General features: G+C 34.5%; 1 protein-coding gene across 1 annotated transcript; it reads left to right on the top strand.

Annotated features, from left to right (window-relative positions):
- Positions 1 to 32,182: 32,182 nt before the first annotated feature.
- Positions 32,183 to 89,164, top strand: UBE2QL1 (ubiquitin conjugating enzyme E2 Q family like 1). Its single transcript, XM_031946111.1, has 2 exons — positions 32,183 to 34,512; positions 84,042 to 89,164. Exons 1-2 carry the CDS (start codon positions 33,643 to 33,645, stop codon positions 84,171 to 84,173), a joined length of 1,002 nt encoding a protein of 333 aa, XP_031801971.1. The 5' UTR covers positions 32,183 to 33,642; the 3' UTR covers positions 84,174 to 89,164.
- Positions 89,165 to 144,179: the final 55,015 nt, after the last annotated feature.

Here is a 144,179-nt window from a genome sequence, read left to right on the forward strand (position 1 = left end):
TTCATGTGCAGGCCCCTTTTTTGTATTCCTAATTGTATAGCCCTCATCATCACTACAAAACAGAACAAAAAGAAAAAATCTTAGACATCTTTATTTGAATGTAAGTGTGACAAAGGAAGGATATAAGGAAAGTGGTGTGACCAGGACATAGATCTGATATCAGATCATTGGGAAATGAGGTAGAGGAAAACGCCATGGTCTGCTAGATCTTGAGGTGCTCTTGGATATACCTAGAAACCCCAAAGGTGTTATTGCACTGGATACACTGTACTAGGGCCCACCTTCTCTCAGCACCATGCTTTCATTTCTGTGCTCCAATCAAATGCAGCTGAATAAGATGGGTTTTGAGAAGAGAAGGAACAGAAGCTAGTTTGCCTCAATAAGATAAGTCTGAGGGCTTCCCATTAGGTAGAGATTACATAGGTAACCAGCAGTGGAAGCACATAGAATTCCTTTGTTCCAATGTTTAATTGGGGAATGGAATGATATAATATTCAAATTTATATGACACCCTTTTGAAGAGAATCAAGTTGATGTTTAATTTGTAAATTCCAATCCCATCCCCAAATGAATTTGTTCTTCATGCAAGAATTCCTGGTAATAGTTCTGATTGAAGGCAGATATCAATTTGTTAATTCACATGTAGGCAAAATCTCAGTGGCTGCCTGTATTTGGGGGGTTTTTTGTATGATTTAAGGACTTAAAGGAAAGTTATTAACTTTTTAAAAATCTCTGACATTTACATACTGTGTCTCAAGTTTCATCATTAAAAATGTCATTCTGAGGAGGCAGAGCCAAATTTTGGACAAGCTACTCACTTGAACTCCCCCAAATTCCTCCAAAAATCTTTTTTTTTCATAATTACAACTTTTTATTGACAGAACCCATGCCTGGGTAATTTTTTACAACATTATCCCTTGTACTCACTTCTGTTCCGACTTTTCCCCTTCCTCATTCCACCTCCTCCCCCAGATGGCACTAAGTTACTATGGTAATAAGAAAAATCACAATATATACTCAGAAGATAATGAAGTTAGGGCAGCTAGGTGATGCAGTAGACAGAGCACCATTCCTGAAGTCAGGAAGATCTGAGTTCAAATCTGGCCTCAGATACTTCTACTTCCTAGCTGTGTGACCCTGGGCAAGTCACTTAACCCCAATTGCCTCAGGGGGAAAAAAAGATAATGAAGTCAAAGATCCTAATCCAAAATCTCACAGAAAAATATGGATTGATCTCAAGCTACAGAAAAGCTCAAAAAAGTTTTTGAAAATCAAGTAAGGGAGGTGAAGGAAAATTTAGGAAGAGAAATGAGAGTGATGGAAAAAAAGCATGAAAAGTAAGTCAATAGCTTGATAAAGGAGACATGTGCACATACACACACATGCACACACAAGTGCTGAAGAAAACAATACCTTAAAAACAGACTAGGTCAAATGTTAAAGGAAGTACAAAGAAAAAAAAAACTAACAATGAGGAGAAGAATGCTTTAAAAAGAATTGGTCAAATGGAAAAAAAAATACAATACCAAAGAAAATAACTTTTTTAAAAAAGCTTTTTATTTTCAAAACATATGCATGTATAATTTTTTAACATTAATCCTTGCATAACCTTGTTTCAGATTTTCCCCTTCTTCCCCCACCCCTTCCTCTAGACAGCAAGCAATCCAATATATGTTATGTTATACATGTCAAAATATGTGTTAAATCCAATATGTGTAAACATATTTATATAATTCTCTTGCTGCACAAGAAAAATCACATCCAAAAGGAAAGTAAATGAGTAAGAAAACAAAATGCAAATGAACAACAAAAAGAGTGAGAATATTATATTGTGATCTATGTTCAGTTCCCACAGTCCTTTCTCTTGTTATAGATGGCTCTCTTCATCACAAGATCATTGAAATTGGCATCAAACATCTCATTGTTGGAAAGAGTCACATTTATCAGAATTGATCATCCTATAATACTAATTATGATTCTCCCTTAAAGGAGGGAAAGAGACCCACATGTGCAACAATGTTTGTGACAGCCTTCTTTGTAGTGGCTAGAAACTGGAAACTAAGTGGATACCCATCAGTTGGAGAATGGCTGAATAAATTATGGTATATGAATGTTATGGAATATTATTGTTCTGTAAGAAATGACCAACAGGATGATTTCAGAGAGGCCTGGAGAGACTTAAATGAACTGATGCTGAGTGAAATGAGCAGAACCAGAAGATCATTGTATATGGCAACAAGATTATGCGATGGATCAATTTTGATGGACATGGCTCTCTTCAACAATAAAATGAAACCAATTCCAATTATTCAATGAAGAAGAGAGCTATCTACACCAAGAGAGAGGACTGTGGGAATTGAGTGTGGTTCACAACATAGCATTTTCACTTTTTGTTATTGTTTGCTTGCATTTTATTTTGCTTCACTTTTTCTCTTGTGTGGCACAATAATTGTATAAATATGTGTGCATATATTGGAATTAACATATATTTCTACCATGTTTAACATATATTGGACACTTGCCATCTGAAGAGAGTGTGGGGGAAGGTGAGAAAATTGGAATACAGAGTTTTGCAAGGGCTTTTGAAGAATTGTCCACACATATAGTTTGAAAGATAAAAAGCTTTTAAAAAAAAAAAAAGATCTCTTTGGGATGTAGGTCTAATAGAAACCCTGCTGGATCAAAGGGTATGCACTGTTTGATAACTTTTTGAGCATAGTTCCCAAATTGCTCTCCACAATGTCTGGCTGGATCATTCACAGTTCCACCAACAATGTATCAGTATCCTAGTTTTCCCACATCCCCTCCAACATTCATCATTATCTTTTCCTGTCATTTTAGTCAATCTAAGAGGTGTGTAGTGGTACCTCAGAGTTGTCTTAATTTGCATTTCTCTGATCAATATTGATTTGGAGCACCTTTTCGTATGATTGGAAATGGTTTTAATTTCTTCACCTGAAAATTGTCTGTTCATATCCTTTGACCATTTATCATTTGGAGAATGACTTGAATTCTTATAAATTAGAGTCAATTCTCTATATAGTTTAGAAATAAGGCTTTGATATCCTAGAATCAGGAGGTCAAATAGAAATGGGAAGAAGCCACCTTCCATCCTTCATCCATCACCCTTCACTCTTCCTGAAAGAGATCCCAAAATGAAAACTCTAAAGAATATTACTGCCAAATTCCAGTGTTCCCAGGTCTAGGATAAAATAATGCAAGCAGCCAGAAAGAAATATTTCAAGTATTATGGAGCCACAGTCAGGATAACACAAGATTTTGCAGCTTCTATATTAAAGAATAGGAAAGTTGGGAATATGATACTCCAAAAGAAAAAGGAGCTGGGATTACAACCCAGAATCACCTCCCCAGCAAAACTGAGAATAAAATTTCAAGGAAAAGAATGGATATTCAATTAAATAGAGGATTTCAAGCACTTTAGATGAAAAGACCAGAGCTTAATAGAAAATTTGGCTTTCAAATACAAGACTCCAGGGAAGCATCAAAAAGTAAAAAGAAAAGGGACATCATAAGAAAATTAATAAGGTTAAACTTTTTACATTCATACACGAAAGATGATCTTTGTAACTCGTGAATTTCCTCATTATCTGTAGAGTTAGAAAGAAATATAGATATATAAATATATAGATATATACAGAGAGAGAGACAGAAAGAGCAGATATGTTAGTTGAATGTGAAAAAATGATACCTAAAAAATAAATATAAGGGGTGAGAGAGGAATGTATTTGGAGAAAGGGAAAGGTGGAGATGGAATGAGGTAAATTTATCTCATATAAAAGACAAGAAAAAACTTTTACATTGGAGGGGAAGAGAGGGAGGTGAGGGTAATTGAAACTTTCTCTCATTAGAGAATTATCTTATTAGAATTGACTCAAAGAGGAAATCCTGTGCACATCTCAATTGGGTATAGAAATCTACCTTATCCTACAGGATAGTAAAAGGGGAAGGACATGACGGGGCAGGTGATACAAAAAAAAGCCATTCGGGGGAAGGGGTAGATAGAAGCACAACACTTTTGACGAGGGGTAGGGTAAAAGGAAAGAGAATAGAATTTAAAAAGGGGGAAATACAGTTAGTAAGAGTAATTGTGGAAAAAATATTTGAAGGAAGTTTCTCTGATAAAGGCCTCATTTCTCAAATATATAAGGAACTGAGTCACAACTTTCTATAGGAATATGGGAGAATGCTCTAACTCACTGTTGATAAGAGAAATGCAAATTGAAACAATTCTGAGGTACTATCACATACTTATTAGATTGGCTAATAGGAATGAAAAGGAATGTGACAAATATTGGAGAGGATATGGTATAAATGAGACATTAATGCATTGTTGTGAACTTATTCAACCATTATGTAAGCAATTTGGAACTATGCAAAAAAAAAAACTATAAAACCCTGCATACCCTTTGACTTAGCAATACCACTTTTGGGTGGCTATCCCAAAAGAGATTAAAAAATACAGAAAGGAAAAAGACCTATATGTCCAAAAAATATTTATATCAGCTCTTTTCTGGAAGCAAAGAACTGTAAACTGAAGGGCTACCCATGAGTTGGAGGAATGGCTGAATAAATTATGGTGTGTAATTATGATAGAATACTATTGGACTATTAGAAATGATGAGCAAGATACTTTCAGAAACCTGGAAAGACTTCCATGAACTGATGCAAAGTTAAATGTACTATTTACAAAATAACAGCAATATTGTAAAATGATCAGTTGTATATGACATAAATAACTATTCTCAGCAATACAATGATCCAATACAACTCTGAAGGACTCATGATGAAAAATTCTATTCATATCCAGATAAATAACTGATGAACTCTGAAAGCAGGTAAAAGCATATTTTCTTTCACTTACTCTATTCTTTCTTGTGTTTTTTTTCCCTTTTGATTTTTTTTTCTTTTGCAACTTTGACTAATATGGAAATATGTTTTACATGAAGGCATATATGTAAACTAGATCAAACTGTCTACCTTCAGAAGGGAGGAAGGAGGAAAAAAGAGGAAGAAAAATAAATTTGGAACTCAAAATATTGTAAATCTGAATGTTGAAAATTTTCTTGTGATGTATTTGCAGGGAAAATAAAATACTATTATATATTTTAAAAGTCATTCCTTTTAGTTTGGTGCATTGTATCCAGAGTCATCTGTTAAAACATATACCACTGGAAAGGCAACGTAATAAACAATTATCAGATATTAACACTTTCAAATACAATCATCAGAGGAGCCTTCTGTACACAAGTAGACCTGATAGGTACAGCAACCAAGTCCCAAGTTAATGGAGAGCTAACTCAGCAGTTGAGTGATTTGTTTGGCTAGTCCTATCATGAATGGACCTATGGAATTAAGAAATATTTCCTAGCTGAATAAGAGAGCACTTTGTATTGAAAGGAAGATTGTAGAGACTCCCCCAAAAGAAGAAAATTATGCCAGAGCCATGAGTTAAGGGGCTTCCCCTTCACTTCCAGGTCATCTTCAGACTATGTGACCTTTTCTATAGCCTTCCTTCATCACATCTCTTCCCTATCAGAAACTTGGACTCTGCCCCTGAAGTCACTCTTGAAATCCATAAGTGGACTTTTGCTTAATCTTGTCTAGTTTGATGTCTTTTACTTCACTTCCCTGTCATTTCTAGACCTTGGTGACAGGTCTTCTATCCCATGTGCTCCTTCTTTTTCCAAGACCCCCTTTTATGCTATCCTTATCCTATTAGAATGTAAGTAAGCTCCTCGAGGTCAGGAACTCTTGTACTTTGAATTTCCAATGCTTAGCACAGTGTCTGACACATAGTAAGTGCTTAGTAAATGTTCTATTGATTATCTAGCTATCTGTCTATTTGTCTGTCTGTCTATCTATCTATCTTTTCACGGATATAAATAACCCCCTCACTTTAGGAAAAAATGTTTTTGTGAGATTGCTATAGCTTAAAATGATCATCTTATAATGGCCAACCTTCAGATAATAATCATTTCCAAGTTTATGTAAACTGTTCATCTGGCCACACTCACACATTCTCTGACCAGAACTTTGCTCTTTCCCTGTGTTAGATCTTGTCAAAGCATGTGTTTTTGAGAATTAAGAGTTACTTATGTCAGGAGGAAGATTCAAGTAGAAAGCTAATGGAGGATTAGTGCTTTAATAGTTTGAAGTGGGAGGAAGCCATGGAGTGGCACAAAGAATGCCAGATCTGGAGCTGGAAGACTTGAGTTTTAAGCCTGACTCTGATCTTTACTACATGTGACTGTGTTTAAGTGACTTAACCTTTCTGGACCTTAGTCTCTTCATCATTAGAGTGAGGAGGCTGGAACAAATGATAAATGAGGGAGGTCTTTTTTTCAGGTCTAATTCATTCATTAATCTCAACTTTTTGTTGAATTACATGAAATTATTTCATTTGTTTGTAGTTTTAAAAATATAGGAGTATCTCAGTTTTACACAATTTTTTTCCTTCTCTCCATGATTTTTTTTCATTTTGCTTTTACTGAGACCCATTAAAAACAAAATCACTAGCAAAGGTCTAGAAGGTAGAAGGGAGAGGATCTATTTGCTATTATTCCATTATTTTATCTCTTAGTTGGACTAGTTTCAAGGAGGGGACAAGAAAGGATAGAATAGCATCTTGTTTCTTAAGTAAGCTAAGACTACCAGAATATCCCCTTCAGGAAATTTTATTTCTGTTCACTCCACCAATTCACTTACCAAATGGAGGAGTTTAAAAGCCCCTTTCAGGGCAGATGCCTTTTCTATAGATCAGGATAATTTGTCTAGTCGTTTGCAGTAAAATGTTCACTGCTTTAATCAGTCAACTAAGGTGGTCTGACTACCTCTGCCTACAGAATTTGATGTTGAATGCAATGACTGTTGTCAATAAAAAAGTAACCCTCCTTGACCTCAATGGATTCTCTAATTTATAATGTCTTTGGGGATACAAGGGAAGGTATGGGGAGAGAAATTTAGACTGTAGCCTTTTATGGAATAATTTATTTAATTTATTACACATATATACACAAATGTGTACATATATATGTGTGTGTTTGTGTAAATATAGTCATAAAATAATTTATTCCATGAAAGGCAGCAGTAGAAATTGCTCTAATCAAAAACAATCATTGTGTATTTCCATATTAAATATGGAAAAGAAAAGATTGTCCATGAATCCCAATAAGGATATTATTTTGGTTAGATGCATCCTAATTACAAAACTATGTGCAATAAAGTTCAATTTCAACAATTATTCTTCTTTATCAAGCAGGCTGTAATTGCATTTTTAAAAATATATAGTCTATCTCTTATCAGTTTAAGTTATCTATATCAAATAGGTGTTATATATCTTTTAAAATTGCCTAATTACTTATTCAGCAAAGGCTAAAACAGCTCTGAAGGAAATCTTTTAGTTTCTCAAAGAAGATATTGCTGACTGAGAAAAAGTAAAACATAATAAAAATAGAATATTTTCTTGGGGAAGATGAAATGCATAGTAATGAGATTCAGACAGAAAGATTTTAAGTATATTTCTCCTATCACCTTGCTCTTTTGCTCTTTTTTTTTTGATGGAAGTATAAAGATAGAGAAGACTGAGACCATTTTATTGATCGTTTCTCAACTTCTGAGCAGAAACATCTGAGTATGACCTTTCTAAATACACTTTCTGATCCCCCAGCTTTCTTACATTTTTAATAATTTTTGTCCAGATTTTACCTTTTTTCTTATCACATAGCATCTTAGATTTTTAAAATATATATATATGTTTGATTTCCCCCTCCCATTAAACTATGAATTTCCTGAGGTAAGAAATTGTTTTGTATTTCATCTTGGTTCCCCATTGGCTAACACAGTGTCTTGTACATAGTAGTTGCTTAATGATTTTTAATTGAATAAAATTCTGTCCCAAGATTTATATAATCCAGAATTATTCTCTCCCATTTGTGTCTTCTTGCCTTTGACATAGGGCCCCGTGACATCTCAAACAGAAGCAGTGTCTTCCTCATTTTTAATACTGAAACAGCAGTTCTCTATTACCTACCAGACCAGAAGCAGTGGCAACAGTGGCAAAGCCAAACTGGTCCAAAAGTAAAAAGTCACCAAAAGAAAAAGAGGACTCACCACAAAGAATGAGCTTACTGAGTGGATCAAACTGTCCTCATTGGAAGGCAAATTTTAAAAATGCAGCCTTTGCAAAGAAACTATTTGCAACTGTCTTGGATATAATCAGTTGATTGTTAAGCATTCTATGATTCCTTTTTCTTAGCAGTCCCTTTTCTGTCATATCTGATTCATGTTTATATTTTAGGTATCTTTTTGTTTGCTTAGACTAGATCCCCAAATAAAATTATTGCAGGAATTGGAGGTGAGAGGTGGAATTAATACCTTAGAGCACTCAATTATGTCATTGAGTCAATAATCAACCCCACAGGAATGGACCAAGAGGAAATCACAAGGGCAGATGAAAGACAAGGATTGGTGAAAGTCACTGGAGCTAGTCACCTCTGTCTCTCAATGCTTGTCTAGCTATTCTAGTAGATTCGCAAAGGGTAAAAATGAAACACTAATATTCACATCTTTAAAAGAGGATTCAAATTGAAATATATAAAACCCATTCTTACTTTCACAGCAGATTCACCATTTCCCCAGACCTACCTAGCACTTACTTTCTGAAAGGCATTTAAATTCTGTTTTGGTTGGGTTTTGGTCAATAGAACACAGCTTTAGAGATGGCTGTGGCAAGTGAAGTGATGCTTAATGCCTACGCCTGAAAGAGTTAATCCTTCCTCAGAGATACCAATTTTATTCTCAGGGAGTAGCTAATGTGAAGATCTAGCAGATGATTTAACAGAACAAACATCAGACTGGAGCAAGTCCCAAATAGTCATATCTGATAGAACCAGAATCATAAAGCTGGATTGTCTTTCCTTATCTGCCAGTGGAACAACAAACATGCTATGCTTTTGTAACTTGTTCATTTCTGAGAGGAAGCTGCAAATCTGCCGCAAAGGTCAAATAATAAAAAAGAAGGACATTCAGATGAATGTTTGCTATCAATGTGTATCATAAGATATTATATTTATAAATAAATTTAGGCATATATATTAAATTACCTATATTTTCTATTGAGTTGTATAGTATATATTTGGAATGATATTTATACATAAGACTACCCAGAATTGTCAGTGTTGTGTCTGTATACTTCTACTGGTAGCTTCTACTGGTAGAAACAAAAATCTGAAAACCTGAATAATTGTTTCTTTTTGCAGGGCAATTTTAAATTAAGACTTTAATTTCTAATAGGATAACAACAATAGGATAAAACTTAAAGAAAAAGTGAATATGGCTAGGGGTACCACCTGATCAGTCATAAGTACAGTCGATCTAAAAATGCCATTTTTTCCTTTAATTAATGTTTGTTCTCTCCAGTCCTCTCCACATACCCTAAAACAATTCATTTTCATTCAATTACACAAAAAGCCTTTAAGAGCTGTGTGAACATATTTAATTCTATAATCTTTGTGCTATCAAAATATTCAGGACATTTGAGTGACATTCACTTTTTCCCTTTTCTTTTTCATTTAATTATCTTTTAATCTTAGTTAAGCAATGTGTTCATTTAGTGTTCAACCCCCTCTGGTTTAGATGACAGCATGCCATGGTCTGTCCTCCCCAGTGATTGGCCTGTGACAGGTGTTTATGTGACACACAGAAGAATAAGCTCTTCATTAAAACTCAAGTCCTGGATATCAGGGCAACGCATGAACTCGGAACATGACAGAGCCGACAGCATCTACACTGCCTGCCAAATAACAGTCACGACAGCATCCCATTGCAGCATAATCAGCACTGATTTGTTCTTTCAAGGTGCAATATTATCCAGTTTAGATAGTAATAGAGTCCAGAGGTGAGTGTTGGAAACTAATGCTGCATTATGATTGTCTTAGCATCTCTCTTTTAAAACTAAAAATTTCTGACTGCTTTGGCAATGTGAGAAGTAGCTCAAATGGCAAAGATGACTCAAACTGGCAATAGAATTTTTCTAGTCATTGTAGATCCAGGCACATGTGTGTTGAGGAAGGGAGTAATCCCCATAAATAATTTAAGGCACTCTTACCTCCTAAGAAGCAATGCCATAGGTTTTACTTTTGGTTAGTGATAATGACTTATATCTGTAGAGTGCTTTACAATTTAAAGTGCTCACAATATTAGCTTATTCAATCTTTACAATTACTTTATAACACATTCCAATGCATACTGCCAGCACCCTTTCCCAGGGATGGGATAGTAAGCTTGCCTGTACAGATAAGAGCCAGATCTGCTCTTAAGCTGAATGTATAAATTCAGTGCTCAGTTCCTCTTTCTGGTAGCTTTGTATCCAATTACCCAACCATTGACCTATACAAAAACTCCAGGAACAGAAATACCTGTGTTTCTGCTCACCTCTTCCAGACAGTATGTCTTGCTTCAATACCAGAACATAAAAGGAGAAAACCTGGAATTGTCAAGCCACCGTGGTAGGGATGGGAGGAGGGGATGTGGAGAAGAGTGCAGGGATTGTTCCTGCACTGTTCCTCTTAGCCTCACTTGGCTGTGGTCCCATCTCCTCTAAGGTATAGGTATGTATTGAATATTAGCCAGGTGTGCCCAGGTGTGTTGGAACACCTGGTCCACACTGTCATCATATCTATGCTCAAACAGAATTTCCTGGTGCAAGAGTTTTTGTCATAGAATAGACCTTCTGGGAGCCACAGGGAAGCCAGAAAAAAGAACTAAGCCAATGATGCCCCTGGGAGTTAGGCAAAATTGCTTGAAACTTCACAACAAGGAAAGTTGCCTAATGCTACCAGAACTGGAGGAGGAGGAGATATTGGCAATCTTGTTTAATTCTAATTGCAACAGACAAGACCCACTACAGCAGATCTTGAGAAGGGCATTGCTCAGGGAAGGATATTTTTATTTCCTAAGAGCTCATTCAAGATTTGCTTTGTTTTCCTCTTGTGAATAAACCTCATTCTATAATGTTGTGGATCACATATCTAGAAGCATATAGTCATTCTGCTATACTGGCAGTTAGGTGTGGGGACGTGTTTCCTCTACCCATCCCTAGACCACAAGCCCAGAAAGTGAGGAATTTTAAAAATCCCCCAAAGTATATATGTGTCCTCTGGTCAAAGCAGATGCTCTCACACAAGGATCACAAGCACTTCAATCAATCTCCCTCTTAGCCTTATTATCAGCCCACTCCAAAACCAGTTCAGCTCAGCCTTGGGGCCAAACTTGACTTTTATTTTCTTTGGCATCATTCTGACTCTTAGAAATAGCTACCAAGACAAACACATAACTCCCACATTAAGATGTGCAAGGTGTGGCTTTGCAGATAACTAATAAATGCCTCTATAGTAGATTTATTTTAAAAGAATTCAATTCAAAAAGAATTTAAAAGAAATAAAAAGATATAGATATATAGGTTATTTTTGTTTATTATTTAACATTGTAAGCAGAACACAAAGGATTCAGTTTTCTTGTTTCTGGGTTTAGACCTCTTTCTTCAGGTAAAAGGCTACTTGTTCACTGATTATTGTTTTCCTATAGTCACAGCCAACATATTTGAATGGTAATTCCTTCTACAAGATCCTGGAAAAACAGCTGTGTGTGTGTGTGTGTGTGTGTGTGTATCTTCTCTAATTTAAGAAAAAGAATCTACTACCTCCTGAAGGAGCCCTTCCTACTTTGGAATATCTCTAATTGAAGCCAAAAATATGTTACCCTCATATTTCAATTCTTTATTATTCTTAATTTTGGCCTTCTGAGGTCAAGCAGATGAAATTTAATCTCTTTTTTACTTAACAACCAGACTATTTAAGCTTTTTATTTTCAAAACATATGCATGGATAAATTTTCAACATTAACCCTTGCAAAATCTTGTATTCCAACTTTGCTCCCCTTCTCCTGACCCCCTCCCCTAGATGGCAAGTAATCCAATATATGTTAAACATAGTAAAAATATGTTAAATCCAATATATGCATACTATTTATACAATTATCTTGCTGCACAAGAAAAATCAAATCACAAAGGAAAAAAATGAGAAAGAAAATAAAATGCAAGCAAACAACAATAAAAAGAGTGAAAATGCTGATTGTGATCCACACTCAGTTCCCACAGTCCTTTCTCTGAGTGTAGATGACTCTCTTTATCACAAGATCATTGGAACTGGCCTGAATCTTCTCATTGTTGAAAAGAGCCATGTCCATCAGAATTGATCATTGTATAATCTTATTGCTGTGTACAATGATCTCCTAGTTCTGCTCATTTCATTTAGCATCAGTTCATGTAAGTCTCTTCAGGCCTCTCTGAAATCATCCTGCTGGTCATTTCTTATAGAACAATAATATTCCATAACATTCATATACCATAACTTATTCAGTCATTCTCCAATGGATGGACATCCTCTCAGTTTCCAGTTTCTTGCCACTATAAAAAGGGCTGCCACAAACATTTTTGCACATGTGGGTCCCTTTCCCTACTTTAAGATCTCTTTGGGATATAAGGCCAATAGAAACACTGTTGGATCAAAGGGTAGTCACCTTTTGATAGCCATAGTTCCAAACTGCTCTCCAGAATGGCTGGATCACTTCACAACTTCACCAACAATATATCAGTGTCCCAGTTTTCCCACATCCCCTCCAACATACGTCATTATCTTTTCCTGTCATTTTAGTCAATCTGAGAGATGTGTAGTGATATCTTAGAGTTATCTTAATTAACAGTTAGATTCTTTAAGAAAGCTGTCATGTCCTAAGTTTTACTTCTCCAAGCTAAACAGAACTGGTTCCTTAAGTTGATTCTCATATAATATGATCTCCTGAACTTTCACCTTCCCATAGATAACCTTAGGCTTGCCAATGCCCTTGTGGCATTGTTGTGGCACCCAAAACTGAACCAACACAGAACTCCAGATGGGATCTGATCAAGGCATAGAGAGAAGGGTTTATCCTCTTCCTTGTTCTGTCTGCTGTGCCTCTGTTAGTGTTGGGTAAGATGGCATTGTTGAGGTTGGGAAGGTGATCCCAGAAGTTTGAGGTCATAGACTGATGTAGCGAGGTGTCTCAAAAGAATTTGCAGGCTTGAACCCATTTCCTAGTCAAACGGCAAACTTTTATTGTAATTATAGTGCCATTACAAGGAGTCTAAGTTCCAAAAAAAATTAGCAAAGTGCTAAGAAAGAGGAGACCCTTTTATCCAGCTTTCTATCATTAACATGCTAATTCTATGACCCAGAGGAGTAGTCTCTGGAATATCACTAACCAACACATGTGACAGTCAGGAATGAATTAATGAGTGGTCTATTCACTGTTATCTCTGGAGTTTGATCTGTGGGACTATCCTGAGGCCAGACGCTATCTGACTGAGGAGTGGTCTATTCAGAATCAGATAAATTGAGCGTTGCATTTACCTAAAGCAGACTCTAAAGCCAGAAGATTTAGGACCACTGATTTATTGTTAGAACAGAAGCCCCCCATCTAAAATCAGGAGACCTCCACATCATTGCTATATTACATCAGCAATAACCTTTTTTAATGTCATATTAGATTCTTGAGTCACATCAATCTTTTAGTCAACTCTTTCTGTGAGCTCTTCTTCACATGAATTGCTATTTGGCCTCCATATGATCCCTCTAGATTGAGTCCCCTAACCTGAAATAGCATTAAGAGATTGGGCCCTAAGAAAAGTGGCTGCTACTACACTTAATGTTCTAGAGGAGACTTAGACTCCTATCTCTACTTCACAAAATACTATATGTGGAACAGACAATTCTCAGATGAAGAAATTGAAACTATTTCTAGTCATATGAAAAGATGCTCCAAGTCATTATTAATCAGAGAATTGCAAATTAAGAAAACTACCACTACACTGGCTGTCAGACTGGCTAAGATGACAGGAAAAAATAATGATGATTGTTGGAGGGGATGCGGGAAAACTGGGACATTGATGCATTGTTGGTGGAGTTGTGAACGAATCCAACCATTCTGGAGAGTAGTTTGGAACTATGCTCAAAAAGCTATCAAACTGTGCATACCCTTTGATCCAGCAGTGTTACTACTGGGCTTATGGGAAAGGGATCTGTATGTGCACGAATGTTTGTGGCAGCCCTTTTTGTAGTGGCTAGAAACTGGAAACTGAGTGGATGCCCATCAGTTGGAGAATGGCTGAATAAATTGTGGTATATGAAAATTATGGAATATTATTGTTCTGTAAGAAATGACCAGCAGAATGATTTCAGAAAGGCCTGGAGAGAGTTACACAAACTGATGCTGAGTGAAATGAGCAGGACCAGGAGATCATTATATACTTCAACAACAATACTATATGATGACCAGTTCTGATGGACCTGGCCATCCTCAGCAATGAGATCAACCAAATCATTTCCAATGGAGCAGTAATGAACTGAACCAGCTACGCCCAGAGAAAGAACTCTGTGTGATGACTAAAAACCATTACATTGAATTCCCAATCCCTATATTTATGCCCACCTACATTTTTGATTTCCTTCACAAGCTAATTGTACAATATTTCAGAGTCTGATTCTTTTTGTACAGCAAAATAAACGGTTTGGTCATGTATACTTATTGTGTATCTAATTTATATTTTAATATATTTAACATCTACTGGTCATCCTGCCATCTGGGGGAGGGGGTGGGGGGTAAGAGGTGAAAAATTGGAACAAGAGGTTTGGCAATTGTTAATGCTGTAAAGTTACCCATACATATAACCTGTAAATAAAAGGCTATTAAATAAAAAAAAAACCAAAATACTATATGTGGGCTTCCCTTAAGAATTAGCCAATGCCATCTAGGGGAGGGTTTGGAGGGAGGAAAGTGAAAAGTCAGAACAGAAGTGAGTGCAAGGGATAATGTTGTAAAAAATTACCCATGCATGTGTTCTGTGAATAAAAAGTTATAATAATTAAAAAAAAAGAATTAACCAATAGGTTCTGAATTCTCTCCCCACTCCAGTTAATTCTCCACTCAACTGGCAAAATGATTTTCCTAATCATTTCATCTCTCTATTCTGTAAAATACAATGGCTCCCTAATGCCTTCAACACCAAATATAGAACCCTCTGTTTGGCATTGAAAGCCCATGGCAACTTTGCCCTTATCTTTTTTATTCTTGCACGTTACTCTCCTCCATTTTTTTCAGGAATCAAGCAACACTGACTTCCTTGCTCTTCCTCACAAATGACATTTTTTTTTTCTCATGCCTGGATTGTTGTTTTTTCCTGCCCTCTGCCTTCTGGCTTCCTTCAGTACTCAAGTTCCACTCACTGTAAGAGACCTTTCCATGTCCCCTTGACTGCTAATGCCTCCCCTCTGAAATAACTTTCTAGCTATTCTGTTGGTGTTTGTCCTTCTTTTCTCCAAGAGGATCATGACATCAGGAAGGTAATGCCATGATTTGCAAGTGACTGGATCTAGTCTGGAGAATATATATATATAGTTGTTTGTGCTTTTCTCTTCTATTAGGATGTGAACTCTTTGAACACACAGATCCCGTTTTTGCCTTTGCCTGGCACCTAGTAAATGATTAATAAATGTTTTTTGACTGACTGACTGACTATCCCCAAAGGGAGTTTGCCAAAAATGAGATAACAAGGAAAATGCTTTGCAAACCTTAAAGTCTTATGTAAATGTAAGTATATTATTAGATACTGAGGAAAATTAAAGGTGGGAGAAATCACTATTATCTAGGAGAAAGAAAAAGGCATCATAAAGAAATGATACCTGTTAAGAAAAGAGATAAAGAGAGAATTCCTTCTAGAACCATGGCAGGATAGCCTGGGTGAATTTAGGGAGCCATGAAATGTTAGGCATTTTTCTTCTTCATCTTCTAGAACCCTAGACCTCCAGGGATCATCCTCTGAAGATCTTAAATTAGTTAATTTGTACCTTCCCCTACACATCTTCTTATCCTCTAGTTTTCACCTCTTCCTCTGGGAGCCATAACCAAATCAATCTTGTCATAGCTACTTGAAAGCATGTCAATCAACTCTCTTATGTCTCTTCATTCACCATTCCTATTACTTCTTAAGTCAAAGCACTCCTCCCAAGCTACTACTCTCCTTTACCTAAAGTTTTGCTCTATTAGAATGTAAGTTCCTGAAGAGCTAGAGCTGTCTTAATTACTGTTTTTGAATACCCAGTTTTTAGCACTGGGTAGCTTAATAAATATTTTTTATTCATTAACTCAATCATTTATTCATGTGCAGAAGAAGGAGGAAGAAGAGGAAGAGAAGAAGAAAAGGAAGGAAGAAAAGAAGGAAGGAAGGAAGGAAGGAAGGAAGGAAGGAAGGAAGGGAGGGAGGGAGGGAGGGAGGAAGGAAAGGAGGGAGAGAGGAAGGAAAGGAAAGAAGAAAAATCATTAATATAGCAAAAAAAAAATCAACACTTTAGGGGAAAAATTGGCATCACACATAATGTTCCATCCCAAATACTACTTCCCCAAATCTTTACGAAGTGGGGAGAGTGTCTTTTCATACATTTTTGGAGATTTGCTTCTTTATAACTTTGCAGTATTAACTTTGGATTATTTTGTGGTGATTAGTTTTGTTGTAGTTATTGTGAAAGTTATTGCTTTTTCTGGTTCTGCACAATAATATTAAATTATATTCATGAATCATAATTTGTTTAGCCATTCCCCAATTATCTAAAATAGATACAAAATGTTTTCAACTTTTTTCTATCATTAAAAATTCAACTTTAAATATTTTAGTGTACAGGAACTCTTTGTTTTTCTCAATGTCCTCCTTGCAGTATATGCCCAGCAATGGAACTTCTAGGTCAAAAAGGTATAAGCATTCTAATCACTTTTAAAAAAAGAATATAATGTATAATAAAAAAGAATAAAATATATAAAACAAAGACAAAAAGGAAGCGACTGATAAGTTGTAATATATATTGTATATACTGAAGTTTATTAATTCAAAAATATAAATATTTATAAAATTCATTTAATTAGTTTTGTTGATATTGAACACTAAATTCTTGACAAATCATTAAAATAACAAAGTACTAGAAAAAATAGGAAACATAGCAATCTTATTATTAAATTAAAGGCAGTACTATAATGATTAGAAAGTAAGCATAGCCCATTTGAGAATATTTTAATAAATTAAGTATACAAAAAAATACAAAAGTTATTCTATCTGAAGTTTTCACTTTTCTCTAAACTTGGCTTTGAATTTCTTCCCCTTAAGCGCAGCATTGCTTATCTCTCCTCTGTACATAATTCCCATGACTTCAAAGAAAGCTTATGTACATATAGTTAAACGAGGTCCTTACAGGAAGAACAGGCTAGAAATGCCTAAAGTTGAAATCTTTCTGGGAAAAAAAAAGTTGTATCCAAAAACATCCCTACTCTCCATTTTGGTGGTATTATTGTAATAAAAGTATGTAGCTAAAGCAGCCAGGTTCAGCAAAGTTGACAGAACACCTACTATATAACTTTTAAGACAAATCTTTGGAAATGTAAGAAAAAACATTCTCAAAACGTTCAATTACTTTCTTCTAAAGATTAGCTTTTAAACAAGGAGACTTAAAGTGAGGGTAGTCATATGACAGGAAAGGTAGGGGCAGGATTGTACTTTGCTTTTTTGACACTTATGGGCAGCCACAAACCACCCCAACTGGCCCATCTACCTCTTTCATTTTCTGTCGTTCCTTCAGACACCACCCCCTCACCCCTCACCCCGACTCACATACACTTCATTTTTTCTAATCTTAATTATTTTTCTTTCCTCTTCTTCTCTTGTCCCAAAGTTCAAAGAAGGCAGATGGGTAAAAAGGATAATTAGTGCCATGGCAGTAGAAAGGAGGTTATAGTCACATTTTTCCCACTTCAAATCCTGATTTTAAGTACATGTGCTATTTCCTTTCAAGAAATAAATCAACATGTGCTTTAAAATCCTGGTTTTCTTCCCTGTCATGCTTTCAAGAAGATTGTTATACAACATGTTCTTATTTTTCAGGCTGCTAAAAAGGTTTATTTGGCAGGGGAATACATACCTTCCCAAATTCCTTAAAAAAGAGCTGGTTATTTCTCTTACCCTAATGATCTAGAGTTAGAAGTCTCATAAATACTTCTTGGTCTCCACCCCAAGTACATATTTAGATTAGGTTTTACCTAATGCATTTACCTTTGAAATATGTATAATATAAATTCTTACTGTACATTCCTAACTTAGCTTAATGTTCCTGTTTCGTAACATGTATTTTCTGCACATGTGCACCAGTCTCAGAGTCATCAATGCCAAGGACAAGATTCTCGTAGACCATTTTATCAGGACACTTAATTAGTAATTAAATCATGATGAACTCATCTTTGAGTTCAATGATGATAGTGTATGAAAAGCCTGAGACATTACACATAAAAACAAAATGTGCTATCTGGTCATCTCCCAATTTTTGTCAAGCAAATGATCTCAATTTGCATTTTATTAACAAGTGAATTTCCAATGCCAGGTAAGTTTTCCAGGGCCACACCACTGTACAGGGGAGTGCCCTCTGTCCCTATCATCTTCATGTTTCTGAGTCTCCTTTGCCACAAAAAGAAATTCAATTTACCTTGGCTTCTAAATCAAATAGATCTTTTAGACATTGGTAACATAGGATCTTAGATAACAAAATTGTAGATTTAGAGATGAAAGACATTTTGGATGTATTCATTTCGATGCTTTGAGTTGAAGAAATTCAGACAAATGTAAGGTGATTTGCACATGTTCATTTAGCCAGCAGATAACTGAGATGTGATTTAACTTGAGCCTTTCTGACTACAAGACCAACAGTTTACCAGTTACAACATACTATGGTTGGCAAGAAAGAAGTTTGCACCAGGGAATCTTGAAGGTTGTAAGTCATCCCTAGTTTCTCTTCCTTCATCCCTACAATATAGGTAATTGATTAGTTATTCTGAAACCTCTATTTGCTAGAAATAAGAGTAGGGATATCTTCTTATCTTCTGGCAGATTTCCTGAGATGTGGCCACTGTTCAGTACTTAAAAAAAACAAAAACAAAAACCTACTCTTTGTGGCATCATTAGTTTTCATCAGGATTTCCAAACATCAAGAAATTTAAAACATTTTCTTCAGTGACTTGGTCAAGAGATAACAAGGTTTGCACCAGAATGGAGATTGATAAATACTACCTAGAGGAAATTCTTACTTATCATTTCATTAACAGAAGTGCTCTATTAACTAACAAGTTCATGGAATCATGTAACATTCATAATGTTTTTCATTTATAATATTTTTGGTTCCTCATTATGAAAATGATCAGAATTAATCTTGAAGATGATCTTTGAGACTTTCATTATGTTCCTAATGATAGAAGATCATTTTTCAAGTTACAAAGGAATTAGGAAGTAGTCACTGAAAAGTATTAGGCCCATTCTGCAGATGATAAAACTGAAACTAAGAAAAAATGAGTAAACCTATATTAGGTTTGGACAAGAATCCAGAATACTTCCCAGTATCTTGAATCAATGGAATAATCTCATTTGCTTTCTAAAATATAAATGAAGGATCAATAATAATAATTAGCATTTATATAGTACCTATTAGACATTGTATTAAACATTTTGTAATTATTGTCTTATTTGATACATATAACCTGGGAGATAGGTGCTATTTTTATCCCTACTTTGTAAATGAGAAAAATAAGGCAAAATTAATACTAAATCTGTAGTGGAGATAATTTAATGTGTTGGCATCTGGAATCAGGACTTCTTGAGTTTATTTAATAATTCTTTTAAAGTATATGTACTAATCATAAATAAATATATTATTTAGTTAATACAATATTCCTCAACCATGATAAAGAATAAAGAATTTTTAATATATTTAGATATTTCTTTAAAAGAAGCAAGACAGTTAAAACTGACACAGAAAAAATCCACTTCTTTGCCACTTACCATTAGTTGTCAATCATTTTATGCTTCTGTGCAACAGGCAGGAGGTAATTCTGTATACTCTGGGTGAAGTTCAGAAGGTGCAGAAGAAATGAGAATTACTTTCTCTAGGGAGTTCTCTAAGATGAAGTATTTTCATTTTCAGATATGCATGACTTAGTTCTCTTTATTTCAAGCTACACTTAAATTTCCACAGAAAACATGGACTTTTCAATTCTGAGTGTCATTCTGAGTATCTTCTTTTTCTTTGCTCAGTCATGTACAAAAAGAAGTTAGGAAAATGCCTATAACCAGTGATTTTTACAAGTATGTGATATTGTGTTTTCAAGGGGTCTCCCAATTAGTCAATCAATAAACATCTGTTAATTGCTTGCTTTGAGCAATGTTCAGTGCCAAATATGGATATACAAAGGCAATAACAATCTATGCCCTCATGAAGCTTATATTTAATGAGAAAGAGCACATATGCATAAATTGGGATACATAGGATAAATACAGACTAGATGAAAGGTGGTTGTTGTGGTGGTTGTTGTTGCTGCTCATTCATTTTCAAAAAGGATTAATGACATCATAGGATGATGTCTTGACTTGTTCATGAATTAGTTTTAAGTGAGGCAAAGTTGCACTGAGTTGTCAGCCTCACTCTTTTCTAGAGCCCAGGGACAGGACAAAAGTTAAGATGATTGCCAGTGATCAGGGATGCAGATGACCTGTTGTTTGATCAAGCTCTAGGGGTCCTCAAACTTTTAAAATAGGGGGCCAGTTCACTGTCCCTCAGACTGTTGGAGGGCCAGACTATAGTAAAAACAAAAACTTCGTTTTGTGGGCCTTTAAATAAAGAAACTTCATAGTCCTGGGTGAGGGGATAATCGTCCTCAGCTGCTGCATCTGGCCCGTGGGCCATAGTTTGAGCACCCCCTGCAAGCCCTCCACAACACCAGCTTCAGTTGCCTCCATAGCCATTGAAACACATTGTTCTCATCTGCTTGTTCCACAGGGGGAAATCTTCATATGCTTGGGTGTGAATATCCCCCTAACTCACTAATGGGTTTGAGATGTGTTGGTTACTCACAACCTGGCTTAACCAAGATGCTTTTTTGTCAAGATGCTTTTTTACTGGGGTGTAGCTATTATGTGTGATATGCTCTTTGGAGCCACAGGTGAGAACTGAGTAAAGGTAGACACCAAAGATGTATTAGTAGCCCCCCAAAAAGCTTGGCAAGCCATAAGTCCATAGGTGCTAATCCTCCTTGAAGACTTTATACACCCCAGGTGTAAGGTAGCCTTCTACTGGAAAGGGTAGGGAGGGCTGAGACAATTCTTCTATAGGAGATAGTACTTAAGCCTCAAGTCTCTGCCCACTCCAAATCATCATTCATATAGCTGTCAAAATGGTTTCCTAAAACACAAATCTGATCATGTCCTCTTCCTACTCTATAAGCTCCATTGGCTTCCTATTCCTTCCAGAATTATATATAAAGTTCTTGGTTTTGTGATGTATAAAACGTTTGAGAGGCATAGTCTCTGGGTCATTTTATTAATCATGCTAACAAATAATTAATGAAAGGGGTCAGTGGCACTCTCAAATGCTAAAGATTTCTTTAGCTCACTCAAAACACATATGACTTTGGTAGAATTGGTATTCCTTAGGGTGGCAATCAATTTTGATTGGTTAATTAATAAGAATGAATATTATTATGAGAGATAGAATTATTCTAATAAGGAGGGAGGAGGGAATTTGACTCTAATCTTTGTCTCTCCCACATCCACACCTCAAATCTAGACAAAGAATCTATCCCACAAGTCAAACCTGTGAGAGGAGCACAATAAACCAGAATTCATCTTAAATTAACTTCTTTGTAAAGTGTTCTAGTTAGGTGGGGCAACAACTCTCATCCAGAATCAAAAGATCTGAACTCCATGGATTTGGTAATCTAATCCATCAGCATCTCCAGATGCTTTGATCTGGTAGAGAAAAAGGAACTAGGAAGGGGAAAAAAAAAACCTGGATCTCCCCAATAATTGGTTATTTAATAATCATTTCTCTGTTTAGTATGCAAAGCTCTTTCACAAAAAGGGTCCTTTGTATTTTTCCAGTTATTCTGGTGTATTGTTGTTGCTGTTCCTCATTTACTTACTGGATCTATTGACTATATGCCTTGACACAGACTTATCTTGATGTAGATCTAGTGGTAGTGCAGAGAGTTGTGGGAATCCCCTCTGGTCAGAGACACTCAGGTCTAATGTGAAAGAATTCACAAGCCCGAAAAGTCTGAATAGCAAAAAAAAAGATTTTTATTGGCACTGAGAAGCCAGCTTTGCTAGGAAGACAGCCTCCTCAGTAGCAAGAGGTCCTGAGAGAAATAACAAAAGGTTATCACTGAGAAGAGGGTCTCTTCACATGGAGCAGGAATCCTGGCAGGCTGCTTTGCCAAGAAGAGAGTTTCATAGGCAAAGCATAATTCCTACTTTGGATTTCTGCAAAGATTTGGAGTTCGACCTGATATTTCCATTGAGTGGCTTGAGACTCCCAAGATAAGTACTTTGTTTTCAACTGGAAATCTAGGCCTGGGGGCATTGACAATAGAAGCCCCACTCTCAGACCTCTTATAAAATGACCAATTTGAACTCTGCCCATTTCCTCCTATAACTCAATTAACCTTTCCTTTAGAAATTTGAATTCTATACCATTTGGTGCATTTATGTTTAGCATTAATATTACTTATCTGTGGTACCTTTTAGTAAGATGCAGTTTTCTTCCTTGCCTCTTTTAATTAGATCCAGTTTTGCTTCTGCTTGTCTCAGATTATGATTGTTATGTCCTGTTTTTTTTACATCAACTGAAGCATAATATATTCTGCTTCAGCCTTTTACCTTTACTCTGTGGTATCTCTCTGCTTCATATATGTTTCTTGTAAACAACATATTATAGGATTCTGTTTTTTTAATTCACTCTACTTTCCCCTTTTGTTTTATGAGAGAGTTTATCCTATTCACAATCACAATTATGATTACTGTCTTTCCCTCCATCCTATTTCCTTCTTGTTTTTATTTCCCTTTCTCTCCAACTCTATGTGTGTGTCTCTCTTTCCCTCTCTGTCTCTGTCTGTCTCTCTCTCTCTCTCTCTCTCTCTCTCTTTCTCTCTCTCTCTTTCTCTTTTCATCAGTGTTTTGCTTCTGCCCACTGCCTATCTCAATATGCCCTCCCTCCTATCAGCCTCCTCCCTTTTTCTTGCTCCTCATATTCCCACTTCCCTATAAAGTAAAACAAATTTCTATACCCAAGATTGAGTGTGTATGCTTCTCCTTCTTTGGGCCAAATCCAATAAGAGTAAGGTGCAAACAATCCTCACTTCCTTTCCTTTTTTCCCCCTTCTACTATAATATATCTTTCATGCTTCTTCACAGTATATAATTTACTCCCATTTTGCCTCTCCCTTCTCTCTTCTTCCAGGGATTCTTCATTTTCATCTCTTAATTTTTTTTATATTGTCCTATCAAAATCAACTTATACTCACACCCTCTAAACCACCCTAATAGAGATATAGTTCCTAAGATTTATAAGTATCTTCCCATATAGGGATATACACAGTTTAATCTTATTGAATGATATTTTTTTCTTTCCTTTTTATGCTTCTCTTGAATATTATATTTTAAACTTGAATTTTCTGTTCAGTTCTGTTCTTTTCATCAAGAAAGTTTAAAAGTCCCTTTTTTTCATTGAATGTCCATCTTTTCCCCTCAAAAACTGTGCTCAGTTTTGCTGGATAGTTGACTTTTGATTGTAATCTAAGGTCTCTTTCCTTTTGGAATATCATATGCCAAGCTCTGTGATCCCTTAATATAGAAAGTGCTAAATCCTATTTAATCTTGAATGTGACTCATTGACATTAGAATTTTATCTTTCTGACTGTTTGCAATGTTTTCTCTTGGACCTGATAATTTTAGAATTTAGCTATAATATTCCTTTGAGTTTTCATGTTGGGATCTCTTTCAGGAGATGATTAGTGGATTCTTTCAATGACTATTTTGCCCTTGTGTTCTAGGATATCAGGACAGTTTTCCTTGATAATTTCTTGAAAGAACTGTCTAGGATTTTTTTTAATCATGTTTTTCATGTAGTCCAATAATTCTTAAATTATCTCTCTTGGATCTATTTCCAAATTGTTTTCTAATGAGGTGTTTTATATTTTCTTTTTTTTCTTTTGATTTGGTTTGATTTATTCTTAATGTCTCATAAGTCATTAGCTTTCATTTGCCCAATTCTAATTTTTAAGGAATTATTTTCTTCAGTTAGCATTTGTATCTAATTTTTCATTTGACCAATTCTACTTTTTAAGGAATTGTTTTCTTTCTCTTGCATTATACTTATTGCTTTTCCCAATTTTTCTTCTACTCCTCTTATTTACTTTTTAAAAATCCTTTAAAAAGCCTTTCAGAAAGATTTTTTTTGGATTTGAGACCAATTTGTATTTTCTTTGAGGCTTCACATGTTGATATTTTCACCTTGTTGTTCTATTCTGAGTTTGTGTTTTGATCTTCCCTATTATCATAATAGTTTTCTATGGTCAAGGCTTTGGTCATTTGTTTGTTTCTCATTTTCCAGCCTATTTTGTGACATTTAAAGTTGAGTTCTGCTCCTAAGATACAAGGGTCACTTTCCCAAGTTTCTTTTGCTGGAGGCCAGAGAGCTGGTCACTGGGGCCTCCAAGCATATCAGCTCTCCTATTGTGCTGGGGATTCAGGAACAGGCACTTAATCCACTGAACTGGGTTTGCCTGGCCTGATGGAACTTATTCTTTTAAGGGTTTCAGGACTGATATTTTACCTGCTCCAATGGGACTTGAGATCTCACACCTTTGTGACATTGGTCTGCTGATCTAGGGTCAAGAAACCTTGGTTGCTGACCTGTGCTGGGGCCATGAGACTCCCACTGGCTTGCCTGGACTCCACCTATCCTGGGCTGCAATCCCATTTTAACCAAGGGAGACAAATCTTTCTTGCAGTTTTTCTAAATTATTTTGGATTGGAAAATTGTTTTACCCTCACCTTTTTCTGAGTTCTTTTACTTCAGAATTAATTTTGAGGCTTTATTTAAAGTGTTTTGAGGAAGAGTGGCAAAAGCTCATGCAACTTCCTGCCTTTTTCTGCATTATTTTGTCTCTGTCTCTCAAAGCATATGTGTTTGGCCCTATGAAGCTTAACATTTTTATGAATGATTTGGACAAAAGTATAGATGATATGCTCATCGGATTTGCAGATTATATAAACTGGGAAGGATGAAATGAAAGAGTCAGGTTCTTAAAAATTTTAACAAGCTAGAATATTGGATTGAATTTTTAAAAATGAAATTCAATAGGGATAAATGTAAAATCTTACACTTAAGTACCAAAAAAAAAAAAACTTCTACTTTCTAAGTATGATGGATGAAGCATGATTAGACATCAGTTGTTCTAAAAATAAAATAAAAATCAGGGGTCTGAGTAGACTGCATGTTCAAGTCAGAAATGCAATGTAACAGTTCTCCAAAGCTAATTTGATCTTCAGCCGCATTGAGGGGCTTAGCTACCAGGAATAGGAAAGTGATACTTCAGAGAACTCTGCTATTGGCAAACCTCATCTCTTCAGATGTCGTGTTCAGTTCTGAGAACCATGATTTAAAAAGGTCATTGATAAACAAGAGCATGTTGTAAATTATAATGCGGAAGCAAAAGATAGGAAGTCCTGACCTGCCTCAAGCCCCAAACAAATCAAAGGCAAAATGTAAAGTTTATAATCTCTATGCTTTTCATCTGATGTGATAAATCATTTAAATGCTTATTTAAAAACCCTGTACCACTTTGTTTGATTAAAGACATTCAATCATTCAGCAAGCATTGCCAGGCACTCTACTAGATGCTGGTGTATAAAAACAAAAGTGAAAATAGACCCTGGTCTCTAGAAGTTTATAGGCGAGGAAGAAAGAATTGATAATTCATTTGAGATTTTGTGGTATGGTGGAAAATGGGAATGATGATGATAGGTGGCACAAAAGATCTTTTTGCCTCATTAAATGATTCTGAAGAAAGAAGAAGAAGAAGAAGAAGAAGAGGAAGAAGAAGAGGAAGAAGAAGAGGAAGAAGAAGAGGAAGAAGAAGAAGAAGAAGAAGAAGAAGAAGAAGAAGAAGAAGAAGAAGAAGAAGAGGAGGAGGAGGAGGAGGAGGAGGAGGAGGAGGAGGAGGAGGAGAAAAGTTTACAAAACACTAAGCTTAAGTGTATATGAGACTAAGTCAAATATATTGTAATTTGCCCCAGATCGCTTTTGTTCTCACATGTATTAACTGCCTGTATGTGCTAAATCTACTGAATTTATCAGATTTCTTACTGAATTGACTACATTGTTTTGTTTCATGTAGACACTCTTAGGGCCATCCTTTCCAAAAGGCACAGCATATCCTTATTATTTATCTGGGAATTGTCCCTGGGCAAGGGGCTAAGACAGAGTTGGATCATGTCACTGAATAACCTTCACCTATTTGGATGAAGGTAGGCATAGGGAAGGGATGACTGAGAAAGTCCTATATAGATAAGAATCAGGAAAATGATCCTAATGAGTTCAGATCTAGAACCAAGGATATGGGATTTCAGATGGCCTCAATGGATCTCCTGGTCTCACTAGTTTCCTAGGTATTTCTATCTCAAGATATCCATTCACTTAAGATTAGGAAAGAATAAACAACAACAAAAAGAAACAAAAGTACCACGTATTTATGAACGCATGGCAACTTGGTAAGAGACATGCAGTTTGCCAGTGCCTCTCCCTCATCAAGGAGCTTGAAATATTTCTTCTCACTGAAAAGGACCCTAGAAAGAGGATAAGAAATCATTGTTTAAACCTTTTGCATGCACTCTTAGTTCTGACTTTAACCAAATAGAAGAATTCATCACAATATTTCTAGCTTACAGGTCACTTATGGTCAGAAGCAGGCTCAACAAGTCTCTGCATACTGAATGAAACTTAGGCAAGAAATATTGTGTATGCTCTGTATTATCAAACAAGCAAGAAAGGCAAATTTATATATGTATTAAGAATTGGGTCCTCATTAACCAGTCTCGGTTCCCCTGCTTTCCCTCACTATACTCTTCCCTCTTTAAAAATTTGATGTCCTCAGCAACCTTAATGAAGTACATTTTGAAATCATTGTTCATATCCCCATTTTAGAACAAACAGCTCTTTGAGGTCTTCATTGGATTTAAGCATAGCCCTTGACTTGTTCAGTGTCCTACAACAGCCTCAAATACACAGGCAAAAATCACAATTGATCCCTAAAAGCAGAATTAAACATTCAACAAATTAACAATTTACAAAGATATCAGAGATTGCTGGGTTTTTTTAGTAAGCAAGTACCTGTCTTGATGTTTAAAATAAGGAAAGCAAAAACAATAAAATGAAATCAAGCTTTTTATCTCAGAAGGAAACTTGTTCCCTAGGAGATCCTCAGAACAAGTAGGACTCTTCCAGAAAAGATCTAGGAACTAGCAGCCATGCCCTCACCCTTAAGGGAGAAATAAAATCAATGTCTTATAACTAATATAATAACAATATTACCAAGTGTTATAACAAATCAGCAGTAGAAGTGAAGGGTGGGGGAATGGACTTAAGGAACTCAGTCTCTTTCTCTTCTGGTATAGTGCAACCTTATTTGGGGTTTGTACTTGGACCAAGTTTACTCCTGTAAAATTCCTCTGTATTCTCATAACAACATGAGACAGCCAAATTTTCTCTACTGGTCCAGGAATTATAAAGGGAATCCAAATGAAGGTTCTGACAAAATATCCAGGTGTTCCTTCCCAAATAGCACATAACAATATCCTCTGAGTCCTTTATATACTCTAGAATATGCAAAAAATTTTACAGAAATTGATGAAAAACATGGAATTCAAGTAGAGTTTAGTCAAAAATCTTCAAGTTGCTTTTCACATAGACCACAATGAAATTCCTCCATTGCCATTCTGAGTAATCCCCCTCAGATATGCATCCCTATACCAGAGAAGGCATTAAATTTCCCCAATGAGTCTCAGCTACAAGACAATCTAAATGGAATTCCAAAATCACTAGACAGTAGGAAAAGTAGAATCACTTTGAAAAAAAGAGAAAATATGATCAAGTAAACTCTAACCACATGTTTCAAAAAGATATTATAATTTAGAGTTGATAGTAAGGATTTCTAGGCCAGTTGGTAAACTATGAACTTGGAACCCATAACTATCTCACAGTAAGGTAAGAAGTATACTGTGCTCAAGTTAAACTGCAAGGTGACAAGTAATATTAAACAAATGGAGAAAGAGATATTAATATTTATGCATTTAAATAAGCAAAAGTTATTGCAATGGAATTGTTCTGACTTAAAAGTAAAAACATCAGAAAGCTGTAAAATTATAATCTAAAACTAAGGAGAAAAAATGTTGATTTTTCTCTAGCAAATACTGAAAACTAGAACATACAATAAAGAGTCTTTGAGGAGGCAGCTAGATGGTGTAGTAGATAGAACACCTGCCCTAGAGTCAAGAGGGAGGAGTTCAAATATGGCCTCAGACACTTAAGACTTCCTAAGTGTGTGACCCTCACACAATTGCCTCACAAAAAAAAGCAAAAACAACAAAAAAGAGTCTTTGGAAGAGAAGCTCTTTAATGGATCTGTGAAAATTCAAAGGGTCCAAAGCTTATCCCAGATGAAACCTCCATGTTAGACTAGAACCAGCAAAGAAGTGTAATAAATGCTATATATCAAGAAAGAAAACACTGCAAATGGTTTAAGCACTGGGCTCTCACACACCAATCTTGCTATACTCTAGCCTATTATTATGGTGACTAGCACATAATAGATGTTTAATAAGTATAAGTTGGATTAAATTCCTGAACCATCAGAGAAAAATATCTTGATCTAGGTCTTTCACCAAGAAAATAATACTCAAAAATTGTCTCTCCTAGAAAAAGAAAATAATGTTGGGTGGATATATTTAAGATATTCTGAGAAAAAGTGACTCTTTAAAAGGTAATCAGAGTATGAACTGAAATAAAGACATGCTATTATTTGCTAGCATATTTCAGAATTTTGCCTAAGGTTTTACTTCAGGATTTCTAACATCCTTTCTAATTCTGATAAATTATGATTTTGTTTTATAGGGACTACATTTACTTCAAGAAGAGTACTGGCTTTCTTTCTTAATTATGCTTTTTTTTCTCCACAAAACAAAAAAAATGTATTTGTTAATACTTGAATTAAAAGTATACATGAATACATGAAAGCAGCTAAGAAGATAATTTATCACAAGCAAATTATTTTCACAACCTGCCTTACAAAAATCTTATTTGTAATATAAAATCTCAAATATAAATTGATGAACCCCTTATTAGAGAGGTCACTGGAGGGGCAGTATCTTATAAAAATGGTTGTCAGCATTTTGTTGTAACAAAGAAATGTAAATAATTCTGATTGTCATGAAGAATTATTATTTTTTTAAATGGGAAGACCTATACAGTCTGATGCAGAGTGAAGTAAGCAGAACTAAGAGAATATATGTGAGGACTACAATAATGTTGACAAAAAGAACACTAAAAAAACCAAATAATTAATTGTAATGACCTATTTTAAGATTTGTAATGACCAGTCTTAGAGAACAGATACTGGAAAATAAACTTTTCTAGGCAGAAAGGTGTGTGATTGTGGGTCCAGACTTATGCATACATTTTTAAATGTGGTCACAGTCATTTGTTTTGCTTAATTTTGTTGTTGTTGCAAGGAAAGGGGCAGTGCTTTGTGATTTACTGGTTTGGAAATGACTGTGATGTAAAAATGGTATTAAATAAGTTTGATTTAAATGATTTGTAGGATAGATAAGTTCTGTTGATATATTTGTATAGTTGTAGATATGATGAGATATAAATTCATGGTGGTTAGGGACTGTTTCATGTATGTTTTATGTAGACTTGGGCATATTATAACTAATCAACATCATAATGAATAATAATGAGTTGAATTATCATTTAATTGATAAACATTTATTAAGCCCCTACTATGTTTCAGGTACTATGCCAAAAGTTGCCTATATAAGAAGAGGCAAAATACAATCCCTTCCCTCAAGGAGTTTACAATCTAATAGGGATTATAAAAGAGGTGAAGACCAAATAGGAAATGAAATTCTATTAGTATGGTAGATTTTAAATTATATCACTGATATTTTTGTCAGTAAAAAGATGACATCTCTTATTTTAGAATGCTTGAGCAAATTGAAGCACAGAATCTTAAATTTTGCATATCTACATGACTTCTTGCAGCGACCAGATCAGATAGTCTGAGAAGTTAGCTATTTTAAATAATTTGAGGGAAAAGTAAAAATAGTAACAAATTTTTTTAAAAATCTATGTTATGTCTATTGGTCAACCTGCCATGGAGGGAGGGGATGGAGGGAAGGAGGGGAAAAATTGGAACAAAAGGTTCAGCAGTTGTCAATGCTGTAAAATTACCCATGCATATCACTTATAAATAAAAAGCTATAATAAAAGAAAGAAAAAAAAAAAAAAAGAAAGCCACTGTCTTTAAAACCCTTTAAAAAAGAGAGAATAAGAAGAAAGACAGACTTCATGAACAGCTAAATTCTTGGTTATTTGACTAACAAGGGACATTTTTAATCCAGAATAATCAAGATAAGAGAAAATCAAAATAGGGAAATGCTTATTTAAGAATTTTATTTGTGCTTTTTTGAATTATTATTAAAGTTGCATATACATTTGTAAAAAGAAAAAAATCCATGCCATACCACTTAAGAAACCAAGATTATTTTCAGTAATTTATTTATAGTTTAGCTTTCACAAACTGTGAAAATCCTAATAGAATTTGAATCTCTTATCCTATTTGCTCTCTTTGCCACTGCCTGTACAATGCTTCCATCATTAGTGCTGTAGTTCATTATTAAGTAATTGTGTTAAGCAGAGTGGTGCATAGATAATACAGCATGCATTGGGTACTTGTGAAAGTATTGGAGATGTATCTGGAGATTGTCTATATATTCCTCCATTTTATTGGGAATCTCAACTACCAATAAAAATTCAGTACATACCTGAAATGCCATGAAAAAAATGAATTTTAACAAACTTGCGAGCAGCCCAATGAGTAGGACATATTAAAAGTGGAGGAAGATGTCTCCAAAATTTCTTGAAATGTATTACTAAGCTCAAAAGAGTTCATTTAATGATTCCAAACTTTAGGCTTATGATGTGCATTTATCACGGAAGACGTGCGTTAAGTTTGCCTTCTGTAGTCTTTCTGAAATGGCTTACAATGAAGTCTAGCAGTACCTTCCCAATCGCTAGACTTATCTTCACAGAAAACAGTGCAGATCTCTTTAGAACGCAGCACGAGGTAGAGGCAGAGACGTGAATTCCTGTAACAGATTTATTCTTTCTTCAAGTAATTACTTGAAAGAGATTTTATTTAATAGAATTGTGGTGGACACACTTCCCGGCATATTCACCCTCCAGTCCGAACTAATAGATTCTTAAATCATTTCTCTTAAAACTCTATTTCAGTGTCCGGATTTCTCCTCCCCCTTCCTTCCCTTCCTTTCCTCCTCCTTCCCCCTCTCCCCCCTTCCCCCGATAACGTGAGACTGCTGAACCTTCTATCCCGAACTATATTGCACCATATGAGACTGAGGGAATCAATGAACAGATTATTTAGATCTTCTTACTATATGCCTTTCCCTTTCTCATTTTTCTAACTAGGTTAAGAGAAGTCCAATGCTGTAAACTTGGGAACCACAGGCGAGCCCGAGTCTCCTACTTCTACTCTGCATGGCCCTATGTCTTTGACAGCAGATCACTATTTTCACCCCCAGGTCCCTAACATCCCCCGCTCTGGGTAGAGAACTTCTATCGTGTTTCAGGATTTGGAGGAACTCGAGTTATCATTTTTTTTTTTTTAAGTGTCGGGCCTGCCAGTTTTGCCCTCTACGGAGATTAGGGTTAGGCTCAGGGTTAAGTGTTTATTTGGGAATACAGTGCAGCAAGTAATGAAGCGCTTTGTTGCACAAACATTTTCCTTCTCCTATAGGCGGCAGTATTAGTAAAGAGTGTGGAGATGATGGGATGGGATGGGATGGGATGGGATGGGATGGGATGGGATGGGATGGGATGGGATGGGATGGGATGGGATGGGATGGGATGGGATGGGATGGGATGGGATGGGATGGATGGTGGTGACTGCTAACTCTTGCTACTGCTGCCAGGAGGCAGCCTGTATGTTAAATTCAATTCGTCAGACTCCTCCCTCCGTGCTCCTCCCTCCCCTTTCTTCCCCTCCCCTGCTTCTATAGTGCCTCCGCCTCAGCGCAGCACAGGGCACAGACAGAGCTGCTGCCTCTGCAATGTCAGCAGCCACACTGGCGGTGGCGGCGGAGGCGGCGGCGGCAGCAGTGGCTGCAGCTACGGCGGCGTCCCAGTAGAAGCAGGGGAGATCCCGGCCAGAGCCTAGGAGTCGGTACACAAGCATCTAGGTTCCGGGGAGGAACACCACGGTTCCTGGGCTGAGATTAGCCATTCTGACTACCCATCTCCTCTCATCCACGAAACAGCGTGATCCCCGGAGTCTGGCTGTCTCTGAGGATACCCAGCAGAAGGAGACGCGACTTTGCAGGGAGAGAGAGAGAACAACCCCGGAATCTCCCTCTCTTCCCAACCTAAAACCTCTTTTCTCCCCTCCACCCCCTCCCCACGGCAACGCTTGCCCGCAGTCTCTTCTCTCCTCCAGCTCCCTCAATCTCAAGACCTGGCTCTCTTGGAAGCCTGTGAAGAGCCTGAGAATCGCGCAACAAAGAAGAGTCAGGAATTACTAACCGGGAAACCTGATCATTGCTGCTGCAGTGACTAGGAGATAGCACGACCATCTCTGCCCTCCTTCCCGCCCCCAGCTAAGCAACACTCCCTCCAACCCCCTTTTTACTCCTCGCCCCCATCTTTCCTGCCCAAGCTGCTCAGTGATTGATCAACCTCTGAGTGCCCCCAAAGGGAAGGAGACTCTTTGCTTGCAGTACAGCAGCCCCCTCTATCTCTCCCCTCAGAAGAGGGAAAGAAATAGAAGGGAGGAGAGAAGAGGGATAATCATATGACCGTGGTAATAAATAACCCGAAGGAGAGCCAGTCCTGCTAGCTCAGATGCTGCAATGCTGCCAGCTCTGAATGTGAGGAGAGAGAGTCTCTGAGAGAGCCGTCACAACCGACCCCCATCTCTTGCGCAGCCCCAGGAGCCCCAGTTTCAGTCTTCTTCCTCGGAATATCCGAGCCCTGCAGCACAAGCTGCTTTCCTGTCTGGCCGAGAGCAGAGAAAAAAGAAGCAAGTTGTCCCGTAGCAGTGGCGGCGCCGTCGGCGGCGGCAGCGGCCAAGGCAGTCAGACGTCCAGCTTCTCACCGCCTTCCAGTCCTTCAGCCCCGCGTCCCCGCCCCTGCGCGCAGCGCTTCGTGTGCGCCTCCCTTCGCCTCATCTTCTCCTGGTCCACTGGGTTAGCGCGGAGTCCACGGCTGGTGCTGCACGTTCCAGGTAGTCAGCAGGGGAAGAAGTCAAGTCAGCCGCTACGGTCGAGGAAAGAGTGGTTATTTTTCTCCCGGATCGCCCGAGCCACAGAAGATTAAAATGGCTACTCTGCTTCGGAAAATCGGACTCATCCGGCTGCACAATCGGGACACTGAGGACCCCAAACATCACCACAACCATCTCCACAGCAGCAGCCAGCACGGCCGCGGCGGCGGCGGCGGCTCCTCTCTGAGGGGCAAAGGCAACCAGAAGAACCACAGTAACAAGCAGCAGCAGCAGCAGCAGCAGAATGCTCCGGGAGGAGGGGGCGGCTGCAGCGGCGGCGGTATCAATGAAGGCAGCCCTGGGCACTCCAAGAACAAGCGAGCGCTGGAGCTGGCCAACAAGGACAAGCAGCAGCAGCAGCAGCAGTCCAGCTCCGGGAGCCACAAGGAGAAGCAGGCGAGCTCCAGGGAGAACCAGTCCACTAAGGAATCCAAGCAGCCGGGCGGGGGTGGCGGCCGCAGCAGCGGAGGCGGGAAGGGTTCTTCGCAGGTGGCCCAGACCCCAGCAGCCAGCAGCCTGGCGCCAATGGGGCGAGGGCAGCCCGGTACCCAGGTGAGGAGCCGGCGATTGATGAAGGAGCTGCAGGACATCTCCCGGCTGAGCGACCGCTTCATCTCAGTGGAGCTGGTAGACGAGAGTCTCTACGACTGGAATGTGAAGCTGCACCAGGTGGATAAGGACTCGGTGTTGTGGCAGGACATGAAAGAAACCAACACCGAATTCATCCTGCTCAACCTCACCTTCCCCGACAACTTCCCCTTCTCACCGCCCTTCATGAGAGTGCTCAGCCCCCGGCTGGAAAACGGCTATGTGCTGGACGGGGGAGCCATCTGCATGGAGTTGCTCACCCCTCGGGGTTGGTCCAGCGCCTACACAGTCGAGGCTGTCATGAGGCAGTTTGCTGCCAGCCTGGTGAAGGGCCAGGTAAGAAGGGAGGAGGCTGGGGGAGGCAGAGGCTGAAGCTTGGGGTTGGCGAAGGGGTGGGTGGGTGGAGAGGGGAGATCCGCGAAGCTATCTGTGGGACAGTAGAGGGACCCTGCATAGGCAAAGGGCAGGGAAAGGGGGAGGGGGCTGAGGGAATTACACTTGGAAACACTTGATACTGGCTGGGGAGGAGAGAAGGGAAGCGGACAGAGCCCGAAGCTTTTTCTATCACAGTTATTTCCCTGCTTCTGACCCGCCAGGTGCGGGCAACTGAGGCAAGATTCAGCATCCCACTTTTCCTGGGTTTACTTCATTCAGATTCAATTAGGAAACGACCTCCTAGAACTTCATCTACCTCTCCTCCCATTTCCAAACTTGAGTTGCATCAGCTTCCACTAAATTACCCCTTTCTTTTAAAACTTGCTACCAGAGGAGGCTGTAGACTAATTGTTAATCCAACACGTCTGCCCCCCATTTCTTTTCGTAATCTTGAGGACCATACACGTACTGAATTCTATTGTGCATGGTCTACCTGTCTGTCATTCTCTGTGTCTGTCTTTCTGTCTGTTGATATCTGTGGCCCTGACTGTATGTTTCTCAATTTCTGTATCTTTCTGTCTCTCTCCATCTTGAATCTCTGTCTCTTTGTCTCTGTCTCTGTCTATCTTTTATCTCTGCCTGTCTCCAAATTTTATTCAGAGGATTGAAACTATAATTGAGCAGTTTCCAGGAAATGTATTCTTTCTATAAAACATAAGATGGAGTCAATTACAGATTTGGGGATAAAACCCGTGGTAAATAAAGACTGGTCAATATGGGGTATTTTTTCCCTCACTCATTCTCAGTGAATTCTGGTGCCTCCCAAAGGTGAACATTTTGCTAACCGGAAATATCATTAGGAAGTTAGTGATGGAAGTCTTTTTGGTGTGGGGAAAACCCATAAAGCTGTTTAATTAATTGAAATAAAGAAATACCTTCCTTTCCCCCCACCCCTTTCATTCTCTTTTCCCACTGTTTTTGGAATCTTTGCTTCTCAATGGATCATCACCTGAAAGCAGGTTTCTACAGTCTCTCTTTTTCTCTTCCTGTTTTGTTCTTTCCATATCCTAAGAAGGTTAAAAAGCTTTTGTACTAATGAAAGGTTTTAACTAAACACCTAAAACTGGGACATACAGTTTGAATAGAATCATTTTACCTATGGAATCCTGGTAGGTGATTTACCTAAAAGAAAAAAAACTAGGGCAGTGATTGGCAAGTTTATGAATATATCTTTTGAAAGGTATTCTGCAACCCTCTTAACCTTCACCTTCATATTGGCTGCTTGAGTGCAAAATCATTTTACCTTCATAGAGTACAGTGATGTATTGATGTTTGTTAGCTGAACATTTGACTGGATATACATTAATTATTTAACAAATTTTTAAATTTATTTTTGATTCACATAGAATGAATGTTTTTTTAGGCCCCAATCTGGTGATTTTACAGGTGCCCCCAGACCTTACCATACTATTTGGCTCTGCTACTGTTGGCTTTCTCTTTCTATCTCCTAGAGGATCAGATTGTAGAAAGTACCTGAAATTCTAGACAAATAACATCTTAAGTCTTTAAAAAAGACTCCTTGATTCATAATAGATATGTTGTTTTTAATGTAGATACACATTATGTATTGCATTCCATCTCTTCTAAGATTTGTTTTTCCTCACATTTCTTGAAAAACCAAGGACTCGGTTCTCTCTGAGCATATGTTTAACTGATCTAGGAAATAATGCCAGTGCAAATTATTGATTCTAGAGTTAAATTATAAAAGGGAATAAGGAGGTATATGGCTTCATAGAAAGGATTTTGAGAGGGAAAGAAGTAAGATTTTTTTAAAGTGATTCTCTTGTGGAAGAGAACACAAGAGAAATACCTGCTTTACTTGTATCCTAACCTTTCATCAGAACTCTCTGGAAAAAATATGACACTTCTTTTCATTAGTCATGGTAATGATTTCCAAGGGGTGGGAGATAGGGATGACTTTATTTCTTAGAAATGAAAATTATTTTTCCTGTTTGAAGCAATACTTTCAAATATTCCTGTTAAATACTAGTATTAGTTCTGTTTATACTAATAACATTGTAAAATAACCAGCTATATATTTGTACATATGATAGAGTGAGGAGTGAGAGAATAAAGCTGAATTTTATAAGAAAGAAAGAAAAGACATAGTAGATAGCATGACGTCATTGATGGAAATAATTAAAGGTGTTTTCTTTAATTACACCATGATAGTGAATGAGAGATTACTATCTACTTAATTGGACCTAATACCCTGTATCAAAGTATATTTCAGTAAGCATGCTTATATTATTTAGTCTCACTTTTAGTAGAATAAAATGGCTATAGTTCAAAACTTATAATATAGTTTTTAATCCTAATTTTACTGTTTTTTCCTATTTCTCCACTTTAATTTTATTGGTCTCTAGATCCCTGACAATATTACAAATTGAGTAGGAAATAAAATTTTCAAGTTACACATAAAACATTAAAAATTCATATATGTGTCTAAAAGTGTGAAGAAATAAATGACAATTATTTATCCAGAGTTCTATGCCTTGAAAGATTTTTGATAATGGGATAGATTACAAAAGCATTACTTTAATGTTACATCCCACTTTTCTGAATTCACTGCTTTTGAGTCCATTCACTTAATGTGGCTGTTGTTACTGACTTGATTCCATGGATATTGAAAGGTACGCAGTAGAATAGCCAAAGGCCCTCTTGAGTATGCACAGAAAGGTGCATAGTATTATTACAATAATTATTAAAACAAAAGGTTATTAAAAAACAACATTTTTAAAAAGAATTTGTTAAACTTAGACTATGAAAATTAGATAATTCAACATCTGTTTTTAATGACTAGATAACATGATTTTCTGGTTCTTAAGAACTTTAGAAATATTATGCTTTTATATTTGGCCTTCTATGAAGAGTGCTTTATATCTATCTTTCTGTTATAATATTTTCATGATTATATTAACATTGTCATGAAAATATTTCTATTTCTTAATTAGATTTGGTTTAACATTTTTGATTTTCAAATTAGAAATTTTAAACTTATCACATGACAAGGCTACTGTTCCTTCTTATGGAGGTTTTTGTTTATTTAGTTTTTAAATGTGGCCTTTGAAAATGTATTTCCATTTATTGTTTTATATTATTTACTGCTAACATAGCTTGTGTATCATTCAGTAATTTAACCTGTTTTAAGAATGTCAACGTTCATACCTTGTTTATTTTCATCTTACTTTTCCCTATAAATTAACTCTTCTTTTTAGGTAATTTCTTCAGCACTTGGGAATCAAAAGAAGAATAATTAATGGATAGGGCAAGAATTGGTAATGGATCTATGATTCCATTGATATAAGGAAGGATCAGATGACAAAACCCTCTCTACAAATGAAGGTTGGCACTTTAACTGTGGTCTTAATTGCCCAGAGAACTAAAAGTGACTTGCCTAGATTCCCACAACAGCTTATGTCAGAAATAAGAACCTAATATCAAGTCAATGAGCATTTATTAAGCACCTACTGTTTCAGAAAATCAAGAAAAAGAAAACCCTGGAACTCAGACTTTCTCTGGTTTTAAAGCTAGATTTCTATCCATTAGTCCATGACTGTCTCAATTACTTGAAGAACTCATAAGAAATCCTTTCACTTTATATAATATTTTGACTTTAACTAAGAACACATGTTTCCAAGGTATTTCCATAAAAGGGATTTCCTCAAAACAATCATGAAGGGTAGGTAGGCTAAGTATTATTTTTTCTTATTTTACATAGGAGAAAGGTGAGACTCAGGTAGGTTATGAGTAACTTATTCAGAGTACATGTTTAAAAAATGGCAAAGCTTTCATTACAACTTTCAACTTTTCAAAAACCATTGTTCTTTCCATTACATCATACTGCCCCCTCAAAATCAATATATATTGTGGAACTCAGAATAATATCTTGCACGTCATGAACACTCAATATTTAATGAATATTGATTAATCTATGTTCACAAAATTACATTTTTAAAGACTTTCAAGTACATAATTTTAAAACATATACAAATTGGTATTGATGTTTTAAAAGCTTGTGCATAGAGCCATAATATGTTTGCTCCTTCCAATTGAAGCAGATTTGATTGCCTTGGGATTCAGGCTTTAAGATGAAACAAGTAAGTAAATTCCATCAATATGGTTATCTTAACTGACATACAGATTAACTTGAATCACTCTATGACATTCCTGCTATATAACCATATCAATTCAGCTAATTAATTGAGATCATAAGATAATCTGATGATCAGGCATTCCAACAGGCAAGGAGCTGGTCATAATCATGCCCTAACCAGTCCCAGTACCAAATGGAAACAAATCTTGATTAAAATTTGACTATTAGAACTTGATGTATAATTGAGAAATGCTCAACAAATGACATAAAAGATCATCAATAATTATCACTGATCTGTGATAGTTTTGTTATAAAATGAAGTATAGCATCAGTTAACTAATGGAAAAAAGCCAGACTGATTTTTTTTTTTTTTTGGATTGCTTCAGCCTTCTCTTGATCATGACCCTTCTAATCAATTCTGTGCACATAGAACAAACACAGTGTCAATCATTAAGCAAGAAAACTAAAAAGGAAAAGATATATTAAAACTTTGCAGATTTTACTCTTTGAAATTGAAATGTGTTAGTGATTCCAAGTCAGTTATTATTTTATTTCTTTCTGTAGTTTTTAAATAAAGGAAACTGGAATGCTGCCAGAGACATTCACAGATCTAGTGTCCATTGTTGAGTTTTATTTAATGATATGCATGATTAACATTGATATAAGGGTGTTAAGTAATTTTTATCATGTACAATGTGTCTTTGAATGAAAAGTCAGCAAAAATATCATTTATTCAATATTTTTCAGAGTACTGACTATTGTGTCCAAAGAAGACATTGAAATATTTTACTTATGCCTTTGAAAATTATGATTAATCTAATCAGAAAGAGGAATGAGTAGACATTAGAATTTCTACAAATGATAGGATGCTAATCAATTGCAATTTATGCTTTAATTTTTAAGGCCTCAACTTTTTTTTTCTTTTTAAGCAAATCAGAATCTCAGTTATAGAAATTATATAACATTTTTGACATGATGGATATTAATATGAATAAAGACATTTAATATTAACACAATGTCATCCTGATAAATTATTTTGTTCTGAATTTAGTAGGAGACAATTTAATAGCAAATTATAAACATATTGAGGGAAAGGTGAAGAAATTGATTTTTTAAAAATATATTTTTGGATCAGACCTGATGTTGATTTTTGGTAGTGCTTTTTATGAGTCACCATGTGTCATTTTGTTCTCTACCTCAGTGTAAGGGACAAAGTTAATTACCAGCTAACTGATGACTCTGCAGGTTGTGGTATCTATAAGCTTGAGTGTTTGGGAGAAAAATAGCTACTTGTTCTTATATCAAGTAGGGCAGACATAAAATTGCAAACAGGACTTTGTATCCTAAAAATAGTTACCAATTGAATGTTCTGGCATTGACAAATCTCTCGTGGTTGCTTTCTCTGACAAACAGTTAATAATAATAAAAGTTACTTTAAACTGATATTTAATTTCCTTTAGAGGAAACTAAAAACATAAATGAAAAATTTAGATTTATACTTTTTGTCATTCAAGTTTATAAATTTCTATTTTAGTTGTCAAGGCAATATTTTTTCTAATAACAATATTCTTTATTTTTTAAAAAAGAAAATACTAATGTATTTTGATACTATTATACTAATAGAAAATACCAATGTGAATTATAAATTGATGGTGAGTAGCCTAAGTTATATTTAAACCTGATATACTTCTCAACCTTTCTCTATCTATTCTGTTTTCTCAACTTTAGAAATAACTGGAGTATTGCAGGAACATCTCTTGATTGGGTTGCCATGTATGAATGATGATAAACATTAATAGTGAAAGATGTGGTGACCTAAGAACCATTCTTGAGCTCTAGTCACATCTCTGATAGATTTCTGCTGGTAAATATTTGTTGGTACAATAAGCAATCTGCAGGGCTACAGGGTTGCCCTCTACAAACTCCCTTTGTGTGCACAATTTGTAGTCTATAGAAGGAGGCAAAGGGAAACAGATGGATTAAAGGCAAGAAAAGATAGAGGAGAGGGAAGACAATTGAATTTACCAAGGAATTTTTTTTTCACTACTTCCCAATTAACCTTTTCCTCATACTTCCATCCTGAACATCCATCTTTCCCAATACCTCTAACATCTCCATTCTTTTCTTGATCAGTACCTTCACCTTACCCAACAACCTTTAAGCACTGTTGTGGAAAAATACAAGACAAAGTCACATCCTTGGTCTCTGGGCAACTTCCTTGTGCTGAGAAAGAATGTGAACTTTGGGGGAAGGCAATAATGAAGGTTCATTCAAAATTTCCTTTGATACATGGAAAGAAACATTGGTGAAGAGAGCCCTTCAAAGTGGGTAAATGCTAAATACTTCATATTTGGTTTTGGTTTTTATCTTTGATTCATTTCACTAAATATAATTGGTGTATGATGTCTTAAGGAAACACTATCTATCAATAGAAAGAGGCAACTTGGATTGAATACTTAGTAGGTGATGAGAAGAAGTTAGTATGATTAAAATATTTGTGAAAAATCCATAAAGTATGCCTTGGAGTTGGTTCTAAAATTAAGTTTATGAAAGTAAACTCTACAGAATCCATTTTTCAGAGTGATTTCATTGCTTTTTTTTTTCATTGCAAAAATATGGAAAATTAGACCTTTCCAAAAGAACACAACATGACAGAAACATTTCCACATAGTCTATATTTTTGGACCCAAATTTTCCACTCCCACCCAGATACATTTAGTGGATTGGCAACTTGCAAATTGTTTTTTTTTAAATAGTTTGGTGACTGCTTCAATATCCTAAATTGGTCCTGCCTATTCTGCTGCTCTAGGTATAATGCCTGAGGATACCGCAGAGGTTTTGCCCATGCACACTTTATTTCTGTTGTAAACCTTTTACCTGCTTAACATATTTCCAAACTTAGTTTTTCCAAAGAGAACACCTTGCCCCTTTTCTGATATCATCCAGAGAAAATGGGAATATTGAGTGATGAGTTCCAGGATATAAGATGAAGGAAACAGTATGTAGAATCTGTGTCAGAGGAATGATAAAGAAGGCAAAGAATTATAATAAATTGTAGGGGATACTGTCAGAAGCAGGCAAGGGTTGTAAATAATGATACTCATTGATAAAGCAGAAAAAATACTATTAGGTAGAGTTGGGGGTCCATGATGAAATATTTACAATAGGTTTTCTATTTTATATATTTACTATTTATATAACTCTTTATTTTTACCTATAATCTTTAACAGGTTTAATCTTTAATAGATTTCATATATTAGCATCCATGATGATGAAAAACTAAATGTTCTAATTGAAAACCCTCCATAATATCAGCATTTACAACATAGTTTAATAGGTATCCAGCTGACAAACAGAATCTACTTATGAAGACGCTGCCATAATAAATAATTTCTAAACTTGTTTTTTCTCAATTATATGGACAAGTCATTGATATTAAATCTTATTTGAATTCTGAAGCTATTATGGGAATTGAGTGAACCACACTAACTCTATCTTGTGATTCTGCATCTGACTTAGTTCCCTTTCTATTTGATAATGGATCAGTCCAGTTCTCTCTTGTGAGAAATTTTATTGCATTGTTTGGACCTATCCCTATTTGGCTGGAAAGCTAAACTCCCTCTATTGTTGTATAGAGACTTTTAACTGAGGACTTAGGTTATGCTGACCAGACACTCAGTCAGATCTGAAGATTAATGCAAGAAGTTATACATCTCAAGTAACCATATGTCTTATCTGAAAACTAGTTCTGTACTGTTCAATCAATTAGGAACATGTTTCTATGTTCCTTTGAATAAGGACACTTGAGAGGAGTGGGACATCTCTTTTTCTGATTTCAGGAAATTGTACCTACTCATTTACTGCACAAGATGATTTATTTCATAAGAATTTCTTTTCTGAACATATTTTTTAAAAGATCAAAATCTTATGAACAAATTAACAAATTTATAACCTGTATCATGGGAAGGAATATCCATATTCCTGTGATCACAGATCCATCAAAATGCACAAAATCACTTGAAAATTTAATAAAAAGTATAGGGAGAAGCATTTTATGAAAGCAAGATCTACTCATACTTTCAATCTGTTAAAGATTATAGGTCAGAATAAAGAGTTATATAAATTACAAAATATATAATAGAAAAAATCTATTTTAAATATTCCCAATAGAAATGTTAAATTTTTAAAATATCATATTGTACATAATTATAATTATTGGGGCATTATTTTCAAAGTTAATTTCTTATCAGATGGTTAAAATGCATACAATTAAGTCAGCATTAGATTAAAAAAAAATAAGTCTACATGACTGCTTGGATGCCACATGGCATATATCCTTGGATGAGCCATACAGATATTAATTGACTTAAAAATTAATCTGTTATAATGAAATTCAAGAATAGTGGATTCTTCCTCTGACAGAACTTTTTTTATTATCATTATGTCTCACAATAATTTAAACCACAAAGAAAATTAGACATTTGAATTATATTAATTTTTACCGTTTTACCATTGTCTTTTTTCAAAAACATCTACAAACTTCTCACAAAAAATAATGGGATAGCAGAAATTTCTTTATCCAACTCTTCCACTTGGGAGGTCCTACTTTGCTTTACTTAGTCATACATTTCAGTTCCAATTTACAAACATCAATATTTTTTTCCCCAGTGAGATCAGAGGATCTTCTTAGAACTGGCCTAGAAATGTAACCTATTTTTCCCCAGTGAGATCAGAGGATGGAAGTGGCCTAGAAATGTAACATATAAGATCATTGGAATGGACCCCAGTCTCATAAATATATTTTTGAATGCAAAATAAAATATCTAAGATTAGAAAGGAAAGTAATTACATTGACATAGTTATCAAAATATTGAAAAGAAAAAAAAAGTTTACAGATCCCAGATTAACAACCTCTTGTTAGAATAATATAGAATCTTAATAAAACACACTCTTGCCTTGAAAGGTAAATGCATTTAAAATGGCCATCCTTTTCTGCTGGCACTCTTAAATTTTCTATTAAACACATCTATTATAAAAAAGAGTTTTGCAACAATTAGAGCCAAGCAGTCACCAATTAGACTGCCTTGTAAAGTAATGAACCCCCATTATTAGAATTCAAGCAGAGATAGAGGATCATCAGTGAAGGATGTAGAGTGATTCTTGTACTGAGTGAGGGGTTAGATACAAATTTCTGCGATTATTTGGTTCTGATTCTTTCTTTGCTAAGTGCAAAAACAAGGTCCCAAGGAATTCTAAATGGTTGTAGTTAATAGTTTCTTCAAGGTGTTTGAGCCTGGCTATAAAGTGCTCAGTGATCACACTATTGTTCAAACATATTAAAATATCACAATTTATGATCCTGACTATGAAACTCCCCAAGTGTTCTTCATTCAGCTAGTTTTTCAGCCTACCTTTAATATCCCCAAGGTAGGAAAGTTCCTTTTTCCTTCAGCTGGAGTGAAAAAGAAAAAAATTGGTAAAATTAGTTTATGAGCCAGGTAAATGTTGCTATAAGTCTTACTATAAAGTTTGTGAGGTTGTAATGAAGTCATATGACACAATGAACAGATAGAACCAGTATTGTGCTTATTATTTTTCCATTTGAGTTTGCCACCTACTTCAAGTTAGATTCTTTGATTGTAATTAAAGAGAATACATTTTTGTTTGAGATGGTTTCAAATCATTCTATTTCTGAGCAACACAGTTCTACCATTTATTACCCACTTAGCAAGTGACAACCTCAGCAGGCCTCACTTTCCTGCTTTATAAAGTGAGATTAATTTTATAAAGTTCCTACTACGAGTCAAACCCCTTATAAATATTATCTTGTTTCATCCTCACAAAGCTTTGAGACAGCTGCTGTCATTATCACTATAAGGCAGGCAAGTTAAGTGACTTGCTCAGAATTACACAGTTGGCAAGTGTGTGAGTCTGGATTTGAACTCAGAGCTTTCTAACTTCAGGCTCAGCATTTTATCCACTATGCTATCTAGCTGTCTCCTAAAAGAAGAAGGATTAAATCAAAGATTCTTAGTCTAGTATCTATGAAGTTTTAAAAAAATTTTTTTGATAATTAAATTTCAATATAATTGGGTTTTTATAACTCTATGTATTTTATGTATTTAAAAACATTATTCTACGACAAGGTTCAGAGTTTTCTTTAGACCATCAAAAGGGTCCATGACACGAAAAGACTAGATGATTTTTAAGATTTCTCTAACTCCAAATTCTAGAATATACTAGAAATATTATTTTGCTTTCTAGTATATCATTACTATTGTGTTGTAAAAGTTTTTTATATTTTCAGAATTACATTGTCATTTGTAGAAATTCTAACAGGTAAAGCAAAGGGAGGGAGAGAGGAACTCAGAGAGAATTCCCTCATTTGATGAGTATTGTCAACTTTTTTATAATTTATAGTTGAAGAACATATTTATCCTGGGAGCACCATGGTCATTCAGTAATAATGTATTAAAAGCCAGGAATGAACTCTGGTCTTCTGATGTTAGCACAATGCTTAGTATGTCGAAAACACTTTTAAAATGCTAGTTAACATATTGACTGACTCTACATCAGTCACCATATGATTCTACCTCTCATCAAATATATTGAAAATATTTTGATAATGACTTCTTTCTTTCTAACTTCCATTTTCTTTTATTGGAGTAAACTGGACTTCAACTGCTGAACATGAATACATTCCATCTCCTCCCATGTGAAGATTCTTAAGGTGTGGTTAGATGAGTTTAATTATTATTAATGATTAAGCAGGTTTGTTTTTAAAAGGACCACCAGATTAGTACTGAAAGTTCAATCATAATCTATATACAGTGCCAGGACCACCTTCCATTCCATCCTTCCTTAAATTACTCATACTAAGCAGTGAAAGGAACATTAATGACCATAGACACCTTTGATCATCAAGTTGCTCCTACCTTACTCATTCTTCCGGCTCTAAAAGACACTGCTTTGCAGTCATTAGGAAACTGCCTATCAATCTTATTAGAGCCTTGATTGCAATTCTTCTTCTATTACTTTTATGTTAGGTAAAAGGAAACATGGAAGATGTTAGTTTAGCAGTTTTATAACATGCATAATAGAATACAAAATATTTAATAAGATGTGGAAGAAAAAGTGTTAAACTTAACCAGGAAAACTGGGTTTTATTCCTAACTCAGATTTAGTGTGTGAACTGGAGGAAAAAATGCTTGACTATTTTGTTTTTGTTGTTGTGTTTGTTAAAATACTATTTGTTTATAATAATAAATTTATTTATTTTTTTAAAATAATAAACCTAATAAATAAATAAATAATAATTTATTTTATATTATGAATAAATTATAAATATTAAATATAAATAAATTATAAATAATAGGGTTATTTATTTATTAAGTATTTATTATTATTATTAAATATTATTTATTATTTATTAAGTATTTATAAAATACTATTTTAACAAACAAATGTGAGCTGTCATTATTATTATTTTCTTTTTGTAGAACACATATAGTTGAAGAAGCAAATGCAGTGTTGTCTTGTTTGCCCTCTAATTTTAATGCCACAGGATATAAGCTGTGGAAATGTTATGAGCAAGAAATAAAAATTAAGTAGCAATCCAAGTCCAGATAGTTGTAGTCTGACCCAAGACTTTTAGGAAGAAGATTTTAAATTACTAGATGATCTTTATTTAAGAAAACTTAAAATATCTCTTTTGAAAAATTAATTATAGGGAATAATACTTTATTCATTCAATAATAAACATTTATATTAGTTCTATATTACAGACAATTAAATTGATATATAAAGAGATAATGCAAGCACTTTTTAGTGGAAAAAAAAGTGAATAAAATTTTAGTGAAAATTTAGTGAATCTCTTTTTTATCTAGCCTCGATTTCTCAAAATAATTTCCTTTATATTTTTCTAAATGTAAATTTTTATCAGAACCTTTGTCTTGATACATGTAGATTTGTCATTCTTTGACATAGCTATCTTTTTAGATAGATAAAACAACCATAAAAAAGCATTTTTTGCTACTTTTGAACAACTAGAAAATAAATAAAACATGCCAAAAAAAGATGATGTAAACTTCATATGCCAAAAAGTTGATCTAGGTCATTTAAAAAGTCAATATGCCAGTGATGCCTTTATCAAATTGCCTCCCCAGTCACACGTAAGCTCTATCACTTTGGATCTGAGAAATTCCTTGGTCAAGTTTACAGGTCCTCCACTTCGTTACTCTATAGTTCAATGAATAAATAAAATGGGTGGGTTTTTTTTGGGGGGGGGGGTAGAGGAGGTATAGAACAAACCTGTTGCATCATTTCAGGTCTAAATCCTCAGGAACTTCCTATCAGTTTCACCAGTATCCATGGTACTAATAGGATTACAAGAACCAGGAAAGTCAGATGTTTGATGCTGGAAGCAACATCTTATGCAAAGACAACAAAAGTAATAATTTTATTACCTGTGTCAGAAATGCTCCAGTGGCACCAACTGTATATGTGTATACCAGAAGTAGTGGTATGATAGATGTTTGGATTTTTAAAAAGATTATCATCTCCAGGGAAGAAAGTATCTTTCCTATCCTTCTGAATGACTCTTCAGTGACACAGATATGAATAATAAATATTTTCCCCTATCCCATTTGGTTAATTCTTAAAAGCAAGTCATTCCAATAGATTTCTTACAGCCCTACCAAATCCCCCTTTTGGTAAGTTGCCTATTACCTCATCATAATTGTTTATTTCACTGATGGTAGACCAAAATCAAATGAGTCAAAGTCACTAGTCATAGTCCTCATAGTGCAATATTCATCCTCTTCTTCATCCTTTCTATTTTCACCATGAAATGGCCTTAAACTTCACAGATTTGAGGGGGAATATTCCCATCATGAGTTAATGTGGTAATGCTAAAAGTTCTCCTCAATAGCAAGAGCAATACTATTATTGTTGATTCTGTTTCTCTTATCAGCCATGCCAATATTTTATTTATAATATTTATATTTATATATTATAAATATATATTTATATTATATTTAATGATATTTATAATATAAATAAAGTTACCTTTTAAGGAATGATCCCTTAGACTTAATTGGTGAAAGAATATGTATATGTAGCCAATACGTAACAGTCTCATTTTTTGCTCCCTTTCCCATATACCTTATAAGCAAGGTCAAGAACATCTATTATTATACTTTGGAGGAGCGTATTTTGGGTGAATGGCCATTGTTGTTAGTTCTCCCTTCTTTTAGGATATATACATGTTTCCTAACTTTTGAAACCTTCATCAGATCTCTGCTAAGTTATGATAGCTCCTACAAGGAGCTTATCTCCTCCAAGGCAGGTTGGGATAGTTTAGACCCTGAAAGTCTTTCCCTCCCAGATGGATTTTATATTTTTGAGTAGGTAAAAGAGGTCATTCTTTGCCTCATTGTTAATCTAGCCTTAATCAATGAATGGGCATTGCCTCAGACAAGCTGAGACCTGAGAAAAGTCTTAGTTCAAAAAGGTCAATGCTGCATCCAGGTCCTCTCCAAGTGACCTGCTCTATATCTTGCCACTGGACCCAGATGAGTCTGGGGGAAAGAGGGAAATTGATAACTTTGCACAGCCTTGCCTTACTTAAATTCAGTTCATCTCCAAATCATGACACAAATTCCTGATGGCATGGTTCTCCTCTTCAAGAACAAAGGACAAACAACAACTCATCTCAGGCTCTGGGAATTACCTCTTTAAAGGACACAACTTTGTGGCGGCATCATCAAGTCTCTCGATATTGTCTCTAACCTGTAGCCCAGTGGCAAACAATGGTAGTTTATTCTTTGAGTATGGTTTTGGGAAGTCCAATCCTGCCATATCCAGATTGACAAGAGCCTCAAGATAAGAGCAGGTAGATATCTCTCAGTCTTCCATGGAACATCTGATTAACCAGCATCTAGGACTTTTTTGTTTACAATATCTCTTGATGATCCAGATAAAACAAGAATTCACATCAGAAACAGAAATTTGAATTTTGCCCCAATTATACTTTATCTCATTCCTGAAAAAGGAGAGAAGAAACAATCAAAATGTATTTTTATATAACAGGCACTGTGTTGTGTTGAAGACACAAATATAAATGAGAAATTATTGAAGAAAGAAAAAATATATCAAATATTTATTAAGATCTTTATTTAATTAATGTTTCAGGCATTATGGTTAGAACTTTATGAATTTTATCCCCATTTATCCCTCACAACAAGAGGGAAATAGACACTACTATTATTTTCATTTTACAGTTGAGGAAACCTAGGGTGATAGAAGTTAAGTGACTTGCTATGGATACATAGTAAGTACTTTGGACTGGATCAGTACTTCTGGACTTCATGTTCCGATACCTTTAGAATCTTAGATCTAGACGTGGTAAGGGCTATACCCTCATGTAATATTGTGATATTGTTATGTGGTTCCAAGGAAGAGAGAATAGACATTTTTAGCTTTCCTCATAGTTCTCCAAGGGAGATTTTACTTTCTGTCAAAAGGAGAAGGAAGAGGTTGGGGCCAGAAACTTACCTGCTCTTCTGTGTTCAGAAAGAGGGAGAATTGGGTGAGAATTCACATCTTTCTGCTCTCTTAAATGTTGTTAGACTAATGCTTAAGGTCTCAAAGTCTTTCTTGTTTCTCTTTCAGATCACCTTCTGTCTACCCTGTTTATATCATGTATGTACATTGTTATTTACATGCTGTATTCCCCATTAAGATGTATGTTCCTTGAGATCAAGGACTATTTTTTTCTTTGTGTCTCTAAGTGATCTTTGCCCTCAATGACTCGATTCAAGAGCTAGAGATCTTTTTTCCCCCTGTAGCTCTCTAGAGCTTATAGTCTTTGTAGAGAACAATATTTACACACACACGCGTGTGCACACACACACACACACATATATACATATATACATATTTGTTATGTGCATAATTACATTTACACATTTACATTTACATGTAAATACATGTGTGTGTATGTATAATTAATCTACTATTTGCCTATGAAAATACTAATCCAATTTCTGTGGCTTTGGAAGTTTGCCCAAACACAGACATGAGTGACTAAGATTTATAAGAATATGTGCAAGATCAAGATAAAATTCTATTTGGGGTTCATACCAACCTGTATGCTAAATCAAACTAGCATTTATACACACAGAAACCAGTTGGACAGATTTATGAGACAGGGAAACAGACAATGTCAGAATGGCAGCAGACTCTCCACATTGCCATACTTGGATTCAGTGGTATAACATCATGTTCTTTTTAGCTGGATATAATGAGGCAGGCTATGCCTCAATTGTTCTTTTCTAGTTTCTGAGAACCCAGAGGAAGAATGGAGCCTCCAGATGTAAACGTATGATCTGTGAATGACTTGAGTTCTTCTATTATTGAGCATCACACATATGTCACCAGTGGATCTTGCACTGTTTTCTGAACAATACTTGTTTCATTAGGAATTATTATTATGAAAAGAATGAGAAACAGACCATTAACTTTCTCACCCCCACAAACTCCAATAATCTTTTTTTGGGGGGGGGTGATGTGGGAATATAGTTTTCTTCTTTATAATGTAATAAACACTTCACTGGCTGCCAGGGCAGTAGGGAAGGATGATAGAAGCAAAAATCTATTATTTCCAATTGGAAAGATATAGAAAAAAGGTAGGACAAGGGAGATGAAGATAAAGAAAGTGTAATAAAAGGATTTCCCTGTAAGAAAAAGGGAATGGTAAAAGAGAAGAGAAATGTTAACTATCAAACCATTTTGGAGCAATGTCTTGGTATCATGCTATAATATCATGTGTTTTACAATTCCTACAATTGATGTGGATGTAGCTTTCTTGTATTTCTTAATTCTCTTTTATTACTGCTCATGATTTTATAAAAATCCTTGATAGAAAATCTGTGCAATTTGCTAAGACTCTTCTTATCAATTTTAAGTTCTTTTTTGTCTTATGGATCTTTTTGTAAGAATGATGACATGTATAAACCCCTTCTCAGGATAATAATTTAAATGAATAAAATAAAATACCTAGGACCACAAATGAGTTTTTAAATTTTTTTTTAAATTAATGGACTTCAGGTTAAGAATCCCCATAGTATCTAAGGGAGGTGATAGTATATCACTTTGAGGTCCTGTTATTTCTCATTTTCCCCAAATGAACTTTTCTTTTCTGGCCTTGCTATGTAAAATTTTGTTAATGTATGCACTAAATAACACAAGAGTAAATAACTTCTTTAGCTTTTAATATCTTTAATGGGACTAAGCAAATGTAAATGGGTTCCAGTGGCCTATGATGTAGATAATGGGGAAAGGGCAGAGGAGAAAAAGAGAACAAAGATAGCTGGAAAAGGTGAGAGAAAGAAAGGATGAAAATTAAATTTAAGCCTACTTGAGGAGGAAAGAGGTAGAATTGTCACCAGGGGGACACTTGTTTCAGTTGTGTAATAGCTAGGCCTAGGGAGGAAAGCTTCAGCCCTTTTTTGTGATAATCCCTGAGAAACAGGCCAAAACAGGCTCTGAAGTTGTATTAATGTCTTGCTCATGCCACCAAATCTCAGTCTTTAGTCATTTATCACCACTTGCCTGGCAGATATCTATAGATGAATATCTGTTCAACTAATATTTCATATTTGGTCAGATAGAAACTGGATTTATTATTTTCCCTCTACAATATACCCCTATTTTGATTTTTCTGCTGGTACCACCATTCTGCCAGCCACCTAGCCTGGAAACCCTAAAGTCATATTTGACTTCTTCATCTATCATTCTCATCTGTCATTATCTATCCCATTTCTAAGCAGGTTCCAATTTTACCCCAACAGAATGCCTCCTATTCATTTCCTCCTTTCTGTCCCCACTGTGACTCCCTTGGTTTAAGGCTTCACCTTTCTCAGAAGTGTAAAGAGTAACCAGCTCCTTGCTTCCAGTTTCACCACTCTTTAATTTATCCTCCCTAGAGGATATGGTAAATATGGTAAAAGACAAGTCTAATCACATCATGCCTTAGATGAAATATCTTTAGTGTTTTCTAGCTGCTTACAGCATAAACATAAGCTCTTAACCTGGTATTTAAAGCCTACTAGAAATGGGCTCCAATCTACCTTTTCAGCCTCCTCCCTTAACATACTCTTGAGTTCCAGTCAAACTGGACTGTGAGCGGTTGTTCCAGATTTATTGCCAATTGTTAAAATCTTTTTCTTCTTTGAAAAGCTAGCTCTTCAATGAAACCTTTGTTTACAATTCCTTACCTATCACTGAAAGTGAGTTTTCTTTAGATACTTCTCTATCACTTCCCTTTTACTTATATCTAAATTTTAAATTATATACTAATTCTTTTCCTATCTATCTCCATAGTATTTGCTGGCTCTAAATACCACTTTTTTTTCCTGTGGTTCAGGATCCATAACAACAGTGTAAGATTTTTGCGAGGCACCTGCATCCATGGACTTAAAATAAGAACTTCAAACAGTCAAGAAATAACTTTCAGTCATGACAGCTTCTGCTCATAAATAAAAGTATGATGGGAAAGCCAATAAAAACTGTGTCCAATTTACTTACAATTAATAAGCTTAATTAATATGCTATACAGACCAGTAAATACCACTGGGGTAGATCATCTACATTTAAATAATGATAAATAGCAAGTCACTTAAATAACAGTTAGATGTACCTTGTAAAGTAAAAAGAGATCCAAAACTTGCTCTAGTTTTTGCAGACTGGAGCTTCTCCATTTTTTTTTTTTTATTCCACAGAAAATAATAGGTAAAGTAGTAAAAGAAGTAAAGTGAATAATGTAAAAAACTCATTTCCCAATAGCATTTTTATGCCTCCATCAGATCACACTGTGCATTCTGGTAGTCCACATTTCCTTTTTTGCTAAGATATTATAATGTCAAAATTAATGAGCACCACAAAAATATCATCATCATCATCATTATCATCACTACTATCTTTTTCTTCTCCTCCTCATTCTCTTCTTCCTTCTTCTCCACTTTCTCCTTCTCTTTCTTTGGAATCACCCTTCAATCTCTAGCATTCTATAATTCTATAAGTTTTCAACAATTCATTTTTATTGAAAAGCTGCAGTTGGGCTTACTATGAGTTTGAAAACAGTCTCAAAAATTGTTGTCAAAGAACCAACAAAGAGTTGGATTATCAAGTTGCCCTACCTTGCAAAATAAATGATAATATTGTGCTTATCACCGTGTTTATATAAATATTTCAGAGCAAAACTGGTCTTTCTTTCCTATTTGATTTCATTTAGTTATTTTCATAATATATAACCACAAAATCAAGATATTGCATACTAAAAGAATATTGGGCACAGACATTAGTTTTGTCCTAAGGATACAGGAAGAAATATTTTAGATTTTGCTTAGAGAAATACAATGACATTAACTTGTCCTCAAGATAAATAAGGCTTGATTTGTGGGGATTACTAAAACAATAAAATTTCTTTTAAAGTTATAATATATTTTAAATAAGATATTTCATTAAATAAAAGATCTATAGTTTTCTCAGTGTGAATACTATCCTCTTGAAGATCACAATTGCTCTATAACAGCATAGACATAATCTTCTGTGGTCAATCATTTAATCACCTTTGGCCACTCTCTAAATTTAGCTAGGCCCTTAGGTTATAGACACACAGCTCACCACTACAAGTCTTTCAGTCTTGAAAAGACCTACTACAACTTATATTTTCAAAATAATTGCCCTTGAGAACACAGTCACCATTTTCGTGTACTGGAGATGAACTTTAGTGAAGAATTTTTGAAAACACCTAGAACCTTTTAATTACACTTATAAAGTATATTGTCAAAATCACCAGTTTATATATCAAGGAGTTTTTACACCCAAAGTTTTAATACCATTTTAAGCTTCAAAAATACATGAAGACTTTGGAGATGCTGACATATGACTATGCAGTATGTTTGGATTTTTTTTTGTTTTGTTTTTTTGCGGAATAATGACAATTATAATGGTGGTTATTGGCCCTATTTGTATTTCTTTCCTTTCCCTCCCACTTAAAAAAATACTTTTTACTGCTTTCTAGGAAATAAGGTCACAATATTTATTTTTTAAGAAATTGAGAATGTTTTTGGCTATCCTATTAAAATTCATTTTGAAGAAATTAATTTTTGAAACCAGCTTCTCTTGAAAATTCCAGGATTGAGTTCCATATCTTTATTTTAAACACTGTCATTTTAGGACAAATACACTTTGAGCAAAGAATGCAAGCATAGTGTTAACAGTGCCTTAATGAGAAAGAATGAACACTCTGAACAGATGATCTTAAAAAAATGTTGTTGTTTTTTTTTTAAGCCAGGGCATTGCCAATGAATTAGCAGGAGGTTTGGGGCCATCGTGTTTCTTTGCTGTCATGTACACAAGCAAAACAGTGTCAGCTTGCTGTCTGCTGCCTGCTTTACTGTTAGCAAGCTGCCCTTAAATTGACCCCAGTGTCTGTAGTCAGGCCTTGCTTTTTAGATCACCTAGGAAGGTGGAAGGAAATGTTCCATAATCTTGCTATTCCATTTAACCACAAAGATTTTGTGCCTTCAAAACAACTCCTTAGGAACAATTATGAATCAGGCCTTCTGAAAAGGTCTAAGGAATTATAAACACTTATCATTTCTTTTCCAGTGAAAATAGAATTGTGCTTTCAGTTCTTCACTATGTTCCAATTTTATGGCTGCAACAGTAAATTAGACACATACTTAGAATATTATCCATAGAAATAGAGGTGCTTTACAATTTTGTGTGAAATGTGCACATCTCCTCTGAAATGTCCAAGACCATTATATGGAGATGTTTCTTACATAAGTAGGAAAGGAAATGGGAACTATCTTCCAATCAATTCTAATATAACTAAATTTAGTACTTGCATCCTCATTTTTTAAAAGGTTCTGAAGGGCTTTGTCAGAGAAAGCTGAATCAGCCGTCACATTCCTTTAGTGTTCCAGGACAACTGGGATTTCATTTCTTAAACAGAAGAATATTTGAACACTTGTGCTGAAGTCTGATTTTTAAAAAAATCATTCTGCTTTATTTACAAACTCTATTTTAATAAAGTTAAGTGTAGACTAACATCTTGATACTAAATTTGCAGGGAAGGAAAAACCTGTAACTTTATATCTTTATCCTATTTTAGTAAAACATATAATACACCAGTAATCATAAACAACATTATTCCCAAGTTCACCCACTATGGTGTTTTAGATAACTAAATGACATTGCAAAAGGAACAACAATTCACTTAGCTATTAGGTAGTTGTTCCTTTCCTAATTCCTCCTACAAGTTATTTTTTTTAATTGAAATGGAAAGAATTCATGTTAGAATTCACATTAAATAATCAGAAGTTTTCATTCTGGTATACTGGTGGCATCTCTTACTTACAATTTTTGTAAAGAGTAGTATATTTAAGAGACATAAGCTTATTAACTTCTTTTAAATATTTCTTAATTTTAAGCAAAGTGGCAGTCAGTAGTGACTTCAATTTACTGAGATTTTTGCTTCTGCTATTTTACAGGTAAAGGGGAAGGGAACAAGCATTCATTAAGTGATTACTATATGCCAGGCACTATGCTAAATACTTTACTGTTATCTCATTTGATCTCCCTGGGAAAAAGGTGCTATTATTTGATTTCAGGTGTTATTTACTCCAGATCCAGAGCTGTATCTATTGCTTCCTTATTATTATCATGACATAATATACAAAATAACATAATACAAAACAAACAAAAAGTCATTATCCTAAGTTTACAAATTGAGATTCATTAGCCTACATTTCTATCCTAATAATCCTTACCATGAAAATGTTCATCAAAATAATCATCATTATTTCAGATTGAATCTTTGTTACCGAAGCTATCATTGAAAAATAGCAGCTTATAGAGAATGGATTATTTAGTCAGATTCTGAATCTTATTAGATATGAAATTAATACTCTTGTGTTTAATTTCCTCATCTGTAAAATGGGTATAATATTTATATGATGATGCATATTCACAGTGTTGTGAGAAAAACACTTTATAAACTCTAATACATAAGAATTATACTATTATATATATATGCAAAGTAATATTTTTATTAGCTCACAATGATCTGCACAGTTTTTGATTATTCTGCTTTCATAAAATAAGTATGATTTGGCTAAATTTAGTTATTAATTAGTTGGAATTTTCTAGGCTCATTTTTTTTCAGAATCAAATAAGAAAACAGACTTATATTAAGAATTTTTGTATTTTATATTTTCAAACCCACAACTTTCAGTGCATTTTCTTGAATTGTTATGCATTCAGGTCAATTTCTTATACCTAGAGTATATAATGAGAGTTGATATTCAGAATTATAGCCCAAGAACATTGCAAGGTACTGAATCAGCAAGAAGAAAAAGAGTAAATCTCATTCATAACAGCAGGAAAGAGGATAATTTCCCAGTATTTTCAAGAACTAAAAAATAATTTTCTCCTTTTTTCTGATTTCACTTAACAATTATAATCAACTAACAAAAGTATTCTAGCCTTTAGACATTCTAAGTAATTGAGGTTTTACCATGTTCCTTTCTAAGTACTACTTGCTCTTTTTAAAAATAGAATTGGTTTTTGTGTTGTTTTTAATAGAATGCTCCTAAAATGTTCCCATAGTCAGTTATCAGCACAGCACTAGGCAGTACATTCAGTAATGGCTAGCATTAAAGAAGTATTGAATGAGCATCATATGTCAGTTCACTTTCTTTGAATTATCAATAAAAGACATCCAATATTCACTTTGTTGAAAAACTTAGTGTAATGGGAGAAACTTAAAGAGCTTTATTTGAACCATTTAGCCTTCCCTTTGCTTTCCTTTGTATGGATGTTTAGTCTTGATTTTGAAGGCTATTCTTTTATGTCCTTTATTTAAAAAATTTTCACCGTATTTCAAGTCTATTTTATTACCAGAAAAAAAAAAAAACTGTTCTTTCCATCTCTTTATGTAACTTTTTAATTCTTAATTGGGCTCATAATTAAGTACTGGTTTCCATTGGATAAAGTGGCTGCTCCTCTAAATGTATGTATCCTTGGAAACCCTGTAATATTGATTATAAGATTATAATAATATTCTAGGATTTTCTACAAAGTTCTTCCACAAAGTAGCCATATGACCTAGACAAATCACCTCACCTCTTTTGGCATCATTTCTTCCTCTCTAAAATGAAATGATTAGATAAAATAATCTCTAATATTTTAAAATCACAGATGTTAAGTCAAATGGAAAACTCATTTAATTAATCAGTGGATGAATTGTTATTAGAAACGAGGCTTCCTTACTCCCTATTTTGTGTTCTGTCTATGGTCTCCATATGGCCTGTTTGCTAGTTTCTCTTTGGATTTTTATATTTTGTGTCAAAAAATTTTCCCCTTAGCATGACTTCAGTGGGGAAATTATCATGAGGAATATATTTTTGGAGAAGTACAGGGAATGTTTAGTAAACAATGACTTAACCTATTGAAATTAATTGCATTTATTTCATATATGCAAATATATGGTAAATCCTAGAAATGATTTTCTTTCATATTGTCTAGGAATATTGGTTGATTAACTGAATGGGCATCTGGCATCAGAATATTAGAAACCTCTGGTAGAAATCCCAAGAATCCTAAAATTCTAGGTTTTGCTATAGCCTCTGAAAGTTACTTACAATGTGACCTTGAACAAGTTACTTAATCTCTCCTTCAAATTTTCAACTGTAAAATGGAAATAATAATAGTCCCTACTTTTCAAGATTGTTGTGATTAAATGACATAATATATGTAAATATTGTGTTTAGCACATAGTGGGTGTTTAATAAATACCTTTTTTTCTTCTTTCCTTTCTTCCTTCTGAAGGTTAGCAATTAAAGCTTACAAAGTACTTTAATCACAACATTCTTGAGGGAAGTATATGAAAGTATTATTTCCTTTGAGTGTCCATATCCACTCTCAGTAAACCGTCAAATGGGGATTTACTAGACTTGAATTCTTTCTACTAAACCAAATCTCCTCTGAGGGTAAATGCCATTGTTACTGAGGGGAAATAATTATTTTTAGGCATTTTTCTCCAAGTAAGGCATTTATACATTTACCTGTGCAACTACATAAGAATATAGATCTAATAAAATCTAATTAGGATTTTAGAATTTTGGAGATCATCTAATCCAACTCTTCTATTAAAGATGAAGGAACTAAGGGCCAGGGAAACTGAGTCATTTGTCCAAGGTCCCAATATAGTTAATACTTTGCAAGATAGTCTCTGAGAAAATTTTTAAAAGAAAAAGAAATAAACGTGATATGGGAATCACTTGGAAATTTCATGAAGAATGATTGTGGGAAATCAAAATTATGATGCCTGAACCACTACAATCTAAATACTATCACAATTTGCATATTTTCATAAAAGTTGTGATTTTGTTACCCATGGGGTACATAACTCCTTTGGGAAATAAATCCTAAATAAGAAAATTAATTTATATAAAATGAAATTTTGCATTAATATAAGACGAAATAAAATTCCAACTTCTAAAAAAACCCTAACATACTGCTTTTTATTACTCTGACAGAAAGAAACAATTCCTTCTCATTAACTTTTGTCCACTGTTTGAAGTTCTGATTTGAATAATAAACACATACCAATATAAATCATTTATTTATATTTTGGTTTTTCAGACCAAGTCTATTCCTTGATTTCTAATACAAAAATTATATGAAGCCAGTTTTCTCAGGAAATCATAAATGATGTTATGGAATGGTCAAAAATTAGTGACTTTTCAAATAAAATGAATGCAGATTCTTCTTTTTCCCCCCTGAGACAATTGGGATTAAGTGACTTGCCCAGGGTCACACAGCTAGGACGTATTAAGTATCTGAGGTCGGATTTGAGCTCAAGTTCTCCTGACTTTTAGGCTGGTGCTCTATCCATTATACCATCTAGGTGTTCCAGTTCTTTTTAAATTAACTGGTATATTTTTGTTAAAAATCTTTTCTTTCTGTTGGGAAAAAAACAACAAACCCATGCAAGGAAGTTTTAAAGGAAGATATTATTATGAAATAAAAATTAATATTTCTAACTTTTTAGATTCACAATTTGGTTTTCTTTAAATATAAAACAAAGTAATAAATATTTTTGCTTTACAATTTATATCTTTAATTTTCTTTCACCTTCAATCCTGAATGTGCTTTCCACCTAGCAAACTATTCCTTCTGACAGAATAAAAAACAAAGAAAAAGAAGCAATTCACAAATGCATCAACCAAGTCTAAACATATACCAAGTCTAAACATATACACTTTATGTCACGTACTCCAGCAAAAAAGAAGGGAGAGTACATTTTTCTTTCCCTTCTTTAGGATCTTAGAAGATCCCTATATAGGGATTTTATATCATTTTCTTGTGTTTTTTTCCCCCCATTTACCTGATTGTAAGAATTATTTACAATTTTTTCCTGTTTTGCCTTGTTTCCTTTGCATCAGTTCATATAGATTTTCCTATGCTTCTTTGAATTCATCATTTCTCTGTGGGCCATGTACAATGTCTTAATTTGTCTAATTTGTTTAACCATTTGCACACAGTATCTATTGTGGGACCTAGATGAAGTATGATCTTTATATCTTACATATCTTACATATATCTCATATCTCACATATATGAGAAATTTCTACAAAAATTTTAACAGAAATTAAATCAGGAAACCTAATTTGTGTGATTCAGTTTGTTTAATATGAGAGCACATAGGAAAAAAAAAACATTTAATTAATTTGCTCTTCATGAAAATATTATTGAGTATATTACTCTACATTGAGTTGGATCCCTAACATTATAGAACATGGATTAGTTAACTGAAAATCTGTTTTCAGAACCTCATTCCTCCAAAGTTTTTATTAGCTAATTAAAGATAAGCACATTAAGGTTTCTGAATTATGTTTAACCACAGATCAGGTTGAATTTTTAAGCCTTCAGAATTAAAGCCACTTTCCCCCTGATTGAAAATAGTACCTTTTGGATATAGTATCACTTCTGGAACTAATATCCTAAGACATTGAAGAGATTATTTACTTGTGACTTACATCTTCCTCTAGACTAATTCTAATAATTATACATTGGCTGTGTAAATATCAGTGACATAATATTTATTACAGTTCTTATAATCAAGATAATAGTTGATCAGTGAATTAATTTGTGACAAGAAATTTTAGCAGGAAGTTAAATATTCTTAAACCATTTAAAGTTTAAATGTAAATCCTTTTGGGAAAGATGTTCAATAGCAGTGGTTGAAAAACAAATTATTGATCTTTGTGAAATTGTCTTGTTGTGAAAGTGTTGAGGTATAGATCGAATGTTGAGGTCTAGATTTGGGTACCTAAATGAAATTAGGATTTAGTTAAGGTCTAGTGGCAGGTTTGGGGTATAGGGAGTCAAACAGAGCTCCCCTGCAACCCCCTTGGATTCGGCGCAAGGATACGGCGGTATTTGAGGTCTAGTAGCTGCGTGAATTCCCAATAAAAACATTTATTGGCCCAGAGAGCTAGATTGACAAAAGAGGTTTATTATTGAGTTTAGAAGTAGGAAGATAGGTGAAGGTAGAGATAAGGAGGGCACTGGACAGAGGGTCCAGCGGACAGAGAGTCCTCACATGGCTGGCATGTTTGGAATCTCTGCAAAGAGGGGTTCCCAGTGACCCTTTTAAGTTGGAGACTTAGCTCGAGGGGCTTTGGGGTGTAGCCCCAAAGTTGGCTCAGGTCCGGATCTTCTATTGGAATTCAAAGGGACCAGGATTTGTGAGTCAAAGGGTAATTTACATTAACTGGGGGGGGTTGGGAATCAAAGATTGGAATCTTTCCCGCATCAAAAGGACAGTTATGTACATGAAAATTCGTGGTTCAATTTAAGGATCTATAACATAAATTTTACATTTAGGATTGACAAACTAATATCCAGTAATATTCTCTAATTTGTCCCAGGTTGTTAAAATCAAGAAATTTTATATACTTTCAGTTTCTAGATGACTTAATTTGAAAGAGGTAACTAAAAAACACATTTCTAGAATAATCTGTTTTTTCTTAGTTTAATTTCTCAAAACATCTTATAAAGTCGGTAATTTTTTCAACTTTGCTTTTCCCTATATTCTTGTTTAGTCTCTTCATTTGAGTAGAAAAATTCATTGAAGAATTTGCTCTTCATAAGTACTGTGCTATCATGGATCATAGAATCACAAAGTTCAAAAGCTTAGAAAATGCTGGAGGCAACATCTAATCCAAATTCCTACATAATGGGGAAGTCTTTGTGATTCCTATAGATTCAGTAAAGTAGGAGAGACAAAAGCTACATTTTTTTTTTAAGCAGGAAAGTAAAAAGCAGTGGAATAATAAAAATTGACATTTATAGGATGCTTTGAAGTTTGCAAAGAATATCATATTCTTTGTCTCCTTTGATCCTTACAACCATTTCATCATATAGGCATTGGAGGAATTATTTCCCCTAGTTTTACAGATGAGGAAACTGGGGCTAATTATCTTTCCTAGTACAACAAATATTATATATTGATGTTGGCCCTGGTCTAATTCAAGATAACATGTGTCCTTATACTTCTTGCAAATTCATTTCACTTCTAGCCTGTGACTTCATGTGGTCTCTGAGCAGCTATATTATAATTGAATCATGCTTTTGATTATCTTATACTGTCAATTGCTATATAATTATATTGATGGTGCCCCCATTCAAACTGATCTTATTAAAGATGGCTAAAATGACTGGTAATATTCGAGGCACATTATTATGAATAGATAAATAATTATTCCGATATTTTAGGATCTATGATTTTATCAGTGTTTATACTTCCCTACAGATACAGTTCCCATAAAAAATAGCTTAGAGATTATAATGGCAGGCTAGTATATTGTGTATTTTATATAAAACTGGCTATTCACTTAAAAATTCCCCATTTCTACCAAATTAGCAAAAACCAGAATTGGAATTATCAGTAAACTGACACTTTAGCCTTAAATTGTCAAAAATGGTAAATGATAATTATGTAGTATAGATAAAACCTGTCATTGATATTTCCATTATAATCCTTCTTTTTAATAACTTATTAGATTCATTTAGAACCCTGTTCTTTGACCTTATATCACAAGCCAAGGCCTTAATATCACTGTAGGAGGAAGCGCTCCAAAGTGAATCCCCCCAGCTCCACTCCTTTGCTGAAAGGAATGGCCCCTACTCTCCCCTAATTATACTGATTATACTAAGACTACAGAGCAATCGTGTCAAATTCTAATAGACATGGATCTCTACAACTGCCTATTAACTTAGAAAACCACAAATTAACATTGTATTTTTATTTTGTAAATTGTTTTCAATTATATTTTAATTTGTTTCCAGTTCAGCAAAAAATGATACAAATTAATTCTCAAATAATCTCTTCCAGTATTTGAATTGATGATAAAGTTATTTAGCATTTTAAAATAGCATTCTCAAAGTGTTCAATAGGAATTTTTACTAAAAACATAAGTACCTCTTTTAGAAGTGTGTATACTTTAAAACTGGCTGCCCTAGAGGAAGTAATCAACCTTTCTGGATTTCTTTCTTCTTGGAAGTATACATGATTTTTGAAATTTCCAGAACTGTCTGAATTCAGAGATTCCAATAGAGAGGATATTTTCTCCCTATCTTATCCCTTCAGCTATATAATCTTAATAGCACTGGTATAAAAGTTATAATTTTCTCCATCTCCCTCTTTCTTGTGGACAAAATAATTCATAAGTAAACATGAAATTCAAACAATGATCTAATTGTTCCCTTATGCTTCAATCTCACTGAAAAAAAAAAAATGCATTTTCAAAACCAGCATTATAACCAAAACTGATTGTAGATGCTAAGGTAAATGTCAGTGCAGTGAGGCTGCACTACATCAATCACATCAATAATAGGATGTAGTAATACAGAACTCAAAACGTCTAAGTCATATTCATACCCTAGTTCTCTTGCTTGATTTGTTTCTTCCTCATAGTTATGTAAAAACAATTGATAATTTAGTTCATTACTTTCCAATTTTTTCAGTTACAATAGCCCCTCCAAAAAAAAAGTCCTGACACATTTTTAAAAGTAAGTAATTTATAATTAATTTTGTTTGGGATTTTTTTTTTTGACACACTTAAGATAATTGGACACATCCCCAGGGTGTTATAGTCTCAGGATGAAAATCACCACAGCATGATGAAATATACTAAAAGTTCATGATTTTGGTCACTTCTCAGGGCCTTTTCATTCTGCCTACCAGTATTGTAATGGAGTAGAGGTGAGGGAGTAATTATTTTCTTACTGAGTTGGATACATTATTCTGTATCCACAGCCTTAGCACCTTGTTATCACCTCATTAGCAGTCTCTGCACAAAACAATCAAAACTGGGCATTCACATACACCTTCAGGCAAGCAATGGTTCTTGTCTAGCCTGACTGTGTTTAGTTAATGAAAGTTTTTATTTACATATATTTATATATGTGTGAAACTACCTGAAAAAAAGAAAGAAAATAGCTCTTTGGTTGGTATTCTAGGTCAAGAAAACTTCTTGTTTCAGGAACTTGAAGTTAAAAAAAAAAAGTGGCACAATATGTATTATTTATCTCCTAGCTGTTAGCATTTGAGAGGCATCATACAAAGGGAAATCTAATGAAGCAAAAGAATTGTAAAGTCCATGTCAGATAGAGTATCTGCATTTACAAACCTGGTCCTTGAATTCATAAAACAGTGAATGCAAGAAAATACTTTGAAAAATCTTGCAGGTTCTTGGTCCCAGAGGACCAATGATGAAACACATATCCCTCTTAACTTAGAGAAATAGAGGGCCATAGGTGTGCCATATTTCAAAGGAGACAGACACAGTTTCTGCATAGATTACTTTAATGAACTGGTTTTCTCTGTTAAAGGCCAAGTTGGGGTAGGACAGTTATATACAAAAATGATAATTGTATATAAAAAAATTTATAGCATCAATACTATTTTCAATTTTAAAATCAATTTATGTTTAAAGGAAGAAGCCTGTTTTGGGCTTGAAGATAACTCCCTATCCAAAGTGTAAATATTTCTGTTGTCACTTCATTTGGGATTTTGTTCACATCTCCTTGAATCTTTGTAGTGTTTTTGCCCTGGTTACATTCTTTGTAAATAGCTGATTGAGTCATGACTATCGTAGACCTTGAATAGGGAATTTGAAAGGGACCCATCTGGAGAACTGGTAAACTAATACTGAACATGGAGGAAATTAGAGGAGAGAGCAGGGTCAGAAGCCAAATTCTCTAAAGGAATAGATTTGGGTCCTATAGAGGGCAGCCATGGAGAGGAGATTGGCAGGTTATTAGAGAATCACAATGGCAAGAAGCAATTGCATAAAAGAGGAAACTCCTAAGGCCAAGCCTCCCTTCGTGAGAAAAAGGGCAATATTGGACCATGAGCTAAAGGAGAGGGTCAAAAGATTAAGACATAAAATAGAGGAGAAAATATTTACCTTTCCCTGCACTACCACTGTGAATTATGTTGATTCTACAGACCTGAGGACAAAGGAATTAATTCTTTAGCAATTCTAAGAACAGTTACTTTCTATGCTCTTTCCTGATCTATCCCTGCCCTGTTTTCTTTCCATCACTATACTGTCCACCATCCTCCATTGTCATTTCAGTGTTCCATGGCCTGTAACAGGAGCCAGGGTCCCAGAATCTCCATCTTCTCATTATATGCCTGTTGTCACAAGAGCTCATGAGAAGGAAGGAAATAAGCATTTGTGTTGAATCTAATATGTGCCCAGCACTATACTAAGAAGCTTTAGATATGTTATTACAACCACCATGGAAGGTAGGTACTATTATCATCCCTATTTTGCAGTTGAGACAATTGAAGAACACAGACGTCAAATACTTGCCCACTGTCTCATATCTAGCTGAGTATCTGAAGATGGATTTAAACTCATGTTTTCCTGACTCCAAGCCCACAGCTCTATCTACTGTACCTAGCTGTTCTAGGTACTAGAAAGAAGCAAAATATATATTTAAAAAATCTGGAAGTATTCTTTTTCTTACTAACTAGATGCTAAGCTCTACCTATCTACCCAATAGAGTGCACAACATTTTCATCAAGCCCAACACTGTAATACCTTGAGACAAAGTCCTGATCAGTCTGAACCATACCAAAGCAATAACTGAATCTTGTTCTGTCTCAAACATCTCTTTGTATGCTTCTTAATTTCTACAATAATAATGTCACTATTTGAGTTCAGGTTCTTATTACTTCTTTTCTATAATATAATATTCCTAATTGGTCTTCCCGATGCTAGTCTCTGCTTTGCCAAGTGATAATACATGCACTTGATCAAATGAGATAATATTTTTAAAACTCTCAGAATACTGCCCAGAATATAGTAACTGACATATCATTCCCTTCCTTTCCCTGTGCCCTAAGGCACAGGTCTTACCAGTTCACTCTCTAGCTCAAAAAATATTAAGTGTTTCCCTGTTATTACTTCTAGGATTGATTACCAATGTCTCAGCCTGGCACTGAAGCTTTCCACAATATGGCTTTGTAGCCAAACTGAACTTTTCCTTGAACCCAAAATTCCATCTCCACTCATCATGCATACACATAAAATAGCCCTTCTCCATAGTTAAAAGACCATGTCTTCCTTCTTTGCTCAACTCAAATATTGCTTCTTCCTTGAAGCCTCTTTCCTCATGTTCCAATATTAAGGCTCTTGCTTTCAATGACCTCATCTGTGGTCATATATTTATTCCCCTGATGGAGTAAGCTCCTTGAGAACACAAATAATTTTGTGTTTGTATCTCAACTATATAGCTCAAGGTCTTGCATATTTAATTATGTTTGTTGAAATGAATTATACAGAACTGAATTTCATGGAAACAGGTGGATTCTTAGGGTTAGGTGGTGAGTTCTATTTTGGACACCTTAAGTTTGAAATGCTGATGGGACTGCTAAATGTTTATTCCACAAATTAGATTTTAGTGTGGGACTGGATTTAAGCAAAGTTTGGTACTACACTATAAATTCTCAAATCCTAGAAATCTGGGATCCTTCACAAAGATTTCAGGAAAAATTTTCTCATGTTTGGTTAATTGCAAAATAAACATATTCTCTATATTCCCATCATCATCATGAACAAATATCGATCATGTATTTATAACGTTAAAGATGGTGAGTGCTATAGATATTGTTATCCCTATTTAACAAATGAGGAAAGAAAAACTGAGAGAGGTGAGTGACTTGCCCAGGTCACATAGCTAGTTTCTGAGATGGGAAAATAGGAAAGTAGCAAATACATTCTCTAAGAGTCTGGGCAGGAAAAAAGTCATCAAAACTTTGTACATCATTACACAGTCATTCTGGAATGAATAAACAAACAAATTAATCTCTAGACTGGAGGATAAAATTTTATTAAAAAGGAAAGGATTTGGTCTGGATTTTTAAGACCAAAAAGTGAAGGGAGAAAGTGATGATACATGCAAAAAAATGTAGACAAAGGAAACTGCAAGGAATTTTCAAGGATCTTGTCAATAACTCAGTTTTCATGGAATGAAAATATTGCATGGAATGTTGAATGAATGAATGAATGAAAAGCATTTATTAAGCACTAATTATATGCCAAGCATTGTGCTAAATTCTGGAACTTGAATATAAAGCAAGAGACACCATATTTTCAAGGACTCTAGGTTCTAATAGAAGGAGGTTATGCATACAAGGGAGTAGTGGAAAGATGTTTTGGTTGGACAGCCACAGGGAAGCTGTATGAAACTACAGGACAATCAATCGACATCTCTTTTATAGAATCTAGTAATAATTCAGTAAGGCATAAGGGGGAGAAGAAGAGGGAAGAAGACTCTGCAAACAAGGTAGATGCAAGGATGTGAGGACTACAAATGTCTGGGGTTTGGAGCTGATTTACTGATTCACCAATCAGGATAGTATCACCCTAGAGTTTGCCTCCCAGTTTTAGACCTTGTATGACTGGAAGAATGGTTATTCTATCCATCACCAAAAATAGAGAGGTCAGGAGAAAATGCTAGATAGAACAGTGTTTTAACTTTAATGTCTTGAGGTTCAACAAATACAAGAGCATTCATATGGAAAAATTTAATTGATAACAAGAGGTGTAAAATTGTAATTTGGGAGATAAGTGACTTAGTAATAAATATTCCAAGAACCATCCACATGCAAAGGGTAGGATAAAGGAGATTATTCACTCTTGACCTAGTCCAGAATGTACAAAACAAAATGTAGTTTTAAGCTATTCTTAGTAATCTTACTTGGATTCTGAAAACAGTAATCACTAATATCACTTTCTTGAACTTCACAAAGGAGAAATCTGTGAATAGAATAAATCTTAATGTCTTTTCTAACCCAAAAGTATTTGTTCCACTGGAATAGAGGGAGTCAGGTACTAAGAAAAATCCAATGTTAATAGTACTTGAATTTTCATGGCTATTCTTTCATGTCTATTGGAATTATTTTGGAATTACAAGTGGAAAGAACACTGGATTTGGAGGTTATAGAATCACAGAATTTTAGAATTGAAAGTGAACATCTAGTCCAACCCACTGCAATGTGGCACATAGTCATTTAGCCTTTACTTGGAGACTTCTAGTGGGCTGGAAGGAGCCATTTACTCCCCAAACAGGCATTCTACTTAAAGATAACTCTAATTGTTAGGAATTTTTTTGTTTGTTTTTGTTTTTTAAATTTCTGACTTCAATCCTCAGGTTACCTCTTTGAAACTTTAAATTTATTGTTTCTGTCTGGGGCCAAAGAGACCGGCCGAATTCCTTTTCATTGTGACAACTCTTAAAATTCTTGAAGACAGTTCTTATTTCTCCTTGAGTCTTTTCCAGATCATTAGTTCATCCTCATATGGAATGGATTCAAGATCATTCAACATGCTGACTTAAGCTTATTGGTGTTCTTCCTACTGTGATACTCAGAAATGATGAAGCCACATGGGCTATTTATGTTCCCTACTTCCTTTTTTTAGATCTTCATTAACCATCTCTCTGATAATCCATTCTAAAATTCTGAGAGGAATCAAAGACAATGATATTCCTTTCCTATTCTTGCTGATGTTACAGTTATCATTGATAACTGTTCATCAGTCACATCTGCCAGTTCTTTCCGTGCCCAAAGATATATTTCATCTGATCTAGTGACTTGAATTAAGGGCAGCCATATGTTTATAGCCAACTCCTTAGTTATATTGTTTATCAACTATCTATTAACTTTTTTGATTTGTTTGTGCTTCTTTCCTAGTCTAAAGGTCATTCTCAGTGGCAGAGAAAATAGAAGCAAATTAAGAACTGAATGACTTTGGGTAAAGTCAAATAACATTTCTGGGCCTAAATTTCTTCCTCTAGAAAATGAAGCCTTTGGACTAGTTGAGCTCTAAGTTCTGTATTTTTTTTATAAATGTTATCTTGTGAATGCCATATCACAAAATAAATCTGTTACTGCTATGTTTTGGGAAACACATCACCACCAGACTGTTAAGATCTTTAGATATGTATATTGTAAATATTTCCTACCCCCCTCATATCTTAATATGTTTCACAGTTCATTTTTCCCAAGAAACAAATCACTGACTGTTAATGATTCCCAAATCAAATTAGTTCTATTTAATTAGCGCTAACTAATTATTTAGTTTAGCTGATATATTTTAAAATTACTGTGGTAATGATGCTCAAGTCATGTGAACACATTTTTCTACTATTATGATAATAATGTTTGGGGATGTAAGTAAAACTATCTTACTGAATGCTAAATAGTGAAGATAGGTATGTGCCCTTACCTGGAAATGCTTCCCAGAATTGATGGATGCTGCCTACGGGAGCTTACTAAAGTGAAATCTTGCTTTACATTCTACTTTTATTCTTCTAGAGCAAGTGAGTTTGGAATTATTTTGTCAAATTCATAAAAGCTAATGATAGAGGGGGAGAAGAGTGGTGTATGACTGCCCTCTGTTTTGACAGATTAATTTACCAGCTTTGATTCCTGCCACATTATCTGGTGACATTCTTGGTCTCCTTTATTTCTTTGGGGCTTTCTTCAGACTGCATTGCCATGACTATTATCTGTTTTATGACACAACTGGAAACTTTTCCTATAGTAATACTGAAAAAGCGAAGTATGTAATTAAGTGTTCTGATTAACAGATTACTTGAAGGTTATAAAAAATTTGTTAAATGCCATAGGAAAAAAGAGGTATAATTCTCCAGAATGATTAGAAGCAAAATATCTACCACACATTAAGAATGGTTTTCTAATGGATACAATCTTTACTAATATAAATATGAGAGTGTGTGTGCTTTTTAATGCAGAGAGATGATGATGATGGTATGAAGATTTAGAATTGCTATGTTTAGCACATCTCATTCTACTGGTAATATTTTATCCTTTTCTTTCCTATGTCAGGAAACAGTCATTCCCTCTGCAGAGAGGAAAATGGATGAAACTATGTTCTGTCTTCAATATCATCCTTCCTTTTTCATCTCTCCCCCTACTTATGCTATTTAAAAGAGATTATACCATGCAATGTCGTCTCACCTTCTTTATAGAAAGGATCCTAACATGGACATTGAAATTCAATCACTAAATCTCAGAATTGAAAGGGATTTCCAAGGTCATATAATCCAATCTGTACCTGAACAGAAATTATTTTTGCAGCATCCATCCCCCACAAAAGTAGCATTGAACTATTCCTTAAAGATACCTACTGACTTACAGACACCATTACAGGAAGGATTAATACACTCAATTTTGGCACTTCTGCCCTGGGACTACATTATCTAAATTTATGAGTCAGTAAATGCAGGTTCACATAGCCCAGGATATCTAGCCAGTATCAGAGCACACCATGTTTTACATCTTATTCAGACATCTATCTTGGACCATCTTGCTATCTGTCATGATACATATATGTAATCTGGTCAACTTGTCCATATTTTGTTCTGGACACAATAATCAAGTAAATAATACTACTGCTTCTGGATAGGCTGTGTCAGTTCCTGCCCCGTGAATCAACTTAACATCCTCATGACTCCTCAGGTCAATACTCTCTCTCCTAAGTCCTTTTAAAATAGAAGGTCCTTGAAGGCAAGGACTTCAACAATGACTGGCACTATGCCTGGCATATAATAAATACTTATTAAGTGCTTTTTCTCATTCGTACCTGAGACAGTCCATTCCATTTTTGAAACTTCCTGTTTTTTTCCTGATATCAAGCCTAAAATTTGATCCTTTGTAATTTGAGTGCGTTTCAGAATCACAGGATCCATTTAATTTTTGTCAAAACAAAAGAATCTTGAGAAATATAAGGCAAAAGCTAAGGGAAATTTTACTTTACTTTATATATATATATATTTGGTGGGATGGGGAATAGACCTGTGACTTTATCAGTAGAAGGAATAAATAGTGCAGAAATTCTGTCTAGTGATTTGGAACAGGACACTGAGAGGTTTTGTATCTTGTCCAGGATTATAAAGAGAGCATGTATTTGTTTGAGGTAAGACTTAAAACTCAAGGTTTCCTGACTTACAGGCCAACTCACTGACATCTACATCATATTGACTCTGAAAATCATAATTAAATTAAATTGCTTTGTATAAACCCAGAGAACTTTTAACTTTGAAAATTCATATGAAAACTTTTTTCAGCACTTTAATTTTAAGCAGCTGGAATTACTTTTTAAATGGATTGCTAAAAAGCTTTGTGATATGGAAGGATTTGCCTTTTAGAGGTAAAACATTATTTCATTATTAAAAATAGAATACATTTCCATTGTAGGGATCAATATAAGATTCAGGTTCATAAGAAAAAGGAGGAATGCATTCATTAAAAACCTACTTACTATGGACCAGGTACTGGACTAATAATTTTGCAAATGTTATCCCATTTGATCCTTAATCATCCCAGGAACTTGATGCTAGTATATCATTATCCCTATTTTATAGTTGAGGAAATTGAAACAGATAACAATGACTTGCTTAGGACCACACAGTTGCTAAATGTCTTGAGGCTGGTTTTGAACTCAGATCTTCCTGATTCCAAGTTACCTAACTGTGTTTGAGATCATCTAGCCAAATATCTTCATTTTATAGCTGAAGAAGCTGTGACATTTTTTTCTTAGAATAATTTATTTTTAATTGTAAGCTTAGTAAACAATAAAATATAGGTTGCTATAAATCTATTTCAGGAAAGAAAGTACAAAATCATAGTTATGTATTTAAGGATCTGAAAAGTTAACCTTTGCTTCCATTTAACTTATTATGCAATACTGGATGCCATGATGCTTCAGTTTACATGATATTTATATATAAATAAAATTCTTGTTAGTCAAATGTTATTTTCAGTGCATTAAGAAACCCACTATTTGAAGGAACGCTATTAAATAAAATAACAAATAGATGGGTAGCTTTTTTCTATCTTTTGGAAATAGCTTAAAGAAATATAAAATGAGAAGACTAGTCTAAATTTTAATTCCCTTCTGGTCTGTTATTAAGTTCCAATACCCACATTTAACAGATGAGGAAACTAAGGCCCAAAAGATTAATTGACTTGCCTGATGTATACTAAATCACTATTAAAACCCAAGGCTATGTACAATATTTGGAAGGGTTAGAGGAAGAGGGAAGGGAATATTAGAGGCTGGACTTGAGATTTAATCAGAGTAAGAAATTCCCTGGTGTGAAAACTATTTCCACAGATTCAGATCAGTAAATTATCTCTAAGTTATGAATAGTATGGAATAACTGGACATCCTGAGACTTTAAGTGATTTTTCCATGATCACTTAGCTACTGTGTCAAAGCAGGACATGAATTCTGCTTTTCTTAATTTCAAGTCAGTCCTTCAAACTTTGTCGTATTATCTCTCAAATCTTAATCCTTTAGATAAAAAAATGTTGTAAAGCTAATCATCTCTCCATATTTTGTCTTATTAACATAGATTTTCTAACATTAGATTTCTGCGTGCTCTCTTTCTCCTCCTCTCTTCCTTCCTCCCTTTCTCTCTCTTTCTGTCTCTTTATGTCTCTGTTTCTCTCTGTCTCTCTGTCTCTGGTTCTGTGTGTGTCTCTGACTCTGTCTCTAATTCTGTCTCTTCCCTTCCTCAACTAGGCTTCAACTAAAATCTATATGCAAATGACTCCCAGATCTGAATGTCCTACCTTCCTTATAGTCTCTTTGGGTCAATCATTCCTAACTGGAAGTTCTACATAGCCACCTCTAATTCAGTGTGTCCAAAACCAGAATTGAGTATTTCTTCACTAAACTCACAGATTTTCCTCTCCTCTTTGTTTCCAAGAAACACAGAATCATTCCTATCACCCATTTACAACTTCTAAGTGACCCTTGACTTTTCCTTGTTTATCATCACCCCCTATACTTTCACCATATACAATCAGTTGCCAGGTCTTATAGATATTACCTCTAAAACATTTAATTTGAATTCTTTTTTCTCTACTTTTATATCTTCTATTCTATGTCAGTACAACATCAACCACATCATTTGACTATTGTAATAACCTGTTATTTAGTCTTCTTGATTCCAATATCTCCCTTCTCCAATTTATCCTACATCCAGCTGCCAAATTGATATTTCTAGAGTACAATTTAACCATGTTATTCCTTCTGCTCAAAAAGGTATGGTAGATACCTATTGCCTTTAGGAGAAAAAACAAACTCTTTTTCTAGTCATTTAAAGTCCTTCACAATGTGGTTCCAACCTATCTTTCCAGGTTTATTATACATCATTCTCTTACATGTACTCTCAATCCCAGCCAAACCAGCCTACCTGTTGCTTCTTATGCATGACATTTTCTCATCTCCAGGCTATTTACCATTGTTGGAATACACTCCTATATCACCTCCATTTCAAAGAATCCTCAATTTTCTTCAAAGCTTAGCTCAAGTATTCTTCATACATAAAGTCTCCAGTTGCTAGTGTCCTTACACTGGAAATTACTATGTATGAGTTTTATTTTTGTATGTATTTTTCTGTGCTCATAGTATCCTCCCTCTATACTGTTTCCACCTTAACCTCCACCCTCAACTCACCTCCTTGAGGTCAGGTACTATTTTATTTTTGTCTTTGTTTCTCAAAGGATTTTGTATATATTACATGCTTAATAAATGCTAATTGGTTAAATGAATGAGTGAATGGATGCTATTTAAATACAACCTCAGAGTTTGAAGAGACTTCAGCAGACCTTCAGTCAAAAGCATTTATTAAATACCAATTATGCCTATAGCATTTTTCTAGGAACTTCAAATACAAAAGTGAACCAAAACAGATCCCACATTCAAAAAATTTATTTTTAATGATTAGAGGACACATACACAAATATAAATTACAGAAAATTTCAAAATGCCTTATTAGGTTCAGAATTAGTTGTGATATGTGCCATATTTCTTTTTTTTTTCAACTCACATAACTTGATAGTGTACTATTAAAACATACCTTAGACTTTGGGGAAGAATATAAACGTATATAGCCAAATACTTGAGGGAAATAGTGTAAAATTCTTTTATTTTCTGATTAGTTGTCTCAAGAAAACTCTACCATGTACAACTTAAGGAAGACAACAAAATGTACATATACATTTTTTCCCGTAGAATTGTATTCTTAGTTATTGTATTCTTTGAAGTTTGAAAATGTAGCTTTTAGGGAAAAATTATTCATTATTTCTGATAGTAAGAACTTTAGGTAGACTATGTTCCTGCAATAATAATTTTGTGGGTTTGGGTTTTTTCTCAAGATACCAGATAAAAAATCCAGGACACAAATTCCACATGTAAAATGCTAAACCATTAGTCTGAGAGGATGAAAAAAGGATCAAATTGATTTGTTGCCTTGACAAGCCAGCACAATCCTTTTATTTCTTTTCTGCTTCTAATCAGATTGTAAAGTTCTTGAAGGCTGGAACTGTTTCTTATTCATCTAAGGTTAAAGAAAAGATCATTTCTGACTGAGAAACAGGAAAGCTTCAAAAAGAAAAGGAGAACGATTAAGGATGATTAGATTTTCAAAGAGCAAAAATGAGGATGGTCCATTCTGAGTGAAGGTAGTAAGTAAAAATAATAATTGCATTCAAAACCTGGAATGGAATTGAAGAAATTACCCAATCCAATCCTCCCATCTCCCAAGTTTACATTACCCTCCAAGCTAGAAGATAGAAAGTTTAGAATGGAGATAATGGATATTCCCAGTTAATCTGAATGAAGACTGTGATTTAGAATATGATTAAATCAATTTGGAAAGGGAAGGAGGCAAATTGTGAGTTCCAAATTAGATTTTAAACTTTATTCATAGGCAGCAGAAGAGCATTGAAGGATTTTGAACAGAGTAGTGACATGATCAGATTTGTTTGTAAGAAAAATTTTGCAGCAATATAAATGGCAAAAACGAAGTGGCAAGACTAGAAATAGAGTGACTAAGTTGGAAATGTCAATAGAAATGAAGAACCACCATTGAAGGAATAAAAATAGGAATGGTTAGAAAGATAGAAAGAAAACCAGAAGAATGTAATTTTGTATGAGCTAAGGGATTTATTATAAGAAAGAGTGATTGGCTATTTCAAATGCTAAAGAAGAGTCAAGGAAAATTAGAAATAAGACATACTATTAGATTTGTCAATGAGATGTTTTCCTGATACGCTTGTTATTGAAAAGCAACATGAAGTTGAATTGGTAGCTAGATCTGGTGAAAGTTTTTTTTTTTTTAAACTAGTTATACCTGAACATGTTTGTAGACAAAAAGTAGCAGGAGAAGAAGATATTGAGAATGCTGACATAGAAGAGATGAGTAGGCATGGAATCAAGTAGACAAAAGGAAGGGGTAGTACAATATTCAGCCAGTTACCCAGGGATGCAACCTGGGGATATTTTGTGACTTCTTCTTCTTTCACCTTATACTACCTCCATATTCAACTTGGCTTCCAAAAGCTACAGTGAAATAGTCTATAAAGGGTATCATAAAAGAGTAAAGGTAGATTGTGGGGGGTGGAGAATATGGGTAATCTGGATTGTAATTAAAATTGGAAAAAAGGAATTTAGGGGCAAATAGTGAGTATCTACTTCAGTAATAGAAAATATAGAGGATTAGAAAATCAGAAGTCTAGTAGGGAGACTGGAGAGGAACTTTGACAGTTGATGAAAAAGATTAAGTAAAAATTTAGCTAATAGAGGAATCAAAACTTCTTTTTAGAATGTCTATGAGAGAGAATGAGAATACTGATTGAGCAGTATCCTCATCATCTTAATTCTTAATTGTTTTCCTCAGCTTTCCTTTCTTCAATACTCATGGTTGATTGGTTAGTAGACTGACTGGTGATTTGGGTTTTCTCATCTATAAAAGAACTCCTTTGAAGTTGGAAATGTCTCAGTTATCAGGTCAACCAATCACAGGGCTTCTCTGAGCCTTGATGTTTCTTGATAGCTTAGTCTCTTAACACCCTTCCTCAAAAAAGTATCCATTTTTGAAAGCTGCATTTGGTTTCTAGTTTTCACTATTTCTCAATATTTTTTCTCTACTCAAGATTTTTTTTATAATGGCTCATTAAAGGTAACAGGATCATTTCCACAGGTTTCTCTTCCCCTACTATCCCCCTTCCTCCATTCTCCTATTTTCTGCTTAATTGACCTATCATTAGCTGATGACCTGGTATTTTTTCTTTGAAGCTGACTTGATTTTCTTTGTTTTTCTTTTGTCTTGTTTTGTTTTTGAAACAAATCTCTTTTAGAATAGGTTGCCTCTTCAAAAGCAACAAAGTTTTCTGCGTTTGTTTGTTTTAGAAGTTGAACATCCAGAAAGAGAGGAACTACTGATTTCTGAAACCAGTTGTGATTTTCTTTTTTTCTTAAATCAACCTGCTTATCAGCTTCTCAGTTCTCTTGAGAATGGTGTCATTTAAATAGCCTAAAACAATATTGCATGTTTATATTGATATTTGTTCACTAGTAGTTTTTGAGTGTTTTTGCTTTCTTCTAATAGTTTGGGGGCAAATAGTTTGTCCTTTAGACTGCTTTCAAGAAGACAGAGAGAATAAGCATTTACATGGTACCTACTTTTGATATGTTAATCACTTTTTAAAATTGATTTTTCAAAAACATGTATAGATAGTTTTCAACATTTATTGGATTTTTTTGTGAGGCAATTGGGGTTAAGGGACTTGTCCAGGGCTCATAAGTGTTAAGTATCTGAGGGTTGATTTGAACACAGGTCCACCTGCTTGTGCCATCTAGCTGTCCCCAAAACTTTCTACAACCACCAAGTGGCATGTGCTACAATTTTTTCCTCTTATATATATATGTATAGAAAATTACTAACTTTTGATCCTGAACAAATCCCTGAATTTCACTGAGACACAGTTTCCTTATCTCTCCCATGAGGGTTGAATTAGATCATTAGATGAAGTTCTTTCCAGTTTTACTTTTAAAAATAAGTACATCTTTCCCATCTAATTAACCAATCCCCAGGTTTTTAGAGGTAAAGAAATAGAGATACAGAAAACCTGATTTGATTGAGGTCACACTGTTTAAATTGTTGGCAAAGCCAAGATTAATCCAACAAGTTTTTCCAACAAGTGTACTTGATCCCAGTACGGTGCTCTTTTCATTGCTCCAATCTGCATTTTTTAAAAAAAATTCTGTATCATATAGTTTTGTTTTGTTTTGTTTTTAAATTCTGGATCATATAGTTCTGTGTCAAGCCACTTTTTGTTTTTTTAAATATTAGACTTCCTAAAATATTTCCCAGAAGTTATTGCATTTTTGTCTAGTCATTGCATAGTCCAGTTGTCCCCATTCCAGACATTCAGTTTGTTGAAAAGTCTGAAAATGTATAGTCATCAAGTTTTTCAATATGTTGAACATATTGCCTGCCTTATGGGTTTACCTCTGACTGACACACAGTCAGTTGTCTTCACAAGCAGTGATTAAATTGTCATAATGGGTTTGGGTGATTTAAAAGTCCATAAAGTAAACCAAGATGGGTCATTTGCTCAGGGCCACTCAACTAATAAGTGTTTAAGACCAAATTTGAACTCAGAATAAAGAGCCTTTCTGACTGGAGGCCCAGCACACTATCTACTTTGCCAACTAGCTGCTGAATCATCACTGTAACATTCAGCTATTGAAATACCATGTTTATGGTGGTATGGTTATTTTAGAGAAAAAAATACAAGTATTTTAAAAGTGAACTCTGTCAATCTAAACAGAAACATCCAAACAAGCTCTCAGTAAAGTGAAAATGAACAAGATAGACTCCTAATGCAATCTCCTGCTTAATGTACTCAGACCTGGGTATTCCTTCCATTACTATAATGTATAAAATACAGTCCCTCCTCACATCTGTTATTTTAGAATATGTAGCTTTCTTCAAGGCTTCACCAAGATCTTAATTCCTATGAGAAACTTTCCTAATTTTCCCAAATTATTTGTGTTCTTTCCCTTCTTAAATCATACTGTATTCACTTTTTTCTGTTTAAATATTATATTTCCCTACTACAATATAAGCTTCTGGAAGGAAGAAACTTTTTTTCTCCATCTTAGTATCACCTGACTTGAAAATAGAATAGGCATTATGATATACTAGCTTGGAAAGAAGAGGACTAGGTCTTCAGGTCTTGAAGGCTCATTTCAATAAATTTGGAAACACCAAAATACTACATTTTTCTCAAGCAGATTCATATTTAACAAAGTGGAATGAGATTTCTTCCTCTCAGTGAAGAGAATGATGAGGATGAGAATAATGATAAAGACTTTCTTTTGTGGCATTTTATAATTACCAAAGCATTTATTTGATCCCCACAATAACTGTCAGGTAGTTGGTGCAAATATCGTTTTTTTCTATTTTGTAGCTAAGTAAGCCAATACTGAGTAAAGCTAAAAATGACAAGATCGTGTAATAGAAGGTCTGTAGCCATGACAAAAACTCAGGCCTGTTTGACTACAAGTCAAAATAGTAGCATATTTCAAAAGTATCAGTGATTCCAATAACTTGTCTTAGTGACAAGTTGGTGAGATTGAAAGCTAGGAAATAATCAGTGGTTTTAAAGAATTATGGTGTAAAAAGAGCTAATTATTAAATGAAAGGAGAATAAACAGTTTTGTAGAGCTTGTGGTTTAAAATACATCAACAAAGCAGTAGGTTTGGTATATAGCAGAACAGTAAGAAATAGAAGATAAAACCACAGTTTTGCATTTACAATTGTGTATAGTAGATGAATTTCAATATCAAATCAGTTTATAATAGACTTTGTATCCTGATGACTAAATTGACTGAAGCTTCACTGTTGTTGGTCTATCTTCATCATTTCATTCAACAAAGAGTAATAAAGAGATGTTTGTTTATGTGTTTGATTTTTTTTTTTTTGGTAAACAATTGGTACTTTGACAAAGAGTAAGTCAAGATACCCATTCTTGCCATAAATGACAGTATTCTTAGATGTCTTTGATAATCATGATTTTGAAAAGGTTTTTTATTTCTGATATGTTATTCCAAAATTATTTCAGTTTTATTAAAATTAATTATATAGATTGCCTTAGATTTGCATTTTTGTATCTGTAGGAAATTATTTATATTTTCTCTGTCATTTAATGTTTAAATAGTGCCTACACATATGTTGTAAAAATTATATTTGAAAAATATTTAATGGGCAAACTTAGGTCATACTAATATTCAATATTATTTATTTATTTAACTATTTAAGGTATCTTTTCACAATGTGGTTTAGGAAAAATTAAGCTGGACTCAGACTCAAGAGTGCTAGTCTCAGCTTTGTCACCTCCTAGCCTTATGACCATAGACAAGATATATAAATTTGTTTAGCCTTATTTCATTCATCTGTGAAATGGGATTGTTAAATATTTTCCCCATAACTTACTTCACAAGTTTTCTGTGAGGAAAATGTTTTATATTATGTCAAACAATCAACAAACTTTATTAAATTACTATGTGCCAGAAATTGGGCTAAGCAGTGGTGATACAAAAAATAGCAAAACAAAATGAGCAAAAAACCCTTCAAGGACTTAGATTTTAATGGGGGAGAAAGAATCTAAATAACTAGACATTTAAGCTATATAAAAAGTAGATACATGGTAATCTGAAAAGGAAAGGAAAATAACATTTTGGGGAACCTGGAAAGACTTCCAAGAGAAGGAAGAATTTGAGGAGAAATTAAAAGAAAAAGAAAAATAAGAGGATCAAATATTATAACCAAAGGGAAGAGCCAGGAAAAAGCCACTCAGAGGGAGATGGAGTGCCATATTTGAGAAACAGTAATTAGGCTAGGATAGTGAATGGATAGAAGGGAGTAAAGTGCAGGAAGACTGCCAAGGTAAAAAGAAGCCATATTGTAAAGGACTTTAAAATTTGATTCTACAGGCAATAGGAAACCCCTAGAACTCATTAAATAGGAAAATGGCATAGTGAGACCTGTGCTTTAGAAAAATCATCTTGGCAACTGAGCAAAGGAATAGATTCAGAACTCTAAACAGTCAACTAAAAAAATTAATTGAAACAATGAGTATCATAAGTAGCAAAATACAAACTGCCACAAAACATGAGTTTTTCTATATATTACCAATAAAATCCAACAGAAAGATATAGAAAAAGAAATTCTATTCAAAATATGGAATTTTGTACAAAAGGTATCTTTAAAAGCCTACCTACCGAGACACTCATAGGAACTATTTGAATTCAACTATAAAACTCTCTTTAGAGAAATAAAGACAGAACTAAATATTAATTGTTCATTGGCAGATAAAAATAACTATGGCAATGTAAAGCAAACATTTACTTTATTAAATAATGGAGTACATATGATAATAAAATAAAAATGCTACTTCATTTACTTATTAATTTCCATACCAATTAAACTATCTAAGGATTACTTTATGGAAATAGAGAAAAAACCAACAATAACTCAAGATTCTCAAGAGAACAAAAGAAGCCAAAAAATATCAGGTCTCAAATTACACTATATAACAATAATTGATAGTGTCTAAAGAGCAGAAAAAAATAATCAATAGAATAATGAGGTATACAACATATAGAAGCAAATGAGCATAGTTGCATAAAGTTTGATAACTTAAAGATCATAAATACCAGTTTGAGGACTTATTATTTGGAAAACAAAAATGAAATCAACAAACTCTGGAAAAACTGGAAAATAGATTGCAAAAGTTAGGTTTAGACCAAGCTTAACATCATATACCACTTGTTAGTGTTGTTGTTGAGTTGTCTGACTCTTCATTTGGGATTTTCTTTATAAAGATATTGGAGTGATTTGCCATTTCCTTCTCCAGCTCATTTTATAGCTGAGTGTTGAGACTTTTTTAGGATGATAAAGCTAGTGTCAGAAGCCATATACCACAATAAGTTCTAAATGAATACATGGCCTAGATCAAAAATATAATATCCTAAACAAATTAGCTAGCTAATTTGCAAATATTCATTTGCAGTTAGGGATAGGGGAAGAATTCTTGACCAGACAAAGGATAGAAATGATCACAGAAAGCAAAATGGGCAATTTTGATTGCATAAAGTCAGTACAATTAAAATTATAAGTAAAACAATTAGTAGAGGAAAAAAATCTTTGCAGCAAGTTTCTCTGATAAAAGATATGATACCCAAACTGTCTAAGGAACTGATTTGTCAATAGATCAATGATCAATGGATAACAATGAGTTGTTGTCAAAGATACAAGTAATCAATAGCCATATTTCTATGTGCTCCAAATAATTAAAAATTAAAGAAATACAAATAAACACAGGTCTCAAGCTCTGCCTCTCATTTATCAGACTGGCAAAGATGACAAAAGAAGAAAGAAAGAAAGAAAGAAAGAAAGAAAGAAAGAAAGAAAGAAAGAAAGAAAGAGAGAGAGAAAGAAAGAGAGAAAGAAAGAAAGAAAGAAAGAGAGAGAGAAAGAAAAAGAAAGAAAGAAAGAAAGAGAGAAAGAAAGAAAGAAAGAAAAAGAAAGAAAGAAAGAAAGAAAGAAAGAAAGAAAGAAAGAAAGAAAGAAAGAAAGAAAGAAAGAAAGAAAAAAGAAAGGAAGGAAGGAAGGAAGGAAGAAAGGGAGGGAGGGAGGAAGAAAGGAAGAAAGGAAAGAGAGAGAAAGAAAGAAAGAAAAAGAAAGATCATAATTGTTGGGTAGGATATAGGAAGATAAGTACAGTAATGTCCTTAGAGTGGAGTTATGAATTGTCATAGACATTGTGGAAAGCAATTTGGAACTGTGCCCCAAAAGCCACTAAATTGTGCAAATCCCCTATTAAATTTATACATATATAAACAAACATATATATAAATATACATACATATATAAATTTACATATATATGTATATATAAGCAAATTGTATTGAATAGATTTCATATATTATACTCTTTCTATTCTAATTTGAAAATGTTCTCTCTTTTAAAGTTCATTAAATTCAAAATGAAATCTAATATTTTCAAAATTTATTGCAATAGTCCAAGTGGAAGAAATTATTATTCCAATAATAGTTTTCCAATAATAATTTCAACCATTATTTCTGTTATTAATAATAAATGCCTCAATAGGGTACTAAAAAATATTTAACAGATGTCAGCATTACAAATTTTAAATAGTAAAAGGAAGTATGCCAGAAAAAATGAGAAAAGAGTATAATGTAATAGTAATTTTATAACCCTTTTATCAATTTGAATCATCTGTGATCTCATTTGAAGCTCATAAAAAAATCCCCTAAATGAATAAAATGATATCATCATTATTTGACAGATAAGAAAACTTAAAAACAAGCGTTGTCCAAAACTCCACAACTAGTGAAAAAATAAGATTAGAATTAAGATTTCTGATTTCTTGAAACTTTCTATTATCTCCATTGAAAAGAAAAAAAATATGGATTCAGCTGTGAATTTAATAGGTAAATAAATCTTCAAACATCAGAAGAAACATTTTATTAATATTAATATTATTTATTAATATTAATATTAGTTCAGGCATGTTAGGCAGTTAAGTAGTATAATGAAAAGAGCACATTATATGTATTCAGGAAGACCCAACTTCAAATTCTACTCTAGCTACTCACTGTGTGACCCTATACAAGTCTTAAGCTTTCATTCTCTGTTCTTCATCTGTAAAATGGTAATAAATATCATGTAAGGTTGTATAGATAAATGAGATGGATATACGTGGTCACAATAGATAGAGCACTGGGCCTAGAATAAGTAAGACCCGAATTTAAATCCAGCTTCAGATACTTAGCCGTGTGACTCTGGGCAAGGCTCTTGATTCTTTGCTTTAATTTCTTCATTTGTAAAATGAACCAGAGAAGGAAATGGCAAACCAGTATATCTGCCAAGAAAATAAAGGGGTCTCAAAGAGTTGGACATTATGGGAACAACAACAACAAAAGATGTGTAAAACATTTTGTAAAACTTAAAACTTTATAGAAGTAGAAGCTATTATTATTATTATTATTATTATTATTATTATTATTATATCCTCCAGTTAAGACATGGGATTGGGTAAACCTTATTTTATTTTCCCAAGAAAATTTCAGACCTGAACCATTGCCAGTCAATCAGGATGCTCTCTAGTTTCTCACTCATTCCCTAAGTCTCTTATACCACTCTTAGAGTGAATATCAACTTTCATATTCACCCCAGTGTTAATTAAGCCTTCCAGAATTACTCCAGCTTCTGCCTAACCTGAGACAATACCATATTCATGCATCAATCTATAGAGATTAGGTAAAATTATAAAATGCCTTATTCTTTTCTGTTCCTCCTCTGACAATTCGATTAGATAGCAGACTTTCTTTCATTGGAATTCAGTGTTTTTTGGGGAAAACAGGCATGACCCCTAAAATCAAGGCCTTCAATATCAACTACTACAATTTGCAACATTTAAGACTAATTAAAAGATATTTGAAAACTCTCTTGAGATTAAACTTAAAAATAAGAATGATTAAAAGAAAGTTTATTATAATGTAATATTGTTATTATTATGAAAACTAACACTTCTTTTGGGGAACAGTAGACAATTTCCATTATAAATCCTCTTAGAACATGTTTTGTCATAAAATTACCTTTATTTTAAAAAGGCAAACTTTTGTCAATACTAAGTTGAAGTTCTTACAGGAGTAATTTTTCATTACATCAGGGAAAATTAAGAAGTGGAAGTGGCCTCAGCCATGAAAGTTCTCCATTTTCCCTTACATACAGAAGTAGAAAGATTCTCTATATTTCATTTCTCCCAATTTATCCCTAATCTGTTTGGAATTATATTGGTATGGTTCCAATAGAGCTCGTTCACAAAGCAGGATAGAAATTTTGTTTTTTACAACATTTGGAAGGTGAAAAGTCAGCTTCAAGAAAGGGCTGGGATTCTCTAGTGCCTCAAATTAATAGTATGATCCTTTGGGGGTCTCTGTTACAGTGAAAAAGAAATTAAGTTTCTGTAACCAAAGAAAATATTTTAATAGTTCATCCCCAGAGGACCTAATTCTTGATATTTCTAGCCCAATAGACATAATAGTGTCTGGAGAATTAGGAGATTTCTGCTTGATTACTAAATTTTCCCATATCAGAAAACCACACGCAAAAGAAAATTTCAGGATCTTTTAAATTTCAGTATGAATTCAGTATGAATTATTTTCTCCCTACTCCCATTTATCCTTCCTTTTCCTACCCTATGATATAAATCAAAGGTATCAGGAATGTGGTCCATAGCTTACAAGAATTCTTAAGTATGATTTGGTGGCCTCTATTTATATTTGAATTTGATATCATGATGTTAAATGATCAGTACATAATTGAATACTCTCTATATCATACTTGAGCTAAGTGCTCTGATTTTCTAGTTATAGTTTGGATTAGAATCTCTTGTTTCTAATAGTTATTAAACTAGATATATTTAAATTGCCTCAGCTGCATGGATATATGTACATGTATGTTTATGTATATATATATATATGATGTGTTTATATATGCATATACAAACTGAAATGAAATCTCTCTCTCTTCCTCCTCCCCTTTTCCTCTTTCTCTTTCTCTCTCTCTTTCTCTCTGTCTTTCTCTGTGTCTCTGTCTCTGCCTCTCTCCCTCCCTCTCTCCCTCCCTCCCTCCTTCCCTTCTTCTCTTTCTCTCTCTCTCTCTCTCTCTCTCTCTCTCTCTCTCTCTCTCTCTCTTTCTCTCTCTCTTTCTCTCCCCTTTTCTTCTCTTTCCATCTCTCTCTGTCTCTGTCTCTCTCTTACACAGGGCCGAATCTGTAGAAAAGCTGGCAAATCAAAAAAATCCTTCAGTCGCAAGGAAGCGGAAGCAACGTTTAAGAGTTTGGTGAAGACTCACGAAAAGTATGGTTGGGTCACCCCTCCGGTCTCTGATGGCTGATATTTGAAACACTTGCATTAGACGCTTACAAAACAAAACAAAACACACAAATACTATGACATCTCCTCCTCAGTGCTGTACATCCACTCATCCTTTTCTACGTCAGCTTCTGTTAGTACTATACCATGAATGTCAAAAAGACATTTAAGTTATTTATGGACAGATTGTTTACAGAAAGAGAAAGAGGGAGGGAGAGAGTTGGGTAGAAAAAAATATTGTTTTAGGATTCTTTCAAAAATAAATGGTCATCTTGAAGTCACTTTAGAGTGAATGTTGAGATACTATCATTTCCCTTCATTCACCCTCCCCCCCCATATAGTCCACATTGTTTTCACCTTCTTGCCATGACAGCTGCACCAAAGAGCAGATATGGAAAATCTGTCCATTTCTGCTCAGTCCATTTCAATGTAAATGAAGCTGTTCATCTTTAATAGGGAAGCAGTGCATTGCAGATACTTGTTTGCTGTGCTGTTTATCTTTATTTTATTTTCTAGCAAATCAACATAACTTGAAGATTTGTCTTTATGTGGAGCTATGATCTGCTGTGACTAAATTTAGACCTCATTTGTGATCTCTTTGACCTTTTGCCTCATAAAAAAAATTCTGACATTGCCAGTTTTCATGGGACAAGATCATCTCACTTGGTCAAAATATGCTCTTTATGCTGATTTTGTGGTATTCTGTTGTTCACAAACAAACTGAGAAAAGACTGGTAAGATTTCCAATAAACAGGGCAACCCATACTCTAGGATGGGATTCAAAGTAATTAATTGATGGTAGAATCAAAATAGCTTTTTTTTTTCTTTTACTGGTGTAATGCAGTATTGCTATGATAGCACATTTGTTTGTTTGCCTGTCAGCTTTCAACTGGCAAACCATACACAAAAAAAGTATGTCAATTTATGTTCACAAATGTTAATGACATTTTAAAATATGTGCCAGTGGATGTGAAAGTCAGAGCTTCAAAAAAGTAAAATAAGTGAATTGTAAGATGATTTGCATGGCTGGATTTTTTTTAACCAAATAGTCATTGTATGTACTTTGATCCCAATATGTGAGAGAACCCACTGCTGTATATAAATGTCCTGTTATTTAATCTTTGGGGTTTCATTTTTCTCTTCTGTTAAATTACTTAGAACTTTCTTTAAAAAAAATTCTAAGAAAGCAAGAAATAAGTTTATATTGATCTGTGAAAAAAAAAGGTTAAAATGGTGATTCCAAATGGAAAATATTATTGAACAAATTTTAAATAAAATCACCCATACCCTGTTATACTGTTTCAAGAATTCAATCATTTGGGGATACTCTTCCACTTAAAATGTTTACCCTATTGGCATTTTTGTTCCCAATATCAGAAAAACTGATTGATTATAAAAAACAATCCTGTCAAAAGCACTGCTATAATGACCCCAGCTTGTGCATTTATGCCAGTGCTTTTGATCAAATTCTCTAAACAATTACCCGTTGTATTTTTTCATGGGTTGGAAGGTTGGGAGAAGGGAATCCTTTTTAGTAATTATTTATGATGCTTCAGGCATTTTTGGCTGCTGAGAAGCTCATTTATTTGGTCTAAGAATTTTAAAGTTCATAGAGACAGTGCTACAAAGAACAGATGGTTATGAGCTTCCCAGTGTGGCTTGGTGACTAACAAATTCAGTCTTTGCTTTCAGGTAGTCACATGTTTCCTATTGCTGTTTTTGCTTTTTAAAAGCTCAAATTTTTCTCAAAAAAAAAAAAAATCCACCCTCTTCTTTCATCAAGCCAAAAGTAAATATCTTGAGTGTTGTCCAAAGTCCTAACTAATCTATTTCCAATAAGGAAAGAGGAAATTTGCCCTGTTTAGTTTTCTGCTCAAAAATGCTTGCTTCTCATAAGATCATTATGAAAGTATATTGTAATGAACTTAAAGGAAATCACATTAGATCCTCTGCAGTGGAATTCTCTGTTCAAAAAGTACAATTTAGGGGGTGACATTTGAATTGTTAGGTAATAAAGACAATTTCATTGTAATGGAATTGCTTTATATTAGATTTTTATTTTAAAAAATGTACAAGATACAAATAAGCTTGACAATTAATTTTTTAAAATATGAATCTATAGTTTTATCAGTATGAAGAGTTCCTAAAGAGTAAACTCCCTCTATAAATCCTGATCAACAACTGTTTTGTAACCTATAGTCTTAGAAAGTTGCCTGGAGTTCTAAAAAGTTAAGTGACTTAGCCGAGATCATACAGCCAATATGTATGAGTCAGAACTTGAACCCAGATCTTCTTGACTTAAGAGGTCTACATTCTGTCCACTGTACCACACTACCTCTCTTACTTAGGAATTATCTCCTACAAAACAATGATAAACTTTTTTTGTTCTTTCCCCTTTGTTTCCCCAGTGTTGCAAATTTTTAAGATAAAAGGCAACCATTTCTTCTGAAAGCTGTGACCTAATGTAAAATTACAAGGCTTTATTCAAGAAAACAAACTTGAACATAATGATTCCATGATACTTGTTAGTTACTTTGCTTTAAATAATATTATAAGCTCTTTTAAATTGATTGAGGTACAAAACTTTCAACTGAATTTTGTACAAATGATGAAACAATGAGGTGTAACCCCAAAGTTTGATCCCTTGCTTATCTAATGATTATGTATCTAATGAAAGAAGAAATAGGCTTGATTTCTAACTTCTTCTTGAATCTCTATATTTGTCTTCTAGATATTGTTTTCATGATGAATTATTTTTATAGACTCCCATTGCATGGTTGCATGATCTTCCACAGAAAAGTATGGGAAAATGGTTTTCTGTTGATATTCATGTTCAGAGAATACACACTCTCCATTATGGAGTGGGCAAGAAGCAGGAGAAATGGTGTAGTCCTTGGGAAGCAGCATGGTACAATGGAAATAACACTGGATTTAAAGTCAGAAGCCCTGGGTTCAACTTTATGAGTGAAAGGACCCTATAATTGTAATGAAAATATAGACCAAGTCTATTAGGCATTTTAAACCTGAATCATACTAAAGAACTTATTTCTTGGAATCACTTGAAAGGCAGTATTCTTTAAAGTTTGATGAGTTATTCAAAATGAGCAACCACTTGTTGAAAGTGAATTAGAAAAGACAAGAAATATGAGATGATATGTCCCAGTCAGTATGTAATAGAGTTAGACAGTTAGTGTTCTGAGTAGCTGATCTTAAACAGAAATTTATATTTTAGTTTTATTTCCTCAATGAAATAGTATAACAATTTAGCTCAGTAATTGGATAGGAGATAGCCCTTGAACTTTATAAATCATCATTTGGTTAAAAGGAAGATGCTACTGATTTTATTCTGTAATAGTTCACAGATTATCTAAGTTAGTAGAGACTGGATAATGGCAATACTAAAGAAAGCAGCAAATGGCAACTAAGTTCAGGACAATTCTTTTAGCTGATGTTCTATAAAGCAAGAGCAAAGTCTGAATATAAATGTTTTTGAATAAGAAGTAAAACCCAAAAAAGAAATAGATTTTTTTTCTTTGCAGCTCATAATATAAAATATAATACAAAAATCATGAATTGAACTGTTGGCGCTCAGATACTCAAACTTTCATTTGGGGTCAACATAACAGCATATGCTTAAAGAGTAAACAGACATTTCCCACAACTAAATGGGTTTTTAAATCTTACCTAACTTTGGACATTGCAGTACATTTTTTCATTCCTTCAATTAACAAACAAGTCAATGGCATATTGTTCCATTTATACCTTAAGGAAGAAATAAACTGAAAACTAAAACTAGTTTGTGAAAGCACAGGGACCATCATCTCATTCTCATTTCAAATGTGAATAAAAGTGGACTGATCTATATTGAGTTTACATGCAGAAAGAAATCTAGTCCAAGAATTCACAAGGTTTTTAGAGTAACTATATGTAAGTCACTCTGAGTTTAATAGAAAATTGCCTCCACTTTGAACAGTCCTTGAAGAGGTTATAGTTTGTACACATAGACATGTAACTAAGAAATAAAGTTTCCTACATTGTCTTCTTCAGAAAAACAATGTAAAAGGAAGTGAGCAGTTGTTTAAAGCTATACTTGTGATTTAAAGACTGACAATACAATGATTGTGGCTTTTGTAAATAAGTCACTAGCTACTTGTGTTATGCTTTGAAATTTACAGCATGAGTACAATATTACTGTACTTTGAATTTTAGTCATGTTTCTAAGCATTTGAGTATGTAATGTCAATTTACAACTTAAAATTGTGTTTTCTTCTGAGGCACTTAATGTATGAGTTCAAATGTCTTATTTTGTGGACACACCAACACTCTTCATCTCTAAATCTTGGGCAAATCATTAATTATACCATTAACTAAGTTAAAATAGAAATGATAATATAACTTGAATGTGCTTGTCTTATTTCTGCTTGCCTTGCCTTTTGATGATTTTACAAATGTTATACCATAATTACAGTAGTAGAATGCTGAAATACATTAGTGGGGTTATTGTGAAGATTGGGAATCTCAACTATAATTTCCATTGGTACCTTTGGAGTATACTGTTTTCCAAGTTATTAATCTCAATCCTCATTAGAGGAGAAAAAAGAATATGGAATTAAATAGGAAATTTAGGGGGAAAAAAACAGTGGCAAGTATACAGAAAGGATGTGCACGTGTAAATATGAGTGTATGTGTGAGAAAGACAGACAGACCAAGGGTCAGTTTCCTAACATGAAAAATAGTAATTTGGGAAAGTATTTAAGTTATTAAATATCAATCCAGTAAATGACTTTATGCTGAATATTTGTTACATACTTGCATGGTTTAAATTCAGTTGTTTTTGCTTGTTTTCCTGACATTCATTATCTTTTGTGGTCCATTGTTGCTGTGTTTTTTGTCATGTGATATTCTATGATCTTTTGTGCTTTAATTTATTTGTGGTTTGCCAAATGGAGGCTTTGAAGCATGTCACGGGTATTCTCTATAAAAATCAATGAAATGTAACTGAACCAAATCTAATTAAGTGTCTGCGTGATTTAGAAGATCTCTCCTTCAGTTGCCATTTGCATTAAAAAGATTTGTAGACTTGTTTGCCAAAGATTCCCATTAAAGTTTCTCAACAAAACTGAAACTGTGCACTCAGCACAAAACTGTAGTGTAATGTATTACTGAATTAGCACAATACTTCATTAGGAAAACAAATATATAGCAACAACACTAAAGAGTGGCTAAATTCCATATACATACTCCAAACTCAAATGGTGAAAAAGGAACTTAGGATAATTATCTTCATACCAATACTACAATCTACTTTTTATGCTTTAAAGCATTTGCTGAATGACTTTCTCAAACTTTATCAAACTGAACCAAACACTTTCTAATTTGCCATTATAATGCAAGATGAACTGTGCAGTCAGATTGACAACTTTTCTTAAAGTAGGAGGAAAACTGCATCAGCTATCGAATGGTCAATTTTATGTCAGCTGGATATATGCCCTTTTGTTGACAAATATTGTCCCACCTACCATCATTAGGAAGGGATGTTCTCTTAGTTATTTTACCATAGCTGGTGATGGATCAGTGCTAAACCATCCACACACTTTTCCTTCAATTTTTGAACAGTAGCACACATTTATAAGATAGTTGATGGTGTTTAATCTATGGCAATAGGAGAGAGTCCCCCATTTCCTCCCCCCCAACATAAGACTAATTAGCCCTATAAGGATAGAAACAAGTCTTTGCTTTCTAAGAACGATGCTGTAACAAAATAGTTTATTTTTGTTTCAGTTGGAGATTATAGATATAAAATTTTATAAATTGCAAACTTTCCCCTTTTGCAATAAAGGTCTCTCAACAATGGAGCCTTTCATATAGCTTAGAATTCTATCTCCATACTAAAATGAATATCACACTTACCTTAAATTTTATTTTGCTTTGTCCCTAAGTGGAAAAAATTATGAGGTGAAAATGTCTGAATCCTCTGTTGCCATGAATATAAAAAATTCCCACGGCTCCTCAGCCTGTGCTAGGTCTTATCTCTGCCAGCTTGTGGGAATCTTGCCAGAAGAAGACAATAGGCTTTGATGATAATCGGAACCTATGACATGTTTTCTGTACATCTCACAGCATTTTTCAAGAATTATCTTAGTCAAAACAAGTTTATATGTGTAGTGTACATGTATATGTGTGTTTCCTTCCACGTAGCGTCTGGATTTTGTGAACAGCCAATCACAATGTCACAAGACATATGAAAATCAAGTTTATTACATGAGAAATGGACCCCTTAATATCTCATAACAACATCCAATTAAGTGATTTTTAAAAATATAGAAAGTACATTTTATGTAATAGCCTTTGGTGGAGATGGTTTCCTTTCCCTATGTTTTCATAGCACTTAAAATTTTCCAAAGTGTTTTCATTCATTAAACATATCCTTGCTGTATACTTACTATGTACAATGTACCATGTATGCTAAGCTCTTCAGGATATACAACAAGAAATAATACACAGTTGTTTTTTCATTTTAGTTTCACATAAATCCTATGGGATAGCTAAGGTATATAAGAATCATTCATTTGTTACAAATGATGATAGTATCTAACAAGAAAATTTAAATGGCTTACCTAAGTACTTTATAATCATACATGTCCAAAAATTCTACAATTTCATTAAAATACATTCATCAATTTGAAAAATGATGTGGATCCCAAGTACCAAGACTGTGACAGTTGAATATAGTCTAACTCCATTGAAATGACTATAATATGTCTTAATATATTGCATTTAGATAGAAATATTAACCTTTTCATTATTCTCCTTTTATTTATACTAATTTCTCCAGTTTTCTTCCTACTTCACTTAAGAAAAAAATCAAATATCTAATCTGTTATCACTAACATTCTGTGATTAATTTCTGCTATTTTGTTTTCATAGTGTTCTTTTTTCTATAAAGTACCTCAATTCCTGTTATTGTTATTGTCATGCATTGCTCAAATGCCACTCTTTCTCTCCAGTTTTCTTTTCCTTTTTTAGTTTGGCCATAGACTTTCCAAGTACCTAACTTACAACTTTCAAAGATCCCTGCATACACTGTTAATTGACCCCAGATCTCTTTTACTATATGGCATATTAGAATAGATAGAACTCCATCTCTATCATCTCAGATTCCTTTGATGGAGATAGGAAATATCTTTTCCTTATTTTACAAATGGACAGATTAGTGCAGGGAGAGCTAAGAGCTGCTAAGAAAAAGATCTCAGTAAGATCCTAGGAGATATAAAACTAAGGATTTCTGACCTCTAAATCTATAGCTGAACTTGAGACAATTTATCAATTCAAATCATCAGGTTAAATTTCCATAAGTTAAGTTCATGATAAAGCAATATCTTTGACATATACCTGTTTAAGTCACAGTTTTCATACAAATATAACAGAATATATATACAGCATAGATTTATATATATTCACACATATATAACTATACATGATAATGTATGCAAATGTACAGATATATACATATACACATTTGGATTTATTTATGTGAAATGTATGTTGCATATATGCATAAATATATGTATACATGTATATTTATATATGTATGTGAGTATATATGTATAAATTTATGTAAATGTGTTTAAGTGTGTATGTCTGTGTGTATGTGTGTGTGTATAATCCTAAATTAGTGAAGCCTTAGAAGTACAAACAATTCTATGGTTCACAAATATGTCATACATTTGTATAAACCTCATTGAACCCTTTTCCTCATAGAAAAAAAAAAAAAAACACCAAAAAAGAGGAGAAAAGAAAGAAAGAAAAAGGTTTTCTTCTCAAGTGGATAACATTTACTTACTACCTTTTGTGCAGGATTTTAAAGAAAATCTCAGCTATGGTAAAGTAATGTTATAGGATGGGGATGTAGGACACAAAATTGATTGTGGTCTGATTTTATTAATTGGGCCCGCAAATTGGGACCATTAGTAGCTCTCTTGGTGAATGAAACAAGAATACAATTAATGATTATAAGTAGGCCATGAGCACAAAATATTCAAATATATTGACCTCTTTTCCTCAAGAAAAAGAAAGATACTCATTTACCCACCAAAATTCTATAAAATGGTTTCTCACAACATGGAGGATTTTAGGATATATTGAGAGTGTTTAATTCAAGTTTCATACTGTCTTAATTGCTATTCCTTTTTGTCCTACAAACCAAGAAAAGGAAGGGAAAAAAATAATTAGAATACTTATTTATGTGTATATTTGTTCACCACATTTTTTATTCATTTTGTATCTTTTAGTAACTTGTCAATTAGCAGTAGAATAGATGGGTTTCAAAAATATCTTTTCCCCATTAGATTTTTTAAAGAAATCTTAAATAATGCCACTTTAAAATGAAGCTAACAAGCAATATAGAAAAAAAAGACATTGATTATCAAAATGTTCTTTCCCATTATTTCTTAAAATCTAGTCCTAAGGTAATGAATTAAAATCTTCTGTTTTAAACTAACATTACACAAATGATTTGCTCAAAATAAATAGTGAGGAGACCAAGCTGCTGATGTTTGGAGCTAAGAATCACAGAATCACAGAATTTCAGAGTTGGAGGGAATATTAACATCCATGTAGCCCAACCCAAAGACAAGAATCCCCTCTGTAAATATCTGACCTTTGCTTAAACATCCTCAATAAGAAGACTCACTACCTTCAGAAGCATTTCTTTTAAATAGTTCCAATCATTATAGTTTTTCTTTACATCAAGCCTAGCTTTGCTTCTTTGTAATATTCACCTATGAATCATAGTTCTACTATATGGGGCCAAACCAACCAAACTAATCACTTTTATGCCAGCCCTTCAAATGCTGGGAAGACAACCATTGTGTCCCCCATGGTAATCTCTTTTCCAGACTAGATCTTCAGTTTTTTCAACCAAAATTTTCATTATATGCTCTCTAGGTCATTAATCTCTTCCAGGTGCTCACTTGCTTAATCTCCTTCCTAAAATATGAGCTTTTATTCTGAACTACGTTCAACAAAAGATGGGGTAGAGGTGGTATATTAGAAATGTTCCTGGTTTTGTAGTTAATAGGTTTGAAATCAATCACTACCACTAACTATCTGGATGTATTCGGACAATATAATTTCTCTTGGACTCATTTAACTCATCTGTAAAATAAGGTGAATGGACAGAGGTGTCAAACTCAAATAGAACTGGATATTTGTTTCTCACATTAAATTAGAAAACCACAAATTAACATTATCTAAGTTTTGTTATATTTTCATTTTGTTAAACATTTCTCTGTTACATTATAATCTCCTTAGTAGGGCCTACCAGCCTCAAATTTGACATTTCTACATTAGATAGCCTCTAAGATCCCTTTCAGCTCTTGAATAGATGATCTGATGAATAGAAAATGCCCTATATATTGCAATTTGAGGTCAGAAATTATTCTTTTTTTTCTTCCTTCTCCCACTATCTCCACCATTGGTTTATCTGTCTTAAATTCCACCAGGAAAACTTCCTTCTTTCATATACATTTATCCTCAGATCTTTTAAAAGTCAAATACCTTTGGAAAGAATAACATTGAATTAATGTAGTACATTATTTTAAGACACATTTTTCCTTCAGCAAGAAGAGCCCAGTAGTATCAAATCATCGAAAAGATATTAAAGGGAAAAAGTAAAGAAGAAAAAGATCTCTCACTTGGATAATAAGCACTCACTATCTGCTGTGCTAGATTTTAAGGGAAATCTCAGCTGGGATAAAAATAGTACTAAAGGATGGGGATGTAGGACACACAATTGGTTGTGGTCTGATTTTATCTGATTTTATTAATTGGATCCTAATTAATAACCACATTACTAGTCACCAAGGTGTAAGAGGAAAGACAATAGAAAGGAAGGAAACTAATTCAGAAAGAGAAAGTGTGGGAGTAGACAAGAAACCAAAGAAAAATTTAACCTGCTTCCCAGTCTTGCCCAGCCATGATGCTACAATCATAGAAATCAACAGAAAAGATAAATATACTTTGCACCAGAAGTCTGTCCTTAATCATCTGCCTAATCTTTGATTTTGTTATGTCCTTGGCATTGCCACTGTGGATGTTTGGACACAAGTATTGCTTACATATCAATCTTGTCATTAGAGGATCTTAAAGTAATGGCCTAAAAAGTACCTTATCAACTCTGTAGCTTATGGGTAACTAGGATGTGACTGGAACCTTGCCTCGGAGTATGCTTAACATAATTATATTTTATCCTCTGATAGTTACTGCCATGCAGGAAGTCAAAAACATTCAATATACATGCCCTCATTAATCTCCACAACATTCCCTAGGGGAAGGCAGATGGTAGGTTTTATGCATCAGCTTTCATCTCTAGACTTCATAGTGTTTTACAGATGTTAGTGTGTTATTGCTTCCAAAGGTCCTGTGATAAAGACAGTGGCATCTCCATTCTATGACAGAGGTACCAAAACAAAGATTAGGGATTTGGCCTAGGTCAAGTGAGCTGGTTGGAGGAAGGCTTGACCTGATTTTATCAGTCCACTTAAGGAAAAAAATATGTCCAGCAAGTGGAAAGGCCATATTCTATATTACTAAGAGAATAATTTAAAGAAATCATCCCTTATATATATCTGTTTAAGAATTTCTAGATATTCTTAAAGCAAGGTATACCTTCCAACTGAAGAAAAATATTCTAAATATTTGCTTGCAACAATACATTTCTAGTGATGAATTTGCAATTATCTAATTATCACTCCTCTTTTGCCCATTAACAATTACACAATATAGTATATGAAGTATATTATATGGGAGAGATGAAAGACTAGAAGTATAAGAATGTTTTTATTTTCAGAGGGGAAAATACTACTAACAGAATAAATTCATCACCATCATTCCTCAGATAGAAATGCTTCCTTCTTAGAAATAGCCTTGCTTCTTTTGGCAATCTTGTTTCCATTAAAGTCTGACATAGTCAAGTGTTACATGTACCTTTCTTGGAAAAGAACAATGAAGAAAACAAAAACCTCTCAATCACTCTCCGCTTCCTTAGTAACTTGGTTTCTTTCAATTGATTGTTCCCTCCTCCAGACACAAATCTTATGTCCTTGCTATAATTACAAAAACTTTCCTTTGCTCTCAGTTTTTTATGTTGATTTGATCACAGTTTTCCCCAGAAGAATGTAGCTTTCTCATAGCATTTATATATTATCTTTCCACATAGATAATTTTGTAGACATCCTGAATGGTTAAATAGAAATAGGGATAAATTCAATTAAGGAGAAAACTGGAATAGGAACAATTAAAACAACAATAACTAGACATCATCTTAGTTTAAATGGTTGACAACTTATGAACCACATTTGAAAAAAAAATGTATATGGTTCTGGTGATGTTAATTACTTTCCTTCTCAAAGATTAGCCAATGTAGCCCTAAAATGCCATGCCAACTAATTTCTGAAACAATCAAAATGATCACTTGCTTCTTTAATCAAGATATGGAGGGATTTTACTGTCTCTAAAATTTCTGACAAACTCTAGTGTTTGTATTTAAAATAGGCATCCAATGAGAGTATTTTATCATCAAAACATCAAAATATTTGTATGATTGTTATTAAAAATACATATGTGGCGATTTGGCTATTTTAAAAATGATTTTATGCACAATTTCTCATTTTTTTCTGATAGTAACCTTTTGATGGGTAGATAGGACAAGTATAGAAATAGATTATGAGAGTTCCATGACTTGTCCATGGCTACCTAGCTAAGTGAATAAAGTTATCATTACATACCAGATTTTTTGGCTGCTTATTTAGGATGTCTTCCATCCCATCATCTTGCTTTTCATACATTGTTCATTCAGGAGCCATGAAAGTGGGTACATTATACACTTTGAATAATACATTCAAAGTGTACATTACCGACAAGAGACAAGAAGTTCATGGCATCTGTATACAGTAACAATACATGCAATGAGATTCTGGCCTAAATTTGCCTGACAGAATTAAAATAGAAATGACATTTCTCCCTCACAAATAGAACATGAACCAGTTCTGTAAACCAGACTTATTCAGAAATATCTCTGTCTTTATCTATCCTCTATAATTTGCTTTTTCTCTGCAGTGGAGAGATTAACATAAGGAAGTGCTTTTTTTTCCCCTTCTTCTCTATCACCACCCCCACTCCCTAGTTCCCCAGTGAGAAAAGATGCCTCCTTGAAAGGTTCATCTACAGCTTGCTGTTGCCTGGCCTTGATCTGCAATACACATGGGGCCCAGCAGGCACTGTCATAACAAAGAGGCCTTGGCAGGGAAAGGAGGTTGTGTGGGTGGTAAGATGATAGAATTTTCACAGAATAAGCCCAAATTGCCCACTTGAGCTTCCTAACATTCTATTTCTGGTGTTTTTTTTCTATCTTAGAAAAAAATAGCAGCCACACATTTCCTATAATTTTTTTCCTTAAAAAATAAAATGTGACAAAACTAATGAAAAGAAAAATGGTTGGAAAAGCCAAAAGGAGACATATTTGTGTTGGGGGAGGGTATCATTGTATATTTTGCAGAATGTTCATAGGGTGAGGTGAGTGTATATGGTATGTGTGTGGAAGATAGAGGAAGAGAGATAAAAAGGGAAGAAGAAAAAAGTAGCTGAGGTAGCTGGCAGAATGAAAGATAACTTAAAGAAGTAAGAAAACACAGAGACACAAAGTAGTAGAGATCATCTAGTTTGATGCTGCCATTTTACAAATAAAAAAACTGAGGCTCAAAAAGGTGGAGAAATGTTATATGGGTAGCAAATGACCCTAAGTTCATTGCTTCTTCTTCTATACCACACGATGTGGTGTAGAAATGTTTGGTGTGAATGAAGAGCACCTCAAAAGGGAGATAGAGGAGAAGGAATATTATTCTTCTCAAGAACACAAAAGGTTTCATAAGATATTGGGTTTATGATTGCACAGTGATTGAGAACTCAATATTTTTTGACTTCTTTATTAATTAAATCATTTATATTTCCTAACAGTATTTAACTAATAGCTTGGAACAGATGTTAATGTCTTGATATGGGTCCAAAGCCTGCAACTTACTAGCTATTTTACTTTTGTCCAAATTGTTTAAACTTTCTAGAATTCATTTTTCCAATCTGTAAATGAAGAAGTTGGACTGGATGGCTTATACAACCCCTTCTAGCTCTACAAACTTTGACAAATACAAGTCAGTACTTTTAAAAACAGAAAACAATATCAAAAACTTAGTGGGAGGATACAATTAAGCATTAGATCAAAAGAAAAAAAAGTTTTAAAGAGCATAGGTAAATAAGGTAATTTTTTTGTAGAAAAGCCTGTGATGAATCTGATATATATTAAAATGAATCTAATATGAAAAGTTTGGAAAATATTGGATTTCCTATTCTCAGCATCAATCAGGATTTTATTGGGATTTTGTATTTATTTTTTGGTGCCTAGAATATTAGAAGAATGTCAAGGAATTGCAAAGGATTCTGGGAATAGAAACAAAGAGGTTGCTTAATATAGAGAAGAGAAAGCTAAGCATTATATTGATTGTCATTACAAAGATATAACAGAAAATTTCTTCAAGATGATATAGTGCTTAACAAAGCTAGTAAAGTACTTTATATATGTTATCTCACTTGATCCTCTCAATAATCCTAGGAGATAAGGGTTGCATGTATTATTATCTCACTTCTACAACAAGGAAATTGAGGGCAAGAGACCGTAATTTGCCTAGAGTTCTTTAGCTAATGAGTGTCCTAGGCTAGATTTGAACCCCATGTCTTCCTGATTTCAAGTCCCCTATTTTATCCTCTAGTACAGGGCTTCTTAAGCTTTTTCCATTCATGACTTCTTTTCATCCAAAAAACTTTTACATGATTCCCAAGTATGTAAGTATATAAAATAGGTATGCAAATCACATTTAAAATAATAAATCTTAAAGAAATTTATTTTAAAACTTTTTAGCATACACATAATTTTACCATTTATTAAAGATGAAAATAAATTTGCATACTAATAATATGGGTGTACTTGTTTGTTTTTATGTAAATAATTAAGTCCTGACAGAATATTTGATGTCTTTTACTGCTGACAAATTTTTGTGACCCCCCCACATTCACTTACATGACCCCATATAGGTATGACCCATAGTTTAAGAAGTTTAGCTCTGATATATAAAGTCTCTATAGGAAAGACTTCATTGATGACTAATTTTATCATACAGATAATGAGACTGAGGCCCAGGAAAGTTAACACAAACATATAATATATACTCAACTATCTACTGAATATGTGCTCACTGAGTCCAAAGTGATGATCTACCATAGATAAAAAGTATCAGGAACATCACTGCAGAGGAAAAACTCATCTAACTATTATAATCAGTGCATTCCATAAATTTCTACTTCATTAGAATTAAAATGACCAATAACTCAACTCAATAGAAAATTCCATGGTGGATATAAACAGATTGCAGTATTAAAATATTGGACAACTTGCCAGCAAGGAGTAGAGTTAAAGTCATCATTAGACAAATATATAATATAAAAAGGAGGCTGCATGGTTTAGTAGAAAGAATGTTTACTTTGGAATTTAAGGACCTGAGTGCAAATCTTGGTTCTACCTGGGTAATCTTAGGAAAAGTCACTTGACTTTACCTCAGAGTTTCCACATCTGTAAAGTGAGAAGGTTGGACTAGATGGAATCTAAGTACTTTTAAGTTAACTATCTATAGCCCTAAGCATTAAGAAGGAAAGATAACAAAAGAACACCTGTTGTTCATAAGAACAAAACCAAAATCTGAAATAGTTTTAGAAATTTATTAGTTCATTGGTAGGAGAAAGCAAGACAAAAAAAGTGATATGGCTGCCTCTCCTTAGGATCTGGTAAGTTTACATTATGTAGGATTTAAATAAGGATACGCTTTCACAAACCACACAGGCAAAATTTAATAATTTCACTGAGAGGGCAACTTGAAAGCATGGTAAATTGAGATAAGTATCAATAAATGTAAACATTCAGTAAAATTTGGGTAAAGTTAAAATACCAGGGAACCTAAGATACAAGCTTAAGTTCAAGCTTAGATACAACTTACACAAGTCAAATTGACCTGAGGAACTCAAAATTCCTTGTAGCTATCTCTGGCATTTCTGGAGAGTTACGAAGGTCAGGTGACATTTCAAGTTCAAACAATCTCTAGTCACATAAAGTTAGATTCAAACAATATAATAATAAGTTTTCTACATAATATAATAAATGATAACTAATGATATACATTGTCTTAGGGAATATTGATGTGTCCAGTATATTGGATAGGTCTTCTATAGGAAATTTATAATAAAGGATTAAAATGGACCAATGAGGCTATAAAGCTTCCATTTCAGGAAATCTTTAAGAAAAAAATAGAGAATAGAGATGCAACATTGTAAACTAGATATAATTCATAACTTAGCCCAATAGAGAAATTTCATCTCCAACATTTCTGACAAATAGTCATTTAGCCTCTAATTAAACCTATTCAGGAATAAAGAACCTATTATAACCTCTCAAGGGAAAATTATTGCGTTTAAAATTTTAGCAATTTTTTTTTCCTTACCTGGTGCCTAAACTACTTCTCTGCAATGTCCACTCAATTGTTTCTGGAAAAATAAAAAATAAAAAACCCTTAAACTTCTTTCATGGTGCTCATCCTTCAATACTTGAAACAGCTGGACTCACCTATTAGATTAGATCTACATTTCCTCTCTATACCCACACACCCTCCAGCCAAGATTCTTTTTCTATAGGATAAACATTATCAGTTCTTTATACATATTATATTTCTTTCAATAAAGTATATCCCTCAATCCCCATAGTTATAGTCTAATCATGAGAGCCATCTCACAAACTGTCAGTAATATCTCTGAGGCCAAATGTGTTAAAAATCTCTACTTTGTTTTTTATCTAAGTTTTGTGTTAAAAGCTTATTGGACTCACAAGGGACTGTGAATTTTCAATTGATCCCTATAAATAAAGGGACAAAAAGTAGAAGACTCTCTCCTCTCTCATCCCCTTGAATTTCAATGAGATCTGTCTTTTTTTCTTCCTGAATAACTATTAGTATTCCTTCTATGATTCCTCACTATTAACTAAAAGAGGTCTCATGTTCTAGTACAAGTGAAGAGGCTCACAAATTGACACATTGATTAAAGAATACCCACAGCTCTGAGGTCAAAATCTTTGGTATGAAATCACAGGTCACCATATTGCTTAGGAACCCAGCAAAGTCTGATAGATGTTCCAGCTGTGCCTTCTTTCTTCATTGTATTTTGTGTTGGTAGAAAGCAACTAAATGCAAATAATGACTATGTAGTTCTGACACTGATCACAAAAGTACAAGGGATGCCAGAGACTCAGAGAAAAGCACAGTTAAAAGCTAACAAGTATACAAACCCACTTCAGGGAGTCAGGCTTTGAAGTCAAAGCAAAAGCTAGCTAACGAAGAAACAAAACCTGAGAAATCAAGCCTCAGTGACAGCTGAAAAGGTAGGGGAAGGGAGGGTAGAGGAGCTCGGCCAGCATGGTGACTAAACAAGCTGAGCAAACCACAATCAATGAAGCTGAAAGACGAGTAGTGATAGAACATGCTGTTTATATGTCATCAGGGGTAAAAAGATATACACAGGGGAAACAACTTCTCCAGAGAGCCACTTGAGAAATAACCAAGCACGAACCTTCGAGAAAACAGTCCCTCAGAAGTATAAAAGTGAGGAGGATTATGAGAAAGATCCAGGGGGGATCTTTGATACTTTGAAGGGGTTCTACTCCCTCATCTCCACAGTTTTTGCCCAAATAATAATTATGCATCAGATGGAATAGGAAGTAGGGAGGATGAGTGTGATAAGACTAATATGACAAGAGACATCTGTGGAGAATTAGCCCAGCTGGGTAGAACACAATGGTAACTGAGGCCCAAGGTATAGGCTTTAATATGGACCACTTATCTTTGCTCTATTCCATAGCACAAATGTATAATCTTGTACCCCTCCACAGCAGTCAGTTATCACAAAAGTACAGAGTAGAAACTTAGAGTCTACTAAGTGCAGTCCATATATGAACAGGAATCCCTTCTATAAAATCCCAAAGAAGAGACCATCCATCCACATGAGGACTTCCATAAATGGGGCATTCATTATGCTAGGAGGTAGTCTATTACATTTTTAGGTAACTCTTAATCAGAGATTCAATCCCTGATTGAATAAGGGATTCATGGATCTCTTTGACAGTCTGGTAAAATATATGAATCCATTCTCAGAATAATATTTTTAAATGCATAAACTAGAATAACAAAAAAAAATCCAAACCCCCAAAACACCAAATCCAAAATGCTGAAATACAGTTATCAAAAAGTGTTTTTTTTTATTTTTAAATTTTTAAATTTAAATTTCCTTTAAAATTTTTATTTTAAATTTTGAGATCCCAAATTCTCCTCTTTATGCTCCTCCCCCACACTAAGAAGGTAAGTAACATGGTATTAATTGTGCATGTGAAATTATGAGAATATTTCTGTATTAGCCATAGTGAAAAAAAATCAAGAAAAATAAAATGAGAAAATTATACTTCAATTTGTACTTGGAGTTCATCATTTCTCTCTCTGGAGGTGGATAATGATTTTTTCATCATGAATTCTTTGGAACTGTCTTGGTTCATTGTACTCATCAGAAAAGCCAAGTCTTTAATAGTTGAATATCATTAAAACATTGCTGTTACTCTGGATAATAATCTCTTGTTTCTTCTCACTTTACTTTGCATAAATTCAGATAGATCTTTTCATTTTTTTTCCTGAAACCATTCCCTCTGCCCTTTCCCTGTCATTTCTTATAGCACAATAATAATTTACCACAATCAAATGCTGCAACTTGTTTGGCCATTCTACAATTGATGAGCATCCCCTCAGTATCCAATTGCTTGTCATCTCAAGTAAGAACTAAATGGCATAGCTGATAGAGTTCCAGGCCTAGAGTCAAGAAAACTCTTCTTCTGGACTTCAAATCTGGCCTCAAATATTTGCTAACTATGTGACTCTAGGCAAGTCACTGAATCCTATGCGACTTAGTTTCCTCATCTGTAAAATGAGCTAGAGAAAGAAATGGAAAATCATGCCAGTATCTTTGCCAAATAAACTTTAAATGGAGTCACAAAAAGTTGGACATAACTGAAACAAGTGACCAACAACAACAAAATATTTTTATACATAGAGGTCCTTTCATTAGTATTTGACCTTTTTGTTTTGTCAAAGGATATGTATTGTTTTCTTTTTTAGTCCTTTAGGCATATAAATTGTTCTCTAAAATGATTCACAATTCTACCAATATTACATTAGTACACATATTTCCTCCTATCTTCTCCAGCATTTGTCATTTCTAATAGGTATAAAATGGTACCTCAGAGCTGTTTTAATTTTTATTTCTCTAATCAATAGTGATTTAGAACATTTTTTTCATATAATTATTGGTAGCTTTGATTTGTTCTGAAAATTGCCTTTTCATATCTTTTGACAATTTATTAAATGGGGAATGGATCTTATTTTTATAAATTTTACTCCATTTGTTATATATTTGGGAAAGGAAGTCTTTATTAGATAAGCTTGCTATAATTTTTTTTTGCTATTACTCCATTGTTTTTAGCACCTTTTAGCAAAATGTTGTTTCCCTGATAATGTGTTTTAATTAGATCTATTTTTGCTTTTGCTTTATCTGATACCATGATTGCCATCCCTACCTTCCTTAGTTCAGCTGAAGCGTAGATCCTGTTTGTGTCTTTCTGTCTCAGTTGTGTCTCTTATAAACAATATTATAAGATTCTGTATTGTGTTCTCTGCTTCTATTTTATGAATGAGCTTATCTTTTTCACATTCACAGTTATGATTATTCTATTTCCTTCCATACCATTTTCTTTTATTTCTCTCTCATTTTTTATCCTGTCCCTTCTCAAAAACCTGTTTTACTAATGGGCACAATCTCACTTAATCCATTCTCTCTTTTGTCATCCTCATTCCCTTTATCCCATAATTTCCATCTATTTCTGTTTTGAGTAATATTGATTGTCATACTCAGACAAGTTTGTGTATGTATGTGTGTGTTTTTCCCTTTCTGAACTAATTCCAATAACAGTGAAATTCAAATATTACTTACTACCACCATCCCACTTTCTCCCTCATTAAAAAGTTTTTTCTTGCATGCCTATTTTAAGTGAAAATATTTCCCAATTCTGACTCTCCCTTCCTGCTCACCCAATATATTCTTCTTTGTCACCCTTTCATTTTGGGGAGCTCATCCCAACATAATTAACTCATGTCCACAGCTTCAGTCTATATAGACTGCTTCAAACTGATCTAAAAATGATAAAGTTCTTACAGACTGTATGTATTATATTCCAATATAGTAATTCAAACAGTTTAAGTTTATCAAGTCACTTATGTTTATATTTTTATGCTTCTTGAGTGTCTATTCAATTTTAATCCTTTCATCAGGAATACCTGGACATTCTCTATTTCATCAAATATCTATTTTTCCTTTGAAAGATTATGCTCAGTTTTGTTGGATAGGTTATTATTTGTTGTAATCCTCATTCCTTTGCCTTCTGGAATAAAATATTTTAAACCTTCTTTTTCTTTAAAGTGAAAGCCACTAAATCTTGTGTGATCCTGATTGTGGCTCCATAATATTAGAATTGTTTCTTTCTGACTCCTTGCAATAGCTTCTCCTTGACATGGAAGCTCTGAAATTTGGCTTTTAATATTCCTTGGAGTTTTCATTTTGGGAGAGATGAAAGGTGGATTTTTTTTCTGTATCTAAAATATCAAGAAAGTTTTCCTTGATAATTTTTGATAGATGTTGTCTAGACTCTTTTTAAAAATCATGATTTTGAAGTAGTCTGATAATTCTTAAATTATCTTTCCTGAGGTCAGTTGTTTTTCCAATGAGATATTTCACATTTTCCTTTTTTTTTTTTTTTTAACTTTTTTGGACTTTTTTTTAATGTATCATAGAATCATTAGCTTCTACTTGCCTAATTCTAATTTTAAGAAATTATTTTCTTTAGTGAGCTTTTGTATCTTTTTTTCCATTTGGTCAATTCTGCTTTTTAAGGAGTTTTTTTCTTTAATAAATTTTTGTTATGTTCTTTTCCACTTGACCTTTTCTGCTTTTGTAGAGAATTCTTTTCCTCAGTGAATTTTTGTACCCCCTTTTTCAATTAGGCCAATTTTAGATATTATTTTCTTCAGTATTTTAGTGCCTCTCTTATCAACCTGATAATTGTCCTTTCATAAATTTTCTTCCATCATTCTTATTTTTCCCTACCACTTTTTTTTTCCTCCTTTTAATCACTCATCTCTTTCTTAAACTCTTTCAGGAATTCTTACTGTTTTTGTTGAATTTGTGTCCATTGAAAATTTTCTTTGAGGCTTCCCTTATAACTATTTTCACATTATTATCTTCTTTTGAGTTTGTCTTGATCCTCCCTGGCACAGTAATAGTTTTTTTATGTTAAAGTCCTTCTTATCATTATTGTTGTTTGCTCATTTTACATGACTTTGAACTTTATGTTAAAGTTGGTCTCTGCTTACCTGGGAAAAGGGAGGCTCTGTCCCAATCTTCAGGCTTTTATGCTACTATTTTCAGAACAGTTTCTGGGAGTCTGTAAGTTTTTGGTGTTTTCAAAGTGGTGTGATCCGGAGAGATTTGTGGTCCCTGCTCTACTGTTCTCTGCTCTAATCTTTATCCAAAAAGGGTCCCTGTTCTCCTACTGCCACAAGCACTAATGCTTTTCTCCATGTTGGAATTGTGAGTGGGTCCCCTGATCCCTGACCAGGCACTCCTCTCTGCCCTGGAACTCTACCCATACTGCTTATGGGCAAGAGCTGTCAATCAGTACCACCACCTAGTGCCAGAAAAGGATCCCCTACATGTCTTTCTGACTAATCGTCTGATCCTCTTACCATCTCTATCCTGAGAGTTCATGAAGCTGCTGCTATTGACACTATCACAGTTAGCTCAAAGGCCCACAGCTGATGTAGCTATTGGGTATGTGTGCCCAGGCCAGCCCTTACTATGGGGTCACAGACCTCACATGTAGATCTCCTAAATTGTCTTCAGCTGAAAAAAATATCTTACCTTGTTTTATTGACTCTTCCACACCAAAATTTGACCAGGCATTATTTTAAAGTTGTTTGAAGGAAAATGTTGGGAGAGCTTAGCTGGGTTGCTCCCTCTAATCCACTATCTTGCCTCTATCTCCTTTAATTGCTTCTTAAGAAGCATTTTCTTCTATTCATCTGAAATCTACCTTTCTGCAACTTTCTTTCATTGCTTCTGAGTTATCTGTCCTCTGGGTCCAAGAAGATTTTTCCTTGTTACTCTGCTATCTGACAGCATTTCAGATCTTCCATGGCAGCTATCATTTCTCCTACCCCAAACCAAGTTTATTTTTACTAGGCTGAACTTGTCTGAATCTTTCAAATGAACCTTGTATGTCTTGGTCTCCAGGCTTCTTAATGCCCTGATCAACTTTATCTGGATATATTTCAGCTTGCCAATGTCTTTCCCAAGATACATTACCCAGTTCTGAATATCATATATATATATATATGTATGTATGAATTAACCAGAGTACACTGGGATTATCACCTTAAAAGCAGAGAAGAAAGATTCTGAGTTCAAATTTAGCCCCTGATTCTTACCAACTGTGTAATCATGAACTTAGTTCCTCTGAGTCCCAAACTTCTGAAAAATGAGGGTTAATACATTTAGTCCTAACTTCACAGGATTGTTAGCAGAAAGGTGAAATATTGATGTCATTTGAATAATCTTAAAATTATATGTAAATATCAATTATTATCATCTACTTAGTATATCTCATATCTTTTTGCTAATTAGTGTAGTGTCAGTCTTGACTCCCATATTATGTTGTTTACTCATATTGAATTGAAGGGTGGAAGGAAATCAGACATGATTTTATTGGAGTAAAGAACTTCATGATGGAGAAAGGGTAAGAAAGCCCTCTACCAATGCAGTTAGTAACTATTCTGCAACTCATTGTCTGAGACAGCTGCCTGGGTCTGATAAAGGATGGAGGAAAGAAATTTCTTCTCCATGCTTGTTCACAAGAACAATTTTCAAGAATATTAGAAGTAGAATTAAAACGGAATATTTCAGTTCCCTAACTCTACACCAACAATTGTTAAATTGTTTTCATTTTCCTATTCCTGCATATGTATATGACATCAAATACCTAGCACTCTTTTCTTATCATTGTTCAAGATTGGTGGTGGTGAGGAGAGGCCAGTTCCTTAACTTCCTGTAGGTTCTGTGCTTCCCCAAGTGTAGTAAGGGACTGCTACTATTAGAGAGAGAAGGAATGGTGGCCTATCGACCTAAAAAAATGTGGCCTGGTAGCAATTTTCAACACATCATTAAATACTTACTGAAAGTAGACCTGATTGATCTTATACTTCATCCTCAATTAAATTCTAAAGAAGATGGGGACCCCCAAAGTTTGGTCACAAGCTTTAAGGTTTTTCTAAAACCTTAAAGTGAAAGTTCATACAGACTTTGAAAACTATAATATAATGCTAATTATACTTTGCAAATATAGCTAATTGAATGTTAGTAATCCATCCCCAAGGATAAAAACTCCTTAAAGGAACCTTAAGACATTAGCTGATCCAATCACTTCGTGAGAATATTGTTTTCAATTGTGTGCTAGCACACAATTGAGCACCTAATTCCTAGAATCATAAACTCTTAGAACTGGCAGAGAATTTAGGTAGGAAATCATCTTATCCAGCTCCTTTATTTTACAGTGAAGCAAAATGAAATGAAGCTCAGAATAGTAAAGTGACTTTGTCCAAGATCACACAAGCAAAAAAATGAACAAGGCACAGGTTTCCTGATTCCAGACACAACACTGTTTCCATTACTGTAACCCTATTATAAGGGTTATATAAGACGGTAGTATAATCATATCTTGGTTTGGTTTGGTTTGGTTTGGTATTACCTTCATCATTTAGCACTTAGTAGTTCCTTAATAAATATGTGTGGATTAGCTTTAAAAGAGGAAGGGGCAAGAAAAAAAGTCACTGTGCCATGTCATAAATATCACCCTTTGAAATTTCAAAACCAATCATTAAAAGCTGGAGTTAACGTATGCACTAGCTGGTGCTGACCTTCAGCAGCCATAGCCTATTGTTGGCAGAGCCATCGACTAGCTATTAAAGTGGTGAACATTAAGAGTTAGGGTTTTATATATCAAGACTGAAGAGATCACTAATAAATCAAGCAGCTGTCTTGCATGTGTCTGTGTGTGTGATTGATTTTCTTTATAAATTGTTTTTATTTTCTTTATAAAAGTTCATTTCAACCTCTCACCTATGTTAATAAATCCTTTCCTTAGGTGACAAAGGATAGTGAAATATCCCCATGACTTCTTGTCCTTTCTAACTGAAGGACATCACTATCCATACTTCTGACCGGTGGGGTGCAGAGAGTGGTAAAGAATAAAGGAAATAGGGATTTGTGTCTAGGGGTAACCATAAATCTCTTTTGATTGCTGGCTGACCCTGTTGTTTCCACCCAACTGAACTCCCATCACCCTTAGAGAAAGTTGGATGGCCTGTCTCTTTCTCTAAGGCAATTTCTTTTTCTTTTTTTTTTCCTGAGGCAATTAGGATGAAGTGATTTGCCCAGAGTCACCCAGCTAGTAAATATTAAATGTCTGATGCCAGATTTGAACTCAGACATGACTTCAGAGCCAGTGCTCTATCCATGCTCCATCTACCTGCCCCATCCAAGGCAATTTCTTGACAGCAGAGTGTCTCTCCCTTTCCTAGGGAGCATCTCCTTCTTCTTAGGCTGCAATAATAAATCAAGACTTCCTGTCTCCATGGAGTCAGAGTCTTCAGGTATTTCTTCCCTCATCCTGGTGTCCTTATCCATTCTTCAAAGATGCTTTTTATTTTTATTTCAAATGTGATCCAGCATTTCTTGATGAAGGAGAAAGGAGAGGAATTTAATTGGAATAAGACTCAAAGCAGTTGGGCATTTTGTTTCTTGGTTCAAATATGCAACTTTCTAGGAAAGGAAGAGAGATGCAATTTATTAGCCTAGGGAGTCAGAAGAAACTCATCCAAGAGGCATGACATTCTTGGGTTAGAGAACATTTTCACATACCATGGTACTCAAGGTATAGGTCAGTTTCTTTCCTGGCCACACATAGCTCATTCAGAAGCATTTCTGGGCAGACACAACAATTGTAATCATTCTTGTCTTGGCATCTTAGTTTCCTTCATCTGTCCTCTCACTTCAGGTCTCCTCTTCTCTTTTCAAACTTTCTTTTAAATCTGTAATGGACTTTTACTGTAGGAAAGATTGCCCTACACAGAGCATAAGGCTGTCCCTGGCTTACTTCCATAAAACTTTCTACAAGCCAGCTAATTCCCCAAGGAAATAAAATACTAGGGAGAATAATCAATTTGTTCTTGAGAAGGACAAACAGGTCTTGGAAAGTGTCTTAGACTTTTCTAAAAGAGAAGAATTATAAACAAAACCTTATCCTCTAGGAAGGCTTTTCAACTTCATTGGCAGATGCTTGCTTGCTGTTCCTTGCACACCCATACTGCATCTCCAAACTCTCCTAACTGCTTTTTCACTGGATTACTAGAATGATTTCCTCATAATCTCTCAGCTTCCTTGGCTTTCATTAAGGCTTATCTCAGATCCCACTTTCTGCAGGAGGTCCTTTCCAGTCCCCACCAATTTTCTCCCTCAGATTACCTTACATCTACTCTTAATATACTTTACATGTGACTATTTATATGTTGTCTCCCCCACTAGAATGTGTGTTTCTTGAGGTTAAGATCAGCATTCTTGTCTATCTTGGTATATCCAGAACTTAACAAAATGCCCAATATATAGTGCTTAATAAACATTTGTTGACTGTATTTTGACACATCCCTTAGGGGTTCCAGCCTGCAAATACTGTTCTTATTATATTGATGGAGTAGAGATGATCAAGACAGCAAATCTGATGAACTTACAAAATGATGAGTTTTTGGAAGGACTCTGAGAGAATCTTTCTATGGAGAGTAGGGGCATGACAATTTCTACCTCAGTGACAGAATTATAAGCATCCTCTGATTAAGCTTCATTGCATGGGGATGGATTGGTAAGCATAAAATCTTGTGGGATAAAAGCCATTTTTTGGGTGGGGCCACCAATAAATAAATCTCACTCCAATGGCATCTCAATGAAATAACAGTCAATGAACATATCCACATCTCATTGTTTTGCAGAAAAGATGACCTCAAAGTCCCAAAAGTCCACCACCATTTAAACTCACAGAATAGATCCTAGCACCCTCTTGATGAATAAACACACTAATCTTGCCCATCAATGTCTATGTAGTTCCATTCCAAAAAGTGGATAAAGAGAATATGGAGAAGTTGATTCTCCTCTTTCTCTCTCCTGCCTTGTATAACTTTTTCTCAAATCATTTTTTACTAAATTGTTCAACAGCAAGGGATTAAACTAAAGTGAAGTTTTCCTGATCTTTGACAAAGACACACACACACACACACACATACACACACACACACACACACACTTCTTATTACTTGTTATTCTTAATACTCGTTATTCTGTTTCAAGGAAATCAAGATATTTCTAGTGTATCTTTTTCTCTTCTTTATATTTAATTTTTTTATTTTTCTCAGTTACACATAAACAAAACATTTTAACAAAAACCCAGACCTGGAAGATAAACTCTTATCATTGATTTTTGCCTAATTGGACCCCTTTCCTTGAGATATGATTATCGGATTTTGTCCATTGGACTCCTGTTTGGTTTCTTTTGATCCCATGAAATAGATGAAATGGTTTGATTTGCTTGATAACATATTTTATCTCCATGTGTTTTTTTTTCGTCAATAAAGAAAGCTCACTTGGCTAGACCTCGGTTTCAATGAGACAGAGATCTAAAGGGGATGGATCTAATCTAATCAAACAAGAACCTAATCCACACCCACAGAAGTTTAATCTAGAAAGAGAAAAATTCTGATCCAAGTCTGAGTCAACTGTCTTAACAAATGGAGGCCTTGGGTCCAAAGATCAAGTGAAAGAGGATCACAGATATAGAAATGAAAGAGCTCGTTGAGGTTTTTCTATCCTAGATCTCTCATTTAATAGATGAGGCTCAGAAGTGGTTAAGGGATATGAAGTCAGGCACAGATATGAACTTGAATTCTTTGATTCCAAGGCTAGCATTTTACAAATCACACAAATGCATCCTCATTTCTGGAGAAAAAATAGAAACAAATATGTTTATCCAAGTGACACAGACTCAGCAGCAGTCTCTTTATACGTTAAAGACCTCAATTATGTAGATTTTCCAGAGAGAACTGATAAGCTTTTTAAAAAGATGTTAAAATAGTGCTATTCTAGAAATTACTCTAGTCTTTAAAAATTGAATTGAATTTTCAATTTTTTATTCATTTTTAATTTGGTGGTTGATGTATTCAATTTAGATTAGTCCACTTGATAAAATGGAAAGGGTGCTCAATTTGGAGTCACATGACCTGAATTCAAATTCTGATACCACCTCTGTATTTCAATTTTAACATCTGCCAAATGATGAAATTAAACTAGATGATTTCTAAAGACCCTTTCAGCTTTACAATTTTCTTCCTTCTGCTTACCCATCCAATAACATATATTGGACAGCAAGTAATGCAATATAGGTTTAACATATGCAATTCTACACATAGTACCACATTTATCATGCTGCACAAAAAGGAAATCATATGAAAAAGAAAACAAAAAGCAAGCAAACAACAACAAAAAAGTGAAAATACTATTTGTTGATCCACTTTCAGTCCCCCAGTTCTCTTTCTGGATGCATATGGCTCTGTCTATCACAAGTCTACTGGAATTGGCCTGAATCATCTCGTTGTTGAAAAGAGTCACATCTATCATTCATCATCACATAATCTTGTTATTGCTGTATACAATGTTCTCTTGGTTATTCTTACCTCATGAATTTAATTTCAAATAGTTAAAAGAATGTGTTTTTTTCCTCCAGAAAAATAAGTCTCGTGACAGGTTTTGAACACTTTGTTGTTTTAGAAATGTATTTGAGACATGAGATATTAAGTAGTGGAAAAAAAAACTCTCCATCATTGCATCACTATAATTGAGGGTTTTATGAAGAGAAACATGTTAGAACAATCTTGTTGTGTTATATATACATGGAGAGCCTGTTATCCACAATTCCAATTAGAATGCGTAAACTAAAAGGTGCTTAATTAACTCAGTTTCTGAGCCAATTGAAAAAGTGACTTCTAGAGTCATGCTGAATGAATAAATTAACAGAAAACTATTTAAGTACTTACTATGGACCAAGAACTGGGCTAAGCTCTAGAAATATACATGGAGTTACAGAAGCTAAACACATATAATGTCAAATCAACAATTCAATGAAGAAAACTCAGAAAACCAGTTATTACATTTATTTGGTTACATAAGGTCAAGTAAGACTGGTAATTTTATTTGCTTTTTTCCCTTTTCAACAGCAAGTGTTGGCATTCTATAGACAGTCTTTTTGGAATGAACTTTTTGTTTTGTCAGTATAGGGAACTTCATAGAAGGAAATTCCATCTACCAATACATATGGATACTGTTTTCACCCCTCAGTTACCCTGTGATACAATGATACTGGTCTCCTTGCTATTCAGTGTACAAAACCCCCCACCTCTAACTCTGAATGTTTTTACTGACTGTCACCTCCATGCTTGGAAATCTCTCCCTTTTCTCTCCCTCCTGCTTCCTGGCTTCCCTAGCTCATGGTAGATACCTCTAAATGCTTATTGACTTGACTAAACCACTAAAAAAAAAAAAAAACAGTACTCTTAAATTTCCAATTAAGTGAGGCAAAAGTAGGTTGGTTTGAATCACAAGGATTGCCTCAAGTTTCTACCTCATGTTACTTATGTAAATACTATGCTATTATCTTCCTGGAGCCATCAGTTCATTTGGGTGTGACAATGGCAGCATGTGTAACATAGGAGATTCCCCAGGCTTTAGAGCATCAGTTATGTCGTGGTCTATTGACTCCCCAAGGATTTTTTCCCTTTTATTTTCTTATGTGCAATAAGCTGTAATAGCATAATTAGGCTGCTAGGTGCCACACCCATTCCATTATTGTAAACAAAACATCAAAGGATCTAATTATGATCCTCCTCAAGATTGCAGAAAAGTGAAAGAAAGCCAATGCACTCTGTTTCTATCAATCCATCTGTGTATTGGTATCAGTCTTTGTCTCTCTGTGTTTTTAAAAATCTCTGTCTCTGTCTATTTCTCTCTCTCTCTCTCTCTCTCTCTCTCTCTCTCTCTCTCTCTCTCTCTCTCTCTTTCTCTCTCTCTCTCTCTCGAATATGTTAGCATAATTTTCATTTGAGCATTGATTCTCCCTAGAGAATAGACAAGTAATCTAACCCCCCACACATACACACACAAATTCCACCTACTTACTTTTCTATTAGTGTAATGAGCACCGGATGAGGAGGCAACAGAATTTGGGAAAGTACATTCAAATTCTTGAAAATACCCCTGAGCTGGTGAACTTCTAAGTTGCCCTAATAGTCATCACTTCCCAGCCACTCAACCAACCATAGAGACTAATGGTGTTTCAGTGCAAAGTATCTGATTTTAAGTCATTAAATGGACATAAGTCCTGAAATTTAAACTGCCTATTCAGCCTTCACATATATCCTTCCTTCCTGCTGTTCTTCACATATGACATTACATCCAATCTAGGTCCAGTTTAGAGATCTGAGGTCTGTCTACTGTTTGACTAAGAAAATGATTGTTCCTAAAGGAATGCACCTTAATAGTTTGGTGGAAATAGATAGAGGAACTTGGAAAAAAGAATTCCTGAGTACAAATGTAGCCACTTAACCTCTATCTGTATGAGTTTCTTTATCTGCAAAAATGTATATCTACCTCATAGGATAGTTGTGAGGATAAAATAAGATATTTTAAAATTGTTTTGTAGATAGTACATACTAGCTATTTTTTTTAACCAGGCCTTCAAATGCATCTCTCACCCAAATACAGTGAAAAATGTTTGGAGTGGGGAATTGGTAAGAAGGAAGACTTTTCCTCATACACATACTAAAAACAAACCTGGGATGAAGTCTTTGTACATTCTGGGTAAATTTTGGAAATTGTGCCCATTGTGAATGTGTTATACTTCTCTTCAATATTTTAAGAGTCTGTAATTTCATTTTTGTGGCCATCATCTTCTCTGATGCAGATAAAAAAAACCTATGACTTGGTCAGTCAATCAAGAAGCATTTTTAAAAGATTTTTATTTATCCATTTTATTTTTACTTCATCTGCATTTCCCATTCTATATTTTTCCCCACTTCTCCCAGAAAACCATTCCTTATAATCAAGATTTTTTTTAAAAAGAAAAAATCAGCCAAATTGATATTTTTAAAAGTCTATTGTTATATGCAATATTCTTCACCTCTACAAAGAATCTACAGAGGTTCAACAAACACTTCTTAAGCATTTACTCTGTGTCAGGAACTGACGTAGGTTCTGATGACATAAAGGCAAAAATAAAATCATGTCTGTCTTTAAATAACTTACATTTATTTGGAAAAATATGTATACAATATAAATATAAACAAAATGCATAAAAGATAGATATAAAGTAGTTTTTGAGAAGAGGCACTAGAAGTTGGGGTGATCAAGAAAGACCTCTTATAGGAAGTGTCATTTAAGAGGTAGAGATGAGGTATAGAGGACATGCTGTGCAAAGACCCAGAGGTGGGAGATGAGTTTATATATAAACAACAGCAAGAAAACCATTTTATATGAGTTTTACAATGTGTTAAGAATGATGTGCAATAAACCCTATAGCCAGGTTGTGAAAGGCTTTACATGACAAACAGAGAGTTTGTATTTAGATACGGATAGGAACTAGATTTGTTTTATTTAATTAATTTAATTAATATAAAGAATTCTCAGGTGAGGAAATCCTTTCTATCAATTCAAGTTGGCACCTTCTCTGCCACTTCTAATTTTAAGACAGATGCCTATCACTCTGAGATACTAAAGAACTTTCTTCAGAAGATGACAAAAGTTTTCCTGACTTTAAGGACAGCTTTCTCAATCACTTTATGTGATATCTGGGAGCCAAAGAAGTTTCTTGAGTGAAGGAGTCACACAATCAGATCTGCAATTTAGGGTTAACAATTGTGTGAACGCTGCATTGAGGAGAAAGTAGGCTTAAAGTTGAGAAACTAATTAAGGGTTTATTGTAATTATCTAGGCAGGAGGCAAGGAAAGCCTGAGTAGAAATTAAATGCTTTGGAAAATTGCTATGGTAGAAAACTATATCACCCTTATCTTGTGATAAAGGTCTTCTACTTAAGCTGGGCTTTTAAGACAATAAATACAGTCTGTCAAAGTTGGGAAATACTTCAAAAGTCATCTAATTTAATCTGTACCTGAAAAAAATCCTCTTTATAAATATACTTGATAAATATACTTGCTATAAATATACTAGATAAATTGATCATTAGGTTTTGGTATGAAATCCTTAAGTGAGAGGAACCTTCCTGCCTCTGAAGAAAGCCCATTTTGTTGTGTGCAACTCTAATTATTATGGTGTTTTTCCTAACATCAGTGTCTCTGTCATTTCCACACAATCCTCCAAGATATGGCCCCTGGGGCCAATTCAATTATTTTTTAACAAACATTTATTGGCTTGTTTAGCCAAAGAAAACAAGTTTAGTCCGTCTTGAATGTTAAAACTCTTCAAATTTTTAAAGCTTTTAAAGTTGTTATATTCTCCTAAATCTTCTCCAAGCTAAATATTCTAGATCCTCCCATTAACCTGAATTTTGGTAGATTTTGAGGCCCTTGATGGTACTAGTCATTACCCTCTGGATGCGTTCCAGTTTCCTATAATGTAACCCTACCCCTACCTCCTCAGACAAGAACACATTCTTCTAGAAAAGGTGTAAGCAGAATGAAATAAAATATTAGGATCACCTCCCTTGTTCTGGATTTAAGTACTCAGAATGCAATTACTATAATATACTGTTGTCTCCTATTGGACTGGAGGCACTTTAAAACCATTAGATGTTCTTTATATGTACTACCAACCAGCCTTGCTTTCCCAGTTTAGAACTTATAAAGTTGATTTTTTAACCTAAGTGTAAGACTTTACATTTATTAATTTTTTTATTATCCAATTCAGACTAATGTTCTATCCCACTTAGATATTTTTGGATTCTTATATGATACATAAATCTTCCCCATCTCCTTTGGGTCATCTGCAAGTCTTATAAATAAGCCATTTATTCCTTCAATCAAATCATTGACAAAAATATTAAATAACATAGAATCTAGCATGAATCATTGTAACCTTTATAAACTGAAAAAAATTAATGCAATTCAATTCAACCAGTATTTATTAAGCATTTGTGTCAGGTACTGGAATCACAAAGAAAAGGAAATAATCCCTTCCTTTAAGGAGCTTATATTCCACTGGGAACAGTGGAAACAAATACACAAATAAGAAAAAAAGAAATTGCAAGTAATTTTTGTGGGCAGGTTGTTGGTCTAATATGAAGAACAATTTATTGACAATAGAACAAGTATTACAAAGAGAACAATGAAATTTTGGAAGAGTATAATGGGAACAGTGAAAGTATAGAGAACATGCTGGACCCTAATCCTGGGCCCTAGACTAGTTTTGTGAAAATTACTAATATAAACATTTTCTAAAATCTACTTTGCTTTCAGGGTTATAACCTCTGCTTTAAGGAATTATGACACATTGAACATTTAAGTTGGCAACAAAATAGTGTCCAGGAAGTAAGGCCTCCAGATTCATGTCTCAGGTCTATGATTTCTCCACTTTTACTTCCCCTCTCCCAACTCCTCACTCTCTCTCCTTTATTCCTGTCTCCAGGACTCTCAGCAAAGGAGGATAGGATTTGTATTATGAGTCAAACTGTAAAGAGTGGCAGAAAATTGTAGCTAAGGGCAGGAGCTGGGGAGTATGAAAGTGTTGAGTTATGTGGAGGAGAAATATTTAGGGCAGGGGTGTGAGACCTCAAAATACATGTAAGTTTATAACCTCTTACTATTCAAGAGGGTGGTTTGTTTTATTTAGGCTCTGATTGTTCAAAGCTTCAATTATATATTCAAAAGGAACTGAATTTATGGTAGAGTACAAAGCAGATAGGTTTATAATTCATGAAGTTGTAAATGAATATGAAGAAAGCAAAATTAATTGACACACCACTATACTACACTCTTTGAAAACCATTGCTTATACCTGAAACTACCTGGCTGGGTTTGGCTGGCCATAGTTTAAAAGTGCATTGACTCTTTTCTCCTTTCCCTCTCCTCTACTAAAAGAAATTTTGGAAAATAGAATAATGGGTGAATAAGATAAAGCCACTGCAATTCTACTGATTCCTACTTTAAATCCTTGCTTTTATGATTTTGGAAGTGTATTGGTACCCCAATGTTGGATAAAAACAATTTATGAAAAGTGGGAAGATTAACATTTTCACTTATTAGGTAAATACCTGAAAGCAAAAATTAGGCAAACTTGTGACTGTTAGAAAAAGTTTCCCCAACCAAGATTTAATTAGCACAGTGCCTGGCTGTGTAGTAGGTACGTTGGGTTTTTTTTTGACAATGTTTAATGAAATGCCAACTAAACATAAAATACTATGTACAATGTTTGTAATGGAATTTTTCTTCTTTCCTTTTCCCATAGTTATCCTGTTAACAGTTCCATTTTTACTACTTGTAGGGAGCAGACAAACTGTATGATTTAGAATTACATGAAATGTCAGAAATAATGGAGTATATGCCTCCCACTTTATTGGTGAAGAAACTGAGACTAGAAAGATCAAATGTCTTGCTCAAGTGCTTGCCACATAGACAGTCAGTGAATGTCAATTAAAAGCAGGCCCTTCAGAGCTGAAGAAAAGAGCATAAAGGAATTTAAAGTGTAAGTAGATGACAGCTGGGATAGCTAGGTGCATAGTGAGTAGAGCTCTGTACCTAGACTCAGGAAAACTTATTTTCTTGAACCCAAATCTGGTCTCAGGCACTTACATGACCCTGGACAAGTCACTTAACCCTGTTTGCCTCAATTTCCTCATCTATAAAATTAGCTGGAGAAGGAAATGGCAAACCACTCCAGTATCTCTGCCAAAAAGAAAAAAAGAAACAAATAAAACCAAATAGAGTCACAGGGAATTGAACACAACTGGAAAAAATGACTTAAGATGGCAGCTGGAGAGGTGAATGAGCTACATGGCAATGAAAGAGTTCTGGGACCATAGGAAAACATATATATATATATATATATATATAGTTTTAGATAGGGACATACTGAATATGTCTCCCCCAGTAGGTCTCAGGATCATGGGATTCCAGAGTTGAGAGAGAAATGCATTTAAAAAATACATAACACAGAAGTGATAAGTGAGAATGATTACAAAAATGTACTCCCTTTCTATAAGATTAGTGTCTAAGAAGGAAAGTTCAGAATGAGATAACAGTCAAAAAAAAAAAAGTTAAGAACAACAAAACCCTGGAATTTTAAAAATCTATTTGGTTTAGGGAGGGGAGAATAAAAGGTTCACAGTAGTGATCAGATTAATGCCCAATATGAACTAGAAAATGATAATGAGGGACTCTTATTTGGCCTCTATTTTCCCAGGCTACATGTGTTTCTTACACATATGGTCCTCCCCCATCTACCTATTTACTTCATGAATCTTTGACCACTTTGGGAGTATCCCACAGAGCAATGTTTAGTATGGGCCCTAGAATACCCCCTAGAGTAGCTACATACACCCTTTCAATTTCTCTTGAAATCATCTAACCCACTCTTTCATACCCATTGCCCTTTATATACATTATAAAAACATCCTTTGAGTGTTGTGATACCCTCGGTTTTCTAAAACTGTTTGCTATCATTCATGTGAGAAGGGAGGTAAATAGAGGCAGGTAAAGAGAAGAGAAAAAAATTGTTACTATTCCATCTTATAAGACAGGCACAATATGTGACAACTGCACATATCAAATAAGTAGTAAATTCAGGCAGAATTTATTCTATGTAGCAGCCCCTCTGGGCTATTTCTCCAGGGACAGAGTAATTTGTTTGCTCAGTTAATCATGTTGTTTTCTTTAATTCAGTCAGAAAAAGATGTCACATAGAGATCAGTGGGTGCTAACACCTTGTTAACACTTCATTACCTCTCTTATCTGCTTTGCTTTCTTGGACTACTTCACCTGGAGTAGACTAAATAGTCATTTACCAATCTCTAATTGCCCAGGCTCTACTTTTCCAGTTCTCACATAAAACAAAAGAGAGAGAACCTGAATTTTCCTTTCAAAGAAAGAAAACTCATTGCTAGTTCACGAGTTCATCTTTTATATTGGCATAATGCAAGTGTCCCAGATGCCCAATAAATAGCCCAACCACTCCTACTTATGTTTATAAATAGAGTACAAAGCTTTTTCTTCTAGAGCAGGAATTCTTGATACTCTGACTTTCTCTGTCTTTCTCTCTCTGTGTCTCTCTCTGTGATTTGTGTGTTTCTGTGTGTGTATGTGTGTGTGTGTGTGTGTGTGTGTGTGAGAGAGAGAGAGAGAGAGAGAGAGAGAGAGAGAGAGAGAGAGAGAGAGAGGGGACCCTTAATCAGTCTGGTGAAACCTATGGACCCTTTTTGAGAATAATGCTTTTAAATACAAAAAAAAATAAAATACAAAAATTACATTGAGATAAAAATGTATATTTTTCTTTCAAAGTTCAAGGACTCAAAACCTAGCCATGGACCCCTGAGGAGACCATGGACTTTAGGTTAAGTAAGAATTTCTTTCCTAGAGTAACATACAGCACTTATTGACTACTCGTATAGCATGACAAAATTTCTTCTCTCTTTGTTATGACCTATACTGTTATAGCTAGTTTATGTGAACCTCTAATAGCACTGGACTATGAATCTAGTTTTGGGTTGTCAGGTTAGTTAACCTCTCTTGACCTTAGTTTCTTCACTTGTAAAATAAAGGGGTGTTGTAAGATCCATTAAACTATGACTGTCTTGATTCATTTCAAAGTGCCTAGTTTGTGGTTTCAATGACCTTTCTTATAAGGTGGCTAAGAATGTATTTGTTTCTTAGAATTTTTTTTAACACAAGTGCCATCCTTCTTCTGAGTAATGTAAATGAATCCATATAGTTTGCTATAGAACCAATGCATATATATATATATACATATTTATAAAGAAATACATGAATAATTGAGGTCTTTTCTCATCTGTTAGAATCATTGTATATTAGAAACTCATTTTCCTTCCCCTATAGAATACCATATACATGTAGAATTCTAAGGGAAATAATTGTAAACATCTCCATTTTAGGCTTCAAAGACCTTAGAAAATTCATGCTTATATTAAAATGACTACCATTATATATTGATATAATTTTTCAAGGAAATTCTGTATCATATCCAAACTGTTTGTCCAGTGCAAGAAGGATAGTCTTGGCTCATTCTCTTAAGTGAGACTTAAACTTTTGATTCCTAAGGGTTGACTAGGTACCGTAAATATGAACTTCTCAACAAAAGAAAGGTTGGCCGGTGTTTGTGTCTGAGAAATTTGTCCTCTAAATTAACTTGCTTGTTTTTCTAATCTCTCTTTAAAAAATAGAAAGAAAATAACATCTGTTTTCTCTATAGTGACTAAAATTTAGCTCTATAAAGCTCTTTCCATGAAAAAATATGTAAACTCAATATGTCTCTCTAAACTGTTCTTGTGCTCCATTTCCAGAAGTAACTTCCGGAATGAGACATGGTAGTCATTAAAATAGCTATAGTAATGCTAGCCAGCAGATTTGGGCTCAGGAAATGAAAAAGAAACATCTCTCCAATTAGAGCCAAAGGAGAATTTTAGGTATGTACCAGGTCAGTAATTATCCTGTTGGAATGTATCCAAGAAGGCATTGGGGTTAACTGCTCTACCCTTGTGCAGTGAGGAGTTTCACATCCCTAAGGATGAAGACAAAAACTCTGGATCTCATTAGACATATCTCAATATTTGGTTATGATGAAAATTAGTAAAATTTTAAAAATCAACTTGTTGTTGTTTAATTGTTTCAGTTCTGTCTTACTCTCCATGATGTCATTTAGGGTTTTCTTGGCAAAGGTACAGGAGTGTTTTGTCATTTCCTTTTCCAGCTCATTTTACAGATAAGGTATTGAGGCAAACAGGGCTAAGTGACTTGCACATAGCTATTTAGTTTCTGAGTATGATCATTTGTTGTTGTTATTGGACAGCTAGGTGGCACAGCTGTTAGAATGCCAGGCCTGGAGTCAGGCAGACTCATCGTTATGAGTTCAAATCTGTGTCCCTATAAAGGAATGTGGTTGATCATTGATCATGAAATGAATCTGTAAAAACTTCAGTGCAATGGGCACTGAAGTGAGCTGAGTTCATTTATTGAAAGACAGGACAAATGCCTCTTTGATGAATTATGTAGGTAATCATTAAACATCTTAGTGGGCTTGTTGACACTGAGGAAATATGACTGATTAGAATAATACAATACGAACCACATTTTCTAAATGAAATGATTCACATATGAAACAAATTTCCTCTCTATGATTAGAATTGTAGCAAGAGAATAAAAGGGCAAGGGGGGGAGGGAAGAAATATGCGAAGTAATATAGAAGAACTCTCTGGATACTAAGCAGAATGGCTCAAAGGTCTGAGAGCCGATTATTAACCCATATAGAATCACAGAATGTCAAAACTGAAAAGTGATCAGCTAACACAATCACTTTGCTTCATAGGTGAGGTTCACATAAGAAAAATGACTTAGTCAGTATGAAACATCATCTAAAGGGCCAAATGTGAATTTGAGCCCAACTTCTTTGACTCCAAGTTCAGTACAAGTATATATCTCTCAACAGTACTCCAAGTATATATTACCATTCCAAAACATGGACTAAGAAGTATAAGTGACCTCTTTCATATTATTTCTTCTTCTTATTCTTCTCTTCATACATATATTGCTGTACATGAAATTTCTTTCCACTAAGATTTTTGTGCATTTAAAGGGGAAACCTCTAGCAAGTAAGTGCAAAATGTATTCCTAAAGTAACAAAATGGTCTATGTAAATGATGTACCCAGCATAATATATTGGGAAAAGATTTGGATATAAAGCCAGAAGATACTTCAATTCAAATCCAAATTCTAACAATTACTAGTTATGTGACCAGAGTCAACTCACTAACTTCCTCAAACTCTAGATTCCTCATCTGCAAAGTTATCATCATCATCATCATCATCATCATCATCATCATCATCATTATCATCATCATTCACCATCAGTGAAGTGTATGAAGAGTCAGCAGTGGAATCAGAAGGACCTGAGTTCAAATGTGGCCCCAGACACTTATGAGTTATGTGACTCTGGACAAGTCACTCATCCCTATTTACCTCAGCTCCTCATCTGTAAAATGAGAAGGAGAAGAAAATAGCAGACTACTCCAGCATCTCTTCCAAAAAAAATCTAAGGGGGATCACAGAGAGTCAAACACAATTGAAACAATTCAACAACTATTACTATCATGTTATTGTGATGATCAAATGAAATAATGTACACTTAGCTGGTATAACAGATGTGGTTCTCAATGTGGTACTAGTATCTACCATCTTTTTCTCTGAATCTCTCTCTCTCTCATTCTGTTTGTCTCTCTCTCTCTTCTCTTTCTCTGTCCCTGTCTCTCTGTCTCTCCTTCTCTTTCTGTTTCTCCTTTCTCTGCTTTTGTCTCTTTCTGTGTCTCTGTCTCTCTCTGTTTTTGCCTCAGTCTCTCTGTGTCTCTGTTGCTGTTTCTTGTCTTTCTTTGTCTCTCTGTGTCCCTCTCTGTCTCTATCTCTATTTCTCTGTCTCTGTCTTTGTCTCTGTGTTTTCTATTTCTTGTCTTTCTCTGTGTCCCTTTCTGTGTCCCTCTCTATATGTCTCTGTCTCTCTCTGTCTCTGTCTCTTTGTGTCTATCTCTGTTTACCTCTGTCTCTTTATCTCTTATCTCTCTCTCCTCTCTCTCTCTCCTTTTCTCTCAACTGACTCATTTACTCCAACTTATATCTACTCTTGAAGATTTATTTTGTTGGGTTTTTTCTCTTCTACTAATGTAGAGAATAGCTATAACTGCCACAACTGCTGCTTAATATCCTTTAGAGTAACCTTGCTATTATAGGGAGTAATATGCCCTAGTACTTGCCACTGTTCCACAGCCATACTATTACCTTAGTCCCCATCAATGTGCTTTCCATTACACAAATCAGATAGAACATAAATATTTATTATACAATAATCTCACTATCTCCAAACAGTTTTTGATTCAATTTGCCAGTAATAAATATCCCAAGACCTATAATCAGAAAATTAGGTACTAAGAAACAATGCACTGCAGTTACCAGTCAAGACTTTTGCTCAGAGAAAGACTACTTTCTCTCAGACCTGCAAAACTTCATTTGTCCCTAAGCAATTTTTCTATTTTTCATACTAATTTTCTGCCTTTTATTAAAAGGGGGCAGTATCTCACAACACAAAGCACTTTATAAGCCTTAAAACACTCCATTCAATTTGGCAAATAATAAGCATTCATTAGGTATTTATTCGGTGCAAAGAATTGTCAAGATATTAGGAGGCACCCTGTTTATCAGAGTTAAGGCCCAGCAAGCAAGCTGTGCCCTAAACTTGGCACAACAACAATCCTTTGAACTTACCCTCTGGATGTTGTCACCACAGCAAAATCCCAGAATTGTTTCTAGTCACCAAGCCCTGCTATGAATCAAACTTGTCACATTGTTGCTGTTACCTCTCATTGTCAGGGCTTCAGCTCACTGTGTAGCCATTGGTATAAGTACTGACATTTCCCCACACTAAAGTGGGTCTCCCCTTTAGAGGCAGGCCTCCAGCACATATATCTTTGCTTGTGAGTCATTTCCCTCACTTTGAAATTAAACTTCTGTTTGATTCCTGACTCTCCTTTCCCTCACCTGCTCTGTTTGACTCTTGTCATCCACAGGTTAGAGGCCAGTTCTGTCTGGTTGGCAGAACTATATCAGACACTGGTTGCAGGGGAGGGAGAATATAAATTCCTGTTCTTAAGGAATTTTCACTTTTGGAAGAAGGGGAAGATGATACAATAAATACATAGCTTAATTACTGAGCCTCAATGGGTCTGTCTTTATGAAAAGATTAAAACTACATTATAGTTTCCAAAGGCCCTTATAGCTCTCAAACTATGATCCAGTGCTCCTAAGTAAATAACATATACAAAATGATACTGTCTTCCAAAAGTAATTGGGTACCTGTGTAGTAGAGCCTTGTGTAATAGAGATCATCTGAAGTGTGCTTTGAAGGAAATTGAATTCTAACAAGTAGAGGTAAGCAGGGAGAACATTCCAGGTGTGAAGGAACACTGGGATAAAGACCCAAAGGCAGAAGATGGAATTTTATGTGAAAAGAATAGTAGGCAAGTATGACTAGAACAGAGAATGGATGAATGGAAATGGCATAACCAAAAAAAGTAGGTAGTAATCATATTGTGGGAGACTAAATTCGAGGCTGAAGATTTCATATTTTATCCTAAAGACATTAGGGAGACACTGAAATACAGGTGTGTAGAGGGCAGGAACTCTGAAAAGGTGTACTTAAATCTGGGTCAGCAAAGTATTTATAGCTAAACATATACTTAGTACTTAGTATGGTGATGTAATGGTTGAGCACACTCAGTGTGATGTAGTGATATAATTGTAGTGGAGTATTTAAAGGAAGTCTCAGAGACAGAAGATTCTCTTTCAGTCACAGCTCTCAGCCACAGACACAAGAGAAGATGCCAGACTTCATCTTTGACCAGCCATGTGGCGCTCCTGCCTCCCCACTAAGCAAGGACTCGGACTGATCCTGCGGTCCTCCAGAGAGCTAGTCCAGACCTTACACAGGTGTCAACTGTTATTACAGGCAGAATGTAAAAAAAATATATAGATACTAAATTTTATTTAACTTAACATTTGCATTACTACTGACATTTATTCAAAGCATATTGCTATATGCATGTTTTAAATGGTTCTGAATGGTTTTTATGAGGGCACAGCATTGTTCAATAATGGAAAGGACACTGGTTCTAGAATTCAATCAATTCAATTCATTCCTTAGTTACTTAATACATTTGGGTATTTGTCCAAGTCATTTAACCTCCCTAAGTCTCAGTTTCCTCAATTGTAAAATCAGAGAGTTAGAATTAATAGTTTCTAAGGTCTTTCCATTTCCAAACTTATATTTCTTAGTTCTCATTTTGGAAAAGTCAGTATTGTATTTAGTGTCTATCTATACCTACAAACATAAACATTTTTCCTCACCCAAAACCATAAATTTTACACCAATCACTTTCTGTTTCCCATCGTATAGGACTGGAATCAACAAATATAGTTCCGACTCTTCTCCAGATATTGCTCACATTTTTTGAACTACTCTTAGATGAGCAATCAAAGACACTTAGCCAGAAGATCATCACAAGAATAACAATACTTTACACCTCTATATCACTTTCACATCTAATTTGAGACCTACAATAACCCTGTGAAGTAAACATGTTGCCTGAGCAGATCCTACAGTATCTGAGGCCCCAGGGGATAAAGAGTCTGCAGAGCTCTTGTTTGGTGGAGCAAAGGGATAGTCAGTATGCTAAAGAGGAGTTCTTTGCAAAAAGCTTTTTAGAGAACGATGAAATTTACTTCTTTGGCCCTAAGTAAATGTTGTAGAGTGACATTAGCACACATTCCTACTGCCTTTTATTTCTTTTATGTTTAGAAAGAAATATTTTACAGTGTAAAATCTGAGGCTCTGTGTACATAGTATCAAAGCAGCCAGTGTGAAAATAAAAAATGTAATTGTATCATTTAACTGTTTTAGCAGCCAGACATTAAGCAGCCTGGTTTGCATTGGCCTGCAATTTGTAGATATTTGATTGATCTCTGGCCATTTGTAAAAAGCAACCCCAGAGTCACATACACATTTTTGGTAGAAATGAGTCACTGTCCATCTGGTAAATATGGTGATAACACAATGTTATGTATATAAAACAACCACTGAAATAGATATCAATAAAAGCCTGTGTCTCAATCTTGGTTCTTGTCTTCTAACTTGCTGACTGACTATAAGAATGTCATTTAACTTTTTCAATGCTGTTTTCTCATCTGCAAAATAAAAATTCAAATGTTTGTTATACCTACTTTTTAGATCTGTTTTGTGGATCAAATGAAAGTATGAAAACTTTTCAAAAAGCATATAAGCACTCTTTAAATGGAGGATTTGGAATTGTGTATATAATATATGAGAAAAGGGCTGTCTTAGAAATACAAAATGTTATACAGACATATTTCAGGTAATATATTAGATTTTTTCTGTCTTATTCTATGCAACACATATGCAAACTGAATTTCAGTCAATCAAATCCAACTTAAATGCATTGTGATTTTTACTGAGGGAAACCTGTGGTTGAATCCTGTTGTAAAATGAATAGTCATTTTCAGTATTATATATTTTGTGATGTAATAGTATTGGATTTTGAGTGCCCAATCTACAGCTTGTAAGGACATTAGACATTGAGTGACTTATTTGCATATGAAAGGACTAGGAAAATTAAGACTTGGCTGAGAGGATGAGCTTGCTTCTGGGCAAAAGAGAGACTGAGAGAAAAGATTCAAGGTGAAAGCTTGGTGTCTGGAGCAAGGATGGAACTGCTCTGCAGGTGGTAAATATAAGACTACAGGGATTAGTAGGGGATGGGAGGGGAGGGTCCCTCCCCCCCAGTCCCAAGGTAAGGCCTTAGTATTTTTTTATATGAATGTAGTAAGGGCATTGGTCAATGAAAACCCATCACTTGAAGGACAAAAGGATATTTTCTACCTGGTTTAATTCCCTACAGTATTTAAAAATATTTGCTAACTACTTCTAATCCAAGCAGACAGAAATTTTGGGAAATCCATTTCAAATCATGCATTGGTATTATGGGATCACCAAAAAAAAAAATTTCTGATGCCTGCTAAATCAGAAAAACTGATAATTTAGGAATAGCTGGGCCAGAATTGAATGTATATACAAAAGGTATGGACCTGCCTATATTTCAGTCTTTTTTTTTTTTTGGAATCTTAGAGTGAGGAATTATATTCCAAGTTAGTCCTGAGCTGCTGAATGGAGAAAAAGGGATAAAGTGAGAGAAGAACTCAGCAAATATATAGCTACCACAATATTCCAAGTATTTTACAATTAGTTCATTTAATCCTCACAACAACCCCACTGAAGTAGGTATTATTATTATCCTCATTTTACTTGAGGAAATAGAGGCAACCAAGAGGTTAATTGACTTTCCCAGAGTCACACATCTAGCAAGTGTCTAAGGTCAAATTTGAATTCATTTCTCCCTATCTCCAACCCCAGTCCTCCATCCATTTCATTATCTTGTTGCCTGGAAACTGGAGGAACTGGCCTATTCCTGAGAATACAACAATCTTTTTATTTGGGGTTTATTCTTTTCTGATACTGGTTGAATACATAAACTGAGATAGGAGTACACAGGAAATCTCCCCAGAGTTTCTCTTCTTTTTTGACATGATGATACTGCTTTCTCTCTAGAGAGTGGTGTTGATCAAGAAAGTCAAAATTAGTGAGTCCTCCAATATCTTCTGAAAAAAAATTACAGGACATAAGGAACAGAAAATAAAAACTGTAAGAGTATGGATAATTTCATACATTGAAGTCTGAAGTCTAATTTGTTCCTTGTAAAGGTGCCCCTTTCAAACTTTGGCCAATGTAAAGAAAATATAATTCTGGGAACTCCAGAGGTTCCATCAGATCCTTCTAGAAAATAGAACTAATCATATGGCCATAGGAAATGCTAATAATAGCCCTCCAAACCAGGAGGTATCTAAGCAACAACTTTAAGAGACTATAGCCAGGCAGAAACTGTGAGACAGAGACAAAAATGAATGAGTAAGAGACAGAAAGAAGAGGAAAGAGAGAGAGAAGGAGGAGAGCAGAGAGACTGAGAGGGATAGAAAGGCAAAAACAGAGGCAGGAGGAAAGGGGAAATTGAGAAATAGTGGGGAAAGAGAGAGACAAAGACAAGAACCCAGAGAGAAGGAGATACAGCAACTATTGCTTCTAGAGACCAAAGTCTGTAAGTATAAGAACCAAATTAGGGAGGTGGCTCCAGATGGGATCCTGTATGGAAAACTCAAGACTCCTAGGGTCTCAAGCAAAGTTGTGCCATAGCTCTTGGGGGAGAAAGCTCCAAAATTTTTAATGCTCAAAAAAAGAAGGTTCCTGAAGTTGTTTGTGAGATTGTGGATTGGAAACAGAAATCTGTGAGGACTGTGAGAATCTAATGAAGAATATTTATAAAATAACCAGCACAGTACTTGGCACATAATAGGCCCTTAATAAATCCATATTCCCTGACCCATCCAGAGCCTGTCCAATGGCTCTCTTCTAGTGTGCCTAATCATTCTAAGCCTAGGATTGTTCCTGTCATGTTTCCTATTCCCTAATAAAAGTATTCCCTCTTCTTAATGAGGACAATTATATATTTAAATTCTTTATTTCTTCCAAAGTAAAAATTAATTAATCTTATTAATTCATGCATATGAAAGTCTTGCAGAAGATCTCCTATACAGGGTCTTCTTTTCATCTATCCAATGCTTTTTCACTCTGGAGACAATGCTTCTCTTGTCTAATCCAAAGGAGCCATTCTATTGATAGAATTTCAAATGGGTTATGTCAGGAAGTTAAGGCCATGGAAGGCCAGTGAAATAGATATTTTTAGAGAGTCAGCAGCTACTAAATCACTCTGTGTGGACAGCTGCATAGTCTGTGCATGGATTTGCATCCTTTGGAAAAGCTACTATAATAGAAATTATATTAGACTAGAAGTCACAAAATATGGGTTCAAATCCAGACTCTGGAGCTTATCAATTTGTGAAAATAGTGATCCTAAATATCAGATTTTTCCATTTGTAAAACTGAAATTTTAAGCATCAAATTGGGAATTGTGACGTTCTATAGAAATATAAATGTGTGTGTGCATGAATGTATGTGAGTGGGTGTGTGTACATGAGCACCCATGCCTAATACTCCTGTCCATTTCTCTGCATATGACTGCAAGACCTCTCACTACATTTGGGAACCCAGCCAACATGAACAGATGTGCAATTAGTCATTCACCCCAATCCTTGCTCACCTGTTCTGAGAATTTCCTAAATGACTTCAAAAACCACTTAGAGACCTGTTAGTGACAGCCCCCTGCTAATAAGGAAGCTGTTTTCCTCTTGAACAGTTCAGCTGAACTGTTTGTTTTCTAAACTTCCCTAAGAAAAGAGGGTTATAAAACAAGTTTTGTGGAGATGGGGAATCAGCCCCAGTCCTTTAGACCAGGGTTTCTTAAACTTTTTCCACTCATGACCCCTTTTACCCTGAGAAATTTTTGTAGAATCCCAGTCACATATATCAAACATTTACTGATAAATCACAAAGAAATTTATTTTAAAGCACTTCTTTGGTATACCTATGATTTTATCATTTATTAAAGATGAAAGCAAATTTGCATACTAATGAGATGGATATACTTGTTTATTTTTTTTACATAAAGAATAAATCTTTTTTACATAAATCTTGGCAGAATATTTGAAAACCAAGGCTACAGTAAAGTCGCTAGAAGCAACACAAGCAAAAGCTGCCAGAAACACCTCGGACTCATTACATGATATTACACGTTTGATTTTGAACGAATTTTTGGTTGTTGCATGTTCAGAAATCTTTTATTGCTGCCAAATTTTGGGACTCCCACATTAAGTTATGTGACACCCCCAATCTGACCACATTCCATAGTTTAAGAAGTTTTGGTTTAGACACCTTGACCAGAAAAGCATCTGCAGCCTCAGCCATCCTCTATCCCATCCCATCCCCCCACCCAATAACTGTGCTCCCTGCCCACTTGTCCTATTAAATTTGTGGAATGGAGAAGAGAAGAGTTCCTAAGTCAAAGAATGTAAGGATAGAGGGGTTTTTAAAGATCTCTCAGTTTGATTTTCCTAGGGAATGATTAAAGTTACTAAGGTACTAAACCTTAGTAGCAATGATAGGTTTCAAACTAAGATCTTTTGAGACCCAGTCCATTGCCCATTGCTCTTTCCATGACATCATGCTTCATCAAAGGGGATGATAAGAGGAAGGAGAGAAAAAGAATAAGAAATTCAAGGGAGAGTAGAGAAGAGAGAAGGAAAAGATAGAAAGGAAGGTAAGTGAGCACAGAAAGAATAATGGGATGTAGTAGCTGTCCATAAACACGGAACCCACAAGAAAAATTGGCTGAATATTCTAGAGCTTAAGGAAATGGGCTCTACATACTATACACCTAATAATTCAAAGGAGTAAATAAATGGACATACCACAAAACTAACACACAGAATGAAGTCAGTTATATCAATTGCAAGTTTTATATTTGCTAGGGGTGAAATTGAGGGAAGTTGAGTGAGGAGCCTGTTTCTAGGAACAGCTTTAGCATTTTATTACCCATTAATCTATATTTTATTTTCTTCCCATTGTTTGGGGTGGGGGTGTGGGGGAAGGAATGGGCAAAAAAAATTTTAAGAAAAGTTATGACTGTTAAAATAATATTTTCTCTGCCTTGAAGAGGTGTCTATATATCATGGGTAATCAATTCTAAAAGCGTCAAAAATTATGATTGCTTGTTCATATTACTTTAATCATTTTTATCATATTGTTCAGATTGTTAATCTACAGTACTTTTTGTTATTATTATTTTCCCTTTTTAAATAGAACTACAAATTTAACCTTGAAGTAGGAAAAATACATTTACCTGGCTTTCATAAAGCAGAGATAACTGGACTAATTGAGCTCAGACTTTCTAAAATTACTCATTCCTGGGCTATGACCAACTATGGAAAATTTTAAGCCAAAGGGAGAGTATTTTGGAATGTTGGTAATAAGTGAAAATAAGTAAAAACAGACAGTATAATGAAAGTCATCTTATGACCTTGACTATTTGCTACCAAAAACCCTTTCATATACAAACATATATTTGCACATACAGATACACAGGAAGTTACAGTTAAATCCATATGTTTCTATGAATGTTGTAGCAGATGTGCACAAAAGTTCCAAGGTCCCACTAGTACAAAAAGCTCCCCAGAGTTTCTCTCTTCTTTGACAATGATGGCACTCTTTAGAGAGTGATGTTGATCAGGAAAGTCAAAATTAATAAAGATCCAATTACAGAATATAAGGAGGAGGAAATAAAAACAATATGAATATGGATGATTTCAGACTTTGAAGTATGAAGGCCAATTTGTTCTTTGAAAAGATACCCCTTTCAGACTTTGGCTAATGTAAAGAAAGTATAAATAAATGTTTTCACCAATTTATTTCATTAAGAAGTGTTTCTCAGTAGATTTATAGAATTACAAGGCTAGTTGGTTGTTACCCTTTGTTTTTTAAGAGAAACAAAATGACATCACTATATTAGAGTCAAGAAATATGTCTGCCTATGGCTGATCAGAACAATATGAACTTAGAATGCTCTCCCACAGGTAGAACACAAATAGTCCCTATAAACATTTGGGGTGAATTCTCTAACTATGGCATCTCTCATTTCTTCTGAGCTAATTCAATTCTACTTTGCTCATAGAACACAGCACCTTCTCTGTTGAGGGCATGCCATTCATATGCAGAACCAACAATTACAGCAAATGACAAAATTTTAAATGCTGTGACTAAGTTCTCTTACCTTGGCAGTATACTTCCAGAATATACACATAGATAATGAGGTTAATACATTTATTGCCAGAGCTAGTTCAGTGTTTGAAAGGATTCAAAAGAAAATGTGGGAAAGGAGAGGTATTAGCTTGACTACCAAAGTGAAAGTCTACAGAACTATTGTGCTGACTTCATTGTTGTATGCCTATGAAATCTGGTATAATACTGCAGTGCCAGGAAACTGAAGTGCTTCTATTTGAATTGTCTTGGGAAGATTCTGAAGATCACTTGGCAGGATAAGATAGCAGACACTGAGATACTTTCTCAAACTAAACTTGCTTTCAAACTCTACTGCAGAGTGCCAACTCTATTGGGTTGGCCACATTGCTTGAATGCCAAATGTAAGCTTGCCAAAAAGACTATTTTATGGAGAATTCACATAGGGCAAGTGCTCACAAAGTGGTCAGAAAATGTGATACAAGGATACTCTCAAGTTCTCTCTTAAGAACTATAGAATTGATGGTGTGGTGTGGGAAACATTAGCACAGAACTGCCCAGCATAGCATGCCCTCATTAGAGAAGGTGCTATGCTCTGTGAGCAGAGCAGAATTGAATTAGCTCAGAAGAAACAGAATGGCTAGCTTCAGAGTGGATGAAGGATTAGCAAAAGTCCTGTTGGACTTAAGAAACAAGAGAAAACTGAAAAAATCAGTCATCAGTGGCAGCTGAGAAGCAAGTTAACTAGGGAAAAATAACACAACTCTTGGGGATCTTTGCCTTTTCTCTTACCCTTCCTCAACAGCATGCCTGGACTGGGGTGGAGGGAAGAAAGTTCTCTTCTCTCTTCTCCCCATTGACAATATCTTGCCACATATTTACTGGACTAATAGAAGACATCATTCCCAAAATACACCAGGCCCAGAGAATCTGGTTGTGTAATTGTTTTGAGCTGTGGAGAGTAAGAGGTCAAAACAGCCAATAAAGTAACACTCAAAAGAGATAAAATGAAATATGATGCTATCATGCCATAAAACTCTGAAATGATCAGACTTTAAGTTGCCTTGGCTGCAAGTGTTCTCTAATTACGTCCTTGTGTGCATACACTTTTCTACTGTTGTATATTTGATTGAAAGTGCAACTCAAGTTTATGGAGATGTTTTGTAGCTAACATTCTTACTATGCCATTTTTTGGTGATCATATTCTCTAGTTGACTGTTGAAGGTAAATGCATCTCCAGTGCCTTATGAGTTATAATTTTAGTAATCTAAACTACAAATATAAGTTTGGGTGTATCCCAGAGAGGGTGCAATCTATACAGAAGACATCTTCCTAAATTCCAAACCTCTAAGAAATCCCAGTCCTATATATGAACCAAGAAGACACAGTTCAATTCAATTTATACTTTTTAAGTGTGTCCTAAGTGTAAGATAGTGTATCAAGTCCTGGTTATGTTCCCTGACTCTCATGAGATCTTTTTGAGTTTATAATGAAAGATATGGATTAGAAAAATCCCCTCCTACTTCTCATATGATTGTTGACTATGTTATCATCCATGTAATTCTGTAAATCCAAGTACTAGTGACCTTAATTTTACATTTTTGTCCTAGATTTATGATTTATTTGAGTAGGGAATCCCAAGTGAAAATACCCCCTATATCAATAGAAGACCAAACCAACTTTGCAATTTATCATTTTAGAGAATTACTTGGAACATAAAGAAGGTAACCAACTTTACAGGATCATTCACACAACAAGCATGTATCAGAGGGAGGAGTAAAATCTTTGCTTCCCCAACTGGAAGACATTTCTCTATGCTCTATACTATGTTTCAACTCCTCAAAGTACAAACTGTTGTGTCCCATTCCTTTGTATTTGTTTAAAAAAGACAAATGGCATGAAATAGAAATGTTGTATAAAGAAGAACCAGGGTGACTAGTACTGACTTCTAGAAAAGGAAAACTAAAATAAAACCTTTCAGAAAATAGTAGTAATGACAAAGAATAATCAATCTGGATTTAAAAGTATGCCAGGCATTGGGCTAGACACGGTTCTCAAGGAGAAAGAGTAAATAAAGTGATGAAATAAACAACAAATAAAAAGCAATGTCAGGTCTCCTGGCTAGGGATGAAGTTGGGACTAAAACAGATTTTGTGATGCTCACAGTCTAAGCCTCTGGTCACTAGAGCTTAATGTCACTCAGGACAGATGCTTAACCAAGGGTAATTAAGGACTGAGGGCAGCTAGGAGCTAGATTTGATTATGTCAAGATGTTGGAACAGCAAAGAGGCACATTAAACATTAAGCAAAGGCAGAGGAAGCAGAAAATTTCCTTAGAAACTGCTCAGTAACAGAGCCTGCTCTTCTCAGTCCTCTCCACTAGCCAAATATACTATTTGGTATAATTATACCAAATAGTCTTCCAGAGTAGCTAGTCGAGAGAGTTAGATGTAAGAGCAAAGGGTCTCAATTCCAGCATTCAAGGAAAACAAAGTTAATTTCCAGTGACCTATGGGGAGCACACAGTAGTTGAATTCCAGCCAGTGCCAAATAATAGCTGCACATGCATAAAATATAGGTGCTTCTCCCTAAAAGAAACAAAATGAGATGTCCAGAAGAATACCTGCCTATGCTCAAAGAATTAATAATAATTTTTAAATTTATTGGGATCTTTTATTTATGCTACTTAAATTTCTGTATCTATTTCTTTCTCCTCTCTGAGAAAATCAATCCATGTAACAAAGACTATATCTATATATCTATCTATATATCTATATCTATCTATATATATATATATATATATATATATATATATATATATATATATCTGAGACAATTGGGGTTAAGTGACTTGCCCAGGGTCACACAGGGAGAAAGTGTTAAGTGTCTGAGACCACATTTGAACTCAGGTCCTCCTAACTAAAGGACTGGCCATTTTACTATGCCATTTTACTATCTACTGTACCACCTAGCTGCCCCTACAAAGAATATTTTTTAAAAGAAAAAGAGGGGACAATCAACAAAACCAATCAATGCATTGAAAAAAATCTGAAAATATATGGAATATTCTATACCTGTGGACTTCTTCACATCTCTTCTTTGGGACCATGTTGTTTTTTATGTAATTTTGCAACATTTTCTTTTAATCGTTTTGGGATTGTTAAAGAATATTGTGTTACTCACAGAGGGAAATGCTTCAAAGGGAAAACAAAAAGAGGTGAAAATGTATTAATTCTAAGCTATGTCAGATAACTGAAGGATAGAAGAAAGTGATAGAGAAAATGAAGAGAAGGCCCAGAGAATATTTGGAAGTACAGAATGGATTTAAGGCTCTCCCCTTAGATTGTGAGTCTGAACTCTTACAGAAGGAGCCAGTCTGTCATGCTCCAAGAAACATTAAATGACCTACCTTCTTGAAATCAACAGGCGCTATCAGGAAGAAGGTCAAAGGGGAAAAAAAAAGGAATGAGTTGCATTGTTTGGCAGCTTCCCGCTGAGGAATAAGAAGTGGTCATATGTTGTGCCAATTCAAACAGTTGGAAAGTATTCTGGAATGGTATGCAAACTCTTCCAAAACCTCTTAAAAAACAAACAAACCTGACAACCATTATCCACTCCTGATGATTCATCAAGAACAGGGATGCCTTCAAAAGAAACCTGAAGAAAGCTGTTACAGATTGTGAATAATAGCTAGCATTGTTATAGCATTGTAAGGTTGGCAAAATATTTTACATATTTTTCCACACCAAACTTGTGAAAAAGGTACTAATATTATCTCCATTTTCTCCAAATGAGGAAACTTAGGCAAAGGTTACGTGATTTGCTCAGGGTCACACACACATACTCTACCTGCTTAGATTCCACAAAAAGCAGTAGACACAACACAGAAATTCACAGGAGAGGGGCAGCTAGATGATACAGTAGAGCATCAGCCCTGAAGTCAAGAAGACTTGAGTTCAAATCCTGACTCAGAAACTTAATGCTTCCTAACTATGTGACTCTGGGCAAGTCACTTAACCCAATTGCCTCACAAGAAAGAAAAAAGAAAAGAAATTTACAAGAGAAAATATCCAAGAGGAAGAATAAATAAAGAAACCACAATTTCAAATCTCTTTCTATAAATGTAAAGATTGTAGATAATAAACAAGGTGCACTGAAATATCTTAATACAAAAGATAAATTCACCCTCCGGGGCTATCTATTATTTGTGATTGTGAAGTGATTCTGGAAAGCTTTAACTTATCCAAAAGGAACAGAATGGGATAAAAGAGATAATGGAGAATCAGTGTAGATAATTATAGCTGAAATTATTTAGTGATTTTGATATATGATCTCATTTGAGCCTTATAACAGCGCAGGGAGGGAAGTTCTACACAAATTAATATTCCCACTCTAAAGAAAGAAACTAAGATGGTGAGATTCAGGTACCATGCAAAGGGCTTTAACAATATTATTTGCTTTGATTCCCCACAACAACCCTGGGAGGTAGATGATATTATCCCCAGTTTATAGTTGAGGAAACTAAGGCAAACAGAGACTAAATAAATTGCTCAGTCACACAACTATTAAGTGTCTGAAGTTGTATTTGAACTCAGACCTTCCTGAATCCAGACTCAGTGCTCTATCCACTGAATCACCTTGTTCCCGTTCTGTTCTACAAGAACAAGCATTGGGCTCAGAAAGATAGAGAAAGTTACAGTTAAAGAGTATGTCCTTGCTCTTCTCTGCTCTGGTAAGATCACATCTGAAGGATTACAGTTGATTAGGAAAGTATTGACTATGTGGAACCTGTCCAGAGAAAAGCATGCAGAATTGAGTGAGAAAACTCCAGAGAGTGCTTTGCAAAAACAGGTTTAAGGATTGGAAGATGTTTAGCCTAGAGAGAAAGATAATATTGAAAACACAGTATAACTGCCTTCAGATTTCTAAAGGGTTATCATGTGGAAGAGGAATTATATTAGTTCTGCATGATCCCAGAGGACAGAAGTGGGTAAATTTGGTAAAAGTTGTATGGAAGCAGATTTCACCTCTAAAAATGGGAGCTGTCCAAATATAGAATAGGCTGTCTTAGCAAGGAGCCAAGGCCCTACCACAAGTCTTCAAGCAGAGGCTGAGTAAATTGTAGATTTCTTCTCAGTTAGACATGGTAAATTCTAAGAGTTTGTGATTCAGTAATTTTGTGATTATTTTTCCCTTTTACTTGACCTGCAAAATAAGTGGAGAGACAGAAACACATGTGTAGTGAGTATGCTTTGACTAATTCTCTCAGATTCAAGCTGGTACATCTTCAAGATAACCCCAAGAAATTTATGGGTTTCTTTCTTTACTGCTAACACATGCTCTAACCTTCTGACTCTATTTTCCCCATTGTTTGGAATCATTAACTAGACTACAATTCTTTTTGTCCCTTCTTAGAGAACAAGTGTCAGAGACAGGATGTGAATCTGAGTCTTTTAGGACTGTGTTTACAAGGTCACACTGTCTCTCAAAACACAAACTCATGTTGGGGGAAAAAAGATTCATGAATAAAGAGATACAAAGGATAGTATAAAATATCTGGGTGCAGACCAAAGAAATTAAGGTTAATTGACTTTTACAAAAGGCTATTTATTTATAAAATATAATAAAAAACAATGTACAAATACTTTCCCCAATACTCCAGGGCAAACCCTTTCCTATGCCACTTTGGTCTCTGGGGAGCGTAGTCTCAATTTAGCTAAATTCCTCCATACCATTGGTCCCACTAAACTGAAGACCACAAGTATCATTCTTCCAGATGAGTTTTTGTTTTAACTACTGCTAGGCTGGATATCTGAAGGCCAGTCAGAAAGGTTATCACTTGATCCTCTGGATATCAGTTCTCAAATGGCTTTAAATCTGAGCTCTGGAATACTAGAATAGTGAGTCACTCTCTAGACCTTTCAAACTCCTAAAGATTGTGGGCTCTACTCCTTTTGTGGGTCTCCATAAATGAAGATATCAATGAGTTCCCTCAAGAGCACTGAAGCTAAAGTTGATGGGCCTTTTTGAATATCTCCTTGTCCATAGAGTCTAATATTCACCATATTGTTAACTGAGATAGAAGACCCATACATGCTTTATAGTCTTTCCAATGCATGTCATCATGACTTGTCTGGAAGTAGGAAGCAGGATCTTTAATATTTTCACACCAAGAGACAACATCAGAAGCACTTTGCACATATATCATACTCTCATTATTCATGGATGAATTACATTGATACATTCTGGGATATTGACAGAACTCTCTGGTATAATTGCTAAATCATTGTCTACAATCTTTGGGGGCGAATGGGAATTGGAAAAGTGCTACAAGATTGGAAATAGACAAACATGGTCATAATGTTAAAGAGAAAAAGGTAGATTCTTTAAATGATGTAGTGATGAGTTTGATAATGATTTCTTGCCTAATCTGAAAGCATAGTATCTTAAAAACAAGAGAGATGTGACCTAAGTGACAGTATAACCAGGTAACTTCAAAACTAATTCAAAACCTAGACCCAACTATTATAAACTAATAAATATATATCAAACTAGAATTCCATGGGAAGGTCTCCTTAGACTTACTCTGCTTAATATTTTTATAAGTTGATAAGTCTTCTTTTGTATCTTCAAATCAAATTAAAATGCCATGGGAAGTTCTCTTTAAACTTACACTAATTTTTTTTAATTGATTTTTTTATTACTTTTAAATTTTATTTTTTTCAATTAAGAAGCATTTATTTTTTCTCCCTTTCCCCATTGGAAAAAAAAGTTTTAAATATGCATAGTCAAGCAAAATCAATTTCCTTATTGATAATGTGTATAGATTTATCTTAAATCCAGTATCTCTCTGCCAGGAGTGAGATAGCATGCCTTGACATAAGTTCTTCAGAAATAGGGATGGTGATTATTTTGATTGTGGTTCTTAAGTCATTCATGGCTTTTTTTCTTTACAATATGCTATTATTGTATGAATTATTCCCCTGGCTCTGTTAACTTTATTTTGAATCAGCTTAAAAATCTTCTCAGGTTTATCTGAAACCATCCCAGCAGTGCCCATCATTTAAGCAATTACTGGAAAAAAAAATATTGTATATAAAGGTAAATGGAACACTATTGTTCCATAAGAAATGATTCAACTGCTAGATCTTGTCATTTTAACTTCCGTTATATTTCTCATATCCATCCCTTTCTCCACTTTTCATAGGTCAGGTTCCATTCTTCAAACAGCTGCCAATATGATATTCCAAAAGCACAGATCTGACAACATTATTCTAATACTCAATTAGGTTCCTATCATTTCAAGAATCAAATACAAGGGCAGCCAAGTGGTACAGCGGATATAGCACCAGTCTTGAAGTCAGAAGGACCTAAATTCAAATCTAGCCTCAGATACTTAACATTTCCTAGCTGTGTAACCCAGGGCAAGTCACTTGACCCCAATTGCCTCAGCAAAAAAGAAAAAAGAAAAAGAAAAAAATCAAGTACAAACTTCTCTTCTTGGCTTTTAAAATCTTTCACAATTTGTCATGACATCTCATTTCTTACAACTATGCTCTTACATAACCTGTCCCCCATAATTGGAAGACCCTCTCCTATAATATATGCCTCTTGGAATGTGTAAATTTCCCTCAAAACTTGACCTAAATAGCACTTCTTCTTATGAGGTATTTTCAGATTTTTCCATCCACTAAAACTTCTCTCAAAAAATCACTCCTTACTTATTTTGTATCTAGTTGTGTACATGTTGTCTCCCCCTATAGAATGTGGATTTCTTATGTGCAGAAGTTTAATTATTAGTTTTGTATCTCTCACAAAGCTCTAGCCACTTGAAGATACTTTAATAAATGCTTGTGGGTTGTTGATTTAAAAATTTTAAAAGATCTTGACCAGATGGAATGTTGAATTGGATTAAATAAGATGAAAAAGAATAGGGATAAAGATAATTTCTGATATTTGGGTCTAAAAAATATCAGCTCTACAATAGAGCAAAGAAGAATTCTGAACAGAAAAGGAATTGTGGAAAGAATTCATAAAATTTACTTGATTCTGGTGATATATGTCAACAGTATGATGCTGCACCTAGAAAAGTGAATGCAGTATTAGTATCTATTCAAAGATGCCTAGGACATGGGAGGCTGAGAGTCTAACCAAATCAACAGTGTTTAGTTTTCAGATCATCCACAGAGCTCTTTAGAGTGTCCTGAATATAGCAGATGCTAAATTTCTATTGATTGACTGTTTGCTGATGTTTTATTTCCTCCAGCTCCTACCTTAGTAACTTTCATATAAACCAGTAAATTAGGGGGAAAATTAAGAAAGAATATAAGTTTCTTGGAAGAAAAGTTCTCCATTATATTTTCTCTAGATATTTTGGGAATGAAAAAAGAAAAATTACAGTTTGGAATCTGTTGTTTAAAAAAAATTGCCCCTCCCTTACGCAACCACTTTTGGAAAAAAAAAAATAGATATTCCTTTTCTTTTTCCTCCATAGCCAGCTACCCTGCTGAACAGATGATCAGGCAGGGACCAAAATGACCTTGGTGTAGCTGTTTTGTCAGCCCTCAGCATTTTTCAAAGACTCTAGAGCTACAGACTTTTGTAATAACCTTTTATTTCATTCTTAGCAACAACAATTTTGCTAAGTAAGCTGCTCTTGGGACCTTTATCAGACAGCTGAGGAAAACTGAAAGGGGAAGATTAAATGGCCTGCCTCAAGCTCAGGATAAGTCGCTGACCAAGCTGGACCGCACACTAAGTTTCTGTCTGTTAGGACTTATAAGTTGCGTGCAAGAGAGGGATAGGGCAGTAAACCTGCCTATTTACATTTATGGACATATTTAGATAGCAGAAACAAGAAAAACCCAGTCCAAATTTGGAGAGCAACTTTGGATGGAAGTCCATTCACATTCAAAAACACAGAATGACAAGTGTAAGATGTGCAAAGAAATTCAGCAGCCAACCAGTTCAAGTTCTCCCTACAAGGAATTCTCATGATATCATCCTCAACATTGGTCAGTTAGCCTCTGCTTAAAGACTAATGAGAAGAGACCAATACTTCCACAAGCAGTTCATTCCACTTTGAAATAGCTCCAATACTTAAAGTAGTTGTTTGTTGTTTTATTTTATCTTCCCTGACATCAATTTGAAATTTGACTCTGTAACTTTGATTCATAGGTTTTGGTTATCTCCTATGGGGCTAAATAGAATGATTCTAACTTTTCTAATGTGGCAGCCCTTCAAATCTTTGAACTGAGTTTTCTTTTCTCTATTATAAATATTCCCAGTCTCTTCATTTGATCTTCATATGACTCGTACTCAAAGCCCTTTATTATCCTGGCTGCCCTCCTCCAGATGTTCTCAAACTAACAATGTCTTCCTTAAACTGTCGCATCCAGAAATAAGTATCATAGCCCAGCAGTGTCCAACCAGGACAGTGTATAACCTGCTACCCTATTCCCCAAAGCATTGCTTCTCAGTATAGTCCAAGAGCACATTAGCTTTCTTATCTATCACTGTGATCAAACAAATGTAACTTAGTCAACTAAAACTCCCAGTTTTTTCAAACAAATTGCTATCTAACCAAATGTTACTAAGTCACATGTAACTTAGTCAACTAAAACTCCCAGCTTTTTTCAAACTGCTATCTAATCATATCTATACTACCTTATACTTTTGAAGCTGATTCTTTAAGTCAAGTTTGACTTTAAATTTATCCTTATTGAGGTTTATCTTTGTTTAATATATTTTATTTTCCTCAGTTACATGTTATTTTAATAATATTTTATTTTTTTCCAATTACATGTCACAACAAATTTTAGCATTCATTTTTACATGATTTTAAGTTCCACATTTCTCTCCTTCCTCCCTCCTTCCAAAATGGCAGATAATTTCATATATATGTGCTAATGTGTAAAATATATTTCCATATTAGTCACAATTGTGTAAGAAAAAAACAGATCAAAAGAAAAAAAAAAACCTTGCTTTAATCTGCATGCAGAGTGCATCAGTTTTTTATCTGAACATGGGCAACATTTTCCTTTGTGAATCCTTTGTACTTATCTTGGATCATTGTGTTACTGAGAAGAGCTAATTCATTCATATTTGGTCATCACACAATGTTGCTAATACTGCATACAGTGTTTTCCTGGTTCTGTTAATTTCACTTTTCATCAATTTGTACAAATCTTCCCAAAGTTTTCTGAAATCTGCTTGTTCATCATTTCTTACAACACTATAGTATTCTGTTGCATTTATATACTGCAGTTTGTTCAGCCATTCCCCAATTGATGGGCATGTTCTCAACTTCTAATATTTTGCCAACTCAAAAGAGGCTGCTATAAACATTTTTGTACATGTAGGTCCTTTTTCCTTTTTTATTATATTTTTCATATATAGACCTTATGGTGCTTTTGTTGGATCAAAGGGTATGTATAGTTTGGTTGTCCTTTGGATACAGTTCTAAATTGCTCACCAGAATGGTTGGATCCGTTCACAACTCTACCAACAATACATAAGCATTCTAATTTTCCCACATCCTCTCCAACATTTATCATTGTTCTTTTTTGTCATATTAGCCAATCTTATAAGTATGAAGTGTTACCTCAGAGTTGTTTTAATTTGCATTTCTTTAATCAAAAGTGATTTAGAGCATTACATCATATGCCTATAGACAAGCTTTCATTTCTTCATTGGAAAACTACCTATTCATATTCTTTGATCATTTACGAATTGAACGATGGCTTGTATTCTTATAAATTTGACTCAGTTCTCTATATCTTTAAGAAATAAGGCCTTTGTCAGAGACACTTGCTATAAAGACTATTTCTTAGCTTTCTGTTTTCCTTCTTATCTTGGCTGCATTGGTTTTGTTTGTATAAATGCTTTCTATTTTAATGTAATTAAAATAACTATTTTTCACTTTGAAATGTTCTCTATTTCTTCTTTGTTCATGAATTCTTCCTTTCTCCATAGAACTGACAAATAGACTATTCCTTGTTCTATATGTTTATGGTATCACTCTTTATGTGTAAATCATGTGCCATTTTTGACTTATCCTGATTATGGTCTGAGAAGTTGATCTATCCCTAAATTGTCCTATTATTCTCTAGTTTTCCCAGCAGTTTTTGTAAAATAGTAATTTCTTATTCCAAAGTCTTCAACCTTAGAGTTTTTCAAACACTAGGTTACTATTATCACCAATTGCTGTTTTGTGCACCTAATCTATTCCACTGATTCACCACTCTATTTATTAGCCAGTACTAGATAGTTTTGATGATGACTGCTTTAGTTTGAGGTCTGGCACTGCTAGGCTACCTAGCTTTGTCCTTTATTCCCTTTAATTTCCTTAATATTCTTGAACTTTTATTCTTCCAAATGAATCTTATTTTTTTTCTAACTCTATCAAGCAATTTTTTGGTAATGTGGCATGGCCTTGAATAAGTAAATCAGTTTGGGCAAAATTGTCATTTTTATTATATTGGCTCAGCCTACCCATGAGCAATGAATATTTTTCCCAATTGTTCAGATCTGACTTATTTGTCTTAAAAGGGTGTTGTAATTGTATGCATATAATTTTTGGATTTGCCTTAGCAAGTAGACTTCCAAATAATTTTAAATTGTTTACAGTTATTTTACATGGAATTTCTATTTCTGTCTCTTACTGTTGGGCTTTATTAGTTATAAACAGAAATGAAGATACTTTATGTGAAATTGTTAATTATTTCAAGTAATTTTTTAGTTGATTCTCTAGGGTTCTCTAAGTATATCATATCACCTGCAAAGAATGATATGAGTTTTTTTTCCTCCAAAATGAGATTATTTAGGCTTTCTATTTCCTGCTCTGTTCAACTAGGTAATTTATATTTTTTGTAAAGATTCATTTATTTAATTTTCAAATTATGAATTTTATTGGCATAAAACTGGGCAAAATATTTCCTAATGATTGATTTTACTTCTTTTTCACTGACAGTGATTTTACTCTTTTCATTTTTGATACTGGTAATCTTGTTTTCTCCTTTCTTTTCTTTAATCAACTTAACCAAAGGCTTATCTATCGTATTTGTTTATTTTTTCGTAAACCAATTCCTAAATTTATTTAATAGCTCAATAGTTTATGTTGTTTCATTTTATTTTTACTTTCACCATTATCAATCTCATCTTTGATTTTGGGGTGCTCAATTCAGGATTTTTAATTTGGCTCAATTTGAAGTTCAATTAGGAATTTTTAATTTGTTCTTTTTCTACTTTTTAAAGATGCAACCCAATTTATCAAGCTCTTCTTTTTCTAGTTTGTTACTGTGAGAATTTAGAAAAAATGAAATTTCCCCTAAATACTGCTTTTGGATGCATTGTCTCATCACTGTCATTCTTTTCAGTGAAATTATAAATTATTTCTATGGTTTGTTCTTTAACCCATTTATTCTTTAGGATTAGATTATTTAGTTTCCAATTAATTTAAATCTCTTTCCAATGCCCTTTGTTGAATATAATTTTATTGCATTATGATCTAAAAAGAATACATTTAACACTTCTGCCTTTCTCCATTTGATTTTAAGGTTTGTATGTCTTAATATATGTATAGGTACTATGTACTATTGAGAAAAGGTGTATTCCTTCTGTTTCTATTTAGTTTTAGTCTGCCTTATCTAAGTTTTCTAAAATTCTGTTTATTACTTTGGTTTCCTTCTTGTTTATTTTTTATTGGATTGATCAAGTTCTGAAAAGGGGCAGTAGGGTCCCCCATTAATATAATCAACTGAAAAGGGTTTGGAAGAAAGATAAGTATGAACCATATCTGACTATATTAGACTTCCTTTCCTTTCTTTATCACAAATTGTAGAGCAATGCAATGCACCCCACCACCAAAGTTCTTATCATTTCTACCCCAATAATCAATTTCTCCCAGACAATAAGCTTCAAAATTATATTCTTCCTTTTTTGTTCTTCTACCTTTTGATAGATGAAATCATCATTAAGGCATATTAAGAAGTTTTAAAATGCTCTACTTTTGGCATAAAGAGGGTTCCATATACTTTATATAATTGAAGTCTCCCATCACTTTGAAATCATAGTTCTATAACAAGCTTGTGACTCTTTGCCCAA

The sequence above is a fragment of the Sarcophilus harrisii genome, chromosome 1 (genome assembly GCF_902635505.1).
Source record: "Sarcophilus harrisii chromosome 1, mSarHar1.11, whole genome shotgun sequence".
NCBI lineage: Eukaryota > Metazoa > Chordata > Mammalia > Dasyuromorphia > Dasyuridae > Sarcophilus > Sarcophilus harrisii.

Coding starts and splice junctions, on each gene's coding strand:
- UBE2QL1 (XM_031946111.1), top strand. CDS start 33,643: ATGGCTACTCTGCTTCGGAAAATCGGACTCATCCGGCTGCACAATCGG. Junction 34,513..84,041: donor CCAGCCTGGTGAAGGGCCAG/GTAAGAAGGGAG, acceptor TCTCTTACACAG/GGCCGAATCTGTAGAAAAGC.